The sequence below is a fragment of the Chlorocebus sabaeus genome, chromosome 24, assembly GCF_047675955.1.
Source record: "Chlorocebus sabaeus isolate Y175 chromosome 24, mChlSab1.0.hap1, whole genome shotgun sequence".
In the NCBI taxonomy this organism is placed as follows: Eukaryota; Metazoa; Chordata; class Mammalia; order Primates; family Cercopithecidae; genus Chlorocebus; species Chlorocebus sabaeus.
The window spans coordinates 73,106,918-73,251,096 of NC_132927.1; the positions used below are offsets into that span (position 1 = coordinate 73,106,918).

At 39.2% G+C, this 144,179-nt stretch overlaps 1 protein-coding gene across 4 annotated transcripts; it reads left to right on the plus strand.

The window, feature by feature from the left end:
• The first annotated feature begins 28,108 nt into the window (after positions 1–28,108).
• Positions 28,109–112,534, plus strand: VRK1 (VRK serine/threonine kinase 1). Of its 4 annotated transcripts, none has more exons than XM_007987784.3 (13): positions 28,109–28,234; positions 64,385–64,549; positions 68,647–68,702; positions 77,040–77,109; positions 78,202–78,289; positions 83,695–83,803; positions 83,937–84,029; positions 86,089–86,221; positions 87,014–87,134; positions 87,413–87,471; positions 91,403–91,581; positions 106,945–107,035; positions 112,101–112,534. In XM_007987784.3, exons 2-13 carry the CDS (start codon positions 64,390–64,392, stop codon positions 112,130–112,132), a joined length of 1,191 nt encoding a protein of 396 aa, XP_007985975.1. In that variant the 5' UTR covers positions 28,109–28,234; positions 64,385–64,389; the 3' UTR covers positions 112,133–112,534. The 4 variants fall into 4 exon arrangements, with proteins under 4 accessions (XP_007985975.1, XP_037840403.1, XP_037840401.1 ...); XM_037984475.2 differs by having other exon boundaries at positions 106,948–107,035; XM_037984473.2 differs by having other exon boundaries at positions 28,111–28,213.
• Positions 112,535–144,179: the final 31,645 nt, after the last annotated feature.

Here is a 144,179-nt window from a genome sequence, read left to right on the forward strand (position 1 = left end):
TATCCCCTCCCTCCCTCTCTCCCTCCTTCCTTCCTTCTTTCCTTTCTTCTTCCTTCCTTCCTTCCTTCCTCCCTCCCTCCCTCCTTCCTTCTTTCCTTACCTCCTTCCTTCCCTCCTTCTTTCTTTCCTTCCTTCTTTCCTTCCTTCTCTCCTCCCTCCCTCCCTCCCTCCCTCCCTCCCTCCCTTCCTTCCTTCCTTCCTTCCTTCCTTCCTTCCTTCCTTCCTTCCTTCCTTCCTTCCTTCCTCTGTCCCTCCCTCCTTCCCTTTCTTCTTTCTTTTCCCCAGGTCATATTATACAAGACACCATGCCACACCTCATGTTGTGATGATAATGGTCACAGCTGGTGAGGAAGGCCATAGAAAGCACACTTTGGTGCCTGCATTGAGTGGTACAAAACAGCACCCCCCAGACTAAAAGCAGGTCAGCCTTGCCTACCCAGGCACGGAAAGGCAGAAGGGAATGAAGTTTCTGGTTAGTTCAGTGATCTGCCTTACCAGGTGTATTCATGTGCTAAAGCTGCTGTCACAAAGCACCACAAACTGGGTGACTTAAACAACAGACATTCATGCTTTCCCAGTGTTGGAGGCCAGAAGTCCAAGATCAAGGTGTGGGCAGGGCCATGCTCCCTCTGAAGGCTCTCGGGAGGGATCCGTTCCAGGTCTGTCTCTGAGCTTCTGGTAACTCCTTGGCTTGTGGCAGCAGAGCTCCCTTCAAACCGTATTCTCCCTGTGTGTGTGTCTGTGTCCACGTCTCCCCTTTTCATAAGTATATATTGAGGTAGGGCTCACCATACTCCAGTATGACCTCTCCTCAACCATTACATCTGCTATGACCCTATTTCCAAAGAAGGTCATATTCTGAGGTGCTCGGAGTTAGGACTTCAAAATAGGAATTTAGAGGGATACAATTCTGCCTTGAATACTGGGTAATGTGGAAACCATTCTTACAGTAGTTTTTATTTCAGAAAATCTTCCTAAAACAAATAGTTACATCTCCCTCTACAGCACAGCAAAAAGAGTCTTGGCACTCAATAAGACAGGTACCTACTGTCTTGGGTTGCGGGGGGGTCTCTACCATCCTGAGGTCCAGGGGCAGGACTGTAGGGGTTGTGTGAGGCAGAACTGGAGTCCTAGAAGCTGGGGTTTGTTTCTGAGAAGCCCCATGAAGAGCTAAGCCTCTGGAATCTGGCGCATTAACCATCTCACTCAAAGGGGATGTGTGACTTCAGCCTGTCACTCGTTAAGCACCTACCCTCCCAAGTCACAGCTTCTTACCTCCAAAATGCAGGGGACAGTGCATGCCTCATGGGGTTGTGTGGGGAACTGTGGTAGCCTGAATAATGCCCCACAAATGTAACAGGACCCTGTCCCTGGAACTTGTAAACATTACCTGATTTGAAAAAGTGTCTTTGCAGATGTGATAGAGTTACTCCCTTAAAATAGGGAGATCATCCCGGATTATCTGGCAGGCCCTAAATGCTATCACCTATATCCTTGTAAGAGAGAATCAGGAGGAGATGTGACACACACACAAAGGAGAAGGCAATGTGACCATGGAGGCAGAGATTAGAGGGATGCGGCCATAGCCCAAGGTATGCAGGCAGCCATATGGAAGAGCCACCAGGAGATGCAGCAGATTCTCCTCTAGAGCCTTAATTTCAGCACAGTGACGCTGACTTCAGAGGTCTGGCCACTGGAACTATGAGAGGTTCCCTTTCTGTTGCTTAAAGTCACCCAGTGTGCTGTGATTTGTTATAACAGCCACAGGAATCAACACAGAACTAATTGAGGCAACCTCTGTGGAGTGCTGAGGGCCCACGCATGAATGGTTGCTGTGGATTGCAGACAACCTCAGTGGGGGCTACTGTGCATTCTTGAATGCATGACAGGGCAATGCTATCTGTTCTTCAGTCCGTATTTTCCAAGTACTGTTCATGAGTCAGCCCCTGTCTCCTGGTGCTTTCAGGCAGCATGACAGGCACAGAAGCAGGGGATAGGAACATTCTGGATGCAGAACACCATAAAAGAGTACGAAGCAGAGGAGTGAAATCTTCAGGCAGGAATGGGAAAGGCCACTCTGGCTGCGGCACCAAGAGGCCAGGAGACCCCCAAGAGGCTGATGGAGGCCAGCAGGGCCATACTCTGAATGTCATGAGTCTGAGACACTATTGCCTTTGTGGGTCTCTTCCTCCAATAAAAAATATTAAACATACTACCTCTCACCCATTGGGATGGCCCCTGTCAAAAAGCCAAATCAAACCAAAAACAGAAATTGACAGTGTTGATGAGGATGTGGAGAAGTTGGAATCTTTGTCTACTATTGGTAGGAATGTAAAATGCTGCAACTGATGGGGAAAACAATATGGTGGTTCCTCAAAAAATTAAAAATATAATTCTCATATGATCCCCAGCAATTCCACTTCTGGGTATATACTCAAAAGAGTTTCAAGTAGGGACTCACGGATATTTATACGCCCATGTTCACAGCAGCATTATTGACAATAATCAAAAGGTGGCAGCAACCCAAGTGTCCACCAGTAGACGACTGGAAAGCAAATGTGGTCCATCCATACAATGGGATATTATCCAGCCTTAAAGAGGAAGATGATTCTGACACATGCTGGAACATGCACGGACCTGGAGTTCATTTTGCCGAGTGAAATAAACCCAACACAAAAGGACAAATACTACCGGGGCCAGGAGTTCAAGACAAGCCTGAGCAACACGAGATTCCTCTCTCTACAAAAAATTTAAAAATTAGCTAGGTGTAGGGGTGCATGCCTATAGTCTCAGTTTCTTGGGAGGCTAAGGCAGGAGGATGGATTGAGTCCAAGAGTTCCTGACTGCAGTGAACTATGATCATGCCGCTGCACACCAGCCTGGGCTACAGATTGAGACCCTGTCTCTTTAAAACAAACAAACAAAAAATACTGTATGATTCCACTTATCTAAAGTACCAATACTAGTCAAATTCATAGAGACAGAGAAGAGAATGGTAGTTGCCAGGGACTGGGGGAGAGGAGAATAGAGAATTGTCTAACGGGTATAGAACTTCGGTTTGGCAAGTGAAAAGAGTTCTGGAGATCGGTTGCACATCAATGTAAATGAATTTAACACAACTGAACTGTACACTAAAAATTGTTAAGATGGTAAATTTTATGTATATTTTATCACAATAAAAATTTAAATGTGTTAAACTATATTTTATGAATGCATGAGTATAAAGACAAATATATTAACATTGCATATTAAAACGTTTTCTGTGATCTAAAACTTCTTTTTTTCCCCCCCTCTAATTCTGAAAGAAAATCAGACGTGTTTGTAGGCCCTGGAAAGTATCAGGGGCCTGGCTCTGGGCCTGCGCTGCCTGGTGGGGAAGTCAGCTCTGTGGGCAGGGCCAGTTGGCAGGTGCCAGGGCCTTTCTGAAAAGGGAGAGCCCAGGATGGGTGCAATAGCTTCAAAGCCACGCTGCAGACCCACAGGACTCTACCCCCATCTCCATGCCAGACCCCCGGGGTGTGCTTGTGAGAGGTTTCATGCCCCCTTTTGTTGGTCAAACACGCCCAGTGGTTTGTCCATCATAAGCAAAGCTTCTAGAACAAAGGTTTGAGTAGGGAAATGCTCTCCTTAGATCTGAGCTTCCTTCTCCTTCTCTCAACTTCTGCACTTCAACTAAGTGGATAACGGGTTCTCCTGAAAGAACTGAACTCTGTATGTAAAAAAAAAAAGTCATCCTTTGAACAACCTTGTCTGAGGGTTTGTCTGAGGTTTCTAATCCCCGCTGTTGGGAATAAAGGCAAAGCCCTACCTTGATGAAAAGACAAAAGGTGTAGGGGGTGGTAGGGGGCCCATGGCCAAGCTACTGGGTATGTTGGAAGTCTGAATTTTACAATTTCTCTCTGCACATTTTACTTTTGAGAATCGTACACACGAATCAACTGATCTACAGCAAGGATCTAATAAGTAAAATGAGGTAAATTAACATAAAAGAGCAATTCACAATAGGCTTCCATTTTACAATAACATGTAAGCACAAAGGCCCCAGGTTATAGCATTCATTTTGAATTTGTTACTCCATAAGAATAACCTACATGAGGCTTGAATAATTGAAAATTCCCAATTACAGTTCCGGCGAGCGGGGTTTTCCAGCCTCTTGTGAGTGACGTTCTAGACAGTCTGGCTAAACCAGTCGTAAAGGGAGAGGGAGATGCTCTCCCTCCTGTCTTTCTTCCCTGAACAAAAGCTACAATGCCTTTGTCAGGCCCCTCTTGGAAACACAATATCAATCTTGCCTTATCCATATTATTGATGGGTTGTGGGTATTCTACTGTAATTATGTCAAAAATGAAATATTTCAAAATGTGATTGGCAGGCTGATTGCAATAATGCATGTGATTAAGCCCAGGGCTTGCTTATGCAACCTAAGAGAGAATGTCAGTGGCAATTAACTGTATTTTCTTTAAAGTTTGCCAAGATTTCTCTTATTTTTTCATTGTGTTGTTGTGAAATAACCCTCCAAGGCACCTGGTGGTAGGCATATTTAAGTATTCTTCCTGGGAAGAACCAATGGGGTTGGAGGCAGGGATAATAGGAATCTTCAACTCCCATCACTGCGAGGTGAGCTTTGTCAGCCTCTGGAAGGGAGGAAGGGACTCAAACCAGGGACAAAGGCTGTGTGGATTGTATATGTGTGTGTGTGTGCATGTGCGCGCGTGTGTGTCACTTTGTCCCAGGTTCTGTTTGTGTCTGTCTCTCTTTCACCATCTTTTTTCCCCATCCCTTCAATTCAGTATCCTCAGAGAAGGGGCCGATTGGCTCAGCTTGCATGAGATTCCCAGTGTACTGCCATCTTGCACAGTGTAACTTCCTGTCTCGTGACCCATTGCATTGGTCACAGATGGGCTGACTTGATGAGTAGGTCCATGCCCCAATGTGAAGGAGCAGGTGTCCCAGTTGTCTGCAGAAGCTGTGCAAACACTTCAAGGCCACTGTGGCAAATGGACCCCAGGAATAGGCTGGGCTGGAGTCCAGCTCTTCTCTCACTTCTGTTCAGTGAACAATTTCGGAGAGCCTGCTAGGTAATATGGATCCTGATGGGGGTAGAGTCAAGGAAATGACATCCCTCCCTGCCCAATGGAGTTCATGTGGAATTGCGGAATCGTAAGAGGACTGGCTGACCCTCCCCAGCAACCTGGCTGCTCATCTGCTAATGAGAACCCCTCTGTGGAAAGGAGATTCTTGTCTTGGTCACATCCAGACATTCTGGGTTTTGTCTTCAGATAGGAGAGAGTAAGCCCAGTGCCAGAATCCCCAAAGTGAAACAGAACAGGGATGCTTCTGGAATGGAGAACTTGTCCCTCACAGTCCTGGGGGTTATCCAAATTTTAGATGTCACTTATTCTCATAAACCCTTCCAGATTCCCTGGGTCAGGTTGGGAGCCTCTTCTCTGCATTGTGTTCATTTTGAACTTAACACATTGCTTTTCACATTGGTTTGGTCGGGTTGCCATAACAAAGTACCACAGATTGGGGAATTACACAACAGAAATTTATTTTCTCATGGCCCTGGAGGCTAGAAATCCAAGATCAGGGTGTCAGCAGGACTGGTTTCTCCTGAGACCTCTCTCCTCAGCTTATACACGGTTGACATCTTTTTTTGTTGTTGTTGTTGATACAGAGCCTCACTCTGTCACCTAGGCTGGAGTGCAGTGGCGCAGTCTCAGCTCAGCAACATCCGCCTCCTGGATTCAAGCCATTCTCCTGCCTCAGCTTCCCAAGTAGCTGGGACTACAGGTGCATGCCACCACACCCACCTAATTTTTTGTATTTTCAGTAGAGACGGGGTTTCACTGTGTTAGCCAGGCTGGTCTCGATCTTCTGACCTTGTGATCCACCTGCCTCGGGCTCCCAAAGTGTTGGGATTATAGGCGTGAGCCATCGCGCCCAGCCAGACGGTTGACATCTTGCTGTGTATTCAAGTTGTCTTCCTCCTGTGTGTATCTGCGTCCTAATTGCCCCTTCTTCTAAGGACACCCGTCCTATTGGATCGGGGCTCACCCCAAGGACTCATTTTAACTTAAGGCCTTTTCCAAATCAACCGTCACAGTCTGAGGGTTAGGACTTCAACATATTGAATCTAGGGGGGACACAATTTGCTCATAACACTTTGTGATGAGTTTTTCCCTCAAGTGGACACTTGAGCACAAAGAGACATGTGTCCTACCCATCTCAGTACATGGGGCCCAGGACGTGGGAGGAGTTCCGGGAAGACATGTTTGCAAAACAAATCAACCTTGTATTAGTTTCCCAGGGCTGCTGTAACAAAGTACCACAAACTGCTTGGCTTAGAACAACAAAAATTTATTGTCTCACAGTTCTGGAGACTAGAAGCCCAAGATCAAAGTGTGGGAAGGGCCATGTTCCCTCTGAAGGTGCTAGGGGAGGCTGTGTTCCAGGCCTCTTTGGGAGCTTCTGGTAGCTCCTTGGTTTGTGGCCGCAGACTCTGATGTTCACACAGAATGCTCCCTGGGTGTGTACCTGTGTCCTAATTTCCTCTTGTACCAAGCGTATCAGTTGTGATGTATTAGGGGCCCACCCTACTCCAGTATGGCTTTATCTTAAATTATATTACAATCGGTAAGCTCCAATTTTAGGTACTGAGGGTTAGGACTTCAACATATGAGTTTTGGGGAGACAAAATTCAACCACAACAATCCTTTAGGCTCATGGTAAGGCCCTTTCTCCCAGACCTGATAGATAGTTTGCAAGTTTAATACCTCAGTGTGACCCTGTGATGCCTGCCGCTGAGACAGAGAAGCCCCCATCATGACACAGAGAAACCCTCATAATGTCACAGAGACTGTTAGGTTCCGAACCAGGAGCTGAGCACAGGTCTCTGATTATATTTCACTCTGAAATGTGAGTGACACATAACAAAACACTCTGAAACATGAGTGAAATATGATCAGAGACCTGTGCTCGGCTCCTCTCTGGCAGTGTCTTGGTGAGGATGCTCACTCTAGGACCCTCCCCAAACCCTTTCTCTTTCCTGCAGAATGGCTTCCCCTCCCCAAGGCCCCCCAGCACCTCCCCTGCACTTCCAATATGAAAGGCAGTGGGAGGCTATGCTTCATCTTCGGCAATGCCTAGGCAGACTTTGAGCCTTGGGAGAAGACGAATGTCTTGAAGTGCCCAAAAGTGCCTTCCTTGAAGGGAGGCTTTGGCTGGCTTTGCAGTGAGGTCTTGGATTTGACCCAGGAACATAAGAAATTGCTGCAGAGATGGTCTTGCCATGGGAACAAAACGACTAACATGGTGGTGTTGCTTGGCTCCTGGAATTGTATTAAATCTCATTAATTAATGAAGCCCACCTACTAATGAGGTTCTCCATATTTATGGCCATGTTCCTCCTCTGCCCCCAGTGCTTCAGAATTGTGGCTATGAAGTGACATACGCTAGGGAAGAGGACATGATAAGATTGTGCTGTGAAATAGGAAATGTGTCTGAGAAGTGTGTGTGCGCACGCGTGCGTGTGTGTGTGTGCTTGCATGCCTATGCACTACTCCCAATCTTTTCACAAGACAGAGAAATTTTTCATTGCGTAAAATACACATAACACAAAATTTCCCATCCTAACCATTTTTAAATGCACACAGTTCAGTGGCATTAAGCATATTCCCACTGTTGTGAAACCGTCAGTGCCATCCGTCTTCAGAATTCCTCATTTTCCAAAGGGAAACTCTGTAGCTATCAAACAGTAACTTCTGTTCACAGGATGGTTTCACCAGATGAACTTCAACTTGAATTTGTCCAGTATCATGTCTATCTCTTGCTGTGTCACAAACCACCCCAAAAGTGAGTGGCATAAAACAATAGCCCCATTGTATTATATGCACAATTTTGTAGGTTAGGAATTGGGGCAGGGCATGCAAGATAGCTGGTCTCTGATTCACAATGGCTCCACCTCAGCTAGGATGGCCTGAACAATAAGAGATGGCTGAGGGACCCCGCTGGAGCTGTGTTACTGGGGCCTTGGTTCTGGCTGCTGGCTGAATTTAATTTGTCTCCATGTTGTGTTTTCTAGGGCTGGATTACCCAAGATAGCATTTGCACTGATATGTCTGATGACTTGACTGGGATGGCTAGCACAGTGGGTCTCTTTGAATATGCACCTTTCCATGTGGCTAGCTCAGGCTAACCTTAGAGCAGTGTGGTCTTTCCTAGGGGGACTGGACAGTTGACTCTCTCTAGGGCATGGGTGTCCAAACTTTTGGCTTCCCTGGACTACACTGGAAGAATTGTCTTGAGCCACACATGAACTACACTAACACTAATGATAGCGGATCACAGATTTTTTAGCTAATAAAAAAAAAATCTGTGAATAATTAATAATAATAAAACCAGTATCCAGTGTTCTTGTAGGGATCGGTCAGTTCCGGTTTCTAAGAAACCTGATACATATTGGTGCTTGGTGAATGCAGGTTCCCTGTTCCTGGTTGGTGTGCTTCCTTCATGACAGAGGGATTCAGGTCCCACAGAGAACAGTGATGTGGTGGAAAAAAACCAGTCTAAAAAACCATCATTAGGTGGGCCCCTAATACATTGTAACTGATATGCTTAATACAAGACGAAATTAGGACACACCACGAAATGTCCTCGCATTCAAAGGGTTGGACACTACTGCTGTAGAGTGAGTATTCCAAGAAGCCTAGGTAGAAACTGCAAGGATTCTCATGACTAGGCTTGGAAGTCCCTTCTCCCACATTCTATTGGCCAAGCAAGCCACTAAGTCCAGCCCAGAGGAAAGGGGAGGGGAAATCAACTTCATCTTTCAATCAGGAGATGGACAAGGAATTTGCAGCCATCTTTAACCTTCTAAGCACATCTTGCCTATCAGCCGTTATCAAATCTTCTGGGTGGTCTCTCCAAGCCCACCTCCATAGGGTTTTAGCACTGTTGTTAGCCACAAATCTAACCATTTCACCTTACCTCCACATTAAAAAGTATTTGACTATTCCATTGCCTCTGGAGGACACTTAAGGATACCCTTGGCATGCACGGCTCAGTACATTCTTCATGGCCTGACCCCTACTTACCTTTCCACTCCTCTCCTCTTATCCCTGGCTCTCTATCCCAATTTAATTCCTTGTAATTCCAGAAATCCCCTCTGCCATCTTCCTTCTGGGCCTTTGCATGCATAGCCTGTGCTGCATCCTGCCTTCCTTGACTATTTCCTAGGGGCAGCAACTCATCCTTCAAACAAGGCTTCTCCCCAAACCCTCTGCGCCTCCACCAGGCACACATTTATCTTACGAGTCTTTTTCACTCTTGTTTGCTGGTATCTACCTTCCCTTTAGCGAGGAGTCATAGTTTTGGAGGTGTTCTCTTTGCCTAGGAGAGTACATGGGAAGTGGAGTGCATTTTGTCAATGTGACTACATGCGCAGATCAATGAATGCTTTGAGAACAGTCACTGGTGTGGCCAAAGAATAGCTTGGCATTGGAATACCCAAGTGCAAGCATTGAAGTGTCAGTAGGAATACCCAACGTAGGAGATAGCGCAAAAATTCCACTTGAGCTTCTGGAATCTTGGAGCCCTGCTCCCTCAAGTGTGCTCTGCCCTTCATCAGTGCTGTGAAATGGTGCTTGGGAAAGGGTGTTCCATGGTGAAATATGTTTGAGAAGTCTAAGATTGAACAAAGTTATTTCCCCCCTCTGACCGTAGAAATTAAACACAATCATGGGTATTGGAAATCTTGCAGAAAGTGCTGGATGCAATATTTCCTATACTTATTTCACTTTGGAACTCCGATAGGGCCACTGGTCCGTGGTGCACTCTCTGGGAAATGCTCTATTACTCCAGCTTTTCATTGCCTCTCTGCCCACAGCCCCTTCGTGGGATACTCCTGCCTATAGCCCCTGCTAACTTGGCAGTGGACCAAATTTCCCTGGTCCCCAGGTGTTGGTAAAGGGTGAATCAATGACGAGGAGGTGCCGATCATATTCCCTTTTCCATGGCAGGCAACTGAGCTGAAAGGCCATGTGGAATTGAGGTTGGAGGCAGCCATATTGGCCCATACACAACATGAGTGACAATGACAGTTCTGTGACATATTAAAATGCCCCTTTACAATGAGGAAATGGAGGCTTAGAGAAGTGAATGAACTGACCAGGGTAAAGCTAGGATGTCAGGGGTCTCCCTGCGCTAAGCGTGGGTTTTTTTCCACCACATCACTGTTCTCTGTGGGACCTGAATCCCTCAGTTATGAAGGAAGCACAGCAACCAGGAACAGGGAACCTGCATTCACCAAACACCAATATGTATCAGGTTTCTTAGAAACTGTAACTGACTGATCCCTATAAGAACATTGGATACTGGTTTTCTTATTATTAATAATAATTTTTGAGACAGAATCTTGCTCTGTCACCCAGGCTGGAGTGCAACTTTGTCTCCCAAGCTCAAGCCATTCACATGCCTCAGCCTCCCAAGTAGCTGGGACCACAGGCATATGCCACTGCACCCAGCTGATGTTTGTATTTTCTTTTTAGTCGAGATGGGGTTTTGCCATATTGGCTTGGCTGGTCTTGAACTCCTGGCCTCAAGTGATCTGCCCCTCCCTCAGCCTCCCACAGTGCGGGGATTACAAGCATGAGCCACCATGCCCGGCCTGGATACTGGTATTATTGAACCTATTTTACAATGAAGTGACCTAATGGAGGAAACACACTGAGATTAATGAGGGGAGTTAAACTCAAGCTTCATGGCCTTTCTGGATGGCTCAGATGTCTTTGCTTGCAGTGATGTACTTAAAGCATTTTGTTGAAGTCCATCCAGAATGCTTCAGTATCTGCATATGGGCCTGCAGAAAAGCTCAGCCCTCTGAAATGTGTCTTACTAACCCGCAGGAGACCCAAACCCGCCATGGGATTTGCTTCTGCAATGGCTGCTTCCAAGAGCAGTCTTCAGGGGAAAAGGATCAATGGCAAAACTGGTAGATCTAGCAAGGCTTTTGCAATAAAAGCTTTTTATGCTTCTTGTTCAAAGCATTTAAGTGCCTTTTAGATCACAGATTGAACCATCGACATTATAAAGTGGAACCTTTTAATACCGAAATACACTTCCAGAGTAAAATTCCATTATGGGAAAAAGCATTTCACGGCACCAGGCTAGATAATAATTCTCTCACGTGTAATAGGAGGTACGAAATGTTTGATGATAAACAGAGTTTCTCAGTATTGTAATAAGACAACTCACATTGCAACGTGAGTGTGTGTGTGTGTGTGTGTGTGTGTGTTGTATACACATAACAAGCCACTTCTCGTCTCTGGACACCAGTTTCTTTATCTGTAAATAGTGGGAATTGGACTTGATGGGCTTCAAGATGCTTTCTGCTGTCAGATTTTATGGAAAAGCTACTTTTTCATTCTGGGTTTCCATTTTCTCATCCTTAAAATGAGGGTTTTTTTTTTTTTTGGTATCAATCAGAAAACTTAGTTGCAAGTGATAAGTTAAAGTGGTTTAAGCAAAAAAAAAAAAAAAAAAAAAAAAAAGAAAAAGAAAAAGAAAAAAGGAGAAATTTAAAAAAGGAATATAATTACTCTGGCTCATGAAACTAAAACTAGAGCTTGGGCAACAGTGTTTGGAGCAAGAGTGTTTGGAACTCAGGCAAGGTTGCATCTAGACACTCCAGCAATGTCAGTATTACCAGGACTCAGTTTACCATACTCAAGCTCCCCTTCACACTGACCTCCCTGGCTCACACAGTGGGATTCTCACTGCTTGGCAATACCAGCAGACAGAGAACTTCTTTCTCCCAATATTTGCAACAAAAGCCTCTGGACTGAATCTCATTGGCTCAGATTGGATGGATGTCTATTCCTGAACCAATCACCATCTTCAGGGTACAAACTGCTCTGATTGGTTAGGCCTCAGTCACATGCTCACTACAGAGCAGAAGTGGTCAGCTCTTTTCAACTGCAAGGTAAAAGTTATAGATGATGGTTCCCCACTGGAATGGTGAAGTGCAGGTAATAGAGGAAGGGGGAAACGGTGGCAGGCAATGGAAATAACCAACGTCTATTTGGGGTTTGAACTAGCTCTAGTTGGCACTGAGGCTTGCCCAAGCTCTAGGAGCTTCGGAATAATACATATTTAGTGCTAGAGGCACTTTTGAGATTATTAAATCCATGTTTTTGCTGAAAGTTGAGGAAACTGCTGCTCAGAGGGGAGAAGTGGCTACTGAAACTACTGAAGCTCAGGTCACTAACACTCATTCCATGCTAAAACCCTCCTATCTGAAGTGTTTGGTTGTGGAGGCCTCCCGGAAAGAGCTGACCATGGGGAATCTGGCTGGGACTTTGCTGTTTAACTGATTCCATTGATAGCAGTCCTTCAACACAGCCAGTTTAGGATCTCTCAATTGACCGATGCCTTCCAAGTTTTCTGATGCGGAATCAGGATTCCCAGGTCTGATTTCTGATTTGCTATGTACTCCTGCTCCAGTCACTTAACCTCTCTGGGCATCCGTTTCTCAATGTGTGAGTTTACCCGCATACCAAAGCTCCATCTGGGTGTCTCTCCCTACGTGCGTGCCCCTGGGGTTTCTCAGGTTCTAGAAGAAGATGATCTAATATAGTCTTCCACAATCTGGGTTTCTAGCAAGGCTTGGGTAACCTGTCTCAGGAAGTGTCTGTATTTTAACAAATGAGTTTTGAGAATACAGTGGCTCTCTAATAGAAGTGTTTCAGGCAGTGTGGGACGGCCATATCTCTGGCTTTGGAGAAGATACCCCTGAATTCAAACCTTGTACCTCCATGTATGTGACCCTGAGCGGCTGATTTAACCTCTTTGGGTATGTATTTCCTTCTCTGGAAAGTGGGGACCTTCCGAAGTACTTGTGAGAATAAAACGACACCCAGCACTGGGCTTAGGCCAGAGCAGGCTCCAATTTGGAGAGAACATGTAGCCGTGGAGACATGCCCAGCTTCACCCGGGGGCAGGGAAAGTTGACTGTCAAGGCAGTCTCCACTCTTTACCTCCATTAAAGGGAATTATGCAGCAACATCGGCTGCAGTGGGTTAAATTGTGTCTCCCAAAAGGGTACATCCAAGTTCTAACTCTGGGTACCTGTGAACGTGATCTTATTTGGAAACAAGGTGTTAAAGGATGTGGCGATGAGATCATCCTGGATTTACAGCAGGCCCTAAATCCAGTGACTGGTTTAATTAAAAGAGGAAGGAAAGAGAGATCTGAGACATACAGGGGAGAAGGCCATGTGCAGACGGAGCGGGGATTGGAGAGATGCACGCAGTAGCCAAGGAAAGCCAGGAGCCACCAGCAGCTGCAAAAGATTCTCTCCTAGAGCGTTCGGAGGCAGCACAGCTCTGAGGGCACCTTGCTTTGGGACTTTGGCCTCCAGAACCGTGCACTTCTGTTATAGGTCTCCATGTTGGTGGTCATTTGTTGCAGCAGTCCCAGGAAATTAATACAGCTGCCAGCCTAACACACAATGAAACAGAAACTTTAATGGCCCGGTGTGGTGGCTCACGCTTGTAATCCCAGCACTTTGGGAAGCCAAGGTGGGTGGATCACCTGAGGTCAGGAGTTCGAGACCAGCCTGGCCAACATGGTGAAACGCCATCTCTACTAAAAATACAAACAATCAGCTGGGCATGGTGGTGCATGCCTGTAGTCCCAGCTACTTGGGAGGCTGAGGCAGGAAAATTGCTTGAAAATCTGGGAGTTGGCGGTTGTAGTGAGCCAAGATCTTGCCATTGCACTGCAGCCTGCAGCCTGGGCAACAAGAGCGAAACGCCATCTCAAAAAAAAAAAAAAAAAAAAAAAAAGAAAGAAAAAACAAAAAGAAACTTTACACATTCAGTGGCACTGACTCAAACTGCTTTTCTGGCTACAAAAGAATTCTTATTTCTGTCCTTCTCTCTCCCTCTTTTCCCTCCCTTCATTCATTCTCAGCATGTGCCCTATCTTTATGTTCAGTCTGATTACCCATAGAAATTTTCCCTACTGAGCTGATTAATCAAAATACCAAGCCATTCATACTACACTTAGGAATTCCTGATCATGCTTAAAAATAGTCAGTAACAGATACGTACAAATAAACCCAGCTATAAACGAGAGTGATTATTGGTGATTTAATTCGCTCCAGGATCACAAGGGGGTGAAATCATATGGCATGGATGCGTTTTCAATGATATATTTTTGCTACCAGGAGAGATATTAATACATTATACGCACTCAGGCATTGGTAAATCAGCCATACCAAATGATTCATTTATTCATTCAACAAATATTTAGTGGGTGTGGACCATGTGCCAGGGGCTAGGTAAGCTCTCTACCCAAGAATCTTCTCCTAGAGCAGAAGACAAACCACCAAATATGCAATTACATTTGGATATTGAATTTGGTGATGGGTGCTTTAAAGGAAAAATGCAGGGCACAGACAGAGAGGCCGTGGAGGGCAGTGGCAAGGGCATGGGCTATAGGGTCTATCATCCTAAATCACAAGCAGAGGGAGGCTTGCTAAAAGAAAAGCAGTTTATTTGGGAACAGAGCATTGGAATGGGGAAATGCATGCTCTGGTAAACTACGTGCATACTCAGGAAGGTAAAGGAAGACAAAGGTTTTTAAAGAAGAAAAATGAGGAGGATTACACAATTGTTTGGAAATAATTATCCTTGGCTACAAAGATCAATAACAAGGGTGATGCCAGTCTGAGGTTAGACAGGCAGTTGCTGGGAAGATGTCCTTGCAGAAGGATTTTTTTTCCGCAATGGCCTTTGTGCAAGATTGTGGTTTTTGCAGTCTTTCATGATAGTTTTTAGTCAGAGACATACAAGCATGAGGAACTTCTCTTTATGGCCTTCCCCAGCTGTCTTTGTTAGGATTTCCTTAATATCCATGACTTCATTTTGATTCTGACAACTTTGACAAGCCAGACCAGGGGGATTTGAATCCCAGCCTTAAACTCAATGACTGTGTGCCTAAAACAACTACTTGACATCATTGCATCTCTGTTTCTTAGTTCCTTAGAACTTGGACATAGCCTTTCATCTTCAGTCATGGTCTTTTTGTGGGTTTTCAGCAGACAGCCTGAAATGTTTATTAAGCTCCTCTAACTCGGCAGGACTCAAACCCCAAACTTGGTCTTCCCCACAGTGGGCAGTTGTTGAAATCTGTGCATTGTTCTTTTAGCCTTCCAATTATTGTTTTCCCCTTGGGCTCCTTGAAATCTGGCTCATGCATGTGCAATTCACTAATCAGCCAGTGATTTCAGCCGTGTATATATAGGGGTTTTAAGGCTGCCCCTTGTGGCTACCCCCATTCTGGGACGTCTGCTTTCCCTCGTTTCCAATTGTTCTAGCAGTTCAGAACCCCATCCCCTGACTCCTCAGGGTAATAAAACTGTGGTTTTCCTCTTTTTTTTTTTTTTTTTTTTTTGAGACAGAGTCTCGCCCTGTTGCCCAGGCTGGAGTGCAATGGCATGATCTCAGCTCACTGCAACCTCTGCCTCCTGGGTTCAAGCTATTCTGCTGCCTCGGCCTCCCAAGTAGCTGGGATTGCAGGCTCGTGCCACCACGCTTGGCCAATTTTTTGTATCTTTAGTAGAGATGGGGTTTCACCACGTTGGCCAGGCTAGTCTTGAATTCCTGACCTCATGATCTGCCTGCCTCAGCCTCCCAAAGTGCTGGGATTATAGGTGTGAGCCACCACACCCAGCTAGTTTCCTTCTTGAGTTCTAGCCACGCTGTGGCATGCAGAGTGGGAAGTGTCCTCAGTAGAAAAGTCAAATAAACAAGGCTGTCCCCCAGTGTGGCTCCTTCTTTCAAGGGTCAAATCCCCTTTGATTTCTGCCTGCTTTTGGCTGCTGTCCAGTGGGAGGTTAGTATGATGGAAGCTACTTCACCATTACCACTGACTCTGATTTTTTTTTAAATCTACACTCACTTCTTAGGGTGATCCACTCCCATCTGCAGCATGCAAACAGATGTTAATAATTCCCAAGTTTTCATCTCCACTCCCTGATATCCATTAGATTTGAACATAAAGATCCAAACATAAGCTGGGTGCAGTGGCTGACGCCTATCATCTCTGTTATTTGGGAGGCAGAGGCAGGAGGATCACTTGAGCCTAGGAGTTCAAGACCAGCCTGGGCAATAGAACAAGATTCCATCTCTTTAAAAAAATTCTAATTTATAGACAGAGAAAAAGGCCTTGAAGACTTAGAAACTGGTGCCAAAGAAGAAATGTTAGCATAAGGAGCTTTCATAGAGAAAAACAGAAATCAGGACAAAGCAGTGTTATAGAAGGCAAGAGAAGAAAGTACTTGAAGAAAAAGAGAATGGTCAATTGTGGTGAATGTCGAAAGAGCCCTGGTGAGATAAAAACTGAAAAATGGTAATTGTAATTAGTACCACGTGGTCATGGGTGGCCTTAGCAAGAAGGCTTTTGGTGGTGTGAAGGAGGTAGATGCTGCATTAGAGAAGGTTAACGTATGGCTGGAGATGAGGAAGTGAAGACAGAGATCCATCCAAAGAGAGGGGCCGGAGCTAAGGAGGTGCCGTCCCTGGAGAGTCAAGAGATGAGGGTAGCAATTTCTCAAATGCACTGAGCCTTTTTCATACTTCCATGCCTTTGCACATGCCCTTCTCCCTGCCAGGAATGCCCTTCCCATCCCTATTTACTTGAGTCATATCTACTCCTTTTTCAGAACCTCACTGGAGGGTCCAGCCTTACCCACCAGCCCCTTCCCTCCACTGGGTTGGCTATTTCTCCTCTTTGCTCATTTGTTTCCTCCCTCTCACCACTGTCATAACTACTGGTGATTAAATAACATTCTTTCTTTCCCTTTGAGTTTTGAAATAAATGGAAGTATAGGCATAGAACCACACAGATGATATCAAAATGCTAGCCTTATTATAGGTAAAGCTTGATTGGAGAATATGGGTTGACCTGTGGCCGATTGAGCTTCCTTAGACTTTGGCTCCAGATCTAAAGTTTGGGGCAACTCTGCTGAGGCCAGCCATTCACAGCCAAATGTAAGGAGTCCCTGCCTCACACCTGTGAGCCTCCAGAGAGTTATTTGTCCTTCCAGATCTGAGTTAGAAAGGCAGGTCTTGGGCCTGACCCAAGCTTTCTTTTTTTTTTTTGGAGACAGAGTCTCGCTCTGTCGCCCAGGCTGGAGTGCAGTGGTGCAATCTCGGCTCACTGCAAGCTCCGCCTCCCGGGTTCACGCCATTCTCCTGCCTCAGCCTCCTAAGTAGCTGGGACCACAGGTGCCCGCCACCACACCCGGCTAATTTTTTGTATTTTTAGTAGAGACGGGGTTTCACTGTGTTAGCCAGGATGGTCTCTATCTCCTGACCTCGTGATCTGCCCACCTCGGCCTCCCAAAGTGCTGGGATTACAGGTGTGAGCCACCACGCCTGGCCCAAGCTTTCTTACACCTTGGAGGCAGGGGCAAGCAAGCAGATAAAGAGAGACAGTGAGAGAGTGGGTGGGTCAGGGGAACTCAGCCTCATGTTGGATTCTTTCTCCAAGTCTTACTAATCTGGCAAGTCACTTCTCTTTACTTGGGAGGAGTGAGTGGGAGAGAGGCTACAATTTCTTCCCAAGAGTACATCTCCTGGGGTGTGGAATCGAACTTTCCTCATGAAAACTGGCCAGTGGGAGCAGAAATTCCCCTCATAATGCCACTGCCCCCTTGTCCTATCACCATAAGTTTGTGTCCGTCTGCCCCCATAGAGTGTGGCCACTTGAGGACAGCGATCTTTTCTTGCTCATTCCTGGCCTGAGAGCCTAGCACAGTGTCTGAGACACACTAGGCGCTCAGTCTTTATTTGTTCAATGGTAAATGAATAAATGTCAGATTAAACCAACGGAGGCACCCAAAGGCCCTTCAATATGTCCTGACTCCTCTTAAAGCTGCTTAACAGATTTGCAAAACACCTGAGGCTTATCTCTGTGTTAAGCTGAGACCAGTGACAGTGAGGGGAAAGAATGATCAAGTTCACAAATTATCCTTTGGTTTATATTTTAATTCCCAAGGATAAATGGTACTTCAGTTAGATCATGCTTTCTGTCTCTTTTGCAGGTGTTAGCTTATGAAAATATTGGCTGAGCTCAGCTCCCTGGTGTGAAATGCAAGTCCCGGGAAATTGAAACATACTTGTGTGTGGTAGCCTGGTGTCTTTTATTAACTGTCACTAATGGTCAGCAATCAAGCCACACCTGTGAGAAACAAACAACAATTGGCTTGTTTGCTTGAAGTGAGTATAATGTATCAACTTGCTGATTATTTATTCTCTCTCTTGATGTATTAGCTAGAGACATTTGTGCAGAAAGAGAGAGAGGAAAATGCCCACTTACCTCGTTTTAGTAGGCAGCGTGGAGTTATCATGGCTTTGGAGTCAGACAGCCTCGGCTATAAAACCCCCCTGTCACTAACTAGCCATGAGCACAACTGAAGATCCTGTTTCTCCTCTGTTAGGTCGCGGTAATCATACCTGTCTTTCAGAGTTGATAGTGAAGGTTAAACAATCAGCATTGTCCGCAGGCCTCCCATAATAGGAGTGCAACACAATTCCTTTATTATTATTCTTATTTTCTTATGAGAAATTCAATGTGGAATTTTTTCTTTATTATTTAATATTTTTTTCCTTTTAGGAATTCAATGTGGAACATAGTTTCATTCCTGTCCCATTCTGCTATTTTCCTAGGAATTCTGTCAATCTATTTAACATTTAAAAGTAGTTGCATCAACATCTCTCTCTCTCTCTCTCTCTCTCTCTCTCTCTCTCGGTTCACGCTCTGGCCTCTTAGAAGTTTCCCTCTAATCTGAGTGACAGAAGAAGAAAGGACTCCTGATGGAACTCACACATAGGTGGCTGCAAGATGCTGGTGCAAGATAGAAATGGAGCACTGAGCCCGGAGCCACAGCCCAGACCTCAGGAGGGGCAGGGGGAGCCAACCTCTGGGGTGTGGGGATTGGCCCAGATCAGAGCCGTGCAGCTCTGCAGCTCTGTGTTCGTGTGTTAGTATGCTAGGGCAGTCATAGCAAAATACCAGACAATGAGTGACTTGAACAAGAGAAGCTTATTTTCTCACAGTTTACTCCTGTTCTCACAGTCCAACACCAAGGTGTTAGTAGAATTGGTTTCTCCTGAGGCCCCTCACAGAGTGTGGATGGCTGTCTTCTCCTTGCATCTTCAGTCTTCCCTCTTCATGTCTCTGGGTCTGAATTTCCTCTTCGTATAAGGACACCAGTGAGACTGCATGAAGGCCCACCCCAATGACCTCATTTTTGAGTGATCACCTTTTTATAGGCCCTGTCTCCAAATGCAGTCACATTCTGACGTTTTAGGGGTTAGGACTTCAGCACAGGAATGAGAGGGGATGGAGTTTAGCCTGTAACACCACCAAATCAGTGCCTGAGGGAGAGAGTCCAGGACACAGGTGAGACCCGATGCTCTGAGACCCATCAAATGCATCCCATGTGAGATTCTACCTCCTCCACTGTCTGGGATTTGGTCTTGGGGCAAGCTACAGAGAGGGCCCTTCTCAAAGACACCTTGGCAATGATACCCTTTCTCCCTTCCTTCTTCTCTCTGTTCCTCATTTTAGGAAACATATCCACTGTTGCACTGGAAAAAGGTTTTCTGAAACTTCTGCTATGCTCTGGCCTTTCCTCCAAGGCCTTGACATTTGATACTCCAAAGCACACATTTCTGAAACTCTGAAAACCTTCTCTGAAATACACTGCTTCTACCATGAGTTTCAAGATTGTATTTTAAAATTCGGAAGCCAAGAATTGCCATCATCTTTGTTCCCTTTCTTGTGGCATTCCTTGAGGCATGGGGCTGGAAAGCCCTTGTTGCCTGAGCAAGGAGGAAACCACGAGGTCAGAGAAATTGGTCGGGGAGCAGAGAAGGGGACATGATAATTCATATAAATAGACTATAGTCTCTGAACTTTGTCTTCTCGAAGAACCCTGGCTCACTAAGATTTCTGTTGACACCTCAACTGCTGGGACAACTGCTAGTGTGCCAGTCACTTGACATTTATCTTGATAATCAGATTACAGATTTCTGAGGACGAGGGACATGTACCCATCTTTGCTGTGCAATCCCATATTCCCTTTGACATAGAGGAGGAACAGAATCATTGACATCATACAGCTGCATTCAAATCCTGACTCTACCTCTTTTTAGCTATATGACTTTGAGCAAGTTGCCTAAGTTCTCCAAGGCTTAATTTCCTCACCTGTCAAATGTGCTAATAATGATACCTATCTCTGGGAAGAGCTGCTGAGAAGACTGAATGAAATATGAGATATAAAATACTTAGGACCATGGTTGGCACATGGTAACTGCCAAAATATGTTAGTCATTATTATTTAAAATATTTGTAGATAGATTAATTGATAGGGTGTGGGTTTAGCTACAGCACAGTGGTGGCAATGGTGATGATGTGGGGAAAAAGGGGAAAAATGCATTTTCCATGCAGTAACTATATTTGGCAACAAGTCTTTCCAATTCTCTGTAATAAAAGGATTTTGTTTTGCTCAGAGCCCCCTTTGAGTCTCATAATAATGCTTATATATAGTGCCTTTTGTCCCAGAATCTTGGAGCAGCCCTGAAATCAAAACACGACAAGAGTTGGAGGGTTGCAAAAATAAAAGCAACAATTTGCTTTTGTTTTTGACAAAACTCTCCTTCCTTTCCCAGTTTGCAAGTTGGCCACTGGATATGAACATGTATGTATATTTGATTTGAGTCTATGTCTAGCCACGGACAATAAATGATAACAGCTGCTTGCAGCTTGGCTCTGGCACATGGAGTGATATGAGAGGCAGACCTCATGATGTTCAGAAGGAGAGCAATAAGAGAAGGATGAGAAGAAGGAGGAGGGAAAGCCCTTACTGAGTGCCTACGAGGGCCAAGAATTGTATAGAGGCTATCTCATTTAATCCCAACAGCCACCGTCATTCATAGATGAAAAGGAGGCTTAGCAAGATTAATAATTTATACAAGGTCACACAGCAATTAAGTAGTAGAGGAAAGTTTCAGATTCAGGCCTCTCTCAATCACGAAACCCATGTCCTATTGCATTAACACATTGCTTCTCTCTTTCTCTAACGGTATTTGTCTTCACTTCCAAAGAGTGTGAAGTGAAAGAAAGGAGGAAATCCACACCCGTGGGTTTGGGGGCATTGGATCCAGTGTGCAATGTGAGAAGTAAAATGAAGAGGAGAAATGATCTGGAGAGACTTTCTGATGAAGCAAACACCAAGTGTCCTAGAATTTCAACAAATCTAAGACTCTGTCAAGTGTTAGATACCCCATCATTTTATGTATTATTAATAAAGAAAAAACACTGCCAATTATAATTGGCATTGATTGAAACACACATCCAGATTTCCGAGGTATTCAAATAGGAAAAGCATTCATCATAGAATTGATGATAGATTGCACTTATTGGTGTCTCTTTTCTCTCCTGTATTAGTCAATGTTTAACACGGGACATAGTTAACTGTATCCTGTTAACCTGTTAACCTGCTAGATGTTTAAAGCACAAAGGGACTTAATATAGGGATTAAAATATTGAAGGGCCAGGCTGGTAGGCACTAGCTCAAGCACTGCAGAACTGCCTTGTCAGGGGAGCCACAAGCTCTGCAACAATCTAAAGGGGAAGAATGAGGAGGCTGCCACTGGTGCTAGAGAGTTTAAGAACTCTGCAGGAGTTTTGGCCAACTGTACTGTTGGAGAGAATATAACCCATAAGACTTTCCTCACTTCTGAAATTAATTGCAAAATTTGAGGGGCTCCTTAAACCTTCTTCAGTTTGGATAATTTGCTAGAAAGATTCCTAAAACTCATTAAAAGCTGTAATATTCATGGGTATGGTTTATTACAGGGAAAGGTTACAGGTTAAAATCAGCCAAGAGAAGCAGCAGAGGCTAGAGAGGGTTCCAAATTCACAGTTGTGTGGTCTTCTTTTCATGGAGTTAGGATGGCGTTTCTTCCCACTATCACTTTGTGAAAATACACATGGAGTGCTGTGGACCAGGGAGGCACATCCAAGTCTTGGTGTCCAGAGTTTTTACTGGGGCTCTGTCACCAAGGTATGGTTGTCCATATGACTGATCTCAGTCTCTGGTCCCTATGGACCACACTGACACAGTGTGACCCAAAGCACTCACCCTAAATTGCATTGCTGGTGTTTCTGGCATGAGCAACCAGCATCCTAAGACCATCTGGTGTGACCAGCCCCCACCCTAAATTATATTCAGGCTATCTGATGACCCTAGGCCCCCAGGCAAACAAAGACACTTCTATCAAGCATGATATTCCAAGGGCTTCCAACTGCGGAGAATGAAGTCCAGACCTGTCTTTGGGCAAGGTCCATATTTCTACTACATAAACTCACAACTATATCAGGAAGCTGATACTGCTACCAACCCAACATATGAGCATCTTCTGAGTCATTACATTAGGGACAAGGCAGTGGAACACGGCTGTGGAAGAATCCCAAGACACCACCATGACCATGTTGCCACCTCACCCTGCCCTCCAAATCTTCTTTGAGGACTCTAACTGGTGGAACTTTTTGCATCCAGAGCCCTAAGTACTAGGGTTTCTGGGAAGTGCAATTTTAGTTTTGCAGCCTGTGCAGTAGGAAGGTACAGAAGAAGCAGTAGAAATAGATGCTGAGTGTTGACAGATCATATTGATCACACCTCCCAACAAGAAGGCAGAAACCAACCCACCTGCAGGCAGCTTACATCATCCTCAGCTCAGAGAATTTCACCAGGGCACTGTGAAACAATTCAGTCATTCTTGGAGGCCCACACATTATAGTTCCCTCTATTATTAATTGCTCAAGATTTCAGGAAGATAAAATAGCCATGGCATTTTGAAAACCATTTCAGAAGATATAAGCATATCAAATGGTGAGTGTTTGGTGAACCCCACGGTAGAATGGTTAAGCATTTGGTCTTCTGAGTCAGTAGAAACTTTGGCTTAAAGCCCAACTGCATCATTTACTAACTGTGTGACCTTCAGCAAGTGACTTACCTTCTCTGAGCTCCGATATCCTTATCTCTACACTGGGGGTAAAGTTACCAACCTCCTAAAATATTGTGAAGATTTCTGGAAATGGTGTTTATAAAGTATTAGTGCGGTTCCTGGCAAATGCTTCAAACTCAATAAATGGAAGCTGCCATCGTCAGTGTCATCATCATCGTTACCATCATCACAATCACTGATGTCATTATCAGGAGGAAGAAAAGAAGGAGGAAACATTTTGTAGGCTTTTAAAACTTCTTTCATCCACTTCTGACCTCAGAATAATTACAATAATCTATTACTGTGTCATAATATCTAAAAGAACCTATCTGTACCATCGTGGGAGGAACCATATTAATTCAGCAGAGTAACTGGGTTCATGCTGCCTTCTCTACCTTCTCAGGCTTCTCTGTGAGGCCTAGTAGAACACTTTCTTATTCTTCCTGCATTCTCACTGTGTGGAGTCTGTGTACCTCCAGTTAGCTCTTTCCTCATTACCCTTTCCTGTGTCAATAGCTGTGACTGATATCAGGATGGATTCAAAGTCAGGCAACTTTATTGGCCACCAGCAGTGTGACCTTGAGCAAATCAGTTAATTTCACTGGGGCTTTGTCTCTTCATCTGGACACTGGGGTCATATTACCCACCTCACAAGGTTACATGAGATGGTTTTCCCAGCATGTAATAGGTTCGCATAAACATCATAGTTACTAGAATTCATGGACATGTCTGGTTCTCCCACTGTATTATAAATGTGTTAAGGACTATACTAGTCTGCTCTTATGCTGCTAATAAAGATGTACCTGGGTAATTTATAAAGGAAGGAGATTTAATTGACTCACAATTCAGAATGGCTGGGGAGGCCTCAGGAAACTTACAGTCATGGCAGAAGGGGAAGCAAACACGTCCTTCTTCACAGGGCGGCAACAAGGAGAAGTATGAGCAAGAGGAGGAAAAGCCCCTTATAAAACCATCAGATCTCATGAGAACTCACTCCTACTCATGACACGTGGGGATTATGGGAACTATAATTCAAGATGAGATTTGGGTGGGGACACAGCCAATCCATATCAGACACTCTGCCTGACACATGGTAGATCCTCAAAAGTCCTTGCTAAAAGGGAAATAAAAGTTCAGGCACTTGGGATGAGATAAAGCATCAAGAGTGGGTGGGGGAGTACAAACCAGGGTCAGGGTACTCAGCAGACCCTGATCACATTCTGCCCCTCACTCCTCTCTCCTTTCCTTTCTCCCAGGAAGTGATATTTCCTTGGGCTTTTCCTAGGCCATTTACACTGAGTAAGGACACCCTAGTGACTTTGTTCTGGATAGATCAAAGCCCTTTTCAAACATTACCTCATCTGCCTCCCATCAGCCTGGGGTGGCAGAGAGCTGGTTGGCCCAGAATGATTGTTCCCATTCTACAGGTGAAAACAACAAGGACAAGGATGCATACACTGACTCACAAGTTGAATCAGTGCCTGCTGGGCAGCCCACCAGGACAGTGTTGCTTCCTAATGACTATGGCGTTTGTTTGAAGTTTATAGATTGAGTTTCTGCCACGGTGGAGCCAAGACCAACCTCCTCACACTTTCCCAGAGTGCCTGGATTATTTTTATTTCTCTATACCTTTGTGTTAGGGATCCCATAGATGAAAAAAAAAAGAAAAAAGGAACTCTGGGTTCTGACTATGTAGCAAATCAATACAGATCCCATGTATAAATTTTTAGTTGGTTTGCCTTTACTGGGAAGCTGGAAAATTTTTATTCATGAAGTCACCCTGCTTCATCCATGATGACCCCTTAACCAGGAATCTCAGTACTAGCCTATGACAGCATTCTGTACAAGTCTTCACTACTGTGCTAAAATTACTTCTTTGTAAGAATTGTCCTCATGTATTGATGCTGGGCATAAAGGGGCAGTAAAAAGAACATTTGGAAGTAGATTCAGGGGACCAAGAATCATCATCTAAATTCTTTGAGATTTTTTCCCCTCTAAGAATTGGGGAAGTAATGTGTGTGAAAAATCACAGTGCCTGACAAATAGTAGGGACTCCTTAAACATTAGTTAAACCAGAATCCCTGGAATTTGGTTCAATCCCTGGCTCACAGTAAGTGCTCTGTAAACATTTGTTTGGACTGTATAGGTATTTGAATATATGGCAGGATTATTTTTATGAGCATTTTCTGCCTAGTTTAATTCTTAATTTTTTTTTTTTTATTTGAGACAGAGTCTCACTCTGTCACCAGGCTGGAGTGCAGTGGCACGATCGCGGCTCACTGCAACCTCTGCCTCCTGGGTTCAAGAGATTCTCCTGCCTCAGCCTCCTGAGTAGCTGGGATTACAGGTGCCACCATGCCCAGCTAATATTTTGTATCTTTAGTAGAGACAGGGTTTCACTAGGTTGGCCAGGTTGGTCTCAAACTCCTGACCTCGTGATCTGCCAGCCTCGGCCTCCCTAAGTGCTGGGATTACAGGCATGAGCCATCAATTCTTAATTTCTAAAGCCCACCAATGGCAAGTCCTCACTGGTCAATCTCATATATGACCCTGATCTTGATACCAAGCTATCAACTCATAAAAATGTATCGAGGGTCTCCTAGCTTCGAGAGTTGTATCCCCATCTACAGCATTTCAGACGTTTGTTTCTGTGACAGCAGCTTGGACTGGTGTCCTGCCATGCTCTGCACTGGAAGACATCTCAGCATGTGTGGATGATGTTGTAGGTGCTGGCAACTGCCTTGGAACATGGTTGCACGTAAGGAGTGTTTAACAGTGAGCCATCAGATGAAGGGTGCCAGGGCCAAGAGCTCCAGAATAAATACATTCCATTCTCACCTTACACTGTTGCTGATTTAACTGTGCTTTAAGGCCAGCCCATTGTCAACCCAGCGTGGAAGCAGGGACATTTCTTCACATGTCTATTGTGAGGTTAGGGGAATACGGTCACACTGTGACAGATAAGTCCTGTTCCAAGTTTTCTTAGCATGTGTGTGTTTGTATGTGTGTGGGTGCGGGTGTGGGTGTGGGTGTGTGTGTCTTTCTCTCAGTGGATCCTGGCCACAGAGTCTTGCTGGGGGATTCCACACCCATGAGATGTGCAAATCTTGAGACTTTTTTGTCGACAAATTTTATCAAGTGTTCACCTTGCCCATGTGTTTCTGTTAGGGTCTCAACAGGAAGCAGATGACATAATTCAAAATAGGATAATCTGAGGAAGGTTATTTGCAATGAGACTATTTACAGTGGTGTTGGGGGTAGGAACCACGACAGAGGGAGCAGTAACTTTTGGGTCAGCAGCATCCATGATGTTACCACTTCCAGACCTGAGGCACAAAGGAAGGGCTATTACCGCAAACTGGAGGGAGGGCCAGGGAGCCGTGACCTTCAGCTGAGGGACCTGCCAACTGGAGGTGACCTTGCCAGTAAGGATCCAGGGGCCTAACCTACTCTAACCGACCTTTCTTTTTCCTCCAGTCTTCTGTGGGGTTCTCCACTGAGCACACCCTAAAGCCAGGGAGCCCAGGGAACGCGAAGCAATTTGTAGAGGTCAGCCTCCCGGGGCAGAGGGCAGGCAGGAGAAGTATTTGGAGCATATGCAGACGAGGGTATCTGGGGGGGAAAATGTAAGACATCAGGCACTATACTGAACTGTCTAATGGACAGAGTGATTTCAGGTTTTGTAGGGACTGAAGTTCACATAATTTTGGAGGATCTACTTTAAGAAAAATCAGCTGGGTGTGGCGGCTCACGCCTGTAATTCTAGCACTTTGGGAGGCCGAGGTGGGGTGGATTGCTTGAGCTCAGGAGGTCAAGACCAGCCTGGGCAACAAGGTCAAACCCTGTGTCTACAAAAAATACAAAAATTAGTCAGGAGTGGTGGCCTGTGCCTGTAATCCCAGCTACTTGGGGGGTTGAGGTGGGAGGATTGCTTGAGCCCAGGGGGTCAAGGCTGCAGTGAACGGAGATTGCGCCAAAGCACTGCAGCCTGGGTGACAAAGTGAGATTCTATCTTTTTTTTTTTTTTTTTTTTTTTTTGAGACGGAGTCTTGCTCTGTATCCCGGGCTGGACTGCAGTGGCCGGGTCTCAGCTCACTGCAAGCTCCGCCTCCCGGGTTTACGCCATTCTCCTGCCTCAGCCTCCGGAGTAGCTGGGACTACAGGCGCCCGCCACCTCGCCCGGCTAGTTTTTTGTATTTTTAGTAGAGACGGGGTTTCACCGTGTTAGCCAGGATGGTCTTGATCTCCTGACCTCGTGATCCGCCCGTCTCGGCCTCCCAAAGTGCTGGGATTACAGGCTTGAGCCACCGCGCCCGGCCATGAGATTCTATCTTAAAAAAAAAAGAAAAGTAAAATTGACAAATAAAAAACCAAAAAGCTATGTAAACTCATTGAAGGACCTGCGCAAGTGAGGTCTTGAAGCTTACGCTTCATTGGCTTCATTGTTAATCTCCCTCTGCCTGTGATTTCAGTGATTTTGACCTGGAACAGTGACCCAGTGCCCAATAAGCTTTCAGTCTCATGGATGATGGAGACTTAGCTGATTATAATAAACACAACGCAAACTGTGGCATACGTTGATTACAGGTGAAACACTGCAGAGGATTAGGTAGACATTGAGATAGGCTTTGAAATAGACTTCGAAAAACAGTAGAATTTAGACACATATCAATGATTGGGCAGAATAATACTAATACTATCTGCTATTTATTGAGCACCAACTAAGTTTAAAGTACTGTCTATAGATTATTTCATTTAATCCTAACAGAAGCAGGAAACTTATTTTACATCCAACTCTCTGCCAACACAATAAATCAAGCTACTAAGAACAAGGCTGTAAACCGTATTTCCTAGAAGGCTAGGGAGCAGAAGGACGGGGATCTCCCTTTGCCGCTAAGAGACTCCAACTCCCAGGATGCCTTGGGAGCGCTGGACCACAGCTCCCGGCATTCCCGGGGAGGCGCGGGGCTAACGCAGCCTCCGTCCCGCCCCGCCGCGTTCCCGCTCGTCCCGCCCCTCCTCGTCGCCTCCGAGCCAATGGGAAGGCTCCATACTGCAGGGTGCTAAGGGGCCGGCGTCGCTGCCTAGTTGCGAGTCGGTGAAAGCGGCGGGAAGTTCGTACTGGGCAGAAGGTGACGGGTCTGCGGCTTAGGGTAGGGAGGCCGCAGGCGACACTGCTCGAGGACTCGCGCGCCTAGCTGGGGGCGCGGAGGAGGGCGGCCGGGGGCTGGGCCGGCACTGGGCCTTCCGGGCGGTCTGTGGGTCCGCCGGGGTGCGGAAGGCGCCGTCAGCCCTAGCCGCCCCGCGGGACCGCGCTCCGCCGCGTGGCTTCCGCCTGCGCGGGCGTTCACTCTTTGCTTGTCTCGCTCAGGCCCCGCCGGCGATCCCGGGGATTCCTGGACTGGCCAGGTCGGCCCCCATCTGAGCTCCACGTTCTGGACGCGCGTGGTGTCGCGGCCGAGCTCGCAAACGCCGCCTCGGGCCTCGCCGGGAAGCTGGGTCTGTCAGGCGGGGCCCACGCCTCGCGGAGCCCGCTGTCTACTAGGGAAACAACACACGTAGCTGCGATGCTTTGCGGATACGGACAGGCTTTCTTAGAAACGGGACAGGCAGTTGCGGGCTAAAGGAATGGGCGCGAGGCTCTTTAGGTTAGGTGATCCGGGAGGGCATCTCAGAGGATGTGACCTTTGACTTGAGACCTGAGAGGGAAGAGGGAGGCTGACCCCTGAGGATAGCAGCCAGGCCTGGGGACCGCGAGGCCGCCCGTTATTTCCCTGTCACGTCGCGGGGAGGCCCCGTGGTCTTGTACTTGAGGGTCTGTCTGGTGCAAGGCAGTTAGAGCCGCTTGTGGGTTTTGCAAAGGACTTTCGTATCCCGTTTGACAGTTCCTCCTCTGTTCTGTCCCTACCTGGCAGGGTGGCATCCTTTACTGTTGCAGCTCCATTCAAGGGCAACGCATAGTTTTTCCTGCCACCGAAATAGTATTTTGGTTCTCGTCTCAAAACTCTTAGGTGATTGAATTAAATTCGACAGACAGCAGCAGAGTCAGACACTATGGGTTCCTGTTGAGGCCACCCATTTTTCTGATGTCCTTTCTTTCAAGTTACCCATTTTTGTTTTCCTTTGTATAGGCTCTTGCCTTCCCTCTCCTGTGTCCCTTGGAACAACTTGGAAACACCAGTTTTGCTACTGGGAGGATGTTTTAGGGAACTGTTGAAGAACCTCGTTAATTACTGTGTGTGTGTTTTTCTTTTCTTTTCTTTTCTTTTTTTTAAACTGGAATTGCCCATCTGTTGAATCTCAAATTCAAAAGAGTAAAAAAAATGTAGGGCAGCATTTATTTTCAAGAGTTCGCAATAAAGGCACCTTTCTTTATGACATGCTGAGCATGATACTTTGGGGGAGAATTTAATCTAGAATTTTGAAGCATTTTCAGAAGGAAGCAAGGGTTCTTTATATAGTCATTTTATGTAGGTTACGTTTATGTTCTTCAAAATGGCATGTAGTGATTGGAATTAAATTTCTGGGTGGATATTATTATGTTCATCTGTTACCTATAGAAGGGAATATAACTTAGTCACTTAATAATAGCTTTCTCTGTTGATGCTACCACAGATGGTATTCTCTGCATCTCAACATTGCTGATCAGATTCTGTGTTAATACAGTAACACAACTTGAATTTAATAACAATAAACTTGTGTTAGGCGTTACTGTCAATTTAGTTCTGGTATCTAGTACAAATACCAGCTTTATAGTGCAATGGCTTCTTGTTATGCTCAGTGCTGCAAAAATTATGAGAGGATATTTGTTAAACAAATGAGATAATGGAGTAATGTGTTAAGCATAGAGCCTGGCATATAGTAAGTTAGTAAGTGCCCAGGAAATGGTTATATGGAAAGCTTATGCTAAGTTTTATTCCAGTATGCAAGTGTGTATTTTAAAAATAACAGTAATGCATTCAAAATGTTGACAGACCCTAAAATTAAATTTCTTAAAGGAAATAGGCCAGCTTTTTTTTTTTTTTAACTTTGAGAACTAATGTGAAATAATAATAAATATATAAGTGAAATGTCCCAGATGTCTAGAAATGAAAAAACAAGATTTTAATTTTGACAGCTATTTTTTTTTCTTAAAAGCATCCTTAATAAGATATAATGTACTATGATTAGGATTATGATTTGAAAAATAAAACTTTAAAAATATTTTTGATTTGAAAAATAAAACTTACTTGGAAATGAAGCGAAGCTTTAAGATTTACCTTATATCAAATGAAGGATGTCTCCTGAATTTATGCAAATGTGCAAATGCTTATATCTCCATAGATCAGGCAGTGAGCCTAATGGGAATTAAATGCTCCCTCTTTGTGCGTGTGAGTGAGGCTTTCATGAAAATTGCTCTTGATGGGTTCTGAGAATGGATTGGTAACTGAATAGGACTGGAGAATATTTTTCAGACTGGTAGGATATTTTACATGCTTGCCAGGGTTATTTTTCGGAGAAGAAATGGACTCATTTATTCACCAGAGATCACGTGCCCCCTATTTGCAAGGAATTGTGCTAGGTGCAAAGTCTGTTCTTGCTATTGCAGTGTTTTGCTGAAGCAAGTTTTCTTTGTTTTAAATTAATGTGCATCTGTTTTGTTTTTTTTTTAAACTTTATCTAGCATCCAGCACAGAATAATCCAATAAATGTGTAGGGCACATTTGAAAAACTGTATTATTAATGTTAAAATGTAGAAAATGTTTAATAAAGGTGCAAGATTAATTTAAAAGGGAGATAGAACCCTAATAAAACATTTAGGTAGGTGTTGTAACCAAGATGTAATTTTACTGTAGGATAAGTTTGGCTCCTTTGATCAAAATTCCTGTGAATCTATTTCTCATTGCCTTTATAAAGATGCAGAGGGCTGTGTCCTTTGAATTTTTTCCCTTTGGTGCTTGAATGATATTTAAGCATCCAGCATTCCGAAGTTGCTATTTTGAAGTAATTTCATGCACTTTCCCAATTACTCCTGCTCCATCTCTCCCAATGTTGTCTTAAATCTTTGCACTCAAATTCAAGCACATCCTACTACTCTTGTTCTGAGTGACATATGGGCAACACTTTGAAAAAGAAAAGCTCTCTAGAAAATCTATTAGAGGTATGAGCAGGGGCCCTTCTCCCATATTAGGAGTTAGATTTTTAGTATTCATCATAAATACTAATGAGAAGAAACTGCTCTACTTTTACCAACATTCTTCAGGAAATTTATTAAGAATTTTATTAGCCACAGCATCTTTGTCAGCTTGGAAAAATATATGTTTGTGAATCATGTTTATTTAGTCTTTAGGTAAGTACAGGATTTTGATGATTCTTTGCAGTTACTCCTATCTCTCTATGGGTCTCTTGCCCATAGGATGGGAACCAGTGCTCTAGGATTTGAAAATTAAGGTAGATACTGTTCACACTGGCAAATATTGAAGATGAATATTAAACTTGTATACTAAAATGTTTATTGGTAAGTCTTATTCATTAAATGGGAAGATATACTAGATGAAGTAATAATTAAATTGCAAGGTAATTTGAGATTTGGGAATGTTCTGTCATACACTTTTAAAGCAAATATTATACTGATAATAGAAGGACACATGTCTTGTGGAGCTCAATATCAGGAACAATATAGTTGGTCCTCTAGGGGACTAAACATGAGAACTGAAAGTCATTAGGAACACCAGCAGCCCCATTCTACTGTTTCGAGGACCTTATAATTTCTTTCTGTGTATTTTCTTTTCTTTTTGAGGACCGTCTGTCTGACTGTTTGTATGTTGGCAGATATGTCTGCTCTAGACTTAGATACTTGCTTTAAGAATCCAAAAGAGATTGCATTATCTAATTGTCATTTGTATCTAAAATTAAACCATGACTTTAGACATAGCTGAGATAACCATAGCTTTATTTCAGGTTAATTGCTTTTCTTAAACTGTGTTTATCAAGTAACAGCTAAAGAAAAGTCATCATTTGATGACACTAAGTATCAATGCATTGTGATTGCATTTCACAATATTAAGTGTTAGAACTGTTAGACCTTAAGTCTTTATAGATTGTGTCTGGAAAACAGGGAAAGAAATGTTTACTGTTTCTACTGTAGTCTTTAGAGTTGCTTTTTTCACACTTTATTGCAGTTTACTATATAATTTGGCAACAGCTATCAACATAGAGATTATATGTAATTACAGTGTACCCTTGAACAACTCAGGGGTTGGGAGTGCTGACCCCCACGCAGTTGAAAATCCATGTATAAGCTTTGACTCCTCAAAAGCATAACCACTCAGCCTGTTGACCAGAAGCCCTATCAATAGCATAAACAATTGATTAACACATATTTGTATGTTATATATACTATATGCTATATTCTTACAATACAATAAGCTAGAGAAAAGAAAATGTTATTAAGAAAACCCTAAGAAAGAGAAAATATATTTCTGGTTGATGAAGCGGAAGTGGGCCATCTTAAAGGTCTTCATCGTCATTGTCTTGGTGTTGATAAGTTCAGGAGGAAGAACAAGAGGAGAAGTTGGTCTTGCTGTCTTGGAGTGGCAGAGGCAGAAGAAAATCTGTGTATAAGTGGACCTGCACAGTTCACACTCATGTTGTTCAAGGGTCAGCTGTATACATTTTTTCTTAGCGGTAGTAAAACAAATCTGTTATTTGGGAATCAGGAAAAAAGTTCTAAGATTCATTTTTTAAAAATAAGTTCAGATTGTAACATTTAAGTTTAATCTTGTTTTTTCAGACTTGCAGAAAATACTTTAGAAATGCTGATTGTAAAATTTATCTTTTATATGTTGCTGGTAGGAATCTAAAATGATTGCTGGAAATTAGTTTGGCAATTTCTTGAAAAGGTAAACATACACTTGACACACAATCCAGCAGTTGCACTCCTGAGCCTTTATCCTAGAGAAATGAAAACTTACATTCACAAAAAAACCTGTACATGAATGCTCGTAGCAGCCTTGTTTATAGTAGCTAAAAACCAGAAACAACTCACATGTCCTTCAGTGGGTGAGTGGTTAAGTAAAATGTGATAGTCTTGCAGTAGAACACCACCATCAGTAAAAGAAACAAACTGTTGGTACATGCAACAACTTGGATGGAGTTTAAGGGCATTGTATTGAGTGAAAAAAGCCAGTCTCAGAGGTTGTATGATTCCGTTTATGTAGCCTGCTCAAAATGACAGAATTACAGAAATGGAGAACAGACCAGTTTTGCTGGGGTTAGGGCTGACTTTCTTTGAGATGATACAACAGTTCAGTGTCTTGTTTGTAGTGATGGTTACATGAATCTGTACACGTGACACAATGTCCTAGAATTAGACACACAAAAGAATGTAAAAGTTGACATTTCAATAAGTAGTTCAATGATGAATATTGTATTAGTGTCACTTCCCTGCTTTTGATAATTGTACAGTGCTTGTCCATTTTTTTGACTGTATCACGTTTAACCATTTACCCATGGAAGGCCATGTGGGTTGTTTCTGGTTTTTGGTGATTACAGATAAAGCTGCTATGAACATTAATGTACAGGTTTGTGTGTGACTGTAAGTTTTAATTGTTGTAGAATAAATGCCGAGAAGTGCAACTGTTGGGTCATATAATGATGAAATCTTGAGCCCTCTTATTCTGTCCCAGGTGAGATGTGAATCATCCCTTTGTCCACCGTATCCACACTGTATACACCACCCACCAGCCAGTTAGTCACTCTTGGTTATCAGATTGACTGTCTGGTATCTTGGTGCTTGTGTTCAGGAATCCCTTATTTTACTTAGTAATGACCCGAAGTGCAAGACTAGTGATGCTGGCATTTTTTTTTTTTTTTTTTTTTTTTTTTTTTTTTGAGACAAGTCTTGATCTTGTCCCCCAGCCTGGAGTGCAATGGTGTAATCTCAGCTCACTGCAACCTCCGCCTCCCAGGCTCAAGCGATTCTCTTGCCTCAGCCTTCCTAGTAACTGGGATCACAGGCGCCTGCTGCCATGCCCGGCTAATTTTTGTATTTTTAGGAGAGACAGGGTTTCACCATGTTGGCCAGGCTAGTCTCGAACTCCTGACCTCGGGTGATCCGCCTGCCTCGGCCTCCCAAAGTGCTAGGATTGCAGGAGTGAGCCACCGTGCCCGGCTGCTGGCCTATTGTTATAATTACTTTAAGTATTGTTGTCAATCTCTTAACTGCCTCTAGTTTATAAATTAAACTTTATCGTATGTATATCTAATGTATATATAGGAAAAAGCATATTTATGTAGGGTTTGATACTCTCCATACTCTCCATCGTTTAAGGTTTCCACTGAGGGCTTTGGAATGTATCCCTCACAGATGAAGCGGGGGCTACTGTATTTGAGAGAGAGTTTCTCCACATCCTAACTACCATGTGGTATTGGTGATATTTTTTGTGTGTACTGGTATCTCCTCGTGGCTTTAATTTTCATCCTAATGGCTGATGATTTCATGTGCTTATTTGCCATTCATGTTTTTTTTTTTTTTTTGGTGATTTGTCTGTTCAGATCTTTTACCTGTTTTGTGATTGGTTTGTTTTCTTATTGATTTTAGAGCATTCTTTATATGTTGTGTATACAAATCCTTTGCCAAATATATGATTTGTAAATATATTCTCTCGGTCTCTGGCTTGTCTTTTCATTTTCTTCTAGTGTCTTTAGCATCTAAAAAGTTTTAAATTTTGATAAAGTCCAACTTCTCAATATATGGATCGTGTTTTTAGTGCCTTTCTTAGAACTCTCTGCCTAACTCTAGGTCAGGAGGATGTTCTCATTTTTTCTTCTAAGTGTTTTACCCGTATATGTCTTACATTTAGATCCTTTTTGGTTTCATTTTTGCACAGGATATGAGATTTAGATCTTGGTACATTTTTCTTTTCCTTTTGTCTATGGATGTCCAGTTGCTCCAAAACCATTTGTTGAAAAGCCTACCCTTTCTCCATTGAATAAGTTTTAAAAATCAAAAATCACTTGGCCATATACTGTAAATTAGATATCAAAACAAAGACAGGAAGAAATGAATGAGCAATTAAGTATGAATAAATACAGGTTTATTGAAGGCATAACATGGCTGGAGTCTGGAAAAAGTGGGAAAACATTTTAGAGAATAACATGGGCAAAGATCTGTTCTAGAGAAAATAAGTAAGAACTGGCCGTTTTGGGGAGTTATGCAAGTGAAGGGAAGTAGAGAAGTAAAGGAAGAATTATTGGTTCATGAAAAAGAAAGAGTATATAAACTTCTGGCTAGATTGAAGCATTTGTAGTCAGTTTCATTGGCCATTAGGAAGGTGCTGTATATTCTTAAGCAGGAAAATGGTATGATAGAAATTGTATTAAAGAGAAGTTGTTTTAGGACGATTTTTGGCAGTGATACGTTGGTAGGAAGAACGGGATATAATCATGACCCTTGACTTACTACTTTGTATTACAAATATCTGCCAGAAAGCTAAAAAAGTGGTGTTATTTCAGAAAGTTATAAATTCCTAGTATTTTCTAGAAGGCAGTGGTAGATTTCAAAGTTTGCTACTGTCCTCAGTGATGGATATGGAGAAGTCTGCAGGACTTCCAAACTGTTTCATATTTATGCTACTGTTATTAAGTTATACATGTGGGAAAAAGAGTAGTTTCCGTTGGCTTATTGTTGATGTGGGTGACATTTCTTACCAGGCCTGAAAAGAGTCCAAGAGTTGAGCAACTGAAATGATAAAAACATAAAGAGTTCATAAATCGGTCCAATGAGGAAAATATTGGGATCATATTTATTTATCATGGCAAAGAGGAGACTCAGGGGTCATTAGATCAGTATGTCCTGATACTTGTATGTGAAGAACTATACAGAAAATGATGATGACCAGCTGTTCTTCAAAATCCTGAGGACTGTATAAGAACAAATGGCTCAAATTGCAGCTTTAAGGTTTTGGTCTTAGGGAAGAATTTCCAGACAGTAAGGACATTATGTATGTCATGTGAGATATCAAAGGATACACTAGAAACCTAGATGTAGTATAGGAACATTTTACTTATAGTCAGGGGGATGTGAAAGATAACGTATCTGTGTTTTGGCCCTTGAGTCCTGTTAAATTCATGAGCGAAAGTACTCACTTTCCATTTTGTTAGTGCCTACTTCAGTTCTTGGTTTCTTTCTCCAGGCAAATTATACCCTTCCCCTCCCCCACCATTTATCTCTGGGAATCTCATTTGGTTTCTGCTTTCTTTTGTGCATTTAAAAGATTATCATGGCTGTAGATTGGACTTAAGTCATTTTAAAAATAATCAGTCAACAAATAGAACCTGTATAGTGTCGAACTACTAGAAATCAATGCCTTTCTGTTCCTATTTAGAACATGGAAAAATGTATCATCCCATTAAGAAAAAAATCATTGCTGACTTGTTGGGCCAAGGATTTTACAGTATAAGAGGTTACCATTGACACGTGTTAATGAAAGAAGGGCAATATTAAAAGCTTTCATGCAACAACTCAAATGTTTTTAAAGTACCTTTTGCGCTTGATTTAACTTCCTTAGTCTGATTCTTTTCTACTTGTCTAGATCTTTTTTTCCACTGAAATGTTGAGATTGACCAAGAATATTTCACTTGTGATTGCAGCCCTTCAGTATTATCACCGATATATTTTTTTTTTTTTCTGCAGAAGAGCAAGCTCTTATAGTGCTGTGCAAGCTGCCCATTTAAAACTATCATTGCTTGGCACCTATGCCCTAGTGACAGTTTGACCAACATGTGAGCAGGCATACTGCCATCCTGACAGATGGGCGTGAGTATAGGCAGCCAAGAAACCATGTATCTGCATCTAGTGTATTTGTTAAGGGCAGGATTCCCAGTCGGGGATGTTCAAACGTCTGTCCATCCTGAGCTTTCACGCCTGTGGATAAAGGGATGTCATCATTAATCCCAGCTTCCATGGGTATATAAGAGCTTCTTGGCTCTTACAGAAGTAGGCAATTGGGGACAATCAGGATAATTGTTCTCTTTTTCATCACAGGACTACTTCAAATAATCCTTTCCTCTTTCTCCTAGCCAGCTAGGTTTACAGTGAGTACAAACCTGTTCAGACATTATACTGATACTTGTTGAGTATGTGCTTGCTCATTTCTTTTCCAGAGTTTGAAATCTTTGAAAGTCATTTGATGTTTATGCTTTGGACAGTGACATATAAAATTGGATCAGGTAGATCTAGTTCAAATATTGACTGCTGTGTGACATTAGAGCAATTCAATTTAGCATCAAATCAAGGTAAAGTAATACTTATCTTAGAGTTGTTGAGAGAATTAACTGCAAAATGTATACATGAGTCATTTGGTGTAATGTCTGGCCCACAGTAAGTGTTCAATAAATGTTTGTCATCATCATCATTTTCACTTTGATATACCTGAAGATGTTTTTCTCTGGAGAGGTATCTGAAACAGAAAACTTTTTTCAGTTCACTCTCACTTCCCATCATTTTCCTTCCTTCCTTCCCTCCCTCCCTCCCTCCCTCCCTCCCTTCCTCCCTCCCTCCCTCCTTCCTTCCTTCCTCGCTCTGTCAACCAGGCTGGAGTGCAGTGGTGTGATCATAGCTCACTGCCACCTTGATTTCCTGGGTGCAAATGATCCTCCTCCTGAGTAGCTGGAATGACAAGCCACCATTTCTGGCCCACCATTCTTGTGACACCATCACATGGTCTGGTCTATGATGAAATGCTTCCAGTGACAGAGAACTCACTACGTAGCTCTAGGGCAGAATTTCTCAACCATGGGACTATTGACATTTTACATGGGTCGTCGTTTGTTCTCTGCACTGTGGGATGTTTAGTAGCATCTCTGGCTACAGAGACAAAATCATCTCTGCTTGAGAACCACTGCTCTAGAGACAGCCTATCCTATTTTTATTAAAGTTCTGACCGTTAGAAGGTTCTTTCTTACACTGAGTGGAAGTCTACTTGTTTCTTCTACTCACTTCTGCCTTTTGGAGAAATGTAGAACAGGCTGAATCCCTCTTCCACGTAACATCCTTTCAAATATGTGAAAATAGTCATCAAGTATTCTCAGTCTTTTTGATTTGAAACATCTCCAGTTCATTAGCTATTCCTTACATGGCATGGTTTCATGTCAGTTTACTACATTGGTGGCTTTCCTCTTTTTAAAGAAATTTCATTTTAAACTGTAGTGCTTTGAATTGAATTCTGTGCTCCAGACATGGCTTGATACGTGAGAAATAGAGTTGTATCTCTTGTTCTAGATATAACACTTTTCCTGTGAGTTAAGGGAAGATATCACCTTCCTTCTACATACTATATTTTTATTAATATTGGCTATATCATTTTGTGACCACATCATACATTGAACATAAAGTTGAATAAAATCCCTGCATCTATCTGAGCTATGTCTTTTCATCCTGTTTGTATGCATTAGTTTTGGGGTCCAACCATGGGAGCTTATGTTTGTCTCATTAAATTTCTTTTTATTGAATTTAGCTAACTGCAACTTTTAAAGATACTTTGCAATCCTAATTCTTGGTTTAATTGGAAGCTTCTAGCCTAAAAGAACATATATGTGATGATGCTATGCACTGAGACTGGAAATACAAGAGAAAAGTCATTTCTCTCTCTCTCTCTCTCTCTCTCTCTCCCCCCCTCCCCTCCCCCCTCCCTCACACACACACACACCCTCCCCCTCTCTCGCTCCCTCCCTCTCTCTCTCCCTCCATCCATCTCTCTCTCTCTCTCTCTCCGTGTGTGTGTGTGTGTGTGTGATTGAAAAGAGATTGAGTATGGAAGCCTGGGTAATACCAATATTAAGAGGCAGCCGGGCAGAAAGGAAGTAAGAAAGGAGACCAAGAAGTGGTGGTCAAAAAGTTAGGATGAAAATAGTAGGAGTGTCTTGTAATGCTGGAGTGATTCTGTGTTAGGTACTGTGGTAGATACTTGAATAAAAAATGAATGGGACATGGTCCCTGCTTTCTGCCGTGTTTTTGTTTAATTGTTCAGTTTGCATAACTGCCTGGTCAGTCATTCCTCGAGACTTGGAAGTCATCCTTTATTTCTCCCTCATACCCTTGCCTCTTTGGGTTACCAAGTTCTACTGATTAAAAAAAATTTTTTGAAGTGTAACAAAAAGGTGCACAAGCATCAAGCTCAATGATTTTTAAAGTTTTACAAAGTGAACACCCTGTAATCACCACTACCCAGATCAAGGTATTCATTTTCTAGCACCCCGGAAGCCCAGATTATGTGGGGATATCTTGCAGACAGTAGTTACTCCCACCCAAGGTAACCACGATTCTGACTTACATAACTATAGTTTTACCTGGTTTTGAAATCATATATAAATGGGATAATGCCCTCTGGACTTTTTTTTTTTTTGCCTGACTTCTTTTACTCAATGTTGTGTCTGAGATTCATTCATGTTGTTGCATGTAGTTTGTTATATTTAAAAATAGCTCTATAGTTGTGGTTATCCATTCCTACATAATACACTAGTTTTGATTATTGGTTATTGCATAACACACCACTCCAAACTTAGTGGTATAAAATAACAACCATTTTATTATGCTCATGGATTCTGTGGATTGGAAATTTGGTGGTTATGGCTTATCACTGCCCTACAATGGTTGGGGTCTAGAATCATTTAGAGGCTTCTCCACTCACGTGTATGGTACCTTGACTGGAAAGGATCATCTGATACTATTGACCAAACCTACATGTGGGGTCAGGAGGTTTTGGATTTTCACAGCATGTTGGCTGCGTGTCCAGAGGAAGCTTCCTGAGAGTGGCTTATCTTCAGAAGTCATATAATCTCACCTCCACCATATTCTATTGGTTGACAAAGACACAGCCTGCCTGGATTGAAGGGGAGGGGACATAGACCTCATATCTTTATGAGAGGTGTGTCAAAGAATTTGTGGTCATTTTTTAAAACTACCACAACTTACATAGCAAAATTCATTTGTTCATTCTATTTTAGGTATTTGAATAGTTTCTGTTTTGAGGCAATTATGAACAACGTTGCTATAATCATATACATATGTATATGTATGTATCCTTTGGCATATTTATATATTCATTTTGGTTGGGTATATATGTAGGAGTAGAATTCCTGGTCAAAATGTATATGCATCTAGCTTTATTTCTTTTTCTTTTTCTGAAACGAAGTCTCACTTTGTCACCCAGGCTGGAGTGCAGTGGTGTGATCTTGGCTCACTGCAGCCTCTGCCTCCCAGGTTCAAGTGATTCTTCTGCCTCAGTCTCATGAATAGCTGGAATTACAGGTGCCTGCCACCAGGCCAGGCCTGGCTCATTTTTGTTCTTTTAGTAGAGATGAGGTTTCTCCATGTTGGCCAGACTGGTCTCCAACTCCTGACCTCAAGTGATCCACCTACTTTGGCCTCCCTAAGTGCTGGGGTTACAGGCGTAAACCACTGCACCCAGCCACGTGTCTGATTTTAATAGACACTGCCAAACTTTTTCATCCTTGTCATACCTATTTATACTTTTACCAACATATGAAAGTTCCAGTTACTCTGCAGCCTTGCTTCCCTTGATATTGTCAGTTAAATATTACAAAAAATTAATCACTAGTGGCAGTATAGAAGATCTCAGTGTGGTTTTCATGGGCATTTCTCTAATGACTGATAATTTGAGTACTTCTTCATATGCTTGTTGGCCATTTGGATACCCTCTGTTATAAAGTTCCTCTTCAAGTCTTTTGTCCATTTTAAACAGATTGGATTGTCTTTTTTCTTATTGAAATGTGGAGTTTATAAGGTATCTGGATTTGAATCCTTTGTCGAATATGTGAATTATAAAAATATCCTCCTGTCTTATGGCTTGTCATTTCACTCTCGTAATGTGTTTTTGATGAACTGGAATTCTAATTAATCAATTCCAGTGTATCCGTCTTTTCCTTTATGGGTAGTGTTTTTTTGTGTTTAAGAAGTTTTTGCTACTCCAGGGCGATGAAGCTATTTTCTTATGTTATCTTCTGGAAGCTTTAGTATTTTGCCTTTCAGATTTAGGTCAAAGTCCCCAGGAATTTGTGTGTTGTGAGGTAGGGATCAAGGCTTCTTTTTCTTTTTTCATATGGTAATCTATACAAGTAGTAGTAGGTGGTATTGGGTCTGGTGGGCACAAGCCTGGGAGTTAGGATTCCAGTATTCTCCACCTTAGATTATCTTTAATGAGCGTTCTGCACTTGGGCATATTCTTAAATCCCTCTTGACTCAGCTTCATTTGTGAAATGAAGGATTTGAATGGAATGTTTTCTGATTTTCATTCTGACTATGGTTTGCTAGATTTCTACCTACTGTTGTAATTGTATTGAGGGTTGTTAGAATCTTTTTATATCTGGATTCTGTTATCTAAAATATTAATAACATCTCCCAGCTTTATGTTGTCCCCAGTTCGAATATGCCATCTAGAGCTTAGCTGCTGATGAAAGATAGTTTTGTTGATCACGTAGGCAAGTCCAAGATCACCTGTTCTTCTGATTTTATTTTTTATTTTTTTTGAGATGGAGTCTCACTCTGTTGCCCAGGCTGGAGTGCAGTGGCGCTATCTCAGCTCACTACAACCTCTGCCTCCTGGGTTCAAGCAGTTCTCCCACCTCAGCCTCCCAAGTAGCTGGGATTACAGGCGCATGCCACCACGCCCAGCTAATTTTTTGTATTTTTAGTAGAGACGGGGTCTCATCATGTTGGCCAGGCTGGTCTTGAACTCCTGACCTCAAGTGATCCACCCACCTTGGCCTCCCAAAGTGCTGGGATTACAGGTGTGAGCCACCGTGCCCAGCCTCTGATCTTACTAGTATAGTATACTCTATCCCTTGCCAGGAGCTCATCATGCTTTCTTTAGTAAGTAAGTCATGGTACAGGACACCAATTCCATTTAAAAAAAGATTAGCTATCTCCTACAGAAAGGATCAAATTCCATTTTTGAAAGTCATCTGCACATACTATTCATCTTACTTGTCCCTTCAGTTTTGTACTTGAACTTTTAAGAATCACATACACAGCATAGAGTTTCATGAATCAGCAGAAGTCATTCAAGATCAGTGAGTTGTAGTCTTGGCAAATTCTGTCTTCCATCTTGGAAAGTGGCATGCATTCCAAATTACTATATCAGGTTTATGTAATATGTTTGTGTCTCTAAGAAGAGTGAGTCAGGAACTACCCTGGATGACAGAACAGAAAATCTATCATTTGCTGGTTTCTTTGTGTTCTTAGTGGCCTGCTTTGAGGTGTTTTTAACCCTTCTTTGAAAAGATCTAGTTTGGTTTCCACAGAATGCTATAATCAATTGTAGCTATTCTTTGTTATCCTTGCTATCACATTGTTCCTCTCATTAACCCCCTTTTTAAAAATTAAACAACTTTAGTGAGATATAATTTACGTACCATACAATTCATTCATTAAAAGGTATAATTCAGTAGTTTTTAGTGTATGCACAGGACTGTAACCATCACCATAATCTAATTTTAGAATGCTTTCATCAGTGCTAAAAGAAACCCCCTACTCATTAACAGTCATTCTCCATTCCCTACCTGATCCCTAAGAAACCACGAATCGTTTTGTCTATAAATTGATCAATTCTGGAAATTTTACATAATTGGAATCATACAATATGTAGTCTTTTGTGACTGGTTTCTTAACGTATGTTCAGGGTTCATCCCTGTTGTACATGTGTTAATACCTTATTTCTTTTTATTGCTGGATAATATTCCGTTGTGTAGATGTACCAAATTTGATTTATCCATTCATCAGTTGAAGGACTTTGGGGTTGCTTTTACTCTTTGACTGTTATGAATAGTGCTGCTATGGACATTTATGTACAAGTTGTGTGAATATGTGTTTTCATTTCTCTTAAGTTTGCCTAGGTAATTCTTTAAGTTTTTTAGGGACTACCAAACTTTCCCAAAGTGGCTGTACTGTTTTATGTTCTTAGTAACAATATGTAAGGATTCAGATCTCTCTAGATCCTACCAAAACTTGTTACTGTCTTTTTGTTTATATCGTCCTAGTGGGTAGGAAGTGGTATCTCGTTGTGGTCTTGACTTTCATTTCCCTAACAGCTAATGATGTTGCACATCTTTTTGTTTGCTTGTTGGCCATTTATTTATCTGTTTTGGAGAAATGTCTGACCAAATCCTTTACCCATTTTTAAATTGACTTAGTTGTCTTTTTGAATTCATTAACCTTTTAATGTTCACTGTGATTTACTTTTAACTCAAAATGTTTTTTCTTTTTCTTCCATTTTGTTCAGAGACTCTTCCTTCTGTATTAAGCAGGATGGTTAAGAGGGTTTTCAAGCCCTTTTACATTTTCTTGGCAACAGGTTCCATTAGCAGCATACATACATGTGGATTACCTTAGACTGGAAAATGTACATCTACTGGTTATTAGAATAGATCATTTGTGGTTCATACTGGTTATATTAATAAACTGAACTCTGCTCTTTTCCCTACAAACCAGGGGGTAAAATGCCTGGCTTTGACTTTAATCCAAGCCTTTCATTTTACAGGTAAGGAAAAAAAAAAAACCTGGAGAAGTTAGGTCTCAAGGTCTTAAGTTCCCAACAGGGAGACCTGGACCATGACTTTAATTCAGCCCATTCTTAAGAACTATCAGTTGGTTTCACATCATGTGGCAGATATGTCAGAATGAAGGGATACCATGGTAAGACAGGGTCCCTGATTTGGAGATCCTGACAAACTGTTTCACAAGAGGTTGACATGTATACACAACTAATGGTTATACAGTATCACAATTGCTGTGAGTTGTGTACAAGGATGTATAGTCAGTCCAGTGCTCTTAACAGTGCTTGGTGCTGACTGGGATTTTTACCTTACTTTCTTTTGCATATAGGCAGAATTAGATTCTTGAGTAGTTGATTTTGTTTGGGTCATTTAGTAAGAAATGATAATACAAATGCTATCATTCAAACCCTGAGATTACAGAAGAAACAGACTTTAGAATCTTCAGGGTTTTGGACTAGAATCTAGAAGATAGTCTCATTAAGTGCACCATTATTATATATGTATTATTTTCTTAGCTTTTTTCATATATTCTTCAGTGGCTTATACATCAAGTTTTTTTCAACTAAATTTGTGTTAGTATATTAAAAAAAACTAAAAACTTTTCTGAAGACGTTTTATTTACATCAGTGATTTATTTCATTACTTTTGTCCTTTGGATTTTTGGAAGTCATATTTCTTTTCACTTGACAGAGTTAGGCCATGGGATATGTATTTATAGTAAGATGTAAGTATGTTTCGGTTTGATCTTTTATACTATTTTTATGGCATTTATATTTATGGCTATGTTATTAGTCATTAAAGCAAATGTTTTTCCACCTTAAGACTTCTTGTTTTGCACATGATTTATTCTGCAGTATGTGCTCTCTTTTAATTAGCAAAAAGGCATTTTTACAAAAATTACACTTTCCTTGCAACTTACTGGTTGTACGGCCATGGACAAATTATTTAATTTCCCTTATCCTTGGTTTCCTTATGTAATGATACAGTCAGTATCATTACACCTTTGTTTTACGGTTATCGTAAGAATTAGAGATGATGTGTTTAAATTACCCAGCATATAGCTTGCCACATAGATGCTTGAATATTGATGGTATTAATTGTAATATATTAGTTCATTTATACATAAGAGCTATAAATTCTAGTTAATGGTTAATTGATTCTTCGTGGTATGGATTACTCATTTAGGATTAATTGAGCAAAAATAAGTGATCATATTAATGTAAGAACTTGATGTCAATATTCATTTTCAGTTAGTTGTCTTTTAGAGACTGTAGTACGTTAAAGACTAGAGACTATTGCTGTTTAACCTATCTTTATCTTTAAAACATGAAGGTATGATCCTGTCTGCAGATTAAGGTATTGAGAGTTATTTTTCTATGTAGTCAATTGCAGTGTTTTAACTTGTGGCAGTTGATAGGGCTGACTGTGTTGATCCTGATGCTTTAGAAGCACTGGTAAATTCCAGACTAATATTGGAAAGAATTACTTGGCATTTTATTTACTAAAGTTCTTTTTGTTATTCATGAAGAATTCTTAAAAAATACCTCAATTGAAAAATTAATACATGTACACAACAATAAATTTAAACGGTATAAAAGAGCCAAGAATGAAAATTAAGCTTCACACCCTTAAGGCATCCTCTGCTACTAATTGATTATACAGCCTCCTAGTAATGTGCCGTATGTACACGCTTGGGGATACATTGTTGCACAGCTCCCAGGGGTGTGGTCATACATATTCAAGCGTATATGCAGCATATATATAATGGTCCTTTTATATAAATAGGAATGTTCTAATACAAGGTTCTTTCCTTGTATTTTTCACTTAATGATATGTCTTGGTGAATATTCCATGCCAAAGTATGTAGATCTACCTTATTTTTAAAACTGCATAATATTCCATTCTGTGGGTATGCCATGCTTCATTTAATATTATGTTGGTGCAAAAGTAATTGCGGTCTAACCTAAAAGTCCCCTCTTGATGGTAATTAAGGATCTTTCTAGTCTTTTATTGTATATAATGCTGCAGTAACCGTCCATGTATATTTGACAGTATGTGAGTATACCTACATGATAAATTACTGGAAGTGCATTTTGTGAACAAAAGGGAGTACGCATTTAAAATTTTGGTAATGCCAAATTGTTACGCCTTTTTCCTTATACTCTTACCAACCCAGTGCATTTTCTTATTTTTTGAATTTGACTAATATGATAACTAAAAAGTCATTTTAATCGTAGATTAAGTCTCATTGTAATTTTAATTTGCATTTTATTAATGAATGAAGCTGAGTCTATTTGTTATTGATTTCCAGGATATATTGTTAGTGAAAGAAATCATGGTGAAGAACAAGCTGTATAATATTCTGTCTCTCATCTCTCTTATCTGAAATGAGGGATGCAGATAAATGTATTTTATTTGTTATTTAAAAGGAGAAAACAGGAAGGCTAACCCCAAAACGAATGAAACCAGTTATTTGAGGGGAAAAATAATAAAGAGGGAGGGATAGAATCTAGGATTCTCTGAAAATACCTTATATGGTTTGGGCTTTGGAAATGTAAATGTTTTATACATTTAAAAAAGTTAAAGAGGAAAATATATCAGTTAAATATTTAGGTTGACATTGTTAGGAACCAAGGTTTTTAACAAATGAGAAAAAAAGCCAGGTGCAGTGGTTCGTGCCTTAATCCCAACACTTTGGGAGGCTGAGGTGGGAGGATCACTTGAGCTCGGGAGTTTGAGACCAACCTGGGCAACATAGCCAGACCTCGCTGTACCAGAAAAAAGAACAGAATAAAACAAATTAGTGGGCATGGTGGCACTGGTCTGTAGTCCCAGCTGCTTGGAAGGTTGAGGTGGGAGGATCGCTTAGGGCCGAGGCTGCAGTGAGCGGTGATTCTGCTATTGCACTCAGCCTGGGTGACAGAGTGAGACTCTGTCTGAAAAGAAAGAAAAAAAAAATCTTGTTGCTCTGTCCACTCAAAAAACCTAGAAATAATATCTTAGAGCCCAGATTTTGGTCTCTGAATACCATTTTCAACTAAAAGGGAATAATAGGGCCCCTTGTAGAAGTGGCTGATTGTAGGCTTGGGACAGGAAAATGTACAGAAGGAACCTGGAACATTTTGTACTAGGAAAGCAAGGAAAAGCTCCATGACTGGTAGGGTTGTATCAGAAAACAGTGGCCAAATTGAAGGGGCGCCCATTGGCCAGTGGGAAAGAAAAAAATGAGCAGCCCCTGACGTTCAGAAGCCTCACGTCTAGGCCATGTTCTCCTACTAAACATGAGCGGTCTCACAGAATACTTTCAACAAAGTTTCTCCGAGATCATGATAAAATGAGGCAAAGCATAGACGAAAACCAAGGCCACTGTGCCACTTGTGAAATACTTAGCCAAAATGAATGACTGCTGCTTCTTTACCCATTACAGTTTTATCTTCATTCTCAGCTCCCTTCCCTTAGGTAAGATTTATTGAGATACGTAACCACAGAATTACCCTATTTCCTCACAGCATCCAATGTAGAGAAACCCCTCCTTTCTCTACATTGGATGTAGAGGGGAATTTGGGGGAAGACCCTCCCCCAAATTACCAAACTGAGGGCCAAAGTGTGTAATAGATTTTAACATCTTCTAACTGAGATGCCCCATGGTGCCCTGTGGTGTGTGTTCTCACTCACTGCAAGGAGTAATATGCCTGTCTTGTTTAATTATAGGTATATTCCTGGTGGTCTTGGCTGAAGGTCATTGATAATAGGTAGAGTAACTTGAGCAACAATATCAGTAACAAAAAATACAAGGGAACAGATTAAGTGACAGTATAGGGTCAATCAGTAAAATTCAAAATGGGAAATTTTACAGGACAGATGACAAGAGGAAGGGCAAAAAAGAGGACAGTGGCACTCAAAGAGACTCAAAGACATATCAGCCAGATGCATTGACTAGTATTTGGGTCCTGAGTCAAAGTAAACTGTTGGAAGACATCCTTTGAGACAATTGGATAAATTTGAACACTTCTTATTGGATGACATTAAGGAATTACTGTTAATTTTGTTAGGTGTGGCAATAATGTGTAGTGGCTTTATTTTTAAAAAGTACCTGTTAAAAGTATTTACATATGAAATGATGTGTTGTCTGAAGCTTGCTTTAAAATAATCTTGGAAGGGGTTAGTAGAAACAAACAAATTGGCCATGTGTTGTTGATAGTTGTTGAAAATAGCTGATGTTTCGGTGGGCACTCATTATATCGCTTCTCTACTTTGTATGTATTTGAAAATTCTTCTAAGGAGAAGTTTTTGTCTTTAAAGTCATATTTATTTCTTTTTCTGTGAGTGTGCCTCTTCCTTTTCTTCCATTTTTCTGTTGGGCTTCAGTCTTATAATTTAAAGGGTTCTTTAAAGACTAAGAAGATTTGCCTTTAGTCATATGTTTTGCAGATAATTTTAATTTGTCTTTTGAACTTGTGTTTGGCGTTTTTTTTAACCTGTGGAGAATTTCTATTTTTATTTTGTTAAATTTATCGGTTTTCTTTATGGCTTGAGTGTTTTGTGTGTTGTTTGGAAAAATTTTCTTGCCTCTGAGATTCTGAAAAGCTCTTTCATGTTTTCATGAATTTTTTAAATGACCACAGTACATTTCTGTTATACTTTATTTAGTCACCTTAATTTCCTTTTAGAGTATTTGGAAATATTCTCCCATAGAGCCCTGCCCCAAGACTATATAGGGAAAAATGTTGTTCAGTAGCTGTTCTATCAGATCTATTGATAGATTATTTATATAGTGAACATCCAGAGAATTAATTGTAAAAGTTTGCTCATTAATTTTGTTCCCTAAATAGAATGAATGAGAAATCTATTTACCAAATTTTGAAAATATGCTAAGTGTTATGTAAAAGTATTAGCTATATAGTTCACAGTTTCTAATTTTAGAAGAGTTTCAGTGTTTGCTTTATATAAAGAAGCATTCATTTGAGCTCTTCTCATAGGCCATAGGGTCAAGAAGCCAGGTGTCACCCCTCTTTGAAGTTGACATCTTTTGGCTTGCTCCTCTCCTAGGTCTGACTCTTAGATAGGCAGAACAGTGATTCTGTTTTCTAATCTCTGTAGGAATGGATGTTACTGTAGTGTCTTCATCACTTTTGGTTCTGGGAGACCTGTTGAGACCCAGGAATGGATCCTTCCACCTACTGTCTCAAAAGTCAGAAACAGAAATACAGCTAAGGCTTCATGGAATTCTTCCCTTGTAGGGGAAAGTGGTAGCAGTGAGGTATCTTGGGCTTGTGTTTGCAAATGTACCACACTGTGCATTCTCAGTTGAAAACTAACTCTCCAGTTAGTGTTTCTCTTTTTTTAAGGAATAAAAGTTGAGAAAGTGCATTTGATACTATATTTTAAGCATTTTACTCACTATACCAAAACATTTTATAACCTAACATTAATCGCTTTTCTAATACAAGTAAAAAAATTTCTGACTGGGAAGAAATTTTTTCTTCTCTGAAGATAGCCACTTTCTTTTTCAGAGTTAGAAACGTGAGTCTTCACCTAGTTCTTTCCAGCTTAGGTGTGAAAACATAACTAGTGTGACAATTGCTGCTAAAGATTGTATCACAGTTTGAGTTTAGCTTAACGTTTTTCAGGGATAAATCTATGAATTTATGGGATCAGTATCTCTGGAGGTTCACTTCTATATTCTCATGGTTTGTTGTGTTATATTTTGACACTTACTTTTTTTTTAATGTTATAAAGGCACCATATAGCCATGAATTTTTTTTATACTTTTATTGATATGCATAATTCTCCTCTGAGTGAAACCTGGGGACTGATTGGTTGTTCCTAACAGGAACCCGGGGCAGTTTCCGTAGGTTTTTTATGTTTAGTGATTTTGGTCATAAGTGAATTTTAATATCTAATGAATATCCTTACAGTTCTGTCTCAATCATAGGATTTGTGGGATCAAAATGAAGAAAATGTATGAGGACCCTCCGTGTCACTGGGAAGCGGCTTTATAAACTTAAGATTCTGTATTTTATTTTTCAGATGATTTCTTAGCACTAATCAAATGCATTAATCAACTTCTGATTAGCTGGCTCATTTATAAGAGGATTGTCTTTAGATGTATTGCTTTCAAATTGTTCCTGATGTAATTTAGCAAAGGAGGTGATGGAGTTCTTTGTTGACCGATTATCTTTCGTTTGATTTTACTCTGACTTACTGTAGTTTGGCAGGAGGCCAGTTATACCCAAATATGTAATTACTTCTTAATTCCAAATAAGTTTGAAATATAAATGAGTCATTTTGTCTTAGGGATATGATGGGATAGGAAAAAAGCAGTGTTTTTGGCTCCTCCTGAATCACTCATGAATTTATTTTTTACCCAGCTTCTAAAATGACCTGGAAAGGTCTTTTATTAAAATTCTCAAATATAATAGACTTGTATGTAATAGAGCAATTAAAGTGAAAATGAATGACTTAATGAAGAAAGTAAGATGTACCAGAATATCTAGGTCAGTGGGTCAGTCTGTGCATCACAGTACCCCGTGTAGCATGAAAATATAAAGGTGCTGGGGCTGTTGCGGAGTAGGGCCTTTATTGTTCCAAAGTTCCACTGATAATTAGGTTGGTGCAGAAATAATTGCAGTTTTGGACTATGAATTTTAAATCATTATAACTAGGCTCAAACACATCTTTATTTATCAAAAATAGGAACCATTACAATCAACACATTTTGCCAGTGAGAAATAAGTTAGTTTATTCCTGTAGTGTAAAAATCCATGTTTTGGGATTTGATGAACTCTTGGAAAGCATTTTCTGCATCCTGCTGGTTGTGCAAGTGTTTTCCCTGCAAAAAGTTGTTGATATGCTTGAAGAAGTGGTAGTTGGCTGGTGAGAGGTCAGGTGAATATAGCGAATGAGACAAAACTTTGTAGCCTAATTCATTCAACTTTTGGAGTGTTGGTTGTGTGACGTGCGGTCGGGCTTTGTCCTGGAGAAGAATTGGGCCTTTTCTGTTGACAAATGCTAGCTGCAGGTGTTGTAGTGTTTGATTGCAGTGTTTGATTGCAATGAGATGAGTTGCATCTCATTGATTTGCTGAGCATACTTCTCCGATGTAATGGTTTCACCAGCATTCACAAAGCTGTACCAGATTAGACTGGCAGCAGACCATCAAACAGTGACCATGACTTTTTGGTGCAAGTTTGGCTTTGGGAAGTGCTTTGGAGTGTCCTCTCAGTCCAACCACTAAGCTTGTTGTCACTGATTGTTGTATAAAATTCACTCTTCATCACTCTGTGATCGAGAAATGGTTCATTGTTTGTAGAATAAGACAGGATGACACTTCAAAATGATGATTTTTTTTTTATTTTTGCTCAGCACTTTTGGAGCTTTTTCACCTTTCCAATTTGCTTCAAATACTGAATGACTGTAGAATGGTCAACGTTGAGTTCTTCGGCAACTTCTCATGTAGTTGTAAGAGGATCAGCATCGATGATTGCTCTCAGTTGATCATTGTCAACTTCCAATGGCCAGCCACTACACTCCTAATCTTCATGCCTCTCATTTCCTTTGAAAAACTTCTTGAACCACACTGCACTGTATGTTTGTTACCAGTTCCTGGGCCAAATGCGTTGTTGATGTTGTGAGTTGTCTCCGCTGCTTTACAACCCATTTTGGACTCGAATAAGAAAATCGCTTAAATTTGCTTTTTGTCTAACATCATTTCCATAGTCTAAAATAAACAAAATAATCAGCAAGCAATAAGTCATTAGCCAAAAAAACATAAAGTGAGAAATGCCCATTAAAAGGGTGTATAACATAACTACGTTTGTTTAAGAATGTATTCCAATATCAAACAGCAAATTCCAACAATGCAAAAACCATAATTATTTTTGCACTAACCTAATAATTTTAATGTATAGTTAAGATAGATGTTACTGCCTTAGATGATGGAGCGTTACGCATTTGGCTTTATAATTTTGTTCTGAACTTCCTGGCATTCATTGCAAAAGAGGTAACGGGAGTTTCATAGCTCTTGATATCTTAAACACTTGCATCGTTGGAAGAGACTTTTTTCACTACCATGAACCTGAGAGGGTTTGATTTTGTAGATGTCTACAACTGTTCACTATCTTTAATAAATACTTTTATTAAAGGCTTCAGAAACATTCTTTCTCTGGGAAGTTTTTTATTGATCCTTGTTTGAAGCTGATATATCATAACTGTGTGACGCTGTTTCTGCATATAGGTGAATGCAGCTTTTTGAGACTAAAGGTTTGAATTTCCAGCCCCTAGCACAGTTCCTGGCACATATTTTGGAGGTATTTTACAAATGTTTTTGGAAAAATGGAGTTCAAGTGTTTAATTTCCTGGCGAACTAAATTGCTATAAAGAGAGCTTAGAAAGTCTAGAGTAAGAGATGATTAGCATGCTTCCTAGACCATCTGTCACTAATACCAATTGTTTCTACTTGGCACTGCAGACGTGTTTTTTGAGGGGGAGGGCAGCTTGTGTAAAGTTAAAAAAAAAACAAAACAAAGTACCGGAACCCTTAGGTTATTCTGTACCCCTCTGTTTAGTGGCTAAAAAGTCATTGCTGTCTTCTAAAACACATTGACATTCTTATTATTCAGTAAAGATAAATGCAATTATTGCTTTTTCCAATAGCAGTACAATTGTAACTGGTAGCTGTTTCTGCCTTGCCACCTTACAATCTATTCTTGATGCATCAACCGGAGTGATCCATTCAAAGTGCAAGTCAGAACATGTCACTCCTCTGCTCAGGACCTTCCAAGATTTCCCCACTCAGAGTTGAAGTCGAAGTCCTTACAATAGCCTGAGTGTTGGACATGTTCTTCACCTCTGTGCTGCTTTACATTTGACCCCAGCCATTGCTCTCCCCTGGCTAATTCTTCCTTAGCTGCCCCAGTCCCCTTGCTGTTTCTAGAACAAGCTGGGCATGTTCTTGCCTTAACACCTTTGTAGTCGCTCCTCCCTCTATAGGGATGCTCTTCCTATAGAGCATGTGTGTGGCTAGATTCTCTCACATTTTTTTTTTCTTTAACAAGTTTTTGCTTAAATGTCACTTTCTTGTGAGGCTTTACCAGACCATCTTTTTAAATTTCATTCCCTTCCACCCCCAACTCCCTGTCCCTGCTTTTTTTTTTTTTGTCCTTAGCCCTTATACCATTGGACATATGACATGTTTTAATTTTTTAAAAATTATTTTTCTCTACTGAATAAAATATAAGCTCCATGAAGGCAGGGGTTTTTGTCTGCTTTGTTCACTCTTTATTCTTGTCTTGTAGAACAGTTCCTGCACAGAGTATGCTGTCAATAATTATTGTTGAGTAAACAAATTAAGCAGGGAGTATATGTTGTAATAATGTAGAATTCCAGTGGGACTCAGTATTGTTTTTATTTTAAACTTTAAGAAGGGTGTAGCATGGTAAAAGTTTTTATATTGTCAAAATTTTTTTTTGCAAACCATTCACTCTAATAGCACTACTAAATTACTGATATTTACATTAAAGGGAGAGTAGGGTCTAGTCCTATTCTCTACTTTTTAGAAACAGAATTTGATTCATTGCAAAACCGTTCCTATCTTGAGGTGACTTGTGACAGAGGCACTTAACATTTTGGATTTGTATCAAGCTTATATAGTTTATAGATGGAATGTATTTTAAGAATGGACTTAGCAAAAGTATATTAGCAAAAAATATAACAAATGTAAAAACTTTGGTGAGAATTAAGTCAGCAGGAGAATTTTTCTTGACTCAGGTGTTCAGCATATGATTTTTAATTTGGTTGAAGTGTTGTGAATTACAATGCAAATATACAGCAAGTTCCAAACGTTGTAGAAATACGTTTACCCTGTGGTGAAATTCAGAGTCCTGACAGTGGCCTTCAGGACCCTACTTGATCTCTTGCTCCTGTGCTAACTTTTGGGACTTGATCTCCTGCTTCCCCCTTACTCACGCCACACCAGCCACACTGGCATTCTTACTCTTTGGTTGCCAGGTATGCTCTTACCTTAGGGTCTTTGCACAACTCATCCCTCCGCTTATACTCTCTGCCCAGATACTCACATGGTCCTCTCCCTCAACTCCTTCAAGTCCTTGTTCCGATGAGCAAAGTCCTTTCAGAGGAGGCTGAACATGACCACTCTGTTTAACACTGCAAGCTTTCCCCTTCCACCTTCTACTCGCTATCCTCTATCTCCCTTTACCTGCTTTATGTTTTTAAAACATGACTGCATTTTCTGAAATACTAGGTAACATGCATTATTTGTTCTTTTTATCTGTCTCTTCCTGAAATAATGTGTCAAAAGAGCAGGAATTTTGTTTTGTTCCTTGAGGTATAGCAAGTGCCTAGAACAGTGCTTGGCACATTGTAGATTATCAGTGACTATTTGTAGAGTGAATGAATGAACAGATTATGTCATTACCCCTTCTTCATGAATTTACATGATCCACAGTTAACATTATTGCTATGATAACTAGTAGATTTATGTAATTAGCATCTATAAGAATAACCTCTGAAAAAAATACCAATTGTAATGCTTTTCCAATTGTGTGTGTATGGGAGGAGGAATGACTCTGTAGTCACCAGGAACATGTTGGTATTATCTTGATTCAACTTAATTTCTGCCTTTTTAATCTGCTGCATCTAGAAACTGTTTTTTAAAAAATTGTGATAAGGAACAGAAGATTTCCCATCTTAACCATTTTGAAGTGTATACAGTTCAGTAGCGTTAAGTGTATTCATATTGTTGTGAAGCAGATATCCAGAACTTAATTTTGCAAATTCGAAACTCTATATACCACTAAACAACAACTCTCATTTCTCCCTCCCTCCAGCCTCTGGCACCCATTCTGCCTTCTGTTTCTGTGAATTGCACTACTTTAGGTACTTTGTATAAATGGAATCATACAGTATTTCTCTTTTTGTGCCTGGCTTATTTCACTTAGCATAACTGTCCTCAAGATTCATCTGTGGTGCAGTGTGTGTCAGAATTTACTTCTGTTTTTCAAGGCTGAATAATGTTCCATTGTATATACATGCCACATTTATTCATTCATCTGTCAATGGACACTCAGGTTGCTTCCACCTCTTGCTATTATTGTGAATAGTGCTGCTGTGCACATGGGTGTACAGATACCTCTTTGAGACTACAGACTTTTTCCTAGAGATCTGTTAACTTAAAGGAATAAACATCAATTATTTTTTCAAATAAATGTCCTGAATTTCCAAAGATCTTAATTTTATTTAGTAGCACATTTTAAAATATATAATTTATTTTCACGTAATAAAATTTGTATTTTGGTGTAAGCTGTGGAAATGTAGGTGGTCTGCTTTTGTAACATGATAAAACCCTGGAAAACTGTATATGATAAAGTGGAACAAGCTGCCTGAACGAAAAAGCTCATTTCATCTTGAAAGAAGAATGTACTGTATTCCTCAAATTGCCTAGGACTGTGAGTAACCTAAATGGTAGGCTGGAATCCAGGATACTACTGTATTTTGAAAGCAAAGGGAAGAGAATGTTTCAAGAAAGAAAGAATGAACAGTGTTGAGTACTTCTGGGCAGGCAAATGAGATGATTCAGTGTCAGCTAGATTTCATAACATGGAGGTCACTGGTGACCTTAGCAAGGGTTAGAGAGGAATCATGAAGGCGGATCTCGGATGGAGTGAGTTGGATGAGTAGGAGAAGGGAGGTATTGACACGTACAGACGATTATTGAAACATTTAGCACTGAAAGGGAAAAGAAAGGATGATAGCAGAGGGGGATTAAAAACATTAATTTTTTAAAATGACAGAGCCATAAGCATTTTTAAAAGCTGATGGGAAAGATCTAGTTGACGGAGACATTGAATATATGAGAGAAGGATTAATGAATAGCGTAAGTCTTGACAAGGTTTTAGGGGATGGGATCCAAAGCAAAGGTGAAGGACTTGATGTTTGATGGGAGAAGGATAATTTCTTTCAATGTGATAGGAGATAAGGAAGCTGGGATTGGCTTGAAGTGGGTGCAGGTGGTTTGTAGGAGTGACTCTTAGAAAGATAGGGAATTCCCATCTGAAGTTTCTGTTTTCTGTCTAAACTGGAGTAGGTCATCTGTTGATAATTATGGCTGAGGATGGGGAATTAGAGTTTGGGGAAGAAGAGAGTTCGACATAGTCATTGTAGAGGGTGGTTGCTGGACTTTTGAGGAATGACATTGTCCTTTGCAGTTGGGTGATGTATATTAAGCATAAAGTTAGACATCCGGTAGTAGGGGAAAAAATACTAACTTAACTTTTTTGCTGTTTAATATTTTGAATTTAGTGAATTCCTAACTACAGTGTATTGTGACTAAGACATTTCTCATATACCAGGAGCTGATAAGCTTATAGGGAACAGTTATTTATCACATTCAATAAGAGGTACAAACAGTACTGAACTTCAGAGGTCATATTTGACTTCAGAAGAGATAGGTCTTTAGGTATGGGGAACTGTCAATCAGTGTATAAGGAGAGGTTATATGAGAGAAAAGGCTTTGTGCTGGGAAGAATAGAGATAAAAATATGTTGGTTCTATATTAATGGAATGGTGGGGTCCAGTTTGTCCAGAATTATCCTTGAATCAGAATGTCTCTATACAATATAAAACATATCAAAGAAGTTTATGACTTTAAAGAAAATTTCATAAAAATATATGACCCCCTAAAGGAGTTTACATGCATAACTATTTTAGGGAAAATTTATGAGTAGTCATTCAGTGTATAACGAGCTTTATTCAGCATTGTAATTTTCCAGTTTGGGTATGATAAATTCATAGAGCTCATTAAGTGTAAGTGTCATTGTTGTGATTCATTCAAGCCTTTTTCCTCTCTTCAGCAGAAGGTTAAAAAAAAAATTCCAAATTTGAATCCAGGACTTGAAAAATGCCAGTTGTCTAAATACAGTACCATATTGTGATAAATATAGCTATTGAAATTTTAAAAAATCTATTCACAAAACTTTGTTTTAATATTCATAGCAGAACTTTTTTTGGAATGTTATCTGAAAAACAGAGGACCATTTTATCATCAGAGCTGACTATTAATTAGGGTATTGTTGCAGATATAAAAGTTGATCTGCCACTGAAATTCTATTTGAATATGTATAGTTCCAAGCTTGCTTTGTGTATTTAATAACTTTAGTACCATAATTACTCTGTTTACAATTAAATTTTGGTGAATATGCTAATATGGAATATACCAATGAGTGATTTCAGCAAAGGGCAGTATTGATTTGCATCTTGATGTGCTTTTCAGTTGCATCTGCATTTCATTTAATATCAAAGGAAAAGAAGTGGTCAGATTATGTAATGCTAAACTTTTTTTTTCTTTGAAACCTCTCTGTTGCATTGGCTACTATAAAAGTAGATTTGCATAGAGTCAGAGGGGCTGAAATTATGTGGGAAGATTTAATTTTGTTAAAGTTTGTGCCTTTCAATGTATTCATTAATAGAAACCTTAATGCAAGCATTGGTTTCATTATTAGAAGAAACCTATAATGTACTAAAGCAATTGTTTAATTTGAATTAGTATTTTAAGTTCTTCAGAAAACTCACTAACTTACTGAAGCAAATACTTGTGATTATGTTATTTCTTTGAGCAGGGACTTCTGGTTTTAAATAATTCCTCTTCTTTTAAGAAATTGCCCGAAAGCAACAAGGAGATTGAAACACAGTGGTTTCATATTCTCAGAAACTGAGAAGCTTCTGTAGCCCTTAACCAGAAAATAAGGAGCTGCCAAATGCAGTGAAGGTCAAATAGGGTATGGGAGGATGCTGAAAGGGAACCTGAGACACGGATGTCAGAAAAGCTGGCAGAATTGTGTTCTCGAAAGAAAGTGGCACACCCTGAGAGGCACGTTAATAAGCCTTTGTCTGGGAGAACAGGAATAGGTGTTGGCAGGCAGGGGCACTAGGGAACTTTATGGTATGATGAAAATGTTCTCTGTCTGGTGGTCGCACAAGTGTACGTACATTTGTAAAATTTTATCATTTTACACTTGTGCAAGTTAGTAATTTATCGCCTCTCACCTCCAAATTCACCCCTTTTTTTCTCTGTTTATATACTTGAGCTAGATCTTTTAAATATTTTTTCTTTTCCTGAACAGTGTTAGGTTTTGTCAGTAGAAGGTGAGGAAGGGATACTGCAACACTTAGCAGAGGAAGGGCTTCTCTTGTTGCAGTGTGCTTGTTTTTTTGTTCATTTGTTTGTTTTTCTTACTCTCTTAAGGTGTGGCTGTCAGCTCTGCTTACTCTCCTGTAAGCTTCATTAGCACCCTGGTAGGCAGCTTGTCGCTCCTAACAGTGTCTCGTGGGCAGCAGATTCCTGTGGATCAGCTCTAGCCCACTGGCCCTGCAGAGAACTACCCTACCACGCAATGGGTCACTGCCACTGTCTGTCCAGTGAAGTTTTCCTTTCTTGGGCACTTTCCCTTAACCTTGGAGACAGTAACTGCTCCCTACATTTGCTAGTTCCATATTCCTTCAAGTTTTCTTTTACGTCTGTTAGCACTTGACAACTTTTTACAGATTAATAATTTTTTATCTTACATTTTCTTGTTTAATTGTGTGTTTTCTAGCTCCTGAATGAACACTGTTATAACACACTTGTGATTTGTGTACCTTACTTACTGTTTTAATTTTACATAAATAAACAGGATGAAATATTAAGTATACTTCTTGATTACTTTCTATAACATGAACCAATTGTTTAAAACACCAAGATTGGGATATAGAATGCTACCAGATCCCTAGGAACCTTCCACCTCCAGCCATTTCTTCTGACTCTTAGTCCCCAAAGTGATATCTGCTGTTTGACTTGTATCACTATTGATTTGTTTTATTATTGAAATTCATATAAATGGAATATAGTATGTACTCTTCTGTCTGGTGCTGCTTTTTCTTAACACAGTGTTTGGTATGTTCATCCGTCTTACTATATTCATTTTCCTGTTGATGGACATACAGGTTTCCAGTTTGTGGCTGTTTTGAATAAAGCTGTTACTGTCATTCTTGTACCTGTCTTTGGGTGGACATGTACATGCATAGAAGTTGAATTGCTGCATCAGTTAGCAGGTACTGCCAAATGAATTTTCAAAATGATTGAAACAGTATACAGTGTAGAATTCTGCTTATTCCACCTCCTTACCAACACTTTGTAGTGTCAGACTTTCACAATTGAAGTCTTCAAAACCTTAAGGAATAGATCAAATGCTGGTTAAACTCCTTAGATTGTGGTAAAGGAAGAAAAGCTTCCAAAATCTTGTTATGAAGTGAGCATAATATTGATACTAAAACAGATAAATGTAGCAGAAAAAGTAAACTACAGACCAGTCTTATGAATATCAGTCTTGTCTACAGCTATACCACCCTGAATGTGCCCAATCTCATCTGAATATGAGTCTTGTTCCTAAATAAAATATCAAATAGAATTCAGCAGCACACTAAAAAAATTGTAACTGCCACCAAGTATAATTTTTTTTTTCTAGGAAGGTTGTGTTAAATAGAGAGTGTGTGGTATACCAGCTGTATTTAAGTCTTTTGTGTTTCTCAAGATGTTAAAAGATAAGTATTGAACAAATATTTATTAATACACTACCATTGGCCCTGCTTATACCTGACTGAAGCAGCCCCCGAGGACTGACAGGGCCATTGGTTGCCTGAGGCCACCTGAGATTATAGGGGCCAGCAAGAGCAAGAGGGAATCCTTCACATCTTTTTCCATTAGAAGCCACAGGAGGGAGTTTCATTTAGATACATTTTGAAGAAGTATTTCTGTCATAGTGGCCTCGTGCAGAGCAACTGAATATATTTTAGTGACTTCTTAACGTTTATGCGGAGATTTAGATGTGAGGGAAGTTTTAACCTAAGCACAAGGTTAGTTTCAAATGCTAGTTCATAAATCTGATTTTTTTTCTATTTTTCTTTTTTGCAAAGAAACTGGTAATCTAGAATGTACATGTGAACAACTTTATATGAATATTTTTTGTACTTGGTTAGTTGAGTTGGTATGATGTGTTATATTTAAGTTCTTTAAACACTGGATTTCTTTAATGTATATTGACTGAGGAAAAGAAAGAAAACAAAGCTGGATATCCATTTGGAAAAAGCTGGACTTCTCCTTCATATCTTATACCAAAATAGGTGTAAACAGATCAAAATGTTAACCAGCAAAATATGAACCGTAAAATAACCCAAAGAAAACATGGGATATTAAAAAAATATAATTTGACTGGAGGAGGTCTTTCTAAGGGTAACATGAAATCCAAAGCAAAAAATAAACAGTGCCCCAAAATAAATAGTTACTAATATATATATTGGGAAGACTCTTTGCAAGACACAGAGGTACTCTGTTTAATATGCAACATATAAGATGTGCCTGGAAATAAAAAGCAAGACTAATAATTCGAAAGAAAAATGGGCAGAGGTTACTAGTAGTTTACAGGAAATGAAATACAGATTTTGCTTAGGAGTGTTTTCTTTTACTTTTTTTTTGAGAGGGAGGTGAGAATGCCCTGGGCAGGCTCGTTGAGTATGAGAAAATTTCCAGTTTTGATCCCTTGGTGATTATTAATTATAGGAGCAATAATCATTTTGTTAAGGAACCTGGTTTCTTTTCATGGGAAGTGGTATTTCAAGAATACAATTTGTGTGCTAGGGATGCTCTTTGCTGCTGGGTTGATTATTGTTTCTAAGCTTTTTAGCGAATGGGGCTAGGAAATACAAAGATGTGTTTCTGTGTATGTGATTATTTTAGAGATACTTTCTGAACTAAAAATATTTCTGAGTACAGCATTTTGAACTTTACCTCTTCTGTCTTTTGTCTCCGTCTTTTTCTTCCATATCTGAATCCTGATTTTTAGGGACACAAGGGAATGGTAGAATAATAATATCACATACTTAGTCATTTGCATCATTCCACATGTATGCACACAACAGTCTTAGTTAACAAAACCAAGTATCACAATATCAGTTCTGGAAAGTTGCCTTTTGTGCATATGTTATCCCATTTTTTGATAGTTGTACTATATCTACAGTGTCAGTACATTTGCCCATTATATACTCTTTTCTCTCTTTTATAACCCTCGTTGAGTTTCAGTTCTACAAGTATATATTTTCTGCTCACTGTTACTGACATTTCTTTAGTCATTTTGGATATTGCTGTGGGAGTGGCTGACCTCTTCTACTGGACTTCTTCTCTAGTAGATTCTTATTGCTGTTTTCTATATTGATAACACTTAGCAGTCTTTATACTCGAAATTTAGCTGGGTATAAAATCTTTGGTTCATGTTTTCTTTCCTTGAGTCTTAAATATGTTATTTTGTTCCCCCCTGGCGTAAAATGTTGCTGTTAAAGTGATGACAATTTGATTTTATTTTCCTTATAAAATAACTGCAGATGCTCAAAAAATATTTTCATTTACTATTAACTAAATTGTATCTTGGTGATGGTCATTCTGGGTTGATTTTTCAAATGTATGTGATATGACCTTTCAAAGTGTAGTTTTACGTTTTTTTAAATTAAGTTCAGGAAAGTTTTCTTGAATTAAAGGATCTTTAATATTCTGTTCCCTTGCTTTGATTTTCTTTGTTGTATGTATGTTGGTTTTTTTGTGTATGTTTTCTTAAATTTTTTTTTGTCCTTTTTGATTTTTTTGTTTCTTTCCTTTTCACTATTTCTCTTGTCGTTGAAAAGTTTTATTTACTCTTATGTTCCTTCTAATTTAGTTTTTATTTCTGAACTGATTTTTGTCTTTCATTTTCAATTATTCTGTCATCTGATTTCTGAATTTTTCTAATTCTGATTGATGTTAGTCTGTATATAAAGTGTTTTTTAGCTTGTTTTGAAATACTAATTTATAGCTATCCACCTTTTGGGAGGCATGTTTTCTTATGTACTTTTCTAAAGGGATTTTTTTTCTCTCTTTAAAAATACGAACTTAGTGTGGGACTAGGCTTTGATCTCTTTTTGTTGCTGAGTTTTGTATGCAGCCAGTTTTCCCTTATTTGCAATTAGTTTTAGATGGTATGGTTCAGGGAGAGTGTATGTCATTCTCTAGATCCCACTCTTCACTTGTTTTTGTGTAGTATTCCAAAATACTGAGGCTAACTTATAGATCCACTTTCATTTGAGCTTTCTTTTTCCTTTCTTTGTGTTATCCTTGTGATGCTCACTTTGGCTTCATCCCTAGCAGTTTCTTCTCAGCCTGAGGCTTTGACCTAGAAGGGGACTTGACTGGTTAGTTTTGAGAGTTTGTAGAGGCAACAGGCTTCAGCCTCTTGAGACCTCACCAAGGACCACTTGCACTTCCTGGCTGTAGGAGTGGCAGAGCCCTTCTTGTTTCAGTTGCTTTTCTCACAGGGTCTTGTGTGCTTCTAAAACAAGTAGCTCCTGATAGATAATTTTGGGATTCTCAGATTTATCAGAGGCACCACACTTTCTTCTGCTTCCTTCTTTACAGTTGCTGATATCACACACAACTTGTTGCTGTTTGTCATGGTCTGTCTTCACCTGTTCAAATTTTGGGATTTGTAGAGATACGGGGATACTGTTCCTCAGGTTGGTTGGAGAAGTTATCCATGGGTTTTGAGTTTCGCTCTCCAGCTGTCCTGTCCAGGTTTATGGGGGAATTCAGGGAGATGAAACAGCTGTGCTGCTGCCTCCACCACGTGCAGCGTTAACCTTCAGGAGCTGTGATTTAGAAGCGTATTGAAGAGACTGACAGTGATGACGCTGTTCTGTGGGACTATTTTTAGGAAAGAAAGTCATTCCAAGCCTTAATTAATTATTACAATTAGTTTCAATTAGTTGGCCACAGAAATAAAACTAAAAATAAAAGCAAACAGCTTTATTTGGAGGAAAATCACTTTTTATTGACCACAATTTACATTGAGTAGATGCTGAGCCAGAATATTTCATTTAAAATATGATATTTTTGTCACTTCTGGAAAGGAATTTCAGAAAAACACAAAAGATTGTGCAGTCACTATTTTGAGATATATAAAGATAAAAAACATGTTGTCCACTCATTTTAAACTATTTTGATTACTATAAGGAACCAGTCAAATAAGAGATTGATGATTTGATAAAGTTGGTTAAAATTCAGAAGGGCATCTGTTTTAATATTTGGAAGTACTATGTGTTTTAGTTGTTTCTCTTATTTGGTTTACTACCATAGGTATAAAAATAACCTTTTTTTGTGTTTGAGTCTAGGCTAGCTTGGTTGGCACTGAAATTCCATTTAGCAAGATTTTACCATGTCTGAAAACACATTCATTAAGAGAACTAATTGATACGAAGAAATAACAGAGATACATTTATTTATTTTGAAGATGTTTTTGCTTAGAGAAGATTTAGACAGCAAAGATGCATTAGTATTCTATGGGAAAAATTCAATTAAAAAATCCCCATTAAATTAATAAGGAACATTTGCACATAAGGAGTTTGTATATTTGAAGAGATACTGGGTGAGTTGCTGAAAAATTCCAGTTAAATGTACTGTGTATGTATGTCGCGTATCTAGGCTCAAAACTGAGCTACAGACTTCTTTCATAACCATTTCAAGTATTGCATACTGTCTTAATGATTCTTACTAACTTTCTTTCTTTTCTGTATCTCCAGTATGTTTTTAGGGAACTATGGAACCTAACAAATACTTGTCTTAAATCTTTTTTGATTAGTATTTGTAGAACCGAGAGTTTGAAATCACACAACACACACATGTACACATGCATACTAGTACAAATTGAGTTCCTTCAATCAACGAAGTGAGTTACACCTGAGGGCACTTGAAGCCCAGCGTGGAGTGACTTGATCAAGATTACCCAACCAACCGGTGTCTTACCTGCAATCCAGGCCTTTTGATTTCAGTCAGTGCTCTTTTCACAATAAAACACTGCTTTCTCTGAATGTTATGATAAACTCATGTGTTACTGAGAAAAGTGAGTCATGATCCATCTCCTAAAGGACAGTTAATGAGAAAGGAAACTTAGGAATGCTGGGTGTCACCAGCTTTGCCCAGATGACTAAGCCACAGTTTCTCCTGTCAGTCTTGAAAGTTGTGCTCCTTCGTTATAGTGACTTCCATAATTGTGGAGCATGTTGGTGAGGTCTTGGAGCCAGGTAGTCATCAGTGCAAATTTCTGTTATTCCACCACTTACCAGCTTGCTGAGCCTTAATTTCCTCAAAATGGGGATGATGATGTAATCTTCACAGAGTCATGAGGATGGATGGGAACCTGTGTAAAGCATTTACTAGCATGTTCCAGGAACCTTTGCCCTTTCCCCTTGTGCTCAATTGCCTTGTTTTCAATCTCTGTACTGTGTTCTGTCATATCGGTATTGACCTTAATAAACTCTTCATTTTGTTCCTATAAAATGTGCATTCTGATTGCATGCATCTTTCCTTCTCAACTTCATAGAGCAATTCTTTGTTGTTAAATAGCATTTTTAGTTGTAGTTGATCATTATGCCATTGGAACTTAAACCTAATTATTTCCTTGAAAATAATTGCATGTATGATTTTATTGTCTCTTCTCCAAAGTTAAGAGATAATCAAATAGGATTTGAGCCATTATAAGTCAGAATTAACAGATATCCTTTAAGTTTTGGAGTAAGTAGGAATTTGAACAGCATCTCCGTATAGAAGTTTTCCTTAGGGAAAAATGTTTTGAACACTTCTAAGATTATAATTCTGACCGTTTCCTTGTTTTATGTTATAGTGAAAATGCCTCGTGTAAAAGGAGCTCAAGCTGGAAGACAGGGCCCCGCAAAGAGACATCTTGCAGAACAATTTGCAGTTGGGGAGATAATAACTGACATGGCAAAAAAGGAATGGAAAGTAGGATTACCTATTGGCCAAGGAGGCTTTGGCTGTATATATCTTGGTAAGTGTGTGACTGCTTCTAATGGTCAATCCAAAGATGTATATGCTTATGAAAATGGTTTCTCAATTATGAGCTATTACAGGATGTTCCTAATAATCTGCAGTCAACTTAATAGTTTCTGATTAAGCAAAAATGCATCTCTGACATAGGAGTGGAAATTGCTAATGCAGTCACAACAGAAAAAGAGGGTAAAATAGCTGTAATACTATCATTAGTGAGCACTAGGACTTTAGATTTTTAAGATACTTTATGTAATCTTAATCTCTTTTGAGACCCAAAGAAACCCATGTACATATCTTTCCCCTCCCACCTCCACCTATGTGGGATTTATTCCCTCTGTCTAATTTGGAGATTTGCAAATCTTTTACAAGTGTGGGTTTCTTGTTTCTTTCTGTGCAACGCTCTTAGCCATCATACTGGAACTAGGAGAATTACCTAGAAACTGCATATTAGGCCTGATTAAATGTGCAGATAACTAACATACTTATTCTGAAATTTTTGGGGACCCCTTGTGGAATCCTGAAATTCTGTTATATTAACTAAATTATGGACTTAAAAAATATTTTACCTGATTGCTTCTAAAGCTGTTTCATCAATAAATATTAGTAGTGATACAATGCAATTCATATTTGCTTCTGATTTTTCTAACTTTTCCATTCTATATTCTCTACTTCTAATCTCAGATTAATTAATTTCTGGAATGGAGGTTTATAAAATTTTATTTTTAGCAATATCTTACTCAGAATACTAATAATATGACAGATTAGTGTCACCTGGGAACTTGTTAGACCTGCAGACTTTTGAGCCTTACCTCAGACTACCAATCAGAAACCGTAGGAGGAGGGCCCAGCAGTGTTTGATCAAGGTGATTCTGATGCATGCTAAAGTTTGAGAACCACTGACGTAGGTGAATGACCATTGCCCTTACTCAAGAGGAGTAAACACTTCACCTGCTCCAGGACCAGTGGGCTGCCGTTGGTCAGTTGCAGTTTCTGTAGCTATTTTTATGAAACATAGCTTGAAATCTAGTGCTTTATCATATTTTATACATATGATTCCTGTCGGTCAGTGGCACCATTTTGGTGAAATGTGTGTTGATTCTCTCGTTTTGTTGAGAGCCAAACCCATTCCAGTGAACTAGGCTGTATCTCTGATTTATGGCAAAAATCCTTATAAATCATGAAAGAGTAGTGGCTATATTAGCCAGGTATGTATTTTTGATCTTGTGATTTAGGGGAGATGGTAGATTATATAAGCTGTCTTTACTACAGGATATGGGGACTTATGCCATCCTATAATAATAGAAACCTGTCTCTAAAAAAAATAGGTTCTTCATTTTATATTAATTTACTTTTGTAACCGTTTGCACATTTAAAACTTGCCTTGTATGTGTCTCTGTTTTATCTGTATTTATCGTCAAAAGATGCCATCTAATAGTATTTTTAATAGGCAATGATTTGACCTCTGTAATAAAACTTTACTTTTATAAGGTTGGGATGACTAATCTGTAAAAGGAAGCGCTTGCTTGAGTATTGTCGCCTCCAGTCTCTCTCTCTGTGATACACTGAAACAGCCAGATTCAAGATCATCAGCAGTTGCTGTTAATAAATTAAAAAGATTGCTTTTGAATTTTCTTTGCATTTTTTTCTATAGCATTTGATACTGACAATTGCTTCCATTATCGTTTATGATAACATACCTTTCCCCTAGTTTTCTTTCTGCTTTTCTGGCTGTGCTTCGTCATCTTTATAGGCACTTCTGTGTGTTCCAGCTTTTCTTCTTCTGTTCACTTTTTATTCTATATATTCTATCTGAGTGATGTCAGGCTTCTCTTACTGTCTCTTTACTGTTGATTTCTCTATGTTTTTTTCTGTAGCCTGGGACACGATTTCCTGAGTCCAGGTCCGTAGCCACTGGCCTGTAAGGAATCTCTACTTAGATATTCTACAGGCATTTCTAAAACTTGTATCATCATCTTTTATCTCCTGATCCTGTCATGAGGATTGTCTCAATGAATGACAGCCTTGAAGCCAGAAACTGGGAAGGCATTCTTGAGCATTCCTTCACTAATATCCTAGTTCCTTTTCTAGTCCTGTTGTTTTACCTGGGTGACTTCTCAGATCCATTCATTTCTCTCCACCTTTGCAGCCACTGTCCTGGTCAGGTCATTATTATGTCTTGTCTAGACTCTGACTGTAGCACCGAATCTTCTCTGTCCCAGTCTTGCTGCCTTGCACACCATTGTTATCAGTATGGCTTTTATGACCAAGTACACTGATCAGATAATATGATCATCGTGTTTAAACCTCTCTGATGGCTCCCCAGTGCCCTTCAAATAAGGTGCCAGACTTTTAAAGAGTGACATACAAGACCCTTCATATACAACATTTATCTTCATCCGTTTTATCTCCTCAAAGTTTGTGCTTCAGCCATCTTGCTGCCCTTTGACTCTTGATCTTTGTGTATGATGCTTTAAAATTTTTTTAATATATTTTATTTTATATTATTTTTGTACCAAACCTGTGAAAAATTTTTAGTAGCTTTTCTGAGGTATAATCCATATACTTAGACTATTGGTTTAGCCTCTTAACTGATCTACCTGCCTCTGCCCCTTGCCTCTATACTCCATTCTCCACAAAGCAGCCGAAAGAAGTCTTTGTTACCACAGTCTGATTTTGCTGATCCTCTGCCAGTGGCTCCCCATCTCATTCATAGTGACAGCCAAAACCTATAGGTTACCTGTTAAACCCATCGTGTTTGTTCCCTGCTGCTTTCGCTTTCTGATTTCTCTTCTTCTGCCTCACTTAGTTTTCCCCAGCTACTTTTGTCTGCTTGTTTTCCAAACATGTCAAGCATACTCCTGCATCAGGGTCTTATTTATTTATTTGTTTATTTAGAGATGGAGTCTTACTCTTTTTGCCCAGAGTGGAGTGGAGTGGCATGGTCTTTGCTCACTGCAACCTCTGCCTTTCAGGTTCAAGTGATTCTCCCACCTTAGCCTCCCAAGTAGCTGGGATTACCACCATGCCCGGCTAATTTTTGTATTTTTAGTAGAGACAGGGTTTTGCCATGTTGACCAGGCTGCTCTCAAACTCTTGACCTTGGTAATCCACCTACCTTGGCCTCCCAAAGTGCTGGGATTACAGGTGTGAGCCACTGTGCCCGCCCACATCAGGGTCTTGGTGCTGCTTTCCCTGGGGTGCTCTTCACTCAGATGCGTACATGGCTTATTCCCTCCCTGCTCTCAGGCCACTGCTCGGGTAACACCAGGTCAGTGTTACTTGTGGCCACACTGCTTACCTTTCTTTCCTGCTTAATTTGTCCTCTACAGCACTTCACACTGTCAGATGTACTTCATATTTTATTTCTGGTCTGCATCCTACCACTGAAATGATGGCTTTGTAAGAGTAAGGATTTTCTTTTTTTTTTGTAAGTGAGGATTTTTTCCTGTTCATTGCTAAATCTCTATTTCCTAGAAACTGACATTTAGTATGTACTTGGTAAATATTTGTTTAATGAATATGGGCAACCTTATTTTTCTAACTCAGTATTCTGGGGCAACTGTACTTCTTTATTTGCTTGAAATAAAATGACAGCCACATTAAAATTATTCTGATGGCAGTTGAAAGTTCTAGTACCAGCATCCTGAACTATTGGTCCAGATAAGTTTTTCCTAAACTAGTGCTTTTTAGAACTTTAGCTTCCTCATTTTTTACTCTTCAGATGCTCCTCTTAAAAGAATTTCATACTTTATTAAAGAAATGTATCACTTATCCTCTGAGGAATTCACAGTATCCTTTAGCATATCAAAGGCCATTAGTACTTTTGAATAAAGAAATCTTTAACTTATTTAACTCAGTTTCCCATATGTAATTGATAATCATATGGAAGAAACCAGAAATTGTAAGATGTATTCTAAATTCAGATATGTTAAAACATGAACAAAAGTCTTAAAATATATGAAATGTACTGTAATATTCTGAGAAACATATTTGGGAACTGAAGTGTATTCTATCAAGGGTTACAGATACACAAACCTAAATATTAATATATTTATAACATTACTTGTTCTGATGTTATTTTACTTTTTTAAACAGCTGATATGAATTCTTCAGAGTCAGTTGGCAGTGATGCACCTTGTGTTGTAAAAGTGGTAAGAAATATTTTAGCTAATCTGTTTCTTTTCTGTTGATTTGGTGTAGTATTTGTTTTGTAAAATGCCTTTTTTGATGAGCTAGAATTAATTAAACCATAAGATACCAAATTTTTAATAATTTAAAAAATATATAATAAGACACAAAAGTAGCTTTATAGTTTTAAATCACTTGAGTGTGAAAATTTCCTCTCTTGAAATAAAGTGGTCCTGGTATTTGGGGGTAAATGAATGAAAGCATAGAGGCATGCAGATGTGGAATAAAAATATTCAGCTCATTTAAGAAATTTCAGCTACTTTTACAGATACTTTTTATATTTATGTCCTATAAGACTATACTAATTTAATATAATTTTATTGTATTTTATTTTGCATTTGCTTCTGGACTTCCACTTGGTCAGTTTTTTTCTGTTTATTCCCAGTTTTCTTCCCCTTCCATTTTTGTAAATTAAATTATTTATTTAGTTGTGATTGTTGGGCCTTTTTTGCTATAATAATGTTGAAATTAGTTTGTAATGAGTAAAGATTGGCGACATCCTGTCTGACATAAGCATACTTCTAACAGCCAGATCAATTTATATGTTGGCAAACTAGAAGACATTTTAACTATTTTTTAAGTCAATTATGTACCTTTTTGCTTACCAACATTTGTTACTCCCCTTCTTCAAAGTTATTTGATACATATGAATAATATGCTTTGGTTAAATAGAAGAACCAACAGGATGTATTATCTGGGCAAATTAACTTATAACTCCTCCCTTACTTTTTCTCCTACAGGATGCATGTATTAGGGTTCTCTAAGGGGACAGAACTAATGGGATAGATGTACATATGAAGGGGACACCCCCACGATTTAATTACCTCCCACCAGATTCCTCCTACAACCTCATGGGGATTATGGGAGCTACAATCCAAGATGAGATTTGGGTGGGGACACAGCCAAACCATATCAGCCAGAACTCAGGAATTAGGATTACTCTGAAGGTTTTCATTTTGTTTCATTTTACTCCCTTTTATATTTTATCTCTTAGGAGTTAGGAGTCAGCTTTTTTGGACCTTTTTAGTGATTTTTAAACTTTTTTAAAAAAAATTGCATAATTTTTACAGGGAAGTACGTAGATATAAAATGAACAATTTGAAGACTTTTGACAAGCACATATACCTGTGTATCCCTCACCTCTTAAAATGTAGAACATTTCCATCACACTAAAAAGATTCCTTATGTTCTTTATCAGTCAAAACCCTACTCCCTTGCACCGTTGGAGGCAACCACTTGTCTTGAGTTGTTTTTTTTTTTTTCTTTTTTGCCGTGAATGAGTTATTCCTGTTCCAGAAGGTTGTATAAATGGTATTAAACGGTATATATTGTTTTGTAACTTCTTATGCTCAGCTTAATGTTTTAATGGTTCATCCATATTGTTGGTGTATCAATCATTTGATTTTATTGCTCTCTTGATAGACATTGGGGTTGTTTCCAGTTTTTGGTATTATGAGTAAAGCTTCTATAAACATTCTTGTACAAGTGTTTTTATGGACATAGGGTTTTATTTTTCTTGGATAAATACTTAGAGTTGCTGGTTTATAGGGAAGATGTCTATTTAAACTTATAAGAAAGTACTAGGCAGATTTCCAAAATGGTTGTGCTCTTTTACACATTGGCCAATAATATATGACAGTTCTGTTTGTTTCCTCTTCAACATTTGGCATTGTCAGGTGTGTGTATTTGTTTTTTAGCCATTACAGTTAGCGTGTAGATGTGAGTTATAGTTTCAGTTTGCATTTACTTGATGTCTAATGATTTTGGACAGTTTTTTGTTGTGCTTATTGGCCATTCGTGTATTTTCCTTTGTGGAGTGCCTCTTCCATCGTTTTTGCTCCTTTCCTCTTATTTTTATCTTTTAAAAATAACTGGGTTGTTTCGCTTTTTATAATTGAGTAATAAGAGTTTTTTTCTGGATGCAGTTCCTTTTTCAGATATGTGTTTTAAACATTTTCTACTGTAGTTTGCCTATTCATTTTTTGAATGCTTTTTCTACATCTGAGATGAATCACAGGATTTTTCTCCTTTATTCTGTTAATGTGGCAGTTACATTGATTGATATTTGAGTATTAACCAAACTTTGTATTCTTAACATACACCCCACTTAGTCATGGTGTATTACACTTTTTACATACTGCTAGAACTGATTTGTGAATACTTCGTTAAGGATTCTTCTGTCTTTGTTCATGAAGGATAGTGGTCTTTCGTTTTTTTCCCCACTGTTTCTTAATTTAAAGTTTCCAATCTCATTGTTGATTTTGGTAGCAGAGTTCTCTACCTGGCACTCTGTTTGGTCTTCCCCGTTTTGCCCTGTAGGTCTCTTAAGTCTCCTCCTTTTTACTTCTAGGACCTCTAGGGGAAAAAACCAGGGCTGCTGTGGACACACTTTGTTTTTCTGTCTTTTAGGGGTCACAGTCCTCCTGTCCTGCCCATTATCTAATTTCTGAAAACAGAAATTTTGTTTTTTTAAAGTCTGTTTTTATCTTTGTTTGCAGCGGGAGGGCTGGGTCCCAGTTATTCCCTCGTGCAGGGAAGCGGAAGCAAAGTGATGCCTTTCAAGTTGTGTCAGTGCTTTATTTCTCCTGCCCCTTTTCATGATGGCCTTTCATTGTGGATTTTTCTTCTTTTTCATTTATGGAATAACATTCTTTTGGGAATATTCAGCCTGCTGCTAAATCAGAGGAACTAAGTTCTTACTATTAAATTGGGTCATTTGTATTTAATTGCAGAATATTGTGTCCCTTTGTTTTTGATAATACATATTAAAATATTAAAATCTATGGGTAAGATGAGTTTCTTCTTAGGTTCATTAAGATGAGAAGAAAGCAAGTCTCCTTATGACATCTCATAATGTTGAGGTTCAAATGATGTGGTTACCTCTGACTCCTTGCAGTTAGTTGGCATAGCCGTTTCTGTGTCTCGGAAGGAAAGTGTGCCAGTGTCATATCTTGTAGGTGGAATGGTGTATAATCATGTCTTTTTTGTTCTGTATAGCCTAAACCTTTTTTGTTTTTGAAGAAGGGTCTCACCCTGTTGCCTGGGCTGAAGTGCATTGGTGCAATTATAGCTCATTGCAGCCTTGATCTCCTGGTTTCACGTGATCCTCTTGCCTCAGCCTCTCTAGTAGCTGGGACTGCCAGCATGCAACACCATGCCTGGCTAATCTTTTTGATTTTTTAGTGGAGATGAGGTCTTGCTTTGTTGCCCAGGCTGGTGTCAAACTCAAGCTCAAGTGATCCTTCCCTCTCAGCCTCCTAAAGTGCTGGGGTTACGGGCGTGAGCCATGGCACATGGCCTCTGAACTTAAGTTGTATTTTATCTTAGAATGATGCGCTTTCTTATTGTACTTAGAAATATTTCTGTTGTTCTTTATTGTGAGTGATTAGAAGTATTTCTGTTGTTAGTCAGTGTAACTTGACTTTTACTGCCTTTTTAACTTACACGGTTAAGAAAAAACATGGCCAGGAACAGGTATTTTCTATATGCTTAAGGTAATGAATTATATTTTTAAGTTTAAGACCAAGTACCTAGTTTAGGACTGTGTATCTCCTGTCTCCTAATTTAGTTCTGTTTCCATTATCCTTTATTATTTCTTCTCTTTGTAATTAGGACAGTGATAAATACTCAGTTGATTTTTCTTTTGCATTTAATATTTTAGTAACTTTTTGGATATTGTAGTTATCCTAGAAGAATGTCATACACAAAACAATATTACTGACCAGGCGCAGTGGCTCACGCTTGTAAACCCAACACTTTCAGAGGCTGAGGCGGGTGAATCACTTGAGGTCAGGAGTTCAAGACCAGCCTGGCCAACATGGTGAAACCCCATCTCTACTAAAAATACAAAAATTAGCCGGACATGGTGGTGCATGCGTGTAATCCCAACTACTCGGGAGGCTGAGGCAGGAGAATCACTTGAAACTGGGAGGTGGAGGTTGCAGTGAGCTGAGATGGTGCCGCTGCACTCCAGCCTGAGCTACAGAGTGAGACTCTTATCTCAAAAAAAAACAAAAAACAAACCAAAAAACCCAAAAATAAAAAATAATATTATTGACTTTCTCCTTTCCTTTGAAGGGGAAATTTGTAACTTCTCTTTGCTTGTTTTCCCCTAACACTCTCTCCTGAATAAACACCTATAGCACTCATTGTATTAACATTTATTTTAGAATTTTATTCTTCTTACGCCACTAGTTGTTTTTAGTTTTTTTGAATGTATTTATTCTGTCTCTCTAACTAAATTTTAAATTATCTGATAAGGACCTTGTCAATGAAGTTTGTTTTCCCTATGCGGTCTTTAGATGCTTGTTTTATTTATTCTTTTGAATACTTTTTAGCCATTAATTGCCCATTGCCTTTTTACTACTCTCTTCATTTACTCTCAACTTCCTGATGTCCTTCACTTTCCTGTCTTATCTGTACCATAGAGAGTAGGGCCACTCATAATTTGCCTTCTCACAACTTTATAATATTAATAGTTGAAATGTTTCACCAAATAACAAACATGTAAAATGAGTATCAGTTCTTCCTGGTATTAAAATCAGAACTGTTTACGAACATTTGCCATTTAAAACATTATGGGCTATTAAAGATCATGTTTTCAAAGAACATGTACTACTCTGGGGAAGTTTTATAATTATTTCTAAAAAAGCAGGATACAAAGTTCTATACGTAGTATGAAGGTTTTATAAAATGGCTATTTATGAAGAAAATATATCAGAATTTCCATATTTTCTAAAATGAGCATGTATTTTATCATTAGAGAAAAAACTTGCAAATGTTACTTAAGAAATAAAGGTAAATTGATTTTCTAATGTGAAATGTTACTTAATAATGGACTAGCGTATCAAACAGTGATTCTCAATCTTGGTTGTGGAGTATGATCAGAATCTCTGGGTGCAGGGCCTGGTTATTGGTATTTTTAGTAAAGCTTCTCAGGTGATTCTTTTGTGCATCAAGATTGAGAGCCACTGGTAGAATCTGGCACACAGAGCACCTTAATTATTTTAAATGGAATCATGTGTGCAGGCACATTTTCATCCTTGTTTTCAGTGGGGGTTTGCAGGTACCCTGTGCTGCTGGTAAGGGTTTCTAACTTAATGTGGACGCTTTGTCAAGAAATTGGTTATTGCTGATAATACATGTATCTGCCTTATGAAACAGCTCCAGATAGTTAACCCACAACTTTCTTATTTGGCATTGGAGTGAAGTTAAGACATACCCATTCAAGGTAGATATTAGGCACATATTAAAAATGTTCTCCCATGTACCAAATGATGGTCTCTGGTTTTGTTTGGGGCCTTAATTCTTGACCTGCAGGAGAAACACTATTTTATTTCTGAAAGTAACTGTGCAGAGAGAAATGTTAAATTGATAATAAGTTGGATAATGCAAGGAGAAAGAAATTTTCTTTTGTGTTCTCTTGCTGACAGGCTTAATATGAAATTAGTAGTTCTTTGAATTGCACTTACCCTTAGTCATTTCAGTAGCAGAACTAGAGGCAGAGGTCAGGCTTTTGGTTGGTATCCTAACAGGTTATTGTATCATCGTCTTTTTCTGATGTGAACTGATATGAATCTGTATTTCACAGGTCCTTGGAAAGAAGTTTGCAGACTGATGTTTCATTTTCCTCACTGATGTTATGAGAAGTGACCTGAATTTTTAATTCATATATCATAATTTTTTGGTAGGCAGGAGAAATTTTGTACAGCTTCATTTTTAAATGGCAGCCAGTTGCTTTTAGCTGGTGCCATTGAAATGTATCACATTTTAATTTTTTTTCTGTTGTCATCTTCATTTTGACACTTAGAAGTCTTAAAGAAACGTTTAGTGATATTCTAGTTAAAATGTCAGTCCCAATTTCTTTTCTAAATCTTGGCTATTATAGAGTTGGCAGAGTATTTTAGATTTGAAATATGTTAATAAAATTTTAGTTATGAGTTAAGGTATTTTCTTCAACAGGAATAGCTAGCTTTGGCTATAGTGCAGTGCCAAGGAAGTAGCTCCTTTATTTTGTGATAATGGAAGTTTATTGGATTAGAAGAAGTATGAAATGAGCCCGGAGAGCCTTCTTGTAGTGGGCTTTCATTATAATAGCCTGATTTATATGGTTGATTCTCATTATTATAAGTTTAATAAATTATTGCCTGAAGGAAAACTAAAGTTGATATGACGTAGGCTGAAACTGAATAAATCAGAATTTTATATTGATTTGTCTTAGGAAAACCTCTTTCAAACCTGAATTATATAAATGAGCTATTCCAAAGGTAAGCTTTGGAGAGGAACTTTACCAGAATTCCTCTTTTTGAATTTCTGTTTCTTACACTGATTCTGTGATTCCTACTGAAGACCTATTCTTAGCCATTGGCTGGAAACATTGCACGTTTCTCTTGCAGATGCTTGCAAGTGTCAAACTATTGTTGCTGCTAGGAAAGGAGCCACAGGTTATAGAGAAACTTGGGTGCTGAGTCCATAAATTAAGGAATCAGCACTCATACTTTCAGTATGTTGGTTAGTTCCTACTTCTTAAGGAGTTGATGCATGCCAAGCCATGATACTACTGTCTTCCAAAGTTAGGGTGAAAAGCGTACTTACCTGTAACAAATAAGGCAAGCTTATTTTCAGGTTGTGATCCAAGTGTTAACGTTTGTTGCCCATTTGCTGTTAAATGCTCATTCATAACTGCCTGACTCTGCAGATTGGCTAATCAGTTTTCCTCTAAGTATTTTATTTTTGAGACGGAGTCTTGGTTTGTCTCCTAGGGTGGAGTGCAGTGGCACAGTCTCAGCTTACTGCAACCTCCACCTTTTGGGTTCAAGTGATTCTCCTCCCTCAGCCTCCTAAGTGGCTGGGATTACAGGTGCCTGCCACCACAGCCAGCTAAGTTTTGTATTTTTAGTAGAGATGGGATTTCAGCATGTTGGCCAGGCTTGTCTTGAACTCCTGACCTCAAGTAATTCACCCGCCTTGGCCTCCCAAACTGCTGGGATGACAGGCATGAGCCACCATGCCCAGCCTTCCTCTAAGTACTTTTATTGGGGATTCCTATTTTCTGAATTATAAGAAATCTGAGATAATTAGAGCAGAGAGTATGGAGTGGTTTTCTACAGTTGAGGATGTCTTCAGTGAAGAAAAGGTGAACATACTTTAAGTGCTTGCAAAAGTCATCTCTAGTAACCCAAAACTATAAATTATCTCTCGTTTAAGATAGTAGGCCTCATTACTCACTTCCCCCAATGCTCTATTTAACTTTGAACTCCAGCTACACAAGATATTCTGCCCAAAATAATTTTTTTCTCATACCTCCTAAAAAGAAAAGCAACCCCAAAATTAGTTTAAAAATGTTAGTTTCCTCATTTGAAGTTTTCACTGCTTTAAATACTTTTTTCTGATTCCCGATAAATAATGACCAACACAAAATACCAAACATTAAATAAATACTAATTTTAATCAGATAAAATTTACTATTTAAAAAATCCACAGAATTATAAGATCTTTTCCACTCATATATTTACTTAACAAGACAAAACTGCTGATAGGCTGTCATTTCTTATTTGTGCAAATACCTTTTTGTGAATGTATGTTTCTTTAGTAATAATTTTAATTGTTAATATCTCTAAAAATATAAAATGAATGTAGTCCATAACGTTGGTAGAAGACAATTGTTAGTGAGTCCCATGTTTTTCTTGACTTTAAATCATGTGGAAATAAGTTGAATGGCTCTTTGGTTTGACAAACGTAGGAATCCGTGCCAGAAAGGAAGGATGCAGGTTAGTGGACAGTGCATGCTTGTTAAGGAGATGCAGAATATGCACTCTTCTTTGTAGTAAGGTCTGTTTTTGCCAGTCCTGATAAAGTAGATATAACTGTAATGAAAACAGGAAAGGAGTGGGATTTTGGCATTAATTGGTTAAATCAGGTATTGAAATTTTATTAAATCTGAGAAATATCTTGTAGCCCCTTGGTGATACAGTTAAGATGGTTGCTCATCTTTGCTTAAGGGAAAGCTTAATAAAGATGAAAATTAGTTTAAACATTTTTCTTAAACTTCTGCAGGCTGAGCTATATATCTGGTTTTGTATAATTTATCACTTATAGAAATGGAACTTGAGCAATGTAAGAAATATAGACTAATATTTCTCTGAACATTTCTAAGGAGTTTGACTTAACACAGTTATAAACTTAAGTATCAAAATTACATTGGACAGAAAAATAGATTTGTTGGTCTTCTTTGAAGGTTCTTTGAAAATATCTCAGTAATTTTAACTACTGCTAGTACTAATTAACTCTTATATTTTAAGGAACCCAGTGACAATGGACCTCTTTTTACTGAATTAAAGTTCTACCAACGAGCTGCAAAACCGGAGCAAAGTAAGAAATACAGTACACATACGTTTACACTTTTAAAATGACCAGCTTTTTTTTTAAGCCAAGACCTAGAGCATTATATCTTATTTTTTATGACTCTTTGTTATTTTTTTGCTTTACAAATTCCTCTTACATGAGATTTGTATGAAAGAATTCTGGTCTTTTAATGGGTTCGTTGCATCAAGATTTTATCTGTATTGATATGTAGAATAAAGTTAATAATAAATGACCTATGATTTAGGAAATATTGTTAAACATTGAGAATTATTGATGAACTAGAACAGGATATCAAGGTAGAGAGCCAGAACCTCTCCTAGTTACTTTAGTCCCTTCTGTCCTTTTTCCATCTCTCCTAGATCTTGATTTCCTGGTTGAGGACTTTTATATTGAGGAAGAAAAACCTCTTAGATTGGTATGAAAAATAGGTCTTCCTATAGAAGCAAGTAAACATTATGTAATTAGAGAGATAAACTGCAACTTCAGGGTAGTCCACCCCTGTGTTCTCAGATTCCACATCCTCAGACTCAACCAACCAGGGATCAAAATTATTCCAGGGAAAAAAAAAAAAAAAACCCACCACAATAAAAAATAACAATAGTAAAAAATAATACAAATAAAAAACTAGTACAGTGTAACAACTATTGATACAGCATTTTCATTGTATTACGTATTATTAGTAACCTAGAGATGAGATAAAGTATATAGGAGGATGTGTGGAGGTTATATGCAGCTATTACACCATTTTATATGAGGAACTTGAGCATCTGGATTTTGGTATCTTGAGGGGTGGCGGTTCCTGGAACCAAGCCCCTAGAACAAAGGAATGACTGTACTGTGGTTGTGGTTTAAAAAAAAATACTTTTTATAGATTTTTCATTTTAAAGACAATTTTAAGGGCAGGATAACAGTTTTGTAGGTTAATGAAAATGTTTTCATTGTAAAATGCTTTTCATTACTGTATTCTTCATTTTCTTTTTTATGAATACAGGCGAATTCTTATTGCATGTTTAAATACATTTTGCTCTTAATGATTTTTTAAAAAATTATCATTTATGTATAACAATTGAAATCACAAAGATCTGTTTGAATTTGTAGTTCAGAAATGGATTCGTACCCATAAGCTGAAGTACCTGGGTGTTCCTAAGTATTGGGGGTCTGGTCTACATGACAAAAATGGAAAAAGGTAAAAATATGTGTGATTTGTCTTTCTCCTTCCCTTTTGCAACATTCGCTATTTAGTTGGTTTAGTCAGTAATTATTTTCTGATCACTTAAAATATTACTAGGCCTCCCTCTAGACTATGTGGAATGTATGTGATAGAGAGGAATAAGATGTTGTCTCTGTCCTCTGCTTTCCATAGCAGCAGGCTATAATGCCCTATTAGAATAGGGGTGCCTCTCTAGTAAGGGGACTTCTACAGAGCAATATCAACTGACAAGGAGGAACAAAGCCAAACAGACCCTGCATTTTTTCCTTTGCCCTTAAAAATAAACAAACTAGGTTCTTTATGCAAAAGGGAACCCCTTCAGGATTCTATTTGGTATTTCATGTTGGATACGTAATCTGCCCACACCAGATCAGGCTCACCCTTTATGAGGGATTTAGTGTAGGAGGTGAGTGAAAGCAAGTATGTATGAAACAATTAGAGAACAATTAAGTGCAAAATTGTATGATACTGACTTGTGTGTCTTAGGAGTTCAGAGAATGGAGAGAACGAATTCTTTGGGATAGTTTATTTGGAGAAAACCTCTAATACTTTGGTGCATTAGCAGCACTTGATACATATTTGAATGAATCAATGGAACTTCATGGAGTAAGGCTTTGGTAGCTGAGACGTGAAGGTTAGATTTAGTTTGGAACTGGGGATACATTGCTTAGGATGATTTCAGCTGCAAGTAAAGGAAAACTTTGACTCAGGCAGTCATCAAGGGCCCAGGTTCCTTATCTTGCACCTTTGCCCTCCTCATCTTAGTTTTGTTCTCTGTTAGTTCTCCATTGTGTGGTCGCCAGGTGGCTGCTCCATTTCTAGGCTTCACATGCAGGCACAGTACCCAAGGGCAGAAAATGGTATCTATCGTGTGTTGTGAGTTTCACTTTCCTGGCAAAGAAAGCTTTCCCAGGAGCCCTGTGGCAGACTTCCTCTCATGTTTTCTTGGTCAGAATTTTATCAATACTTATTCTTAAACTATTTACTGGCAAGGACAAAGTGATCACAGTGATCCATGTGGAAAAGGATGGAATGCCAGAACCAAATTGGTGCTCCGTTGGAAAGGATTAAGAGGAGGGGTAGTAGTTGGGTAGACAGCCAGTGTTGTTTACTTGGGAACCATGCCTCTCTTAGGGAGTGTGGGGATTCCTGAAGTCACGTTGAACGTTTTATTTTATATGATTTTGCTGGGAGAGCAAAATATGTTACAGTTTTTATAATATTTTCTTGAGAAATACTATAGAGCAAGGATTAGTTAAGAGCAAGGATTCTAGAGCTAGACTGCCTAGTTTTAAAACCTTGTTTTGCCCTTTAAAATGTGTGTGACTTTGGGCAATTTTTTGCTTTAATTTCCTTATCTGTGAAATGGATTAACAGCTAACCACTTAATGATGATTAAGTATAATGCTACAAGAGTATATGTAGAACATAGATGTTAGCTTTTGCTCTCAAAGGGGTCTTTAATCGCTTAAATGTTAAAACCTACTGGTTTAGAAAATAATTGAGGAGGCGGAATAGCATCCTTAGCGGGAGATTAACGTGAGCACAAGGATAGACTTCTGTTCTACTGTATGACTCAATGGCCGTCTTCCTCTAGCAGAGGAAGAGGGCATGTGTGTAAGAGAGAAGGAAGTAAACTTGGAGAAAAAGTCGGTGGCAGATAATGAAGACCCATAGAGGAAGGAACAGTTTGGAACCAATGTCTAGTAGGTAGTCAGAAGCTATCACTTGCTCTTGAGCAAGGGATGAGGTGACACGGTGGTGAAGGTGGCATTTGGGAAATGGTTTACATGGTGAATTAAAGACTGTCTAAAGGGGAATAAGACAAGAAAAACCCTTAGTGATGACTTGCTAGGAAGCAAATCTGTTTGACTGTGTGCTCCAGTATACAATAGTTATATTTCTAAGGAACAGTACGTTATAGAAACCACATTTCATAGAGATGATTGGAAGAAAAGTGTGCCTGGGGCTGGAGCATTTTTCCGCTTGGAATAACAGCCTTTTCTTCTTTCCATAATTTCAATATAAACGTCTAAAAAAACCCAAAAAACCAAGTACAGTATATTGCAGCAAAACCTAAACACCAAACAAATCTAGCACTAGATTGATTGTACTTGACTGCATCAGGTGTGGTCATGGGCTAGTTAACTTTCTGTCTCTCTCGTTTCCCTGTCTGTGAGATGAGGATAATAATACTTTATGAATTACTGTGAAGATGAAAAGAAAACATGTAAATTATAAGGGGGCACATAGTAAGTGCCCAGGAAATATTTCTTGCAGTCATCATCACTGTGATTATCATAATTGGTTTCATTTGTTTGTCTATGATTTTTGTTTGTCAGTGGTGATATTTTGCTTAAGAATGATGGTCTTTTTAAAAGTAGCCCAAACTGTCATATCACATTTTACCATATACATTCTTATCACCCATTTTATGATAAAGTTTGGAACCAGTTAAACAGGGTTTTTGTGTATAACTCCTGTGAGGTGGCCGGGGGCTAACTGGGTCCAAGGTTGACACTGTAAGCTGACTGACGAGGGTACTGCTGGAAAGAACTTCCCTGGTGTGGATCAGAAGTGCCTTAGAATGTGGTGACAAACGAGAACACAGCCTAAGTCTTAACTCACCACTTATTAGTGATGACTTTACCTCCTAGCCCATTTCTTCTATAAAATGAGGTTGCTAGAAATGTCTCCTTTAATATCAGGCATTGATTTGCTTTTTAGGTTGAAGCTCTTAAAAAGAATCATCGTAGGTCTTAGAAAGTAAAGAAATAGAAAGTAGATTATTCTTCCAGCCCCCTCCCGTACCAGACATCCTTAGTGTTTCTTGTAACTCATTTGAATTAATATGTATGTAGGGCTTAGAATAATGTTAGCTGCTACCATTATTAAATTATTTATACTGATGTATATTTTTCTTTTACTTGCACATTTTTATTCAAGTCTCCAGAAAAGTCTACATCAAAAGTTTTACTTTAGAGGAGTTACTTAGAGATAACTTCCATTTTACTACTCAATGGTAGAGCTGTCTTTCCAGAAGAATGTGGTAATGGTTTCTATGAAATTTGTGGAATCATGTTTCAGTTGATGTTTATGATTTAGGTATGGTGACAAGATTAAGGGCTTAATAAGAATGGTGGTAGGGTGATTTGTGAATAAAAACAAAGATCTATGTAATAGAATTTATTGATAGACCCCATGTTGAATTAAGCAGCTGTGTTTTAGCCGTCTTTCAGGCTGTTACAGAGGTTGTATTTTTGTTACCTGTGTATTACAGGCCTTAAGTATCCCTTATCTGAAATGTTGGCACCAGAAGTATTTTAGATTTGGGATTTCTTAAGGATTTTGGAATATTTGCATTAATACCTACTGGTTGAGCATCCCAAATCCGAAAATGGGAAATCCAAAATGCTCCAATGAGCATTTCCTTTGAGCATCATGTTGGCACTAAAAAAAACTTTCTAATTTTGGAGCACTTCTGATTTCAGATTTTCAGATTTGAGATGCTCATCCTGTATTATAATCATTACACACATCACCTATTTAGTAAAAGCCAACATGTATATGTGCCCTGGTTTCATCTCTCAACCTTTCAAAACCTGTTATACAGAGGAAACCAGGAAGTCAAAGTTACCATTTTCACTTTATTATCTTACAAGCCAAGGTGCTAGGAAATCCTACATGAATGAATACATTTTGTCACTTTTTTCCCCCCCCCGGAGATGGAGTTTCACTCTTGTTGCCCAGCTGGAGTGCAGTGGCTCAGTCTCGGCTCACTGCAATCTCTGCTTCCCAGGTTCAAGCAATTCTCCTGCCTTAGCCTCCTGAGTTGCTGGGATTACAGGCACCTGCCACCGTGCCCGGCTAATTCTTGTATTTTTAGTAGAGACAGGGTTTCACCATGTTGGCCAGGCTGGTCTTGAATTGCTGACCTCAGGTGATCCACCGGACTTGGCCTCCCAGAGTGCTAGGATTACAGGCGTGAACTACAGCGCCCGACCACCACTGACTAATTTTATAACCTTGGACAAATCACTTTACCTCTGAAGACCTTAGTTATTTTATTTATTAAAAGATGTTTAGACAAGATGATTTTCTAATTTTCTTCCAATTCAAAAATGAATAGAATTCTGAGTTACTTGTTCAACATCTTGTCTTTTAATGTTAGTCAACTCTTCCTTCCCTATTGAACTTGTCATATTGTTATCATAGAAGCCTACAACATATAAATGGGGTTTTTGTATCCTACTGACATTTATTTCAGTGTATGTAGTGCAGTGGTTAAAAGCATGATTTTGCCACATACTAGAGGACAAATTATCAGTTTTCTTCTGCTGTAAAATGGGGATGATAGGAATTACCTACCTTATAGAGTGATGTGAGGTTTAAATGCATTAATAACATTTTAAGTACTTACAGTAGTGCTGTGCTTATACCAGGTGTTCAGTAAATGCTAGATGGTAGAGTGTTGATGATTCATAATCTTCCTTGTTGGAGATGTCCTGATACATTCTGAGTGTGGTTTTGGTTTTTATTGATTTACTGAATGATTTCACCAGACAAATCTGGAAAACTGTTGAAGGTAAAAGTGGTCCTCAGAGCAGAAGCTGAGCAGTGTTATTGCAAATAGGTGATGCTTTTCTGTACATACTGAAATACAACATGATTATTGAATCTGAGTTTTGGGTGCTGGAAGTGACCTTAGAAAGGGTGAGTCCTACTCTCTCATTTTACTTCTGTGGAAATTGAGGCCCAAGGAAGTAATGTGACTCAGCCAAGGTGACATTGCTGCTTTATGGCCAAACCAATTATCTTCACGTTTTTCCAGGATATTTGTTTTTCCCCAAATCTTGGCCATTGAGTGTTTAATGTACAATCTGCGCCATTTAAACAATGGTATTGAATCTGGCTCTTGTTAAAGCATCTGACAAGAATCTTGATTTTAGCAGAATGTTGTTACTGCTGAATATACCTTAAAAATACAGAGAAACAGTCACAGGAAGGAAGCTGATATCCAGAAACATTAATTAATTATAACTATGAGAAAAATGAATGCTGTCATTTTTATTTAGCTTGTTTTATTTTTATTGTGAATAAACCTGTTGGGTTCTCTCTGTGAGCATTATCTTAAATTGAATAGTCTCCTAAAACTAGCTGAGACCAGGAAGAGGCCCTCCAGGTAAAAAGCAGGACCTGAAAGCACTCTGAACTCTTGAGATTTCTAGTTGGGAGAAATTGTTGCAAATGTTTGTATTTCTTTTTTTGAAAAAACGTATTTACTAAACATTGTCTTGAGAAGATTACTTTGAGAGTACTCATTGCAAAGTTGGTTTTCTTGAATTGTATTTTGTTCATTGGCTTTTCATATTTGTCTTCAGTTATAGGTTTATGATAATGGATCGCTTTGGGAGTGACCTTCAGAAAATATATGAAGCAAATGCCAAAAGGTTTTCTCGGAAAACTGTCTTGCAGCTAAGCTTAAGAATTGTATGTGAGCTATATTCTTCCTGTTTTTAAAACATTGTTTTTAGTACAGTAAAGGCTAGTTTATGTTGAAGCTTGGTCCTCTGCTGGCTGGTGTTAGGTACTGCATTAACTTATTCTGTATGTATTTTCATAGCTGGATATTCTGGAATATATTCACGAGCATGAGTATGTGCATGGAGATATCAAGGCCTCAAATCTTCTTCTGAACTACAAGAATCCTGACCAGGTAGTTTTATAACTTTAATTTCTACTATTTAAAACGTGTTGTTTGAAAATAAATATGGTTGCTTTGAACTTTTGAACCTATGTAGAAGTTTTACTTTTTGAAGTAGATTTGGTAATAATATTTCTTCTTGACACTTTGATCTAGTTAACATTCTACATTTTTGATGTGATTTGTTGGCACTTTATCAAGTTGGCTATTTTGCCCTAAATAAGATTCAGAAGAAGTGCTTGTGATACAAAATGAATTTCAAATAGCTATTTGGGGGTGGAAGCTTAAAATTATATAGTACACCAATGAATTATGTTTGCCTGTCTGCTTTGTCACTTTTTTTATTCCTTTGTTCAAGAAATCCATCAAATGTAAGTGTTCTATTACTTGGAAAATTTGGTCTTTAACATGTTGATTATTCAAATCAATTGGTTTACAGAAATATCTTAGCTGTCTAAATTTGTATACCCTTAGTGTTTGGAATTCAAATGTGCATTTTTTTTTTTTTTTTGCTTATTACATTCCCTTGTAATTTTTACTTTCTAATGAAAGGAGAAAAGCTAATGTTGTTATACCTTTATTTAGGTGAGTTTAGTTGAAGTAGAGGGATCTATACTATTTTCCTGTATAGCTGTTTCTGTGATTTCGGTGAAAGTAAGGCTTAGTTGACATTCATACTTAATGTATGTTCTCACTTCTTTCTTGATCTTAAATAAAAAGGAAGATTTAAACATTTTAAGTGTGTTTGGGTGCTTTGATTATTATAATTATTTGTCAGTACTCTGTACTTCATTCTTTCTCTCAAATGTACCTTTACCTTTGCTTAGTTTTTCCTTTTTCCTTTGGGTCCCTTTTCTTTTTCTGTCGTCTCATGTTTGCTTCCCTTCCTCCAATGTCAGTTATGGTGGATATAAGGGAATCTATATAAGTATTAGAGAAGAAAGTTACTATACTGTTAATACAGTGTGCTAATGGAGAAGTCTTAAAAAGGCAATCATCAAATTCATCTCTGCTGTTTCTAGCCATTTCTTTTTAGATGTTTCTAGGCCAAGAACAAAGAAAACGCAGCTAACAACCTGAACAATAAGGGTTCCATTAATTGAAATAGGCTGGACTTGTACAGTATAATAAAATATAACTTATATCACTTTGCAGGTGACTAAAACATGCTGCCTTTGTTTATATGGAAATATTTTTGCAGCTCTGTTATCCTTCAGACATATGCTTTGGATGGGATTATTTTTCCCGTGTTAGATGTATGTGCTAGATCTAGCTACATATTTTTGCTTCAGTTTCCTCTTGTGCCCAGATGCATGCATTTGTGACATTTACTCAGAATTAGAGATGTAATGTGTGGCTATGAAATAGAAGAAAGCCAAGTTTATTGGCTTTGTATGCTAATCAGACCCACATGTATATGCCCATGAATAAGTATGTATATAATATTAAAATTTACTTTTAATCATGAAGACTTGGCTTTAGAATATAGTATTTAAATATAGTAAGAGCCTGATCTAACAGTTCTTTAGATCATTATTATGATGTATGAAATATTTTTATAAAGTAAATTGAGATTTGATTATTTTACAAGTGAAGAAACAGAGGAATAGAAGGTAACTAACATATCCTTTGTCAACATCATTAGCAGTGGTCTACTGGGTGTGCTTTTCTGTGTGGGAAGTAGCAGTTGTATCGCAACAAGTATTGATGGTTTGCTCTGTGCTCAGTTTTAGAGTCTGTAAGATAAAGTATAAAATGTATAATTTTCATTCAAATTGAAGAGACAAGATTAATTACAAGTATAACATATACTTATCTTAAAAAAGTATATAAAGTCAAATGGTTACACTATAGCTGTGTGGTCATTTAACATTTTTATTAAAAGTAAAAAGCCTTTCAGAATTAAGTATTTGCTGTTGTTTGCATTTTGGATCTAAAATGTTTGGAGTGTTATGGAATGACCTTGTAGATGAACCCACCTTCAGATGACAGTATTTTGTTTCTATGCTTTAAAGGGGTGTATGTGCAGTGATTTTGACTTTAGTTTGTATTGGTGCTTGGAAATTTATAGGTGTACTTGGTAGATTATGGCCTTGCTTATCGGTACTGCCCAGAAGGAGTTCATAAAGAATACAAAGAAGACCCCAAAAGATGTCATGATGGCACTATTGAATTCACGAGCATCGATGCACACAATGGTGTGGGTATGTCAGTAGTACTTGAGTGAGAAATAGACTGCTAATGTTTTCACCCAGATTCCTACATAGTTCTTAATTATGCATAAATAAATAAATAAATAGATACATAAATAAGAATTGAAGAGGCACAGGGGCATGAGGAAAGAAGGCAGAGGTGAGACTCCTACAGTTGTATTCCAGGGCCATTTGTGTTCTTCTCTCTTGCCTTTTCCTTGCAACCTTCAAAGATAACCAAGAAGGTGGTAGTGGTTCATTCAACTGCAATGAGGATTTCTTTTTGGTTTTATTTAGTTTAATTGGAATGTTTGTTTGTTTTTATATTTTTTCTCAAGTTTCTTATGTATCTACAACTTTATAACAGCTCACTTTTATTTTACTAACTGTTAAGTTAGTTTGTTTCCTCAGCAGTCATTTCTTCTGTGCTCAAAGCTGTGGAAGAACTCAAACACCCAGTTCTCTGGGCCTCTTAATAGCATATAAAAATTTTAAGAATATCTTCAAGTTTTCCAAAGGCAGTATTGAGTCTATCATTGTTGTATTTCTAGAGTAACAGTCTCCACTTGAAACCCTAAAATTTACCAGTTTGAGTTTTAAAGTAGAAATTATTAATTGGAAGTAAATTGGGAGGTAAGCTATTTCTTTTATACTGTCCAATACCTAGGTGAAATGCAGTCAAAATTTTATGATGAAAAACAGACTGTGGAGTTGACTTGTTTTACCTTATTACTTTATATATACTTTAAATTATATATTAAAAATTATTTCAGTCTACCTAATGTTCTTCTCTTGCATTTGTAGCCCCATCAAGACGTGGTGATTTGGAAATACTTGGTTATTGCATGATCCAATGGCTTACTGGCCATCTTCCTTGGGAGGATAATTTGAAAGATCCTAAATATGTTAGAGATTCCAAAATTAGGTAAAGGAAAACTTAAGTTATTTCTAGCAAAATCATGATAAGCCAAATGTTTTTAGTCACAGTTTCTTGACAGGAACTATAGTTTCAACTGATACTGATCTAGAAATAAGAAAGTACTTGTTAAACAGTAAGGTTCCTTAGTCTTTTGTTTAATTTAGAAAAATGTCTGTAAGCACATTTAGGATGTAGCACAATATTGCTTAATGTGCTATGTATTTTTATTTCATATTAATAACATGACATCAAGCTTCAGTGACTCATTCTTTAATTTTTAACAGATATAGAGAAAATATTGCAAGTTTGATGGACAAATGTTTTCCTGAGAAAAACAAACCAGGTAGGAAAACACTTCTTTAGTGTTAGTAGGGATTTTGTTTTCTGGGGATAAAAAGGCATGGTATCCATGGAATAGCCCTTAATGTAAGATGTTAGGTGGTGACCAGGCATGTTGGCTTACTCCTGTAATCCCAGCACTTTGGGATGCTGAGGTGGGTGGGTCACGAGGCCAGGAGATCGAGACCATCCTGGCTAACAGGTGAAACCCCATCTCTGCTAAAAATACAAAAATTAGCCACATGTGGTGGCATGCACCTGTAGTCCCAACTGCTCAGGAGGCTGAGGCAGGAGAATCGCTTGAACCCAGGAGGCAGAGGTTGCAGTGAGCTGAGATCGCACCATTGCACTCCAGCCTGGGTGACGGAGCGAGACTCTGTCTCAAAAAAAAAAAAAAGGATATTAGATGGTTTGTTAAATGAATACTTGAGCCTTATTCAATTTTATTCAGTGCTTTTAGCAAAGGAAGCAAATTTCATTCATCCATTAAGCTAGTAAGTATTGAGGCTTTATTGTGCGCCAGGGACTGGGGGTACATCAGGGAACAAAACAAATATCCCTGCCCTCATGAAGCTAACATTGTAGTTGGAGGAGTTAGATAGTAAACACATGAGCAAAATTTGTATGTTCCCCTGGTTAGTACTGTGGAACTAGAAGAAAACAGGGTATAGAATTAGGGGGATGGAGTTGGGGCGGGTAGTAAAGTAGCGAGGAGGACTGTAATTTTAAGTAGGCCGTCCAGGGACAGCCTCACTTAGGAGGTGATATTTGAGCAGTTGTAGGAAGGAGGTGAGGGAGGGAGTGAGCTCTGTAGAAGTCTGGGGAAGAGAGTTCTAGGCAGAAGGGACACTAGTGCCCAGGAGATGCGAGGACTGTGTTTTTATAGGTAATCATGAGGGCTTTGGCTTTTATTTCAAGGAAGAGTGTAAGGTTTGGATTAGAAGAGTGATATGAACTGTTTATCCTGAGGGGAAAGGTCTCCTGCTTCTGGCGTAGGGATGGACTGCCAAAGGAGCAAGGATGGGCCTAGGCAGAAAGCAGGTTAAGAGGCCACTGCAGTAACCCATGCAAGAGAAGTAGCAGCCAAAGAGTGAGAATTGGTCAGTTTGCATATATTCAGAAGTCTTTCTAAGCCTTTGCTCAGTTGTCTCCTTTTCAGGAAGGTCTGTCTATCCTGACCTTATGCTATTTAAAATTGCAGCCTACTCCCCATATCAATAAATACAATGTGGATTTCTCAGAATTATGCCTTGGACTTCATAGTGATCAGTAGCCTCTCCCTTGTGGCCGAATGAGTCACTTACCTTAATTTCCAGTACCAAATATTTGTGTTTAAAATTTATAGAAATGGAATAATACAGTGAATGAAATAGGTAAAAATCCCTGTCCTCATGAAATTATGGTTTACTTCTGTTAGTGTCCTTTTCTTTCACTCAGTAATGTATTTGTGAAATTCATCCCCATTATCGCATGGTTTTTTTTGTTATTGTTGTTGTTTTGTTTTTTTGAGATGGGGTCTCACTCTGTTGCCCAGGCTAGAGTGCAGTGGCACAGTCACAGCTCACTGCAGCCTTGACCTCCTGAGCTTAAGAGATCTTCCCACCTCAGTCTCTGAAGTAGCTGGGACTACAGGCACACGCCACCACACCTGGCTAATTAAAAAAATTTTTTTTGTAGAGATGTGATCTCACTGTGTTGCCCAGGCTAGTCTTGAATTCCTGGGCTCAAGCAGTCCTCCTACCTCAGCCTCCCAGTATTGGAATTGTAGGCATGAGCCACTGCACTTGTTTTTGTATATTATTATTGTATATGTTTAACAGTAGTTTCTTCATTATCATTTCTATAAGGTATTCTACTGTAGTTACATACCATTATTTATTCTGCTCTTAGTTCGTCTCTAATTTTTGGCAGTTGCAGCTTGCCAATTATACATACAGATGTATAGTCTACCTGCAGTTGATTTTTGGGTATTATTTGAGGAAGGGTCATGTATCTTTCCTATCCCCATATTTATATCTAGTCGACCCAGCAACCTTCCTTGAAAAGACCATTCTTTTCCTTTGTTGTCATATTTGTCATCAATCAAGTGTGAATTTGTGGATCTGTGCATCTGTTTCTGGACTCTCTTTTTTCAATTGTTCTTTTTGCCTATTCTTGGACCACCCTGTCTTAGTTACTGTAGCTTTATTTTAAGCTTGGTATCTGGTAGTTGAAATTCTTTAGCACTGCTTTTCTTTAACTAGACTTTGCTACTTTGCTATTCTTTGCCCTTTCCATTTCTATTTAAATTTTAGAATCACCTTGTCAGTTACACACACACTGACCCACCCCCAAGTTTGCTGGAACCTTGGGATTGAATTTGACTCTGTAGACCAATTTGGGGAGCACTGACATCTTTATATTGTTGAGTTTTCCAGTCCACTTTTATGGTATATCTTCTATTAAATTTGGTCTGTCTCAATTTCTCTCAACTGTGTTTTATAGTCTTCTTTAGGAAAATCTTGCTCATCTTTCATTGTATTTGTTGTGAAGTATTTGATGCTATTTTAAGTCTTTTCTAAATAGTTTATTTTCCAATTGCTTTTTGCTAGTCTATAGAAATAGGATAGATTTTTATATATTTACCTTGCATCTTATGACCTTGCTACATTTATGTACTAGTTTTAGTAGTTATTTGTAGATTCTGTAGGATTTTCCACATGTAGTATTATGTTGTTTGTGACTAAAGTCTGATTTACATCTTTTGTTCCACTCTTTATGCCTTCTATTTATTTTCTTATTGTACTAGCTAAAAGTACACATAACTATTCTATTATACTGAAGGGACATGGCAAAAATGGACATTGTTCTCTCCCAGGGGGAGCATTTTCAATGTTTTATCATACATGGTGATAATTGTTTTAGTTTTTTTTGTACATCTCCTTTATCAGATGAAGAAATTGGAAGTCACGTACTGTTGTCTGTTTTTTTCTCGGTATATTCCAAGTATTTAGGAATAGTGCCTGGCACATAGGAAGTGCTTAATAAATATTTGAGTTAATGAATGTGTGTGTGCGCGTGTGTGTGTGTGTGTGTATAGAACTGATAAGATCTCTTGAAGGACTGGTGTGAGAGGAAATGATTCAAGGATGACTAACTCAGATTTTAGCTTGAGGAGCTAGAAGGATGAAATTCTCAGTAACTGAGACAGAGAAAACCTCTAGTTTTAGGGATAGGTCAAGAGTTTAGATGTGAGTTTGTTGGAATTGTGATATTTACACATCCAAGGACCAATATATGAATGGTAGATATACAAGTCTGGAGGTTGGGGGAAAGGTCTGTGTGTGAGTCATTAGCTCAAAAATGGATTTTTAATGTTGAGAAGTGTTGATCTTGACTAGTAGGATTTCTTTTTTATGGTGTGGTTCTGTCTAAGTGTACGGTAAACCTTTATCATTTGGAAGCTGATTTTTCTCTTTTATAGGAAAGCCAGACCTTATTTCTTTCTTCTTTCTTTGACCTCTTTTTGGTGTGTTTTATTTCTCTATCTGCTATAGAGCTAATGGCTTTGATGGCAAAAAAAAATTGGCTGTGATATTCATTGTATTTAAGGACATTTTACTTTCATAATCTTTAGATCCCTTTGTATTATAACTTTAATACTAAAATAGTTATTTTTATGAATATTTAAATTTTAAGTTCTGTCTTGTTTCTTACAATTACAAAAGTGTGTTTTATATTATATCTCAAAATACTTTTTTAATTTCAGTTATCTGACAATTCCTGAGTTCAAAAGCATACTTTTCATTGAAGTGATTGAAAAAAATAGGTATCTTAACAAGATGTGTGTTTGCATTCTAACTTTACTATAACCATGAATTGTTTTTTTAGAGGTAAGAGAGAAATATATTAGATTTGTGATTGAAAGTTATAAAATGATTGTGTTATTCTTTTAGGTGAAATTGCCAAATACATGGAAACAGTGAAATTACTAGACTACACTGAAAAACCTCTTTATCAAAATTTACGTGATATTCTTTTGCAAGGACTAAAAGCTATAGGAAGTAAGGATGATGGAAAATTGGACCTCAGTGTTGTGGAGAATGGAGGTTTGAAAGCAAAAACAATAACAAAGGTGAATTTTGTTATCAAATTATTCTTTGGTCTTGTGTTTATAATTGCAACAAATACTATAAGAAAGTATAGCAGTAGTTCAATGAAGAAAAAGAACAGATTGCGTGGCAATTAAGGCAAACTTTTTATAATACAGAACAATGTGTAGAGGGTTGTAGAAAAATAGTTATTTATATATTTCTTATGTTTGGTAGCAAGTTACTAAATTTCTGAAATGATTTTAACTTGAAATACTGATACCTGACAGAGAAATTTTGATGGTGCACTGAATTCATAATTTATATGTTCTTTTCTCCCAAGTCACCCCTTAGGGTTCATATTGTCTCGGTTGTTTCTTATTTGTGGATATGGTCATAGTTTTACCAGTTGAAAATGGGTATTTGAAAAATTACTATTTGAAAATTTCCTTGTTTGTTGGTGTGGTACATTTTACCATTTGAACATTATTTTGCTCTGTGAGGAAATATCATTATATAAAGCTTATATCAGCATATAAGGGCATTAATTGTTTGGAGAGAAATGTTAAATAATGAACTTTATGATAGAAGTATTATACAAGTATGTAAAGAACTTCTGGCATCACTTTAGATTTTACAGGTATGCATTAACTTACTGATTTGCTATTGGTTATTTTTGATAATTAACTTATTGATAAACTTACTGATTTCCCTTATAATCTGAAATTATTTAATACAATGTGTTAGCTATTTTTATATGAGGAAGGAAAACAACTTTTAGAAGAAAATTTTTTTTTTACATTATTAACTATTTTTACTGTCATTAACTTTACAAATTCTAATAGATTTCTTTGGAAATCTCATATTCTGAACTGAGAAAAAGGGTTAAAACAGAATTTTCTCTCTTTAAAATCAGAAGCAGCATATTTAAAAGTTTTTATCTTTTCAATTAACAAAGGAGATAGGAATTTTGAAATTATACCAAAAATTTGACTTTCTGTGCCAAATAGCAGGTCTCTGTAATTTCATCATAGAATCTGAAATTATATACATGCATCTACATACATTTTTTTTTCTTTGATAAGTTTTGTCTTAATTACGTCTGCTCCAGTTTTGTGGTCAACAAGTATGCTGAACGCTGCATCTATGTTTGAAATGAAGAGGGTAAAATGGAAGCCTGAGTGGAATTTTTTAGTAAGGTATTGTAGTAAACTTACTTTTCGCATACATGCATAAACAAGCAGAGTGTTTCTTATTGCTCAGGATAGATTTCTCTGCGTTAATATTTATAGCGAGCTTGTATAGTGTTTTTCTCTAAAATTTTGTTTTGTTGATTGAGAAGTAAAGATCTCTGCTGCTATGTGAGAACTTGTCCAGAGCAACCACCTCCCCCCTCCCAACCCCCGTCCCCCTGCCCCCGCCCCTACCTTCCTTTGCAAATCCCTGTTGTTTGGACCTACGTGCTGGAGAAAATTTAGTTTCTGCAGGTTGGCTGACTTTACAGCTGAGTAGGTCAGTCTGCTGCAGAGCTAACATCTGTGACCTTATAATTCTGTTGTGTCCTTGGATAGTTCAGAAGGCTGGAAATTTCCTGTTGGATCATCCCTGACATGTATAAAGCTTCGTTTAGGGGAAAAAAATGAATGCTAAGTTGAACAAGTTGAACTATTAGGAGGTTTACTTCATTAGTTTACTGCTTTTTGTACACTCATTGCTGACACAGGATTGTTGTCTGTATTAAAAGGAAATTAATAAAAGTTAAGATGAAGTTAGGTAAGATCATGAGCTGCTCGATAGCCATGTTTTAACTGAAGTGAGTTATTAATTTTGTTGGCTTTTTTTTTTTTTTTGTAAAGTGAAAGGATTGGACCAGACCATTTTTTTTCAAGCTTTGCTTTTCTTTTAAACTGCAGAACATTTTCTTCATATAAATTGTAAATGCTTTCATTGAAAACAGATAAAAGCAGAGCTCTGCTGGATGAGAAGTTGGGGGCTCCCTACAATGAAAAGCTTTCTCCTTTGAGAAACTAGCTTGCTGCTTCTGTTTTGCAGCAAGATCTATAACCCAGATGTCTTTTTTTGCTCTGGATGTCAGGAGGCTCAAAACTAAACATAATGCCTAATTCTACTACTTTGTTGATTTTTATAATTAGTACATTTGTTTCCTCTCTTTTCCTTTGTCATAATTTTTAGAAGTGTAAAGTGTATTTTCTGTGTAGGTATCAGACTCAAATCTGTTTTGGAAAGGGGTAGGTTTAATCAGTTTAATATATGTTTGTCTTTAGGTTCCTAAGAGATACTCTTTTTGGTAAAAACCTACAGGAATTGATGAACAGTGGAATGAAGCAAGGTTTCTTGTCTATTTTTTTTGCAGCCATGCTTGATTATGGTGCAGTCTATTTGGAAACTAGAGTGAAACATGAATTTACCCACTTGGAAATGTTTTCTGCTTAATAATCAAGGAGCTTTATTTAAAGCGTAGAAGTTTGGGATGACATAATCCTGAAGGAGAACAGAGAGATCAAGTATATATCTGCCCTTAAAAAGTACAAAGTCAAATATTTTTATTGTTGATTAGAACTAAACATTTTCAGTTTTTAGAATCTGGCAGTACAGTGCAACAGTTACTGGATTCAGTGTATACTCATAAATTAACATTCAACAATTATGTAAAAGGTCTAATTTATGTACCTGATCTAGGCTAGGTCTCTAGGGCTATGAAGATCAATGACATGTGATCCCATCCTTAAAGAATTCCTTCCTGTTCCATCTGGGTTAAGAACAGCTTAATTTACTGGAAAGAGCTCAGCAAGTTAAAAGGACATTAACACCTCCATGAACTATTTTAGAGTTTTAAGTTGCCTGCCTAAGTCAACAAAAAGGGTTGTTGACTGGAATCTCATCCCTGGAAAGTCGTTGAGTAAGGTCTAGATCATGGCCTTGCAATTTGTATTTTATTTTTTCATTTTCAGACAGCCTATATTGCTCCCTATGAATGGTATTCACATACCTTTCTTTCCTTCTCTATTTTACCTCCTAATTTTTTAATTTTTTAATTTTATTTTTCTGGCTGCATTATGCTAATTGGTCTTTCTAGAGTTTCTCTTATTTAACCATTGTTAAATAAACCCTTGCTGGCACTTAGCCTGGAGCAGGGTACAAAGAGTTGAATAAGAGCAAAGCCCTTCCATTGCAAATCAGTAGCCTGCAGCTGCTCTGGTGGACAGCTTTCTTCCTTTCTTTCCGAGGGGATTGACCTCATACAGCCTTTATACCATGTAGTCTGTAGTTTCAGTCAGGTTGCCCTGAACGTACTCTCTAAATTTGGTGAAAATCTATCTAGCTGTTTTAGCCTGATACAGTAATAAAGATAAACTGTATTGTAGTTGTATAAATTTAGATTGTTGAAGTTGGTACATTCCTGTTTTCTAATGGTTTGATCATAGTACTGTAGTTAAGTAGAGTCAGCATTTGCTAACAATTTTTTTCTTTAGGTCTGTTATTGAGTTCTTTATTTTCAACTTCTCACTTAGCTGAATTTTGTCAAGTGGACTTTTTCGCCCTAAACTGTTAAGTGAAGTTGTTACATATGTGTAGAAAAGTGCATGAATAAGTACACTTTTACACAATATTCACTTAAACATCACCCAGATCAAGATGTGAATCATTGCCAGAATTAGTTTTGCCATATTTGGGGAAATTATAGTAATGGTATCATATATTACATACTCTTTTGTTTCTTTCATTTAATTGTATCTCTGAATTTCCATGCTGTTGCATGTAACAAAAATTTGTTTTTCATTGCTATGTAGTATCCCATATGACTATACCATAATTTATTGACGGACTTTCAGATTGTTCCAGTTTTTGGCAGTTGTGATAATGCTGTTAAGAACGTTATTTTAATTTTTGGGGGGAAGCATATACATTTATTTCAGATTGGGTCTGTACATACTGGGGTTGCTGCAGCATAAGGCTTACTTATGTTGAGGGTTTGTAGATATGGCCAGTCAATTTTCCAAAGCTGCTCTCTCAGTTTAATTCTTATCAGTAGCATAGGGGAGTTCCAGTTGCTCACTGACACTAGCTATTGCATTATATTTAATTTCACCTATTTTGGTGGATGTGCACTGATTTGTTTATGGTTTTAACTTAATCTCCTTGAAAAATACTGATTTGAAACATTTTTGTATGCCTGCCAGCCTTGATAATCCTGTTTTTGGTGAAGTACATTTCAAATCTTTTGCCTATTTAAAAAAAAAAAAAAAAGGTTGGGGTTGTCAGCTTTCTTTTGATTTGCCAGAGTTGAATACTTTGTATGTATGCAATGTATATGTTACACATATTATCTTCCAGTTGTTGTTTAATCTTTTTACTCTTAATATGGTATCTTTTGATGAATGGAATCTCTTCATTTTAATGAAACTCAGTTTATCAGTCTTTTTGTTTATGGTTAGTGCTTTTTATATTCTATTAAGGAATATTTTGTCTACTTAGGATCATGAAGATACGTTATTTTCAAGAAATTTTATCTTATCCATCACATTTAAGTCTGCAGTTTAACAGAAATTGATTTTGTGCATGGTGTGAGTCAGTATTTGTTTTTCTTCTTTTGATATCTAGTTGATGTAAACCATTTGTTGAAAAGACGATCCTGTCCTTACAGCATTGCAGTGGTAACCATAGGTATTTGAGTCTTTTTCTAGATACCCTATTCTGTACCATTGGCCTGCTTGTCCATCTTTGTGCCAGTGCCACATTGTTTGAACTATTGGCTTCATAATGCTATCTGATAGCATATATTCTCCAACTTCTATTTCTTTAGCATTGTCTTTGCTATTCTTGGCTCTTTGAATTTACGTATAAATTTTAGAATTGGCTTATTAGTTTCCTTAAAAATACTTCCGGGATTTTGACTAAAATTGCGTTTACTCTATAGAGCAATTCGGAAGGAACTGACATCTTCTCTTCCATAGACATAGTAGGCACCTATAGTTACTTAGATGTTCTTCCATTTATCTCAGTCGTGTTTGTAGTTTTCTGTGTCTGTAGAGATAATACACAACATCCATGTCTATTTTCTTCTAACTGCTTAATTCTTATTCTATTTTTTTATTGGATTATCTGTGATTATACAAAGTCCTTTATGTCATCTGGTTGTCAGCAATGTTTGCTCTGTTTTTTACTATTCCTAATATATATACATTCTATAATGATTGTTTTGTTTAGCTGTGCGGTTTCCTTGCTATCTTTTTGTCTTTTAAAAAATCATTTCCTCTATTTTTTAAAAAAAGTGAGTATTTTTAAATCTATTTTTTAAGCCTTTTTTTAAGCCTCTGATGCATTATAAAATTTTCTTCCTTAGGAGAGGACCATTTTCTTTCAGAGGTGGAGTCTTCAGCTATCTTTTGCATGTTACGAGCTTCTTTTTCAGTTTCTTTTCTTGTCTCCTGGTATTCTTTGTTGGGATGCTTATTCTATCTTATTCATATTGGATAAGGATAGCTTTATTTGAATTTATTAGATTATTGTTTTTGTGAATCTTTGACTTTCCCATCTTTGAGAATGTTATTCTTTATAGTTTGGATTTTAGGGCTTGATATATTGTCAATTCATTTTCTTTGCCTATGAATACATATTTGGGGGTGGGGTCTGGTGAGCCATAGGCCAAATTTATCAGTCATTTTCCAGTATTTGCTTCCGTTCTCTGCCTACCCAGAAGAAGCAAAAATGTGAGTTTATTAATTTGGGATGTTCTTAGTGAATCCACAGTGAAAGAAAGACTATATTGGCGATCTCTTCTCCATGGCTTTAGTTCTTTATGTTTCTTATTTATGTTCTCTTTTCTCACTGGTTGTGGTAGTCCCCTGTTTACTGTTGAAGATAATTAGTGATTTTTATTATTCTGCCCTCTTTCTCCAGGTTTCTTCCCAGCCAGGGAAGAAACAAAATTGCAAGTCCTGCTTTTGGGGAGTCACTGTGGGAGTAGGGAGGGTTTCCTCTTTTCAACGGGCTGAAGTCTTTTCTCCCCCAAACTGCCTGACTTACATCTTCTAAACTGGGGACTACTGGTGAAAAATTTCAGAATGATGTTTGCTCACATTCTTGAAGTGTCTGACAGACTTCATGGTCGTCACTTTTCAAAGGCTATGCTGCGAAGCTATGCTGCTTCTGTTTGCTGCTGAAATACTTCTTAATTGTTATTTTGGGTTCATTACTTCAGATTTTAGGTGGAAGGAAGTTGTGAAATATTAACCTCCAAAATGTCTCCACTCATTTTTTAACACATTTTAATTTGTTTATGTGTGTGAACATTTAGAGTTAATTAGAATTTATATCCTTTTCTCACAGGAGTAAACAGAGCTTGTTTTTACTTTTACCCTCTGAGCCCTCCACAAACCATCTCTCACACTACAATCATCTGGAATTTTTAGTTGTAGTTTTTTGTGTCATTTGTATAGTATGTATTATTATTTAGAATTCATCATGTGTCTAACATATTTTGTGTTTTTTGTTTGTTATCCATGTCCTTTCTCTTGGCTTTATGTTTCAGAGTATATGCTAAATTTTTTTTTAAAGAAAGCTTCTGAATGATAAACTTGTAAACCTTGAGAAGTCCAAAAATATCTGTCTTTCCCTAGTTGAAAACTAATGTGGCTATATAGTTTTTAATAGAAGACATTGCTTTTTTGCCTTCTAACATCTGATTTTCCTGATGTTTGTTTTTTACTAGATTTCTGTTTTTTCCACTCTTGCTTTGAAGCTTCTTGCCTTTCTCTTTGTCCTGGCATTCTGCAGGTATCTGTGCACAAGTGTGTGTGTGTTCTGGTTTGTTCTTACACTTTGTTTGGTTTTCTTTCTTGGTATTTGGTGGACCTTTTTCATCTAAAGGCTTAATGCCTGTATTAAACACTTGAAAAATTTATTTTCTGTGTATGTGAGGATTTCCTTTTCTTTCCGTCTCTATTCTGTCCCTCCGGAACTCCTACCACATGAATCTGGGAACTCTGGAAGCTGGCTTCTTTTCTCCATGCCTCCTAACTCTTCGATCACATGTTCACTTTCTGTCCTTAACACTGTTCTGTATAGATCTGTGGGCTTCTTGTTGCTCATTTGTTACATCTGTTTTGTTTTTTGGTCATATTTTAAGGGTACTAGTTCTTTTTTTTAATATGCCAGCATATTCTTGTTTTATTGGTAAGATAGCCTCTTAAATCCTTTGAGAATAGTAATTATGATACTTTTTTATATTAACTGTTTTGGCAGAGGGATTGTTCTTTTTGAGTTTAATGTCTTTCTGTTTTGGTTCTGTGATATTGCTTAGATTTTTTTCTATGTTTATTGTCTAGTCATTTTTGTTGTTGTTGTTTGACTGATTTTAATAGTATATACCTCAGTCCAAGTTGTAATACCTGTTTTCCTGTTAGTTTAATAGAATTTTCATTACAGACATCTACTTCCAGTGATTTCAGAAATGAGTGAAATTTGTGACCAGATAGCTTGTTTTTTGGGTGCCAGGACTCCCTGCTTCTCCAGTTTCTTTTTCTGGTCTGGGAGGGTCCATTAACACACAAGTACCTCAGATCATTTTAATGGAGGTGCTTGTGAGGCTGTGGGTGGCATCCTTAGTTGCATATTATAACAGATTCACCTGGGAGCTTTTAAGTATCCCACTATCTGGGCTGTACCCTAGACCAAGTAAATCAAAAGCTATGAGGGTGGGACCGTCAGGATTTTTAAAAAATTTCTTAGGTGATTTCATTGTGCAGACATAGTTAAGAACCACTGCATATTAAAATTTGCGTGTCCGAATAGCCTCTATGCAGAAAACAGCCCTTTTGCAAATAGGCATAGCAAATATCGGGCATTTTAGACTTTTCATTGTAGCATCTGTCAACCCCATGACCAGCTTTTGCATGTGGGCAGTGATGCACACTTACTATTTTTTGATCTCTGTATATGTAAGTACCTTACTATAAGTGATACAGAAGGAAATTTGGTATCATATAAATGTCTTGAATGGTGCCCAGAAGAATTTCTTTAAGTAATGAAAGGACATGCTTATAAGAAGTACTCAAAATTGAGATCTCAAAGGATACTATTAGATTTATTTTTCTGATATAATGACCAGTTCTTTGGAAATGTTAAACATTTCTGTGCATGTTTTTTTGTTTTGTTTTGTTTGTTTGTTCGTTTGTTTTTGAGAGACAGAGTTTTGCTCTTGTTGCCCAGGCTGGAGTGCAATGGGACCATCTTGACTCACTGCAACCTCCGGGTTCAAGCGATTCTCCAGCCTCAGCCTCCCAAGTAGCTGGGATTACAGGCATGCACCACAACGCCTGGCTAATTTTGTATTGTTAGTAGAGACAGAGTTTCTCCGTGTTGGTCAGGCTAATCTCAAACTCCTGACCTCAGGTGATCCGTCCGCCTCAGCTTCCCTAAGTGCTGGGATTACAGGCATGAACCACCATGCCCGGCCTCTGTGCATTTCTTTTTAATAATGGATGAATTTTTTAAAAAAATTCTTTCTGTGAAATAAGAATGTTATCTGTCTTGCTTATAAGATTGTTGTGAGGATTAAAAGATATAAAGTGCTTAGAACAGTGGCAGGCACATAGCAAGTAACCAGTAAATGTTAACTGCAATATTATTGTTAATGCTGTTATTTCATCCACTATTTAACTTTTCCCATCTTTCTAGTTTATTGATGATAAGAAAATAACATGGAACATTTTCATTTGAATCTGTTTTCATTTGAACCTTCTAATAAACTAAGATCTTATATCTTTAAAAGTTCAGTTTATTAAACAGGTTATTAGGCACATGTGATTGAAGACTCGGTTATATTTCACTTAGTGAGTATGTGTGTTAAAATAGATTGTTTGGAATAGTGAATGATTATGAATTGGTAAAAGCTGATTTTGCAGTGAAAGATAAGATGTTAATTACTGTGAAATGAAGACTAAAATGTAACTCCATCTTGTTAAGGCAGAATATAAACAAATTTTTAAAATAAGTACAATGTAGCTCCATAACTTTTATTAAGAACATATAAGTCAAATTAATCAGTTTGTAGTTAACCTGTTTTTTCTTAAGCTAAATAATTGATACTAAAGGATAATAGGTAGTTGACGTAAAGCAGAGGATTCTTTACCACCAGAGAATTCTGTGTCTGCTATTTTCTGCCTGTATGTTTAGGAATTAGGTGTTTTGTGGACATAAGTTTATTGAGGGAAGATCAGGTAGTATGTTTTTAATAGTAACTCTAATGTAGCCCAGTTTGTTCTGTAATACACTTGTTCATGTGTTGCCTTGAGATTAGTTAACTCCCCACCAGTATATATATAGGTTTTGGTTTTCATTGATGTATTTATAAAGATTAGCCTCCTTAGTTTATAGTATTATATTAAATAGTTTTTAAAATCTTACATTTTTAATTATTGAGAATTCCTCAGAAGACTTGATTGTGCTCAGTACATGTAATAGGATATTGACCCTTTAAACTTTAGGTTATCACTGAGCATTTATGTAGTTTCTATATTCTTTCAGGACCTTTAAATTATTTTTTATAACTTTTGCAGCATGCCTGTGAAATTCATTTGTTCATAAATGATGGGACTAAAACTCAGAAGAGGCTAGGTGACTTGTTCAGGGCCATGAAATCATTATTATTATGCATTTATACAGAAAGTTCAAGGCATCCTAGTGATTTTAGGCATAAAATGTTAAAGACATAGCATGACCTGGCCACTCATTTGCCTTTACCCATAAATTGTACTTTTGAAACATCTTAACTTTGCCAAAAGTTTTCGACCTTAATGGTGCATGTCATGGAACCGTCAAAGGAAAACATGAGTGAAGTGGTGTCGCGTTGACTTTAATCCAGAATAGAATACACTGACATATTAGTCTTCTAGACCGTAGTTCACTGAATCTCTGGAAACAGCTTTCATCTTGTTAAGTGACTATACGTTTGATCATATTAAAGTTTCATGATCTCCTTGTAATATGAATGATGTTAGGATCATGAATAGCCATTGCTGCCAACAAGTTGGAAGTTGAATTTACTGTTTTCAAAAGTGTCATTGGGAGATTTTTCTAGGTTGTGCTTGCTGTTATTGTGCGACATTTTGATGAAAGTTCTGAAGCACGTAGTCCTCCTGTAGGTCGTGTAATCAAGGGTTAGCTTGTTCCACAGCTTGTCTGCTCGTCAGCTGAGTGTTTTTTCTAGGAGAAAGGATGACAGTAGAGCTTGAATGCAGCTTTCCCTAGTTCCGTAGTAAGCCAAACTGAAGGGACATACATGTGCTCAAAAATAAGTGAATAGATAAATTATGCTGACTTTATGAAAGCAGTGCTTTTGCTGAAAAAAATGTGTTGCGCATGGAGCAATCAACCCTGGTAGCCAACCAGATAGTTTTTTTCCCCCATTTATTCTGACAAAGTCTAGCATTGTATCAGTATTTTCTGGCACATTCATATAAATTACCTGCAATTTTTGGTGTGTTATTTTTGGATAGTTACAGTAAATTCTTAATTTTTCATGGTTTTGTAAGTAAGGGTGGGATAGCTTGAACTAGTGAAGAACATAGATATTCCAAACTTTGTCTGCCATATATTTAATCATATTATTTTGCTAACCTCGTTCCTTCAGACCTGTTAATAATAATTAGCAAAATTGCTTGAGTTGTACTTCCTGTCTCCAGAGTAGATGACTAAAAATGTTGATAGGAGAGAGATCTAAATTTAAACAAGTAGACAACAACAACAAAATCCAGGGTGGACTGTGAGGTAACGTGTGTGTTACATGTACATATGGATTGGTATTTCATAGAATGAATTTCCATGTTAGTGGGATTACACTGGACACTTATGTAAGAACACTCATTTATGGAACCCTAAAAGGATTTCTTACAGTGCTTACATCAAAAAAAAATAGTTGCAGAAATTAAACGTGTGTGTATTTAATGTTTTTATAAAAGATGATGGTTCTCCTTTGCTTTAACTATTTTATAGTGTCTATTTTTCAGCTCGAAAATGACAGTGCCAGGCACACAGTAGATGCTTAGTAAGTATGTGGTGGTGATCTTCACTTCTGTTCAGCTGGAGGTCAATGCTGTTGTGGAAGGAAATTGCAATAGTCATTATTTTTATTACAGTCTTCATCTCTGAAATTCATTGAAAATAGTAAATCACTTTAATAAATTCTAGCAAATTTTATTTTTATTTTTATTCTTTTTTTGAGACGGAGTCTCGCTGTGTCACCCAGCCTGGAGTGCATTGGTGTGATCTTGGCTCACTGCAACCTCGACCTCCTGGGTTCAAGCAATTCTTCTGCCTCAGCTGGGCCTGGTGCCTGCCACCACACCTGGCTAATTTTTGTATTTTTAGTAGAGACGGGGTTTCACCATGTGGCCAACCTGGTCTCAAACTCCTGACTTCAAGTGATCTGCCCACCTAGGCCTCCCAAAGTGCTGGGATTGTAGGTGTGAGCTACTGCGCCAGGCCTCTAGCAGGATATTTTTCGATTATTCCTCAAATTTATCTGTCTCTTTTCAAGTCATTTGTTCATTTCCTAACTCTCCATCTTTTTATTTCTTCTCCCTGTAATTATGTTTGACCTTTTCCTGCATTTTCTTGAAACATATCTGTAATTAATGTCCATTCAAATATTACAGTTTTTGACTTAGAGGAAGATATGAAATTATCGCTTTATTACGAGAATAGTTTAATAGTTCCTCTACAGGTGCACATCTGTATATGTGCAAAACACTGTGCCAAGCTCATTAAGGGTTAGAAAAATGAGGAAAACCATAGTCCTTGCCCTCAGGGGGCTTACATAGTAGGAGAGAAATAGAGGAGGTTATGGAAATAGTTTACATGAAATACACAAATTTGTGTACTATAATATAACTCTAGAAAAAATACAGTAAGAACACAGCAACTAGAAACTGCTGCTTCCTACTGAAAGCTCACATAGGGAGACAGCGTAGTGCTGTGGAAAGGAAATTGCAATAAGGATAAAGAACTCTGAGTTCTAGTCTTTTCATCACCATCAGCTGAGAAACACTGAGCACATTCATTCTCTGGCTTTTTTCCGTCCCTAGCTTCAGTTTTTTCTGTGTATATAGTAGATTTTAACTAACTATTAGTTTCAGAAATATTGTGGTATAGTAACATGTTTGCTTTACCTTCATAGAAGATGTGTTATATCTTTTTAGTTACTACTAATATTCTGTTTTCAACCACTGTTAGGGAATGTAATAATTTAATCAAATAAATAAAATAAGATTAACTGATTAGTGCAGTCACATGGACTGATTCATGCAGTGTTTAAAGTTCTTTGTTCTATGACATATGTGCTGTATGAAGCATTTTAAAACTTCTAGGCTGTATATTTTAAGTTTCTAAAGTAAACATGTAGACTTCTGTCATAAGGGATGGGCAAAACCCAAATAACACTGCCTGAGTACTCATCTCTTGGAGATAGCCATGAATCTGATTGGCTTTTCTTAGAAGCTGTTGAAAGCATCTAGAGGTGATCTTTTGATGCTTGACTTGGGAAGCAAAGAATTGGTCTTTGGTTTTTGCTTCTGAAGATTTTTTTTCTCTTTTCTATTAAAACAACTTTAAGTCAATAGCAGTCAGTGTTTAGACTATTAGTAAATTATCAGTTCAAATGCATGTAGCCTATTTGTCTTCCTGTTTCTAAATTGGAAGTGAGAAGCTGCTAATTAAACTTTAGCATATCTGAACACTTCAAAAATATAATGTGTAATATATATTCTAGTGCCCTTTGAAATCTAATTTCTGAAGATATTTTAGCTGTGCTGAATTAAAAGAATACTCAAGTTTATTTTATAAGTTAGTATATCATACAATATTTTGGTTTCATATTAAACACAAAGGCACCTGTGAGACCTCATACAGAATGTGGCAGAAATCAGAGATTAGCATAGTCACTTTGTGAAGCCATTTTTCTCTTCAAAAGGAACCAAAATATGCACTATCTGAAGCCTAAGGATGTTGACAAATAACAAAATGAAGCATTTGGAAATATTCAGAAGGAAGAAGCTGGCAGCAGATTGCTTAGAATTTTACTCATTGCCTTATAAAATTGATAACATACTTAGATACTACTAAACTTGAAGGGTTTTATTTTGGTCTTTTAATTCATCTGTAGACCACTGGCCCTTTGTATCCAGACTATGTACATTGTTAGAAAAGTTGGCCAGGAGTTACCTGGCTGAAGTGTGGATTAATGCAGTAGAGTGCTTTACCTAGTGCATACTGCTTAAAGCACAGGTGTTGTTTTTTGTTGGTTGAATACTGTCTGATTTTCCTTCCTATGTAATTTACCTGCATGGAGATTAAGAAAGCCCCCTTTTATTAAATAAGCTTGAAAACTAGATGAATGCACTTAGGTTCTTGGGTAGAATGTATTGGATAGCTAGCTCCCTTTATAATGAGCATTTAAAAATCTGCTCTCCAAAAACTGGAAAATGTATTCTCTGCTGTATGGAAAGCAATATAGTACTGAAATATTCCTCCTTAATTTTGGTCTGAACGAACAAAAGTGTCTGTGTTTATTCCTGCCTAATGCATCACAAATCTGCTGACATGCTAACCTTGGAGTCTTGGCTGGCGTTAATCAGGCCTGTGCACAGGCAGGAAAGATGTACCTAATGCACTCCATCAGTGCAGTTTGCATATGGAAGTTCTCACAGGGGAGCTGCCCTGTGCCAGCTGAGGGTTACCTGCCCACTGCAGTTATTGTATGTAATTATCGAACCAATCTGTTCAGCCCAGCAGGGTTTAGATGGTAATCATGAAGCAACACTTTGGAAAGAAAGATGTAAGGCATTCTCCCCTTTTCTCATCAGTTATATGAAGTTATAGCCACTCTTACAGCTATTTCTGAGAGGCAGTACCTCCATATACAAATCTGCTAAATGAATGCCTTTGAAAGTTTCTCAAGTTTCAGTCAAGTTGTTACTTTCGTATGTGTGAAGCATTTTCTTTAGGAACATGGTGGGTACCTCTGAGTTCTAATTTTCCACAGCCACCTTAAGAATGTTTTGAAACAGTGGGATTAATTGTAATACATAGATAATAACAGTTCTGACCATTTGGAGGTTTTAAGATAATGTGGCTTGAATAGAGTTCGGCTTTCCCATGTAGTTCTCTTTGGAACAGAACCCATGGTTGCCATTAGGAAAAGGAACAATGTGCTGTCAGCAGGCATTATCCTCTTTTCTAGCTGTACACAAAATGGCCTGCAGCAAGGAACATTCTCAGATGAAGTTTAACTTATTGTTAATTGTTAGAAAATATAAATGAGGACATTCTGTTGCATTGTGAACCTGTGAGATTTGGGGCATATCAGATGGTTTTCTAAATGATACAGACTTATTTTAGGCAACCAAAAGAAGCTTTGGATTAAAATTTGGATTTTAACCAGTTTAAATTTGAAACTACACAAGATAAAGTTATATACTAAATTCAAAGTTTCATATTTATTACTAATGTCCCTCTATAATTTTACCTATGTATAGAGATGTTAGAGAATTTAGAAACTTAACGCAGGACTGGACCTGTTAAAAAATGTTGTAGTGGTAGAAAGTAATAAAATGAAATTGAAGGAACATTTGGGAAGAATGGATAGTGACAGAATATAAGCACTGACTCCTAAATAACACTTCACTAGAAAAATAGGATAGGCCCAAGAGAATGTGGGAAATCCAGATGGTTTTTGAGATTTTAGGAGAGCTTTGTACTTTTAAGACTATTCATTTACAGTAAGGTTTATGGCCCTCTTAAACTTTTAATAAAAAGTATGCTAAAAGAGAAACATTTATTACAAGTTTTCCATTATTGATTCATAAACAGAATTTTACCATCAGTGTTATGTGGTATAAACACTGATGTAATATATGGGACAAGACATACATTTTTTCCATTTATCAAATAAATTATCCTCTCTCCATCCTACCCGCATTGTACTATGTGGAGAGTATCATTGGCCTGAGTGGTGATCGTGAGTTTGTAAAACATTTTATTTTAAAAGAGTTTCTGTATGATCAATCCTGATGGTTAAACCATAGCTTTCAATAATGAAGTATATAAAGCATGAAAAGTTAGAGGTGGATATAACAAATATAGCTACCATCTGGGTTAACTGTCTAGTTGAGAGTTCTCGTACTCCCCCTTTCTTCCATCCCTCATCCATTCCTTTAGGTAACCACTATCCTGAAGTTGAGAATATTCTTCCTGTGTGTTTCGACATACCCACACCTATATACAGTTACACACAGACACACACACACACAAATACTTGATGAGTTTGTAGTTTACTTGACTGTCAGACATCTCTCTTTCTCTCTCTCTCTTTAATTTTTATATGTAAGAAGCGAAAGAAAGAAATGGAAGAAAGCAAGGAACCTGGTGTTGAAGATATGGAATGGTCAGACACACAGACAGAGGAGGCCATACAGACCCGTAAGTTGAACAGGTTTGCCTAGCAGCTTCCATACGTAAACACACATTTCATTTCCTCCCATTACATGAGGGGTCAACTCTTTGGGTCATGACCTTTTGATTTTATAATAAAATGCCACAAGATTTTTGTATAGTATGTATCGTGGTGTCTTTTATACATACGTTAGATTATTTACTCTCCACAATAATTATAAAGTTGAGACTGGGAAGCTTCCTTCATTTTGCGGATTTGGAGCCCGAGACACTGAATGATTAAATGGCAGAGCTGCCAGGCGTGGTGACTGACGTGTGCCTGTAGTCTCAGCTACTCAGGAGGCTGAGGCAGGAGGATCACTTGAGCCCAGGAGTTTGAGTCCAGTCTGGGCAACATAGAAACCCCATCTCTAAAATAAATAAAATAAATGACTGAGCTGTTGTGAAAGGGTGATAGAGACCAGAACTCTTAACTGTCAGGCCAATATCCACTTCCTCACACTGATCCCACATAACTCTGGGTATGATAGTGAGTGTCAGGGGTCAGACATGGGTCTATTGTAACTGAGCTGCCTAATTGTTTCTTACAAAGTTTATCAACCTCTTCTTTTTTTCTGAACAAGTTAAGAGGAAAAGAATTAAAGCTTTATGGCTGATCACTTTTCACAGTTCTTGAACCAAAAAAAAAAAAAAAAACAAGATACGAAGTCATTTCTGAGATGGCTTATAAACTGGCACTGAAGGCACTTCTAATAGTTCCAGAAATGGCATGAGCAAAGGCAGCATCTGCAAATGGCAGAACTAGGTTGGACTTTGGTCTGATATGTTTAATAAACTGCCAGCCAATATGTTCCAGGATTCATATGATATGATGATGTACTTGACTCAATAAAGAGAGCTATTCAGTGTGGCCCACAATACATTGTTTTAAAAAGAGTTTTCCTGTCTGCCTTTTTTAAAAAAATTATTTTGTTTGTCCTGAAATATTTCTTGGTTTCTAACAGAAAGGGCTTATTTTTGGTTAAAAAAAATTTTTTTAAAGCATAGGTGCCATAGTGAGTAATACCACCAATTTATTTTTCCTTCCTTTTGCTAGTGGCATCAGTGCATGTTTGTGGAAAGCAAAGTATTCAACTTTCAAAGAGAATCATTTTTGCCCTGATTTTACTACTATGTTCTTCATTACTATGTTGTTTATAATATGAACAAATACTATGTTCATATTATGGTTAGAACATCCTTTGGTTTAATCTGCTTTAACCCAAAGAATACTTGAGATACCTGAAGAGGGAATATAAAACTTCATACTGAAGGTGAAAGGTTTTGAAGTAGTCCCTCTCTTTTATCCGCTGCTGTCTTCCATTCGCTACTGTCTTTTTTTTCCCTTTTCCCGTGTCTTGTTCATTTTGTTATTAGGAAGTGAGGAGTCCCAAGGAGCAATACATCGAACCATGTCTCAGCCAGAGGCTAGCAGCAGCAGCTATGACAGTGAGTGGGAACAAAATTAAGGAGTATTTATAAAGATACAGCAGTATTCTTAAAAAACAATCCCTTAAATTTTAAAACTGGCAATTTTAGTTTCAGAAAGATCCTGCATTATTCTAGTGAGATTGACACTCATTAAGTCTAAGGCAGAGTCTCAGCTGTGCATCGGGAAGACTCATCCCTCTCTTGACTGCCTGGACATCATTTGTTACCTGAACTTTGCTTAATGAGCATCAGGGGTTTTTGTTTTGATAAATAAATGCCTTTAAATTCTAGTATAATTATGAAATTTTTTTAACCTAAATTTTTAGTGTAAGGTCTTCTACTGATGGTTTTTCCCATGAGAAAATATATTAGTATTTTTGTTATTTTATTAATGACAAAAGAGTATAGTAAAGTCATAAATAATTTAAGAAGAACAATTCAGTTTTTTTGACATAACTTTTTAAGAAGATAAAGAATAATCAGATTCACCCTTATTCATATAAACTCAGAATTGCTTTTCTTAAAATGCTGTTTATTTCCCCCATTACAGTTCACTTTTTCCCCCTAAAGTACAAGGCGAGTTAAGGTATTTTACTATCAAAATAATCATAAGTGAGAGAAATATTATCTGATGGTAAAATGTTATTGCTTCCAGCAAAAAGAAAAAGCCAAGAATTTGTGTAAATGTATATTTTTAAATTTATCAGTGTAAAAGTAACTTGAAGGAAAAGACACATTATTACGTTTGTTTTTTTGATTTTTAAGATATATAGTGCAATTCAGTGAATACTGTGTTTTAGGGCTTTAAGATTTTGTGTCAAACATGTTTCAAGAATGGTTACCTCTAACAGCAGCTTTAGAAATGTCAGTTTCTTCATTAACAATTTTATTTTCAAACACAATTTATGATTTACAGTATGGTAAGAGATTTTTCTCACTGTGTGATCTTTCAGAATGCTGTGCCTAGCAAAATGGGAGCAACTTTCCTTTAATATCTATTTAGACCATTTTAAAAACGTGTATAATTTTCTTGATACACCTAAACTCATTTTGAATAGTTGGGGGTCTATTGTGTAAGAACACATTCTGAAAGCTTTCAAAATGTGTATTGTGTAGGTTTTCTCAGATAAAGAGAGGAGGTGATGGGATGTTTTCAAGAAGAACAGAGGCCTCTAATCCTTTTATTTTTATGCAAGGCATAATTTTTACCAGTTGAGAAAATTTGGTTATTTGCTGCAAGTAATTTTTCCCCTCACAAAATAAGCCTTTAAAAATCATGCATATTCTGGCATTTCAAAATTATGCCAGTATTTCAGAATTGTGCTAAAAATTAGCTAATATAGTCATGATATTTATGGCTGGTGTACTTTCCCCCCTCCTTTTCATAAGATGGAGGCTACTTTTGTTGGTATTATTTTTAAGAACCTTGGATTTTGGACCATTCCTGAGGAATCTTTGGAGAAAGCATGACTAGTCAAAAAGTAGATATTTTTAAGGGAACCCTACAAAGAAATGTCCTACTTTTTTTCCTACTGCATTATAAAATCATAGAAAAGCATCCCAAACTCGTATGTTGTTTTCCAAATATCAAATTACATACATTAGTCTTATGATTGGACCCTTTGCCAGTAGTGTATATTATGAAAATGGTTATATTTTAAATTAAAGAGATAAGAAGATAGATTTTTTTTGTAACAATTAGAATTGATTATTAGGGAAAATATTGAATTGATTTATGCAGCAAAGTCAACAAGGTGTGTAGGACTGATTATATAATAAATTCCAGGCAGTAGTAGCCCTTTTAGTTGCAGTGAGAAACTTTGGGTTGAAGGAGATAAGCAGCAATGATATTTAATTTCAGAGTAAAATGGCAAATTAAGACATTAATGAGAAGAATGCTATTTGAATATAGCTTTATAGTTGTTAGTTTAGTGTTCTTTGTAGTGTGGTTAAAGATTTAAAATGTATTGAAAGGGAGATACAGTATTGATTATTGACCTTGATTTTGTAATACCCTTTATCCACATCTCACTATCACAACATTTTCAGTTTTCTGTGCAGAATTAATTTCAAATTTCTTGAAATAGGCCGGGCGCAGTGACTCATGCCTGTAATCCCAGCAGTTTGGGAGGCCGAGGCAGGTGTGTCATTTGAGGTCAGGAGTTCGACACCAGCCTGACCAACATGGTGAAAGTCTAAGTCCTACTAAAATACAAAAATTAGCCGGGCGTGGTGACAGGCACCTGTAATCTCATCTACTCTGGAGGCTGAGGCAGGAGAATCACTCGAACCCAGGAGGTGGAGGTTGCAGTGAGCCAAGATCGTGTCACTGCACTCTAGCCTGGCAACAAAGCGAGACTCCCTCTCAAAAAATAATAAAAATAAAATTTCTTGAAATAAAAACCTAAAAATCTACTGTGGGATATTTTTAATAGATGGCTGTGTTACAGAAATTTAAGAAAAAACTCAAATTTTAGAATCAGTCATAGTACAGTATATAAGGTGTGTATTATGAGTGGCAGAAAAAGGATATTCATGTAAATTGGAAATTTACATTCATTGAACTGTATCGTGATTGAACAGAAACTGTAACTTGGAAACGTTAAAAATGCTAGTTTTGAAACTGACCTTCATGTTAAGTAACTAAATAACCCATAATGAGAAAACCTTTAGATGCGTATGGTGGAATTTTGTTCACATTCAAAGAATATTTTGTACTTTTCAGAAAAGAAGTATTGATCTTTTGTTTTGTTTTTTTTTTTTTGGTGCAGTCATTGATTAATTATAAGCACCATGCTGTCCCTCACTCTGGTGCCCCTGCTCTTTCCTGGCAAAGCATAGCATGCGGCAGTGGGAAAGAAATGGCCCTGCTTCTTTTGCCAGCACTAGGCAGCTGTAATCAGGCTGACTGCTGCGCCCAGAGGTGGAGTAGGAGTAGTAGGTGGGGTGAAATGTCTCGGTGGTGAGGCAGAATTCCCATGCCCCCAGCAGAGAGTCACTGATTTATTCCAAACCAAGAATAGTTAGATAGGAGCTGTCATAAGGGACTAAGACCAGTATCGCATATGATCCTTTTCTAGGAGGCTACTCATCTGGGACCTGTATAATTCCTAGCAGAAAAGACTTTCCATTTCAGTATATCCCAGTGCTCTCCTGCCTAAAGGGTGTAGGTAATAGGCTTTAAAAACAACTCATTCCTTTGCTTTTCATAACATGCATGACCTCATTGCTTCCCTCTAAGGAATGAATGCTTATCTATATTGCTAAGGTTTATATTTGGAGATAATGTTTTAAATTTTACAATAAATTTAAATTTTGGAGAGAAATATTTCAGTATTAGTAAAAATTAGATACATTTTATCAGTCAAAGCATTTTTATATGGCTTAAGATTAGAAGGTACGTTTTTGTCAGCATATTTTTTGGCATATTAAAAAATGACCCAATTTTCTAAGATTTTCAGAGTTTTAGCAGTCATACTTTTGTATGTCAATTTTATCTTTGCAAATCACCAGAGTCAATTCGATTTTAAAATGTACTATATTTAGAGATATTTATATTTCTGTTCTTTTGCTTTTGTCAATTATTGATTAATGATTTCAGTTTCTTTGATTTATCTTCAAGGTTCAAGAACCAGAAAGAGAGTCCAGAAGTAATTCAGATGCTGTGAACCAGCTTTCCTTCTCTTTGTTTTCTTTTGACTTTTTTCTCCTTTTCTATTTGAAGTGTTTTATTTTCATGTGAGTCTTGTGAGGTGGAAGTAATAATTAAATACCCATGTGTTCAGAAAACCAACTTTTTTTATAAAAATAAATATTTGTACAATTCATTAAAGGCTAATTTATGAAATTTCAAAATCTTCAGATTATACTCCTTAAGTTATTCCAAAGCCGTGTGTTTGTGATGTTTTGGAGTACATATATATGAAAATTATTATGATATGCACTTTCCTAATCATTGTACATTTCTCAGAGTGGATAAAAATGTTTGACAGAGTCCTCACTTTTTAGGAAATGCAAAGCTTAAAATAAAAATCTCTTTTGTTTGATACAAATGCACAGTGTGTTGTGGCTGTAAGGTTTGTTTTGGTTTGTATTGATTTTGTTCTGTTTCAAAATCTTTTATTAAGCACCTGCTGTATGAGACAGGAGGTACAAAGATGGGAAAGGAATATGAAATAAAAAGTGGAGGAAGTGTATCCATGAGAGAGAAAATCTACATAAATGAAAGATTACACGAGAATTATGTCAGTGTGCAAGCTGTATGACAAGAAAACAAGTGGCAAATGATGAAGTGGTGGTGTAATTAAAGATTGCATAAAGACTGGCTTTGTCTACGGAAGACCTATGAACTAGATATTAATAGAGCCTATTCATTCACAGTTTATTTTTCTCAAAAGTTTCACTTTCATAGCATGTAATATTTATACAGTAAACCAGGCACTTCAGAGTTTCAGTAATCAGAAAGTTTAAGATCTGAAATTTTTTTAGTTGCCTTGGGAAAAAAAGCTTGTAATTTTAACAGATTTATGAACAATTTCGTGATTCATTCCTCAAAGTTTTCTTGGTCAGAGAAATCGGGATTGGACTCTATTTTCTGATGGATGGTATGCTTTACCACTTAATAACATGCACAGTGTGTTTAGAAGGTATATGGACATAGTTTCACTTAAATATTTAAGTATTTTAATATGTATTCAAAATACAGTTATCACATTAAACTGGTGATTTGTCTACTACTTAGGACAAACCTAAAGTAGGTATTTCAATTTTTAAAAGCAAGTCGGTTTGAGGAAAGAAGTAAATGTACAGGTGGGATATGGACATACCAGAAATTGGCAAGGTTGTACCAAGTTTGAGAAACTATGAACCAGTACAAAGACTGTAACTTTGGGCTTTCTTATGTGGATATTTAGTGATCATGTGAAGCATTTATCACTGCAATGGTTAGATACTGAAAAATGCAAAACATCTACAGACTTTCCTTTGAAGATTAACCTTTTAATGCCTCCTGAAGTTCTAGAGCAACATATCTTTACAGATTAGAAAATTTGACTTTGGGCAGAGGCTCCTCCTGCTTTCTGTAGAATGTTAGGTTTTAGTACTTATCTGTGTTAATGCCCCCAAGTTTATTTGTAACACCTAAATCAACTCTCAAGTTCTGTTTTAAACACATTAATACTTAAAATAGAGTAAACTGTGTGTGATGTGTTTTTCTGTATATGCCTTAGCCTCCTTATTTTTCACAATATAGAAACATGGAAAACTTGGTTAAATAATAAGAAAACAAATATTTCCTCACATATTGTTTTAAGTAAGTGCTGGCATTTTCTTAAATGTTACTGTATTGGCAAGGCTACAGAAATTAATGAAAAACTACTGGCCATAGTATCCAGTTTGATTCGTTTGCTGCATCCCTCGTTCTGTTTTATTCCCTATCTTGTACTGTTTTTTTTCTACTCCCCTTTTAAGAAATGATTAAGCAACCTCGTCATTCAGAGTAATTTTTTTTTCTTGTCCTTTTCAGTTCTATATTTAGTATTTTTATCTTGCATTGTTTTTATTTTCTTTCCAATCCCTGAATGGAGTGGATTTGCCATTTTTGGTTCTCCTTTCACAATCCAGCTTCCATATTTTAACATGTTCTTGGTTCCATTTTCTCTTGCCTTCTCTGCCATTTTCCTTAGGCCCTCATTGAGCTGAGGTTTTCTAGTCTGTTGAGGATAAACACCACTGCCAGACTCTTGTCCTTCACACAAGAGGATGTATATGTGCTCTACATTTTTTAGAAAGCAACTGATAAGTCTTTGGTAACTAAGCCCTGAAGTTAAATACCTTCTAGGTGTTCTTCAGTAGTGATCTAAGACAAATCAAACACTAATAAGCCAGTTATAAAACCCTGATTATTGCTTTGAATTACTAAATTAAGTATGCGTATAAAGACCCAAGTTGCATAGCAATAAAGTAGTGGTGGAAATATAAACAATTTATTTGTATTTGTGTGGGGAGATATATATGTCCACAGTTGAACATTATATTTTTGTTAATTCTTTAAATTTCTGTTTTAATATGCTCTATATTCTTTGGATTATAAGGGTGTATTAATAATACATGGCCATTTTATATAATTTAGAACATACAGAAAAGTGTCAACAAACCAGCCATAATACTACTACCCACAGGCAACCACTGTTAATGTTTTGACACATTTTCTTCAGTCATTTCTATGCGCTTTTATTTTTAAACAGTTTACACTTCATATACAGCTTTACATTCTTCTTTTTAAAGTTAACATTAAATACTTTTTACATTATTATAAATCCTTCATGAATATAACTTCTATGTTTTCTTAACTTTTTAAAATGAATTTATGATACTTTCATGACCATTTTTGTATTATTGGGCATTTAAGTTGTTTTCAGTATTGGGATATTATAAACAATGTTTTTGAACAAAATTGGGCCGTAATCTTCGTTGACATGTGAATATTCTTAGATTTTCAAAAGGGAACCACTGGGTCAAAGACTATGAAATGAAAAGTTGTGGATACTTACCAAATTGCTTTGCAAAAATCTATCCGTTAACACTTTGCCCAGTAGATCTGAGTGCCCAACCTGCATTTTTGTCATCCTTGAGGGTTATAGACTGAAAGTTGGTGTGGCCTACATTGTTCCTGTGTTTAACCCCTAAGATGATGGTCTTTGGAGGTGGACCTTTGGGAGGTGATTAGGTCATGAGGGTGAAGCCTTCATGAATGGGATTAATGGCTTTATAAGGGAAAAGGGAGAGATGATGTCTGTCTCTGTCATGTGACCATCTGCAAACCAGCCTCCAGAACTGTGGGAAATAAATGTTTGCTATTTAAGCCACCCAGACTAACACATTAAATTTTATTTTTATAATTTGATTAGGTAATTTTTTTTTTTTTTAATCGCTAGTGCACCCAAACCTTTATTTGTAAACTAATCACTCTTTTCTTTTTGGTGTGTTGGTAAGTACTGTTTATACAGTAATGACCTTAACTCTTTGCCATTTTTGTTGCTGACTTTTTCCTGTTTATTTTTTGTGTATGATATGTTTTTAATTTTTACGAAGTTTAGCTTTTATCGCTTTAATCTATTGATCTTTCATTGTAATTTCTGTCACTGTTTTAAAATGTTCTTCATCCAAAAATTAGAAATATTTACCATGACTTTTTCTAGGCTTTTTTGTTTTAATGCTTCTAAATTTTCAATCCGTATGGGATTTATTTATTTTGGTAAATGTATGCCATGAGGTGAGGATCACAAAGATTTTTTTCCTAAGCAACTAGCCAGTAACTTCAGTACCATTTGTTAAATAAATGATCTCCTCCACCTTTCCTCCACCCTGGTTTGGGATGCTTGCTTGGTTACATGCTCTTGTTTCTAGACTATGTTCGATTTCATTGATGTGTCTGTTCTTATGCCAGCACCACACTGACTTAGTTAATACCGTTTTACTTATTAATTCTAATTTAGTGCCCACACCGCATTAATGGAAATCAGAATTCACTTACAATCCCACCGCCACTTCAGAAATCCAACTCTTGTCCTTTGGCTGTGTTACTCTTAATCCTATTTCATGCCTGCTTAATTTTTTAGTTATAACAGTTGCATGGATAAAATTTTTTAGTTTTTTTAAAAGTTCCACAGGTTATTCTGTAATCTTGTAACTTACTTAGTTCTACAGATAGAGAAAGTACAAGTCACATTAAAGGATTAATATTATAAAAGGGTCTTGACATGCAGATAGCCTTATACACTATATTAGTAATTGTATGCAGTCTACTGCTGACCAGATAGTTTAGACAACTGTTTTTTTTTTTTTTTTTTTTGGAGACGTAGTCTCACTCTGTCCCCCAGGCTGGAGCACAGTGGCCAGATCTCAGCTCACTGCAAGCTCCGCCTCTCGGGTTCACGCCGTTCTCCTGCCTCAGCCTCCCAAGTAGCTGGGACTACAGGCGCCCGCCACCTTGCCCGACTAGTTTTTTGTATTTTTTCGTAGAGATGGGGTTTCACTGTGTTAGCCAGGATGGTCTCGATCTCCGGACCTCGTGATCCGCCCGTCTCGGCCTCCCAAAGTGCTGGGATTACAGGCTTGAGCCACTGCGCCCGGCCTTAGAGATCTCTTTATCACTTGCGTGTTACACAAATAAAATGCTTACCATTTCCACTGTATTGAGGATGTGTTTGTACATACAATGGTGAGTTTATGATGGCATAGCATTTTGCAACTTAAGAATAGCATTCTTGAATTTTTGTAGTTTGGCTTGTCATGAAGTTCCCTGTAAAACTTCTGCATGGAGAAAATTCAGTTTCATTTGTAAACCACTGCAGATGATCTTCAAAACACCGTGTTCTTACACTAAGTCCAATGTTAGAACATTGTTCTGAGATGGCAGCCATGTGAGTGGTGATGATAATATAATCTTTGTGCCTGGGGTGCAGCAGGGAGGAGTGAATCCAGAGTTTGGGGAGAGGGTGGAACAGTCGTCTGAATGCTATTTCCACTTTCCTATGTGTTGGCTGTCTGCTTCTGATATCCTGTAGAAACCAGTGAAAACCCATCACAGTTATTTAAAATGAACACTGTATAATACCTGGGCAACAGTTTCTTTAAAAGTGGAAAAATTGCTGTATTCAATATTCTCTCTGGCCTTGACACAAAAATCATAGTTCAGAAGTTCATGGTGGTGGTCCTTGGTAAAATTCTCAGATGTGAGAAGGGTCCCTACACACTTGTGCAGACTTTCCCCATAAGGAACCAATATGTGTTAGTACTTAAAAGTCAAAGTAGAGCCACTGAAGGGTCTGCTAAACCTGAAGACTGGAAAGTTCTAGGACAGTATATTGCAGGGAAAGTTACAATTGGGAAGTGATTCTATTAGATTGCCTGGTGAAGAGAAAAGAGTACATTTACTTCTTGAACTTTTCTAGGTCGAGAAATATGCCTTTAAGGTTCTTAGGAAGACTTTTGATGTGGATATTTTAGTTCTTCCCTACTCCTTCCCCCGCCCCAACACAGACATCCTAGTTGTTCTCATATCTTCATTTATTTCATTAACTATTATAGAACATTTTGGTGCAAACATGTGAGTCAGTTTAACTGGAGAAGTAATATGTACATTCCAGTCTGCCTGACATTATAATTGCAGAAGTATATATCTGGTCCCTGTGTACCTCCCCACCCCAAGTTTCTAGTCCAGAAATCCTTGACAGATAACTAAACAGTTATGGCGAAGTATTAGGTTGGTGCAAAAGTAGTTGTAGTTTTTGCCATTTTTTTTTTAATACAGTGTGTCCTAGCATTCATAATTTTAAGTAGGGTTATTTAGACATTTCTTAAGATATGCATACAGTTGCAATGGGGTTTTTTCCTTTTTTTTTGTTTCTAACTAGACTTGAAAGAGAAGCCGTCTGTATTCCAGGTGCTGCAGCTCCAAAATAAGTCTTTGATATGTCCTGCAAAGTGTTCAGAAAGCAAAGGTGGTTGAAATGACATCAGAATGGTTTCCAAGGCCCTGTCTGTTCCTGTAGAGGTCAGAGAAACCACAGCCTGCAAAAACACGATTTGAGGTCAAGAATCTAAAACACCTGCTGTTCCCAGTGAACTGTGTGATGCACACAAAGTGTTTGGAAGGGAGGGTCAAGCTAAGTGAACAGTCATGATAATACCTGGTTGGTCTTGTAGCAACAAAATTGAGGGGAAATATGAAAGTTTAAAAAAAATTTTTTTTGATGTTATTGTTGATATCCCTATTTGAATGTAAAGTCCCTAACACAAAGAAGCAAGCTTCCTTTAGACTGCATTTACTGCTCTTGATGACTCCAGTTGTGTGTAAATATTAGAAAACAGCAGGGTCCTGCATTCCAAGAATCACTTGAGCAGTGCCACGAAGACAAGTGTCCTTACTGGTATTGTAGTCATACTCCCAAGCTCTCCTGCTGTTTCTAATCTGTGCGCACAGCCGTGAAAAAACTGGACTGACATTTACAGGCACAGCAGGGAGACACTTGACTAGGGAATGTTAAAGACTACAGTACCTCCAATTCAAAGTGGCCACCACACATGATAAATCTTCACAGGAGAGCCCGTCTGCACTTCAGCTGATGCTATAATGAGGGTATCTGTAATGAAGCAAAAAGCAGAACACTTTTCTCCTCCAAACTCAACTTTTTAGCAGTCAGATATTTATTGTTGCCTTTTTAAAGACCTAAATATCTAAAGGAAAAATCTAATTCTGCATAGGTGACGGATCTCTTTCTTTGAAACTGTGGTTTTTGGGAGGTCTGTTTCCTTACTGCTCAGTCCTCACTAGGGTTTTACAGGAATGTTCCTTAGTAAAAGAGCATTTACTCATCAACTCTGAATAGAAATACATTTCCTGGAATCTTCTCTAACTGGCATGTAAAAGAGGGTCAGTCGCTTTCTGCCTCGAGTTCGGCAGATTTTATTCCCTGTTTTGTCCCAGGGAGCTGCCAGATTCGTATGCCATAATACCAGGAATGCAATTAGGTTTGCTGCACATTGTCTGGTTGACTTCTCAGTTAAGAGTTTCTTTCCCTATGGGAATAAGACTAGACAGACTGTCATTTGCTATTACTAATTCTGCTTAGCATTATCACTGGAGCTTTTTTGTAATTAGCTATCTTAGTTGGCTCTTAAATTTTAATAGCCAATTGAAGCTACGTTTTAGCCAAGTTCCATATCTAAATTGCATTCAGTCCATTAACAAAGTTGGTTAAAAGGCTATTAAAACAAAAGCCAATATATGGTGGTTCGCACTTACATCTTCGCGGCAGTAGCAATGCTGGCTTCCCCCGAGTTCTCTAAAGGAACTTACTCTCCTCGAACAAAGTTACACGTAAACTGGACACAAGTTCTGAGTGGCAAGAAATTAATGACAAGATTTTTAGCATGCTAACATATTCAAAAATGTCACTACCTACCCCCTTCAACTTTTGGTGAGGGTTTTTCCAGGGTTTGGTTTCATTTGGTTGATGGCGATGAAGAGAGGAAGAAAGAGACATTTAATATTGTAACTTAAAATTGATGGTTTTTGAAAAGTGAATAATTGAAATGATGTTTTTCTCCATTTCAGCTTATCAAAATTATTAGCAAAACCATCTGAGGCACCTTCTGGTAGAATTGTAGTCTCGCTGGGTTTAGTTTGTAAAACACGCTGCCAGACATTAAAAAAAAAATTGTAGTGGAGCCAGCACATAGGCTCAGAGCACTCTTTGCCTAATTGATAGTCCTTGTTGTTATTATGGTTAAAGTCAGAAGACCATTTCTAACACTCCCCCACCCTTGGCAAATTAGTTTACCATGATTTTAATTTCTACATTGAGTCCCCCTTCCTCCAAATTGGAACATTAGTTCAGTTTTCCATTTTCAAAGATACTTAATTTAAAAAATTTTAATAATTTGTAATGCAGGCTGTCAAAAGAAATTAGACTGGTACAGGGTGCATTCAGTATACATTCATCTCTGAATCGTAAGTACCCTGGGAATGAAGACATGGAGAGAAACTAGTGGGCAAATACATCCTGTCACCTTTACTCAGTCGAGTGCAACTGAAACTGCTCCCCACCCCCACCCTGCCCCATTTTGCCAATGTCGTATTTTGAAAAGAATAGTTTTTCTATTTCAAAAATCTACAGATTTTTTAAGACACCAAACGATGGCTTTTTCTATTGCCTCATTCAGAAGCTATTAGAAATTGTATTTAATCTTACATTTTTTAAAGTCACAAGAGGGGTCAAATACTTTCCATCTCCCTCTATTTGACTATTCTTCCACAGATAGCTTTCTCTATCACCCCCAGAACTGTGATCAAGCTTTGTCTTTGATGATGCTATCTTCCTTACTGAAAGCCACGTGGCAGACAAAATCTGGGTAGAGGTGATTCTCCTAAAATTACATTTCCATTTTAGTAGCCCACATTCACATGGGATTTTTCAACCAGGTTTACCTTTTCAGTCTCTGGCTAGATGGCTGAGGCAACGTCAGTGAAAGTATGGCCTCACTGACTAGGTGGAAGCTTCACATGTCTTAGCAAAGCAACAGCAATGCTGGATGGTCTCTGGTGATTTTTGTTCTATACCAGAAGCTGTAGAAAAGGACAAGAGAGGTCATTTTATCCATGTTAAGATTATAATGCAGTAAAATTAATATGCTATTGTATGTGTAACTAATTGGGCTTTAATAAAAATAAAACTGGCTTTGAAAATCATGTCAGAAACTCTCTAAGAAATGAGTTTGATGGCTTTTCCTATGGAAGACAAAGCAGGAACAGCCCTGCTGTGATTTTATTTTATTTTTATTTTTATTTTTTTTGAGATGGAGTCTCTGTCTCCCAGGCTGGAGTACAGTGGTGCAATCTTAGCTCACTGCAACCTCTGCCTCCTGTGTAATTTTTAAGAGGACCCTCTAGCTGTCTGTTTGTATATGAGTCAGCCATTAAATAGGTGATTGGGAGTTGCAAGAGTGTGCACGTGTGGTGGGGTGGGGCTTTGGAGCTGTCTTTTTTTTTTTTTTTTTAAACTTCTCAGGTGGGCCATTTTTAGAAGGACTTCTCTTTTCACCTGGGATCTTCAGAGAGCTGAGCCTGAGACAAAGGCTTATATGCAGTTAGTTTATTTGTGAATGTGATCCTGGGGAGGAGAAATGAAGGACAAAGGAGTAAGAAGGGAGAGCCAGCATGGGGTCGCATCATTAAGTCAGCCAAACAACTGAAATCCTGCAGAACCTTCCAAGGAGCCCATGAAATGCATCTCACAACCTGCTTTTGGATGCTAACTTTCTTATGCTCCTGAATTGCACATGTGGAATGCAATGTTCCTGGCAGGCATCGCATACAAGCCCTAGAGAAGGAAAGGAGAGGGGCCTTCAGGAACCTAGTAGAAGCCTGGGCAGAGTTGGCTGACGTCACTTGGTCTGGAGTGAGTGAGGATTTGACACCACACACAGTACAGGAGGCACCTCTTGTACCACCGTATGATTCCCTTAAAGTCTTTTCTCTCGGACTGGTCTGTTTCCCTAGAGAAGGTCCTATCTGTTGCCCAGAGGGCTGAATTTTGAAGACCATAGTTAAGAGAGCACCATCCAGTTCATCAGCTTTGCCTTTTTGGGATTATGCTTTTGGTGTCTGGTCTAAGAACTTGGCCTAGCCCTAGATTCTGAAGATTTTCAATTTTCCCTAAAAGTTCTATAGTTTTGTGTTCTACATCTAAGGCTTTGATCTATTTTGAGGGTTTTTTTTTTTTTTTTTTTTTTAAATCTGTAAGTTTTGAGTCAAGATTCTGCTTTTTGCCTATGGATATCCAATTGTTTCAGAACAATTATTATTATTTTTTCTGAGACCAAGTCTCACTCTGTCACCCAGGCTGGAGTGCAATGGCGCGATCTCAGCTCACTGCAACCTCCGCCTTCTGGGTTCAAGCAATTCTCCTGCCTCAGCCTCCCAAGTAGCTGGGATTACAGGCGTACGCCACTAGACCCAGCTAATTTTTGTATTTTTAGTAGAGATGGGGTTTCACCATGTTGGCCAGGCTAGTCTCAAACTCCTGACCTCGTGATCTACCCACCTTGGCCTCCCAAAGTGCTGGGATTACATGTGTGAGCCACCGAGCCTGGCAGGTATTGTTTTTAATTTCAGTTTCCACAGATTCATTGTTAGTGTAAAGAAATATAATTTTTGAGTTTTGTGTTTTTGAATTTGCATGCTGTCACACTGATGAATTTACTATTTATCAATTTTAAAACTTAAGTATTGAGTTTTTATTATGGTAGACGAGATCTTGGCTCTCTTGTACTCTTGCCCCTCCCCTATCCTTTCGTACAATTAGGTATTTTTAGATAAATTGGTAGTCAGTGTTTACATTGTTTCGATTAGGTAGATATTACTTACTTCAGTGTGTGGTGATATCGTTTCCTTTTTTGGTAAAACTTTTTGCTGCTCTTGGAATTAAAAATTGCCTCATTAATTTTTTTCTAAGTTTTCTACATATTTTTGATTATTTACAGTTATTCCATCAGATCTATTATAATATCTGCCAGTAGCTTTTTTATTTCACATGTTCAGTCATATCGGAATATTTATCAATTTCTTTTTAAATTGGATGCCTCCCTTCTGGAGTGTTTCTTTTTGCTCCACGTGATACCAAGTTGTCTTGGGGATCCTGTGCAGAGCTTCACCTAAAGCTTCTCCTCACCATGATTTTGGACTTCTCTTTACCACTTTGCTGTATTGTATCTCCCGTTCCTGATTTCTGTAGCTTCTTTCCTGATTTTGTCTCTTGCTTTGCACTAGTACATCCTGCAGAAGCTTCTTTAAAAAAGATGTATGGGAGGCTATTATTTTTAATCCTTGCATGTCGGAAAATATCTGAGTTACCTTCACATCTGTTAGATAGTTTGGCTAGGTATAGCAACCTGATTTGAAAATTGTTTTCCTTCAGATTTTTGAAAGATGTTGCACCACTCATTGTGTTTTAGCATTTGATGTTGCCTAGGGGGAAGTTTAGTGCATTCTGATGCCCTTTCCACTTTGAAACTCTTAGGATCTTCTCTTTGTCCTGTTATAACATTTCATGGCCATGCACCTTCATGAGGCTTCCTGTCATTTGTTGTGTTGGTAACTCAATTATTTGTCAAATATTGAATGTTTACTTTGGCACTATTCTGAACTCCAGAGATATTGCAGTGAATAAGACAAGGTTTTCACCTTATGGAGCTTATAATCTGGTAGGGGAAAAAAGAGAAGAAATATATAATAATTTCAGTCAGTGACAAATACGATGAATATAAAACAGAAAAGGGAAGTTGAGGAATGTTTTTTGGACTGTAGGTGCTATGTTAGGGTGACCAGGGAAGAGCTGTCTGAGGAGGCGATGTGAGTGCTGAGGCCTAGAGGCGAGAAAGAAGCAGCTCCTGGGGAAGATAGAGGATGGAGGCAGAAGCAGGTGGAAAGGGCCTGTGGCTGGCATGCGGGAGGAACAGAGAGCACCGTGTGCCTGGAGTGGGTAAGGAAGGAGTGCCAGGCAGGAAGTCTGAGAGTCCAGCAGAAGCCGTATCACATAGGGCTACTGAAAGGAGTTTGGATTTTATCCTATTTGAAATGGAAAGCCCTTGGAAAGTGACACTCACAGGGGCGAGAGGCTCTGCTTGACACGGCTCTGGGAGGACAGACTGGAGAGGAATATGCGTTGTAGGAGGATGACCGCAGAGGAGGCCGTTTCAGACTTTCCTATGGTGGGTTTTGACTCAGTGGCTCTTTCAGACCAGCGTACTGTGCTTTTCAGTTCTGGGAAATATTCTTGTATTACTTCTTTGATGATTTCCTTCCCTCCAGCTTCTCTGTTCTATGTTCCTAGAACTCTCAGCAATTATTTGTTGCACTTCTTTCCTGTTTTTTTTCTCTTTATTTTTTCATTCTATCTTTTTGAGACATTTTCGTTTTATCCTTTGACATTTTTAGAGATGTTTCAATAAGATTTCGGAGGGTTAGGTCTTGCTGAGTGGGGAAGGAAGGCTAGGGTCCAAGTGAGCCCCCTTATTTTCAACCCTGTGCCCTGTCCCCAGCTCCCAGAGGAACCTGGAGGGCCGTGTCACTCAGGAGAGCCCTCCAAGGGCTGCTTCTGCTGTGTTATGTCCGTTACTCCTCTTCCATCCTCTCCTCAAAAATGTATTTGTTTAACATATTTACTTATCGATCACAATGCACTTATCTAACATTTACTGGGTTTTCACACTCTGCCAGGCACTGTGTAAACGTTGATAGATGAAAAGACCAGCAGAACTATTTGCCTGCTAATTTGTTTCCGTTTTCTTAAAAGGAAAATACTTCCTTAACGGATACTCAAAGCTCAAGAGAAGTATGATGTCAGGAGGATAGTTATGCAGTTGAAAAGAACCCAAGTGTCCAAGCATTGGCCTGTTGCACACCAGGGACAGCTAGAGTGTGCTGGTGTATGATGGCCGAAACACTGTTAGGGATTTCTGAGTAATCACAGAAAATGTAAACAATGTCAGAGACCTGAAATGGGAAAATATTCTACTCGTTTTCAAGCGTCAATGCCCTATAATATTCTGGGTTTACGTATTTAAATATATGATGGTAACCTAAATCTTTCCTCCTTCTCTGTTCTTTTAAGTTTTCTTTCTTTCTTCCTCCTTCCTTCTCTCCCTTAGGAGAGAATAAAAAGAGTGAAAGTTTATTTACTTTGCTAGTACTTAGGAGGAATAAAAGGAGTGAAAGTTTATTTTTAACGAGACCAAGGGTCCTGGAAAAAGTGCAAAATCTTGGCGTGGTGGCCTCAGGCGGAGTTGTAGCTAGGACAGTCATCCAGAGGAGTCGCTGTTCTGCTGTGGGCGCTCAGTCCTTATTTTCACACTTTCATCACATTTCTATGTGAAGACACCTGCATTAGTCTGTTCTCACGCTGCTGATAAAGACATACCCAAGACTGGACTGGGTAATTTATACAGAAAAAGAGGTTTAATGGACTCACAGTTCCACGTGGCTGGGGAGGCCTCCCAATCATGGAGGAAGGCAAAAGACACATCTTACATGGCTTGGAAAACAGAGAATGAGAAAGTGAAAGGGGTTTCCCCTTGTAAAACCGTCAGATCTCATGCGACTTATTCACTACCACGAGAGCAGTACTGGGGAAACCACCCCCATGATTCAGTTATCTCCCACTGGGTCCCTCCCACAACACGTGGGGATTATGGGAGCTACAATTCCAGATGAGATTTGGGTGGGACACAACCAAACCATATCGACACTGAAGTCAGGCTCATGCTTGCCGATGAAACGGTTTGTACTTTGCATGATATCAAGAGTCAGAAGATTCTGGAGGATATTTCTGTTTCCAAATCAGTTTCCCTCAGCAACCTGTGAACCTCTTGTTTCTTGATCTTTTTAGCCTCTGTACCAAGCAGAGTGTCTGGCTCCTACATGTGACTGTGCAGGAGAAATATTTGTTGAATAAATGAATGAATGGTTGGGAGATGAGGAAAACTAGAAAATGAAATCAATCTGCCAAACATTTATATTAAGAAAAAAGAATAACAATTACCCAAGAATAGGCTGAAGGAGGTGTGGCCTAGCAGCAGATGGTGTGGGAAAGAGCAGGAGGCCTGTGTTGATCGCGGCCTCCTAGGCTGGGTGGAGGCTCCTTAGCCCATGTGCTCTCTCTGTACCCAGTGGACCGCATATTGGTGCCCTGATTTGCATGGACCTGGAAGAATTAAGGTGGCTCCAAATGAGGGCAGGCAGCATGGAGAATGGTTAAAAAACACGTTGCACAAGGAAATGGAAAAACTGGGACCTCGAGAGAGGCACACAGAGGTGGTCATGGGGAATGTGGTAGAGAAGGCCAGTGTCTACAGATATTCAAAAGTCTGTTACGGGAGAGAAGAGTATGACTCTTCAGAGTCACTGGAGAAGGCAGAACTAGGCCCAGTGAGGTGCAAGGTAAAGGGAGATGTCTCAGTACAGAAGTGTCACTGATAGGTAGTTAAGTTCAAGTGGAACCAGAAGACCTAAGATGCTGTGAACTCACCTTTGGAAACTTCAAGCAGAGATTGCTGTATGTATTGCTGTGGGGGTTATTATATTAGAACCTCCATCTTTTAATAATCAAATTATGCAGCATTAATATTAACTAACTTTTATGGGGAGCTTGCTATGTTCCAGGCACTGTGCTATTTTATACACATTATTTCATTTAATCTCCGTTAGCAACCCTGTGACAGAAGTGCTAAGATTTTCTAGGAATCTGATGCTTAAAGAGGTCAAGTGACTTGCCTGAAGTCATAGCTAATAAGTTGTACAGTAGCACCTCAGCCCAAACTCATATGGCTCCAGAGCCACCCTCATCACAGCTATCCCTGTGGCCATAATCTCCGACTTGATACCATGTACAGCCATTGCTGTGTGGCCCTTGTAACCCCCAAATATTTTCGACCCTGATTGTATTAGTCAGTGTGAGCTAAGTCCTACTGCAATAACAAACAATTCCAAAACCTGTGGCTTAAAAATCACAAGGCTGGCCAGGCGTGGTGGCTAACACCTATAATCCCAGCACTTTGGGAGGCCGAGGTGGGTGGATCATGAGGTCAGGATATTGAGACCATCCTGGCAAACACGGTGAAACCCCATCTCTACTAAAAAATACAAAAAATTGGCCAGGCGTGGTGGCGGGCACCTGTAGTCCCAGCTACTTGGGAGGCTGAGGCAGGAGAATGGTGTGAACCTGGGAGGCAGAGCTTGCAGTGAGTGGAGATCACGCCACCGCACTCCAGCCTGGGTGACAGAGTGAGACTCTGTCTCAAAAAAAAAAAAAAAAAAAAACACAAGACTGATACTATAATGAACAATACATGTCATTATACACTTGTCCAAACCCATCGAAATATACAACGCTGACAGTGAACCCTAATGTACGCTGTGGACCTCGAGTGATAATGATGTGTCAGTGAGATTCGTCAATTGTAATGAATGCACCACTCTGATGGCGAAGTGGATAACAGTGGGGGAGGGGGAGGCTAGCACATATGGGGGCAGGAGGTGAGAGGCAGGCACCTCTCTCTTAATTTTGCTGTGAACGTAAAACTACCCTAAAAGGAAAAATAACATCTTTGGGGGAAAAAGTCACAAGGATTTGTCTCTTTTCCATGTCCCATGACCTAGGCTGCTCTGTTCCCAGAGCAGATATACGTGATAACCAACGAGTGGCTTTCACACCTATGAAATAGGAAGGTAAAGTAATAAATTATTGGTGTCAGATCATGGCCTAAATGGCATGCATGTTAAGTAATAAGATTTGAATTCCCTTGTGGCTTATGGAACGATGTCTTCTTGTTTTATAATTACCCATGGACTGTCTCATTTTGTAGCTCCCTTGGGTATAATAAGCCTTGGTGGTAGAAGGGTGGGCTATGCTATCACTGCTGCCATAGTCAACTGAGATGTAGGAACTTTGGGGTCCTCTCCATGCCTCTCTTCTGGCGTCTGGCATTTGATATGGGAACATAGGCGGGCATCCATCAAGCGTTTTCTGTCTATAGCAGAGGGGATAAGTCCTGTGTCTACACAGTTTCAGATCCTCTCTCTCCCTTCCTCCACTCTTACTCATAAAATAATTCTCCATCCTTGTTTGGAAAGTTAGGCACCACATCCAGAAATAAACCAATGTGTAAAAGGGCAGAGGTTCTTACCTTGACTGATAGATCCCTGCCATTTTCAGAACATAGATACGGTGGATAAAGTGGCAGGAACTACTGATGGGGCAGTAATTGAGGTCAGTTAGAAGACATTCCAGATGGCAGTTGTGTTCTATGTATGTGAAGCTTAGGGGGACTTTTTTCTCCACTTTTTTTCCTACTACAGGATACAGGAATACTTCTAAAATTCATGATGTTTGAAAGGTAAGATGTTGTAATTTCAAGTCATTAAAGTGTTGCCATTGTTCATCTGCTCTTGTATATGCCCCTCCCTACCAGCCAGAAGGGTTGGCAAGGGTGCATGATTGACAGTGATGCCCATCCCTCTGAACCCAAAATAAGGAACATGGCCAGAGCTGCTTCAGGTGGAACCTCACAAATTTCTCTTCCTCTTTTTGATTTCTCGAATTTTGCTACAGTTAGGGTTGCCAGATAAAATACAGAACACTGTCTTAGTTGATTTCTGCTGCAAAATACCTCACACTGGGTAGTTTATAAATAATAGAAATTTATTTCTCACAATGATGGAGAGTGGGAATCTCAAGACCAAGGTGCCAGCAGATTTGGTGTCTGTTGAGGACTCATCCTCTGCTTCCAAGATGGTGCCTCCTCCCTGGTGTGCTCACATGGCAAGGGGCAACTGTGTTGTCCTCACGTAGAGAAGGGCAAAAGGACCAGAGAGCTCTTTAAAGCCTCTTTATAAGGGCGTGTAATTCCATTCACAAGAGCTCTGCCCTCTTGTCTCAATCACTTCCCAAAAGGCCCCTCCTCTTAATACCGCCACAATGGAGGTTAAGTTTCAACATGAATTTTGGAGGGGACACAAACATTCAAACCATAGCAGATGCCTGGCTAAATCTGAATTCCAGATAAACAACGAAGAATTTTTTAGTATAAATATGTCCCCAATATTGCCTAGGACATCCTTATACTAAAACCGGTGTTCATTATTCATCCGAAATTCAGATTTAACTGAGCGTCCTATATTTCTGCTTGCCAAACCCCACCTAAAATGCAACTGCTTCTAATTTTCAAATGATAGGAGACAGAGCTCAGGAAAGTGCACGCCAAACAGCTACATGGTTGCAATGTCTCAGATTGTATTCCCGAACACGTAATTTGGGAATCAGTAAGGTGCACAACAGAATACTAAAGACCAATGCCTTTCATCTGCTTCCAAGAAAGGCATGATTCTGCGTCTTGGGTTACTAGAAATCCTCTTCATTACCCTCCACAAGGAGAGAACCGCAGCAGCAAACACACTCCAAGGTAACAATTAGCCCTCAACTGTAGCTGGACGAAGGTAGATAGGGGTAAGACTAATCTGCTCCATGAAGCAAGAGAATGATGCCAAAACCCAAGGCAGAGCCTTTTCTGTACATGAGCCAGTAACCTAACGGTGGGAGGCAAAACAGAATGCTTCTAAAGAAGTGGTTTCATTCAACTCTTTGCCCATTAAAACCTGTCCTTGTGTTTCTGGGGGCAACAGATTAAAAATGAGAGTGAAAAATCTTACGTTTGAATTGGTTGGTCATCGTTTCTCTCCGCGCTGTGTTCTGCTATGCAAAGAGACAGACCTGAGCTGTTTCATCGAATCATTTGACACATTTTTGAGCCATTAGGTTCTGGGTGAGTAATGAATCCTCCCCTCTTGGGACCACAGTCCAGGAGCATTTGATGTATCACAGTATTTTGCATTCATTTGTAGGGAGGGTTTACTGGGCTAGGCACTGAAGTAGGAGCTTTTTGTTCCCAGGTCTCATTTACTCCTCAGAGCCACCTGAGAGGTTTATCCCTGTTTGATAGATGTGGCCTCTAATGCTTTCTTCTCAGGCCACATGGAGATTCGTTATCCTTTCCACGAACTTCGAGATGCCCTGAGCACTCAGCATCCACTTAGCATAGCCCCTAAACACATAGATCCAGGCCTCATCTCTCACTTTGAGATGAGAAAACTGAGGCTCATCAAGATGAGGTAAAATGTCCAAAGTCACAGTGGTTGTGACGACCCTGATTTACAGATACATCTCACCTAAGGTCATCTGGTGTCTTAAGTTGGGTCCCCAAGAAATAGACCCTGAGATGGGAAGGAGTCTCGCGTTGGAGTTTGCTGAGGAGCCTTGGGATTCACAGTGTGGACAGCCGTGTGCTGCTGAATGATTAACAATCCTCCGGCATAGGGGTTGGGGGTCTTGATTTGTGGAGTTTGTCAATTTTAGTGTAAATTCTCGCACCATGGCTTATTTCTAAGCTACCAACTCGACGTCACTGAATGGGTTTTGGGAAGAGGCGCACGGAATCGGCTGTCACCAGCTGGTGCCATCAGTACCAGCACACCACTGCCTCTGTGGTGGGTGAGGGAAGCCGGACTGTACAAAGGGAGAAATTAAATCATAGGGCAGTCACAAGAAAGGCCTTGGCCAATCCCAGGAAGCTTGAACTGGGATGGTCCTTCAGCGAAGTCCCAAATTGAGGCAAAGGATAGAACCTTTATGGCCCCTTTCCCCATATGGACTGTTATTAAGATATGGGCTGCCCCAAGGTAAAGCAGCTCTCTTCCACCAAGGGCAGTTCTTGAGCAACTCTCAGCAGTCAGTGGCCATATTCCCAACAGCTGGAGGAAGACACGTCAGTCCTGCAGGGGCGTTGGGGTGATACATCACTGCATCTTGGCCTCCTGGCAAGCCAGCAGTAGGTCTGGAATCCAAGCAGGTCTTCCTGAGCAAGTCCAAGACTGCTCTTCTCACTACACACACAGATCCCGTAGATGTTCGAGTTATTGCCAAGCATGTCATGGACATCTCCAGTGTGAAACTGCCATAGGACCATGTATGCCTAGATCGGGGACTTACGGTAAGATTCCAGGATTTGTCCTGAGAATCAGGGGTCTCTGCAGTTCCTCCCCATCCTTCAAGGTCTGGAAGGAATACTTCACCCACATAACATCTACCCTGTTTAAGGTGAGAGTGGGTGGTGCTCTCCTTCCTCTAAATTCCCATAGCCTGTACGTGCAGCCCTCTGAAGTGCCACTCTAACATTGCAGTCATGTCTCCACTTCTTGCTCTTCCTAAGCAAGAAACACTTTGCTTCTCTTTCACCTTTGTATTCCCCATGTTTTTTGGAACCTAGAAGGCACTTGGTAAACATTGGCAGGGAGAGAGATGGATGAACCAGTGATTAAATAAATGCTCAATAAAGATCTGGTGACTAGATCTCTAGTTCAATTCGTATATTTCAGGCTTTTGGCTATATTCTGTTGTGTGGTCTTATTTCCTTTGTGAAATCTCATTTTCCCACCTGGGACCAAGAGTTCATTTGCACAGGGCCCATGCCTTCCATTTCTTCTGTGATCACAAAGCAGCTAGCCTAGCTCACTCATTTTTAAGAGAGACTGGTTGAGTGTGGAGCTAGTGCGTTGGCATAATCAATAAATTTGATAAGGAATTTCCCTTGGGTGATTGACTTTTTGGAAGAGTTTGGAAGCGTTCCAGTTGTTGTATTTCCCTTTTCTTTGGGGAAGTGGAAATACTGGAAATCAAGAAATCAAGAAAACAATGCAGTTACTACAGATTTAGAAATTCCAGGGCCAGGCACAGTGGCTCACGCCTGTAATCCCAGCACTTTGGGAGGCCGAGGCAGGCAGATTGCCTGTGCTCAGGAGTTCGAGACTAGCCTGGGCAACATGGTAAAACCCCGTCTCTACTAAAATACAACAAATTAGCTGGGCGAGGCAGCATGCGCCTGTAGTCCCAGCTACTCAGGAGGCTTAGGCAGGAGAATTGCTTGAACCCTGGAGGTGGAGGTTGCAGTGAGCCGAGATTGTGCCACTGTGCTCCAGCCTGGGCAACAGAGTGAGACTCTGTCTCAAAAAAAAAAAAAAAAGAAAAGAAAAGAAAAAAAAAAAAGAAAAATTCCAGTGAGTGGAAAGTGCTGAATGATAGTTGCATTACACATTATGTGGGTGGGCACCACAAAGAAGCAACACTTCTGGAAGACGTCAAGAGGGCAAAGTCACTCCCCCTCCCCATAGTTACAGACACTTCCTCTCCTGAGGAGGCAAGTGGAATCGTGGGGATGCCCTTGCTTCTGTGACCAGCATCCTGGCAATGCTTGTGATATAGACAACTCAGCCTCCAGTCTGCAATTACTTGTTTTTGATGAAGTGGCCCTTATTCCTGGGCTTTCTTCCCAGGCCATGAAACAACTGTCACTGGTCTAGTGAGCCCTCTGCCTGCGTAAATGACCCAAGAGCTTCCCCCGGTGTCCTCTAGTTGTGTGTGTTTACACACACACAAACACGCGTTCAGGGAGATGGGACTGTAGAATTCAAGCCCTCTGATGGATTTTACATCTACTGTTTTCTCTGTGATAGTCAGAGTCATTTCCTAAGGCCTTTGATCCTTCTTTTGCCAGGTTCTTCCAGGAGCTTCTCTGCTCCCATAAGTCCTTTAACTCCCATTCATTTCTCTAGAAGCCTCTGTTACCCTGGCATATGTGTTCTTTCTAATATTGCCTATCTTCCAAAACAAAGATACAATAAACTTAGGGACATTGGTTTACACACATAACTTAAGGGGAAAAAGGAGGAAGATTTCAAGGAAGTCCTCTATGTATTGCACAGAAAACTAACTAGAAATAAAGGACTTGCCACTCATAGTTCATATCGATGTGATGCATCTTAAAGATACTAATTGCGGTTTTCAAATGAGCTGCTCTCTCTATCAAGCCTCCGAGTCCTTGCACGTGGCACAATCTTTGTCCCCAAATCCCTTTCTCCTCTTTTCCATTTAACTAATTCCTACTAATTCCTTAAGAGTCTGGTATCACTTCCTCTGGGAAGCCTTACCCAATCCTATCACTCTGGGTGAGGAGTCTCTCCTACCTGCTCCCTCTTTTACAACTGTTTTTATAATGATATATGTTATTTTGCCCCAACAAACTCATGGAAATACTGGAACAATAATTGTCTGCTGACTTAGTCTTCGATGCTCAATGGCTAGAACATAGTGGACACTCAACAAATGGTTTTTTTTTGGAGGGCGGTACAAATGAATAGCAAAATGATTTTAAAATAACTGTATCACTTCAAAATGGATTTGATCTTTGAATGGCAAAGCACCCATATTTGCAGAGTCGGGGTGGAGGCATAGATTAGATACCAAGCAAAAGAACAAGAACAAGAGACAATGGAGGAAGTGATTTTCACTCACCTTATTTCAAAATCTGACTGAACAGACAGAAGTCAACAAAATTTAATTCATTCAAATAGCATACTATGTATGCTTCCAAACCTAATGGATGAAATTTATTTCTTTTCAATCTCTGTAATGAAAATTCAAGGACAAAGGGTAAAAAAACAATGATTAGTCACATTCTTTAAGTATGAAATGAATACAAAGATTCAAGTTGATATGACGTTTTCATGCTGTTTTCACAGATTGCTTCATATGTAGTCATGTGGTAGGGGTGGAGGCATAAAAAATTTTGGTATTTTCTCTGCAACTAGAGGAGGCCTGAGGTCTGATGTATTTGAGCTGCTCCGAGAGGTGCCCCGCTTCCTATTCCTTCCCCGAGGGTTAGCCGCTCTGAGGAGTAATATATGCTTTTTCATATCTCCCCAGTAATTAGGCAATTTTTATGTACGAGATGGTTTATAGCACGCACACCTACACCATTTTGACCTTTCTTCCGTTTACCTGCAGCGTGTGGTATTTTGGGAAGTGACTTTTCTTGGTGAGTGACAGTGTCACACTGCTCGCCGGCTCCTGTGGAAAGCAGGGCAGCCAGCTGCCCTGGTTGCCCTTGGGAGCAGGAACTGTAGACCTCACCAAGGCGCCTCAATCTGCAGTCCCCAGCTTGGAAATGCCAGTCTTTTTCTGTGATGCCCTGTGTGATTCTGGGGTTTTGTTTTCAATAGTTCACAGCATGTAATTTTGAGAGCCGAAGTGGACATTGTAGAACCATCGTTTCCTCCTTGAGGTGACGGTTCTGGACTGGGGCTTACAGACCAGTATCAGAGAGGTAGCATGGGGGTAGGGGAGGCTCCTCTGTACATGAAGGCACGTGCTCAATGCATTGAAGGAGGAGAAGCTTGTGACTAGTATGCTGGTTTAGAAATGGGCTCTTGGTCCCCATTGTCTATCTGGGTTCAGAATTTTGCTCCCTTCTTAAAAAGGATTTTGCACACATTTTTAATGGAAAGTGCTTTGTTCCTCTCCCTGGTACTGACCATATACAAGGTGTGGCTTTTAATGAATGATCAGACTTTTCAAAACAAACATTCCACATTGCTTGCATCTTAATCAGTATGTGGTCTGTCAAAGTAAACATAGTCTTCTATTGCTCCCTAACTCCCAATCCAAACTGTGGGATTTTAGGCTCCTCTGGCAGGCCTTACGCTACAAGAATCTGAAGTGAAAATGAGCATGTTGAGATGAGAGTGAATAAGTTGGCTGAGTCCTCAAGGCAGAGGTGGTGACAGGATCAGCTTAATAATCCCACTGAATGGAGGTCAAGTGTCACCCACAGACATAGTCCTTATCCTTCCAGCACCAGGCACCCTGCCCAGAGTAGCTGAAGATGGAGATTCCTTTCCCCTGGGCAGGGGTGAGAAAGATGGCAGACTGAGATGTACCCTCTTCCTACAAGAGCACATTTCTTCGAATATGCTCAGTGCAGTGGCCATCATCAACCTTTGAGGGTACATTTAATGTTTGGAAATGGTTCCAAATTCTTTAGAGCCAAATTTAGCAACAAAATGGATAGTTGTGCCAAGGAATATAGCACCTGGGATCAAAAACAATGTATTGCTATAAAAACAAAAGCATTATATGGCTTACAAATGGACTCCAGTGGCAATTCTAAAATGAGAATCCAAGTGAGGTTGGAGCAATGACAGCCCCAGTGAAATGAGTATGTGGTTTCCCAAGAAGAGATCATGAAAGCTTCCGTGGAAGCATGGAAGTGGGCATATTTGCCAAACAATTGGACAACACACAAGCATGAAAACTATGGATGCTGAGTCAAGGCTGGGAACCTGAGGTTAGGTCACACTCTGCTATATACCCTTGGCACATGGGTCCTGGAAAACCTCTTCCTTTCCTGCAATAGGCAGCATTTGTTTACTGCTCTAACTGGGATGTCTTAGCCTCCTCCTCACCAGGTTGACTTCTAGGCATCCTTCAGGACTCAACTTGACTTTCAGTTTCTCAATCCTCAGAGAGTTACTGTCCTCTGTGCTCCATCTTGCATGTATATACATCTCTGTAATGTTGACTTTCCTGCTCCATTATTATAATTTGTTTGCTTTTTGGTTTTCCCCATCCATACCCCCATGTTATGAACATCTTGAAGGCAGGTGTTGCCATATTCATGTCTGCATTTCCAATGCTTGGCATATATTAGATGTGTAGTAACATGCTTTGTGATCCAATTTTGATGAATGTCAGTGTCCTCATTTGTTCCTTGTTCTTTTAAACTCACAGGGTCTTGAAAAATGAGAGAAAAGATGTGAGAATTCTGTGATCATCTGCGTGGTTGCTGCATGCACACTCAAATTATGTTGTGATTTCTGTACACGGATAACTGCGTGGACGTATCTCATGGACCATGTTTCTTGAACATTAGTGTGTGGCTGGCACTGTGGGAGTGCCTCAGATCTGTAGAGCTGGTTCCTTTAATGAAGTCCACTTCTAGATCCATTGTATAGCTCAACCCTGCCAGAAATACTCCTGTTTAAGTGTGATATTATTTGAAAGTCAATTACCAAAAGGGTACCACTGCAGAATAAAAAGGAACTAACTGTGGAAAATTAGACAGCTACTCAGAGCAGTCTTTAGTCTCAATTAGTCACATTTTCCTGTCTTCTAGCAGCTGAACTCAGAGTGTCATTTGAGTAGGAACTTGGGCCTGGCAGCTCACGGCACTCTGTTGCTTCCGAGGTCCCCAATTATGCAATAATGGTAATCACTGATGGAGGGCTTGGTTGAGAAATGCCTGTTTCCTCATGTCTAGAGCTCAGTAATCATAGGGGAGGAGTATGTCAGCACAGGATTCGTTGATTTCAAATTATTGTTTGAGAAGGAGCTAAGTGAGATCAGGCTTTTACAGACTGGATTGCGGAGGCTGAGGCTTGGGGATGCCACCCTCAGAGGGTGCTACAGGCGGACAGCTCTGACCACTCTCTGAAAGAAGATCTGCCCTAAGCCTGCACTCCATCCTTCATCCCCAAGAGTTCAAGGGCCATTTGAGACACAGCAGAAACTACTTCTGGCATAGCCCACTTGCCACTCAAAATAATTAGTTCTTATCACAGAGGGCTGGCAAGTAGGGATATGGGATGGGACAGGCTGGTTTCCCATTTCTCACACCCAGTAGGGCTTCCAGTCTTTTGTCGAATCTGGTCTTTAGCAGAGGCCTCCTGAGTTCTCTTTAGATGCCTTTGCCATTTCTGAAATAGCAAGGGCAGTCATAGATGGCAAAAATGATCACAAATTCTTCCCCTCCTATTAAGGGGTGGAGCCTGTTTCTCTACTTCTTGAAGTTGGGTTGGCCATGTGATATGTTTTGGCCAATGTGACATATTTGCAAAATGATACAAGCAGAAGCTTGTATAGTGCTTGTACACTGGGGTTTGCTTTATCTTTTTGCACTTGGAAACACTGCAACTGCCACCACATGAACAAGCTTGAAATGGTCTGCTGGACATTGAGAGAGACACATGGCCCAGGTACCCTGTAACCCCAGCTACAGCCAGATAACCATACGACATGTGAGTGAGGTCATCAATTGCCAACTTGAGCAGGAGTGAGCCCAGCCAAGACCAGCAGAAGAACCTCATAGTTGATCAAGATGAACCCAAATTGCCAGACTACTGAGTCATGAGTTAAATAAAAGATTGCTGTTTTAAGTCACTAATTTTGGTGGGCTTGTTATGCAGCAAAAACTGATACATGACTGTTATGTTACTATCGTACCATGTACTGCCCTAACCACCACACGCATGAACTCATTTCATCTTCTCAAAACCTTATGGAGGAGGTACTATTTTCATCCCCATTTTGCAGATGAGGAAGCTGAGATTGAGTGACTTGCAAAAGGTTATAAGGCTTGTGTGGGGACAGGGGTCACACCTGGCAGCCTGGCTATGAAGTCTACACTCCTAACCATTGCACCCACTGCTGCTGTCAGGCAGGTCTGAGAATGTCACAGCTCTGCCCAGACCCTCCAGTGGCCACCCAATGCCTCAGGAAGCAAGCTTGGCATGGGATATGTCCTTGGCATGGGATATAAGGCCTTTCATGATTTCATTCATTCAACAAAGCTTTCACTGAGGTCTACTATGTGCAGGCACTGGGAACGTGGCAAAGGAGAAAGCACACAAAAATCCCTGCCCTCACAGATTCTACAGTCTTTGGTGGCAGAAAGAGACAACAAGTAAATAAGCAAAATAATCATTTTGTTAGGAGAGTGGCTGGAAGGAAGGGCAGATGGACAGTGGCTCGGGGACAGAAACTCTGTGCCTTACCTAGAGGTCAGACAGAATGAGGGTGTGACAGAGATGCCTGTGATGGTCTTTCCAGCAAGCCTGCCCCTATGCTGAGCTCTCCTCAGCCATGCCTGCTCATCCACACATTTACCCCCAGCCAGTGAGGCCACCTGACTGCCACGTAGCTTCACGGCATGAGATGGGATTTCCCCTGTCCCCACTGGTTGGTGCACCCCCTCCCATGTTCTCCCAATATACAGAGCCTCTCTACTTCTTGCAGGCATGGCCTTGGGTTCCAGTTCCTTGGTATTTCTTCTGCTGCCCTTTTCTGTCCTGAACCTTTGATAGGTACATGGAGAAAAAGGCTCATCGTGGAAAGACCATAAGTTTTGTAGCCTCACACCTGGGCTCACAGTTCAGCTGGTTCTTATGAGCTGTGGGTCCCCAGGCAAGAGAGTTCCCCTTTCTGAACCTTAGTGTCTGCCCTTGTAAAGTGAGGGCAATCTCTCTGCCTTGGCAGAATGTCGTGAGGCTAAGTGTATCATGAGGTTAATCCTGTACACAGTAGGTGCTCATAAATGGGAGGTCTCCCTCTCCTGGAATCGGTTCCTTATTCCACTCTCTCAGATCCTTGGTTTCCTCATCTTTGCACTGCAGATGTAGGAGTTGTGAGTATTAAAAGAGTGTAACATGTGATCTCTCAACTTTTGCAAGACCCCTTTCTTGTTTTTGTCATTGTCGTTCTTGTTAATTACTTATGTAGTTACTCCACTTTCTCTCCACTCTCTTCTCCTTTTATCCTCCCTCCATATAAGCAACTGGTCCAGTAAGTTTTGTGGAAATTACTGTTTTGATTTACATGAACAGTTGTGTGTGTGTGCCCTCTGTCCAGTGCTTCTAGCTGCTACACAGTGCTCCATGGCATGTCTCCACTTCATTTTCCTCATCTATATTAGTCTGTTCTCACCCTACTGTAAAGAAATACCTGAGGCTGGGTAATTTATATAAATAAAAGGGGTTTAATTTCTTTCATAGTTCTGCAGGCTGTACAGGAATCATGGGGGCTGGGGAAGCCTCAGGAAACTTACAATCATGGTGGGAGGTAAAGGGGAAGGAGGCATGTCTTCACATGGCTGGAGCAGGAGGAAGACAAAGAGCAAGGAGGAGGTGCCACACACTTTTAAACAACCAAATCTCATGAGAACTCTATCACCAGAACAACACAAAAGGGAGAAAACCACCCCTGTATTAGTCCGTTCTCACACTGTTATAAGGTCATACCCGAGACTGGGTAATTTATAAAGGAAAGAGTTTCAATTGACTCACAGTTCCACAGGGCTGGGGAGGCCTCAGGAAACTTACAATTATGGTGTGAGGGGAAGCAAATATGTCCTTCATCACATGGCGTCAGGCAAGAGAACGCATGCAGGGGAACTGCCCTTTATAAAACAATCAGATCTCCTGAGACTTATTCACTCTCATGAGAACAGCTTGGGAAAACCTGCCCACATGATTCAATTACTTCCTACCAAGTACCTCCAATGACATGTGGCTATTATGGCAGCTACAATTCAAGATGAGATTTGGGTAGGGACACAGCAAAACCATATCAGCCCTCATGATCCAGTCATCCCCCACAAGGCCCCACTTCCAACATTGCATTACAATTCAACATGAGATTTGGGTGGGGACACAAATCAAAACTATATCACTGTCATTCCCAGATGGCTGCCAAATCCACAAACACCATGTCTTAGAGATTTGAAGACACACATTGTTGGTTATTTTAACATCTCACACTGGGTGGCTTCTTGTGCTTGCTATCTTCAGTTGTGACAGTTGCCACTATCTGCCCTGCACAAACATTATCAGTATTAATGTTGGAACTGGCTTAAGGGGCAACTGTAACCTGGAAGCATATCAGGAGGTGATAGTGCAGCATGCTGAAGAAATGCTTCATGATCACACTCTTGAAGGCAGCACTGTGTGGGTAAAGATGGACACTGACAACTCTGGGTCAGAAGGTGGTTTAGAGAGCTGGGCTTGGGATGTGAGGGAGAGCTAAGAAGACTCAATTTGTTTTGTTTTACTTCTATTTTTCTTTCTATATATGCCTAAGGGTGAAAAATGATTTGAAAAAAAGATCAATAAGGTTAAAAGATTCAAAATAAGCATTTTGAATTCCAATTGTATAAAAAGTCTCTGACAAGAGAGTATTTTTTCATTGTTTTTCCTTTCTTAGTGTTACATAAAATACTGGTGTGTCTCACAATGGAATGAGCCTTGGTTTGAAGGGAATGCAGTCATCCTGCGGAATGGCCTTCTAAGTCACCATGTAGCCCACTGTGGGAATTTCTGTGGACTGTAAACCTGGACGTGGAATTGTTTGTGGCACAGGGTATCTGGTTTGGCTAAGTTGTGCCAGGGTGTATCTTCACCAACACTTGGCACAACTCATCTTTCTAATTTTTGTGAGTCTAATATGTGTACAGTGATATTTGTTTTAAATAGCATTTCTCTAATTGCTAATACATTTGAGTGTCTCTTCATGTACTTGCTGGTTCTTTTGTTTTCTTCCTCTGTAAGTTGCCTGTTCTTTTCTTTTGCCCATTTTCCCATTAGGCCTGCTTTTTCTTATCTATTTGCAAGAGTTTCTTGCACATTCTAGATCTATTCCATTGCTGACTTAGATGTTTCAAATATGTTTTTCTTTTCTATCCCCCAGAGCTCTTTGTAAACTGCCACGTGCCTTCTGGGCACTGGTTAATTACAGGTTCTCAGTGTGATGTGGATATGAGAAGATTTAGCTTTGCCAAAAGAGCACCCTGCCATGACCTGGCCCCTTAGTGTGCTGTGCCTTCCCCTAAAGCAGTTCCTGAAGGAGCTGCATTTTGAAAGAGTGCTCATGCCACTCAGGAGACCCACTTTCAGCTCTGCAGTTGCCATGCACCAGGCTGGCATGTTTAACTTTGCATTCTTGTTTAGTAACAGCTCCCTGTGTCTGTGTCCCAGGTATCTCTATCAAGCCAGCTAGTATTTTCTGAGCACAGAGTTGCTTTTAGGCTCTGGGCTTCCAGAGACGATTGGGGGAAGCTCAGACATGGCAGAGGCACTCAGACTAGCACCAAGTGTAATGTGAAAGGGGCAACAGGGAGCAGCTTGCCAGGTGCTGCCCAGGCACAGAACAGGTATGGAGGGACAAGGAAGGCTTCCTAGAGGAGACAGCATGAGACCAGGGCCTTGTGGATGAGAAGGATTTCTGGCCTTCCTTACCAAACTGTAAGGTCCTGAGAGCAGTGATCAAGTTGGGGGACTCTGCTTCTGTTGAAGAACAACCACAGCTCCCATGTAGAGAGTCCTTCAGAGTTGGGTAAGCACACTGAAAAGGAGAGACTGCAGCTCTCACCCAAGCCTGCAGGGTGATTTCACTCTGCAGAGATAGGCACTAGGGCTCACCCAGGATCTCTGAGGCTCTGTGACTTTTCCAAGGTCACCCATTCTAAAAGTAAGCCTGCATCTAGAGCCTGACCCCATGTGTTCCTCATGCTTGTAATCAGTCTCATGGCAGGAGCAGAGGTGATACTTGGTTTTGTTGTCCAGAGTTACAGACTCTTCTCCATCCCAGACCCCAGCCACCCAAAACTTGGGATGCCCACAAAGATCCACCCTGCCCTGTTCAGCCTGTGGAATTTCATTCTCACTAGGCAAGTGAGGGTGGGAAAGAGTGGAGAAGGTCGGGCTTCTGCAAGTCCTAGGGATGGGCCCAGGGAAAAGAGAGTTAATTCAATTCTCTTTTGCTTTTTCTTTCCCAAGAAGTCAAAGACACTCGAGTTTAGCATGCCTGTTGTCTACTCACATAATATTGTGGTAGAGAGAAATTCATTCATGTTAAAAAAAAAAAAGAGTTATCAAAGATACACATTGATAGAAAACATATTGCTGGAAATAAAAAAAAGTAATGAATAACATTCCACATAATAGTGACTAAAAGCAAAATAGTCTTCGGCTGTGGTTACAAGTTGAGTTCAAATTGAAGGTGCTTTGTAATACTGATAAAACAGCTGTCTTTTCCAGGAAAAAATATTGTACTATATTTTATCATGTGGCAAAAGGAGGGGAAATGAACTAGGGAGAAAATCACTCCGGGTGGATATTGTGGGTGGGTGATTGGCACCGCAGCCTTCCTGCCTCAGTCAATGTGCTGCTGAATTCAGAGAGGACCACAAGCATTGCAAAAAATGCAGGGCTTGATCAAAGGAGCGATTGTTATTCACAGCCAAGTGTTCTATCTCTGTCTTTGCACTTCTGTTGCACTTCTGTTGAAGGAGGAGCAGCTGTGACCTATGATGTTTGCCTCATGGCCTGTTTCCAGAACTTCCCCACTTCTCATGGAGTAGGACTTATGGGAACTGGATTGAGGTTGCTAGACTGGGCCATGAGAGACTTTAGTACAGGCTGCCTCTCCCCTAGTTAATTAGGGAAAGTTGGGCAGACCATGCCAACTCTGGCCTTGCCTGGCCCCTCTCACAGGCTGGCCTGGATGCCTCCACTGTGCAGGCTCTGCAGTGCTCTACTTCTGAGACTGCTTAAGTAAGGCTATTGGCAAACCTTACTAGTTGCCTAGGTAGCATCCCTTCAAAACTCACCTCGACCTCACCTACCTTCTACTCTAGAGGCCCAAAGACCCTAACATGCCCTTTCCCAGGCTCTCTTGAAACTAAGGGTGGTCGTGTGTGCTGTGTTTCAATGATGAAACTCACAGAAAAACTTCTGGGAAGGATTTCCTTCTCTGAGAGAAGAGAGAGGTGGATATGGGGAGTGCCCCTTCTTGCCTCTTGCTTTGGGGGCTGCAGTGTGATGTTATTCTTGGGGTCATGGCAGCCATCTTGCAACCATGGGGAGAATCATGAAAACAAGAGCAACCTCACTGAGGATGGTGGCTTTTAGTTTTGTGGTAGACATGCTTCCCAAATGGGCCCAGATTCAAGAGCTGGAAAAGGAGGGTCTATATTTCATGGCCAAAAAAATATTTCTAAAAATCCCCTGATATGGTTTGGCTGTGTCCCCACCAAAATCTCATCTTGAATTCCCACGTGTTGTGGGAGGGACCCAGTGGACGGTATTTGAATCACGAGGGCAGGTCTTTCCCATGTCGTTCTCATGATAGTGAATATGTCTCATGAGACCTGATGGTTTTCCAAGGAGTTAGCCCGCACAAGCTCTCTCTTTGCCTGCCGCCATCTATGTAAGATGTGACTTTGCTCCTCCTTGCCTTCCGCCATGATTGTGAGGCCTCTCCAGCCACGTGGAACTGTAAGTCCATTAAACCTCTTTCTTTTGTAAATTGCCCACTCTCAGGTATGTCTTTATGAGAAGCATGAAAATGGACTAATACACCCCCCGTCCCTGCCCTGTGGGCTTGAGTCAGGAGGCATACAGCCTCAATTGCCTTTGCAGCCTTTTTGTTCCTTCATCCAACCAAGACTTCACTGAGAGTCCACGATGTTTGTGACATTGGCAATACATCAAGGAAGAAAATAGACAGAACTTTCTGCCCTTATGAGTTTACATTCTTGTAGGGGAAGCAGAAAGTAAGTGAGATTGTAGTTTGCTGGCTGGTGATAAGTGTTAAGGAGAAAAGTTAAATCAGTGAAGGGACACTGAAGTTTCAGATGGTGTTGCTAGGATGGGCCTTGCTGAGGAAATGACTGTTGAAGGAAGTGAGAGGGATGTAGCTGTGTGCTGGAGGGAGAGGGAACAGCTCATGGAAAGGCTGAGGCAGGACTGTGCCTGTCATGCTGGAGGGATGGTGAGGGGGCCGGTGGGGCTGGGGCAGAGTGAATGGGGAAGGGGGATGGAGAGGAGATGAGGTCTAAGAGAACATGGGTTGTGCAGGGACCCCTAGGTCACTTCGAAGACACTGGCCTGAGTGAGATGTGTTGCTAATGGGCAGTTTTGGCGTAGACCAGATCTCCAATTTCGTTTTGAAAGGATTATTCAAGCTGCTGTGATGAGAAAGGGCTGGAGGAGGAGCAGGTAGCAGCTGCAGTCCCAGTGAGGAGGCAACCGGGATTACCCGGGTAAGAGATGATGGTGACATGGACCAGAGTGATGGAAAGGAGGCCAGGGTCTGGAGATGCCAAGGCAGAATGAGAGGGATTTGCTATAGGGTATAAAGCTTGAAGGGTTCAGGGTGAGTCCAGGGGTGGACTGGACCACTGGCAGAGTGGTCTCTGTGGGCAGATGGGGGCAAAGGGAGAGAGCCCAGGCACTTCAGGACGTAATGAGCCGCTGAGCCTCTGACATTCCTTCCTATGGGCAGATGCTGACTATCTCCTCACCAAGCCCCTTTCCCTTTCTCCTGGGCATGCCGTCAGACTGCTTTCCAGCCTCTTTGTGTGGTTAGGTGCAGACCTGTGAATGGGTTCTAGACAATAAATTGTAGGTGGAGGTGAGGGACACTTTTTCCCCATCCGCAGCCCCCAGCCCATCCTCTGTGCTTTTTCCCTTTCTGCATATTTGATGCAGTTTCCATGGTGACATTGGGAGCCACATGTTGAGATAGGGGAGCCACAAGAGGAAGGAAGCAGCCTAGACCTCTCAATCACCCCTTGGAGACGGGACACCTGCTAATCAGAACCCTGCATTAGGCTTCACATGAGTGAGAAATAAATCTCAGTTGTGTTTGGAGCTCAGTATTTAATCATCTGTGAGTTTGCTTTTGCTTGCTGCTAGGGATCCTCGAACTAATACAATGTGCCTGGAGTTTACCCCAATTCTAGTCTTGCGTTTTTAGCAAGGAAAACATTTCCTTTGAGAGAAAGGCAGCTTAAGGCAGAGCTTTGGTTTATGGAAGCCCTGCTACGGTCTCAATGTTTGTGCCCCCCCACATTAATATGTGAAATCTAATCCCCCATGTAATGACAATTGGACGTGGAGCCTTTGGGAGACGATTGGGTCATG

Coding starts and splice junctions, on each gene's coding strand:
- VRK1 (XM_007987784.3), top strand. CDS start 64,390: ATGCCTCGTGTAAAAGGAGCTCAAGCTGGAAGACAGGGCCCCGCAAAG. Junction 68,703..77,039: donor CACCTTGTGTTGTAAAAGTG/GTAAGAAATATT, acceptor TTATATTTTAAG/GAACCCAGTGACAATGGACC. Junction 107,036..112,100: donor AGAGGAGGCCATACAGACCC/GTAAGTTGAACA, acceptor TTTATCTTCAAG/GTTCAAGAACCAGAAAGAGA.